Source organism: Capricornis sumatraensis, chromosome 3 (genome assembly GCF_032405125.1).
Source record: "Capricornis sumatraensis isolate serow.1 chromosome 3, serow.2, whole genome shotgun sequence".
Taxonomy (NCBI): domain Eukaryota; kingdom Metazoa; phylum Chordata; class Mammalia; order Artiodactyla; family Bovidae; genus Capricornis; species Capricornis sumatraensis.
The window spans coordinates 50,336,294-50,480,472 of NC_091071.1; the positions used below are offsets into that span (position 1 = coordinate 50,336,294).

General features: G+C 40.0%; 2 protein-coding genes across 4 annotated transcripts; one reads left to right on the forward strand and one right to left on the reverse strand.

Moving 5' to 3' along the window:
* The first annotated feature begins 4,120 nt into the window (after positions 1 to 4,120).
* On the forward strand, positions 4,121 to 111,389 carry HIBCH (3-hydroxyisobutyryl-CoA hydrolase). 3 transcript variants are annotated; one of them, XM_068968730.1, is made up of 14 exons: positions 4,121 to 4,204; positions 14,305 to 14,347; positions 33,310 to 33,450; positions 35,231 to 35,315; positions 39,360 to 39,440; positions 48,522 to 48,574; positions 75,103 to 75,181; positions 86,471 to 86,616; positions 89,841 to 89,927; positions 94,294 to 94,352; positions 95,071 to 95,152; positions 103,191 to 103,310; positions 107,817 to 107,850; positions 110,928 to 111,389. In XM_068968730.1, the coding sequence occupies exons 1-14, from the start codon at positions 4,170 to 4,172 to the stop codon at positions 111,041 to 111,043; spliced, it is 1,161 nt and encodes a 386-aa protein (XP_068824831.1). In that variant the 5' UTR covers positions 4,121 to 4,169; the 3' UTR covers positions 111,044 to 111,389. The 3 variants fall into 3 exon arrangements, with proteins under 3 accessions (XP_068824831.1, XP_068824832.1, XP_068824833.1); XM_068968731.1 differs by having other exon boundaries at positions 107,821 to 107,850; positions 110,928 to 111,057; XM_068968732.1 differs by lacking the exon at positions 103,191 to 103,310.
* A 5,804-nt stretch (positions 111,390 to 117,193) lies between these two features.
* C3H2orf88 (chromosome 3 C2orf88 homolog) lies at positions 117,194 to 117,481 on the reverse strand. The gene has a single exon (XM_068969618.1). The coding sequence runs from the start codon at positions 117,479 to 117,481 to the stop codon at positions 117,194 to 117,196; it is 288 nt and encodes a 95-aa protein (XP_068825719.1).
* Positions 117,482 to 144,179: the final 26,698 nt, after the last annotated feature.

Below are 144,179 nucleotides of genomic sequence, written 5' to 3' on the forward strand. Positions count from 1 at the left end.
CCACCTCCTTACCATATATATCATTTGCAAATTTGTTTCCCATTCTGTGGATTGTCAGCAACTAGAATTCTTAGTCTAAAATAATACAAACACTGAAAAAGATTTTAGGTTACATAATTTTCCCAAGGTCACTAAATTCTTAGTGTGTTAGAGGCAGGTCAGGATTGAATACATAATTTGTGGAGCTTAGTGCAAAATGAAAATGCAGATTCCTTTGTTCAAAAATTATTAAAAGATTAGCAATAAAGCAAAGGCACAGTCCTTATAAGCATGGGGCCCTGTGAGCCACAGATTACACACACATGAAGCTGGGGCATAGGGAAGATTTGAATTTTGGACTTATCATGGGAAAGCCCATGCTTTTCAAAGTAAACCATGCTGATGATTGTTCATTTTTTGTATATTGTCACCCTGCTTATTTAACTTATATGCAGAGTACATCATGAGAAATGTTGGGCTGGATGAAGCATACGCACACTAACTGACGGTAATGTGAGAGTTCAGTTCAGTCACTCAGTAGTGTCCGACTCTTTGCAACCCTATGGAGTGCAGCACGAAAGTCTTCCCTGTCCATCATCAACTCCCAGAGTTTACTCAAACTCATGTCCATTGAGACGGTGATGCCATCCAGCCATCTCATCCTCTGTTGTTCCCTTTTCCTTCTGCCTTCAATCTTTCCCAGCATCAGGGTCTTTTCAAATGAGTCAGTTCTTCACATCAGGTGGTCAAAGTATTGGAGTTTCAGCTTCAGCATCAGTCCTTCCAATGAATATTCAGGAATGATTTCTTTTAGGATGGATTGGTTGGATCTCCTTGCAGTTAAAGTGACTCTCAAGAGTCTTCTCCAACACCACAGTTCAAAAGCATCAATTCTTCCGTGCTCAGCTTTATAGTCCAACTGTCACATCCATACATGACTCCTGGAAAAACCATAGCTTTGACTAGATGGACCTTTGTTGACAAAGTAATGTCTCTGCTTTTTAATATGCTGTCTAGGTTGGTCATAGCTCTTTTTCCAAGGAGCAAACATCTTTCAATTTCTGCAGCCACCATCTGCAGTGATTTTGGAGCCCCCCCAAATAAAGTCTGTCACTATTTCCATCTATTTCCTATGAAGTGATGGGACCAGATGCCATGATCTTAGTTTTCTGAATGTTGAGTTTAAGCCAAATTTTTCACTCTCCTCTTTCACTTTCATCAAGAGGCTCTTTAGTTCTTCTTTGCTTTCTGCCATAAGTGTGGTGTCATCTACATATCTGAGGTTATGGATATTTCTCCTGGCAATCTTGATTCCAGGTTATGCTTCATCCAGCCCGGCATTTCTCATGATGTACTCTGCATATAAGTTAAGTAAGCAGGGTGACAATATATAGCCTTGACATACTCCTTTCCCAATCTGGAACCAGTCTGTTGTTCCATGTCCAGTTCTAACTGTTGCTTGTCGACCTGCTTACAGATTTCTCAGGCGGCAGGTCAGGTGGTCTGGTATTCCCATCTCTTGAAGAATGTTCCACAGTTTGTTGTGATCCATACAAATCAAAGAATTTAGCATAGTCAATAAAGCAGGAGCAGGTATTTTTCTGGAACTCTCTTGCTTTTTCGATGATCCCAATGGATGTTGGCAATTTGATCTCTGGTTCCTCTGCCTTTTCTAAATCCAGCTTGAACATGTGGAAGTTCGTGGTTCAAGTACTGTTAAAGCCTGGCTTGGAGAATTTTGAGCATTCTTTTGCTAGGATGTGAGATGAGTGCATTTTCATAGTCTGAGCATTCTTTGGCATTGCCTTTCTTCAGTCCCAAAGACGGTGATGTCAGAGGGTGATGTCAAATAGCAATTTCCCACAACTGATTAAAAACTGAATTGGAAGTCAGGAGTTCTTTCTGTCACCCTGTTTGTCCTCTGTTCAATGGGTATTTGGTAATTATATTTGAGGTAAGTAGAAAGGTAATTTTGGACCAAAGCCTTGACAGTATATCCACAGATGTCAAATTGCTGAGACTAACTCCTTCAAATTCCCTCTCTCTGAAATTCTTCCCTGAGTTCCTCCTTCTTGATAAATGTATCAGTGCTTCAGTGGTGATGAAATGTTTGCTGAGGGACATCTGGGTGTATCAGGTCGCAGAGGACCAATATTCTGTATCTACGTAATAGTGGATACCAATGGATGAGTTAAATTTTGGTTTCAATGAAGAGTAGGCTACTTTCTAAGTGCAATTATGCTTTCACTGATAACAGTAACTTATTTCAGTTGAAGACATATCTATCACCTCTTAAGGAGATAATTCTTGTCTGTCATTAATTAAGAAAGAGTGGGGAATTTATAACTTTTCCAAAAAACTGGAAATATTAATATCTCAATACTAATATTCTGCTGTTAGGCTAGCAAATAGATGGGGAAACAGTGGAAACAGTGTCAGACTTTATTTTTTGGGGCTCCAAAATCACTGCAGATGGTGACTGCAGCCATGAAATTAAAAGACACTTACTCCTTGGAAGAAAAGTTATGACCAACCTAGATAGCATATTCAAAAGCAGAGTCATTACTTTGCCAACAAAGGTCCGTCTAATCAAGGCTATGGTTTTTCCAGTGGTCATGTATGGATGTGAGAGCTGGACTGTGAAGAAAGCTGAGTGCCGAAGAACTGATGCTTTTGAAGTGTGCTGTTGGAGAAAACTCTTGAGAGTCCTTGGACTGCAAGGAGATCCAACCAGTCCATTCTGAAGGAGATTAGCCTTGGGATTTCTTTGGAGGGAATGATGCTAAAGCTGAAACTCCAGTACTTTGGCCACCTCATGCAAAGAGCTGACTCATTGGAAAAGACTCTGATGCTTGGGGATTGGGGGCAGGAGGAGAAGGGGATGACAGAGGATGAGATGGCTGGATGACATCACTGACTTGATGGATGTGAATCTGAGTGAACTCCGGGAGTTGGTGATGGACAGGGAGGCCTGGCGTGCTGCGATTCAGGGGGTCGCAAACAGTTGGACGTGACTGAGGGACTGAACTGAACTGAACTGAACTGAATGACTGAGGCTAGAAAAGATTACATAAATGTCTTCTTATCACATATATTTCATCCATTTGATTCTCAGGATAGAAAGTAAGTTTATATTTCTTAAAATTAAAAACAAAAATTTTTTGACCCCACCGCCAGGCATGCGGGATCTTAGTTCTCAAACCAGGGATAAAATTTATATCCTCTGAAGTGGCTGGCTGCGCAGTTTTAACCACTGGACCGCTAACGAAGTCCTAAGCTTACATTTTTAATTTAAAAAAAGCCCTTAAAGCTCTAGAAGAGTCTCTCCTATCACTCTTCGATAGTCAAAGTAAGCTAGCTAGACCGCTTGGGCTTTTCCCAACAGAGCCCCTAGCGAGCCATCGCCTCCCACGCTCACCATCAGCCCGCCTCTGTTCTCTAACCGCGTCTTCAGCCCCACCTGGACCTCCGCCTCCACCCCGGCCCCGGCCCGGCCCCCGCCCCGCCCCGCCCCGCCCCCGGCCCGGCCCTGCCCCCGCCCCCGGCCCCGGCGCCCGGCCCCCGCCCCGCTCCGCCCCCGCCCCCGCCCCGCTCCGCCCCCGCCCCCCGGCCCCGGCGCGGCCCCCGACCCCGGCCCCGGCCCGGCCCCCGCCCCGGCCCCGCCCCGCCCCGCCCCCGGCCCAGGCGCGGTCCCCGCCCCGCCCCCGGCCCGCCCCGCCTCCGGCTCGCCCCCGCCCCACCCCCGGCCCCCGGCCCCCGCCCCGCTCCGCCCCCGCCCCCGCCCCGCTCCGCCCCGCCCCCGGCCCCGGCGCGGCCCCCGCCCCGCCCCCGGCCCGCCCCGCCTCCGGCTCGCCCCCGCCCCGCCCCGGCCCCGCCCCGCCCCCGGCCCGGCCCTGCCCCCGCCCCCGGCCCCGGCCCCCGGCCCCCGCCCCGCTCCGCCCCCGCCCCCGGCCCCCGCCCCCGGCCCCGGCCCGGCCCACCTCCTTTCTCAGTCCGTTTCCTCAGCAGTTGTTCTCTCCCTACCCCTCAGCGCGGCGCAGTGGAAAAGGCCTGCTCTGGGCCTCTCTAGCCCTCTGGAGGACTTGCCGTCTGTTTCTGGAGGCTTCCGGCGGCAGTAGGCGGGCCTGACGTGAAGAGCCGCGCCGAGGGGGCTGCTCAGTAAGCGCGGATTTAGCTCGGGTGTTTTGGCAATGGGGCTGCAGGAGTTGTGCAGACTCATGTCGAGGTGAGTAAGCGAGCGGCTAAGGACAGCCTCGTCAGTTGCGCTTGCCGGGATGAAAAAGGTTGGGAGTGGGGACCGTCTGGCCTTGAAGTTTCTCGTCGCCTTTGGAGACGGCAGCTCTCAGACCCGACTCGCGCGGATCATCCCTCTATCCACCTCCTCCGAGTGTCGCCTTACTCCTTCTAGCACCATCCTCTCAGCATCGCCTTCGTTTTCTGCCTCTCTGACTCTTAGGCAGCCTTGACCTCCGTTCCTTTCCTTCTTTAGTTGAGTAAGTTTGGGGGACACGCAGAGTTTCAACTTGGAGGAATTTTGTGGCATTTTTGGTGCTGGTAACAAACATTCGTGCTTTGCTAGGTGTCTTTGTGCTCGTGGTGTGACTATTGTCACATGATTCCAGCGTTGGTATAGGTGCTGAAACTTTGAGCCGTGTGTTGCGCACACACAGCTTGCCTTGGGGAATATGTGTGCAAACGTTTAACTTTTGAAAGTGCTGCTCAATGCCGCTTGAGCTCAGCTGAGAAAATCTGGTAGCTATCACTGTAGGCAGGCAGTTAGGCTGCAGCAGTCCTGAGACCGTTTGCCTGCCCCACCATGCGTTAAAAGGTAGCAGATGGGACCACTTGAAGGGAGAACCATTAATTTGCCTGAAGGCTGAAATTTCTGGGGTTTTAAACCTTGGCTTTTGCCTTGGGGAAAAGAGATGGAAGTGGTTTTTTGATTTAAGGATAGTTGAAATGGCAACCCACTCCAGTATCCTTGCCTTGAAAATTCCATGGATGAGGGGCCTGGGGGCCTATAGTCCATGGAGTCGCAAAGAGTCGGATACGACTGAGCGGCTTCACTTCACTTTTAGGGCTTCAGAGGGGGCTTCCAGGCGGCGCTAATGGTCAGAAACCCACCTGCTTGTGCAGGAGACAGAAGAGACCACGGGTTCAATACCTGGGTGGGGAAGAACTCCTGGAGGAGGAAATGGCAACCCACTCCAGTGTTCTTGCCTGGAGAATCCCATGGACAGAGAAGACTGGCGGGTTGTAGTCCATAGGGTCGCAAAGAGTCGGACACGACTAAAGCGACTTCGCATGCACAGCTTTAGAGCGATGTGTCTTAACATTGTATCCGTGGGCCTGGGGCTTCCCATGTGCCGCTATTGGTAAAGAACCCGCCTGCCAGTGCAGGAGACATAAGAGAAGTGAGTTTGATCCCTGGGTCTGGAAGATACTCTGGAGGAGAGGATGGCAACCCACTCCAGTATTCTTGCCTGGAGAATCTCATGGGCAGAGGAGCCTGATGGGCTTATAGTCCGCAAGGTAGCAAAAAGTTGGACACGACTGAAGGGACAGCATGAATGCACGCTGAGGACCTGGTGTTCAGTATTTGTGGTTATTTTTAAAAAAAATTATTTACTTGTTTATTTTTATATCTTGAAATTAGTTGTCCCTGTGGCTTTAACTAGCTCACAGAGAGACTTGGCAGATATAAAGAAAATAATCACTGCTGCTGCTTTTTTGAAGCTGTGAACAAATACCAGATTGTTTGAGAAACAAATTGGGAAGGCATATTTGTTAACAAAATTAAATGACTTGGGAAAGACTTTGTTATTCCCAGAGTTCAGGTTGGCTTTGTTCCTCCCAGTATTGCCAGGTGCACTAATTAGGCAAATCCTGGATCCGTTTGGGGGTTTTGCTCAGAGATGCATTTTCCAGGGGTAGGTCTGGTGTGGGTATTACCCTAGCAAAGCAGAGAATGGAGGCCAGTATCATCCAGTCTATCACAATGTAGTCTACAAATATACTAAGTAACAGGGTGCCACAGTTTTCTGAGAGGAAGTAGGGTCTCTGTGCTGTGGTTGACATTGTTGTCCAGTCCTTGAAGTCCGGCTACCCTTGGCTTTTCCTAGTCTTGCTTTCCTAGTACCACTGTCCACTATTTATCTTGCCCTGGTGCCGATACAGCCCTTGGAATTTGTCGTCATTATTCCCCAATAAAGTACCTCTCTCTGAAGATAACTCTCAGGTTTGTATGACTAACCCTAATGTATCCTGAGCTCCAGTACTATTCACAAACACCTGAATGTCTTCTTTGCACCTCAAATGTACATTTGGACGTAACTGCAACCCTTGTTCCACCTCTGCACTTTCAACTTCTTAGTGCTGTCCATCCTTTTAGATTCCGAAAGTTATCTAACTTCTCCCACATGCTCAATCCTTATCTCTTCCTGCTCATATGAATTTGAACCCTCTTCTCATGTTCATTTTGTGGAAACTTGATTTATCTCTTGTTGTTCAGTCACCAAGCTGTGTCCAGCTTTTTGTGACCCCATGGACTGCAGCTCTTCAGACTTCACTGTCCTTCACCATCTCCCCGAGTTTACTCAAACTCATATCCATTGAGTTGGTGATGCCATCCAACCATCTAATCCTCTGTTGTCTCCTTTTCCTCCTGCCTTCAGTCTTTCCCAGCATCAGGATCTTTTCCAGTGAGTCAGCTCTTGAATCAAAGTATAGGAGTCTCAGCTTCAGCATCAGTCCTTCCAGTAAATATTCAGGACTGATTTCCTTGAGGGTGGACTGGTTTGATCTTGCAGTCCAAGGGACTCTCAAGAGTCTTCTCCAGTACTACAAATCAAAAGCATCAATTCTTTGGCACTCAGCCTTCTTTATGATACAACTCACATCCATATGTGACTGCTGATTTATCTCTTATCTCTTTGCAAGTTGAATAGTTTCTGCACATGGCTGTTGTGTTAATCTTGTGAAAGTTTACTTCAGTGCCATCCATTTCTCTGCTCAGAAGCTTTTAGAGGTGTCCTCTTAGCTATGGCGACCTCCTTCAAAAGATCCCGTGCATGTACTGTTACATTCACTGTCCCCAACCCTGCAGCAGGCCGCTACCACCGACCCACGCCTCCGCTGGAGACTCCTGGACACTCTCGGGCAAGTCTGGGTCAGTCTCATGTGGGGTCACTGCCCCTTTCTTCTGGGTCCTGGTGCACGAAAGATTCTGTTCGTGCCCTCCAACAGTCTTTTTCCCAGTCCTGTGTAAGTTCTGGCGGCTCTATGGTGGGGTTAATGGCAAGAGTAAACGTTGACATTTTAGAAATCAGTGAACTAAAATGGACTGGAATGGGTGTATTTAACTCAGATGACCATTATATCTACTACTGTGGGCAAGAATCCCTTAGAAGAAATGGAGTAGCCATCATGGTCAACAAAAGAGTCGAAATGCAGTGCTTGGATGCAGTCTCAAAAACGACAGAATGATCTCTGTTCGTTTCCAAGGCAAACCATTCAATATCACGATAATCCAAGTCTATGCCCCAACCAGTAATGCTGAAGAGGCTGAAGTTGAATGGTTCTATGAAGACCTACAAGACCTTTTAGAACTAACACTCCCAAAAGATGTCCTTTTCATTATAGGGGACTGGAATGCAAAAGTAGGAAGTCAAGAAACACCTGGAGTAACAGGCAAATTTGGCCTTGGAGTACAGAATGAAGCAGGGCAAAGGGTAGTAGAGTTTTGCCAAGAAAATGCACTGGTCATAGCAAACACCCTCTTCCAACAGCACAAGAGAAGACTCTACACATGGACATCTCTAGATGGTCAGTACTGAAATCAGATTGATTATATTCTTTGCAGCCAAAGATGGAGGAGCTCTATACAGTCAGCAAAAACAAGACGAGGAGCTGACTGTGGCTCAGATCATGAACTCTTTATTGCAAAATTCAGACTTAAATTGAAGAAAATAGGGAAAACCACTAGACCTAAATCAAATCCCTTATGATTATACAGTGGAAGTGAGAAATGGATTTGAGGGATTAGATCTGGTAGACAGAGTGCCTGATGAAACACGGATGGAGGTTCGTGACATTGTACAGGAGACAGGGATCAAGAACATCCTCAAGAAAAAGAAATGCAAAAAAAGCAAAATGGCTGTCTGAGGAGGCCTTACAAATAGCCGTGAAAAGAAGAGAAGTAAAAAGCAAAAGAGAAAAGGAAAGATACCCATTTGAATGCAGAGTTCCAAAGAATAGCGAGGAGAGATAAGAAAGCCTTTCTCAGAGATCAGTGCAAAGAAGTAGATGAAAACAATAGAATGGGAAAGACTAACAATCTCTTCATGAAAATTAGGGATATCCAGCGAACATTTCATGCAAAGATAGGCTCAATAAAGGACAGAAATGGTATGGACCTAACAGAAGCAGAAGATATTGAGAAGAGGTGGCAAGAATACACAGAAGAACTAAAGAAAAAAAGATCTTCACAACCCAGATAATCATGATGGTATGATCACTCACTTAGAGCCAGACATCCTGGAATGTGAAGTCAAGTGGGCCTTAGGAAGCATCACTATGAACAAAGCTAGTGGAGGTGATGGCATTCCAGTTGAGCTGTTTCAAATCCTGAAAGATGATGCTGTGAAAGTGCTGCACTCAATATGCCAGCAAATTTGGAAAAGTCAACAGTGGCCACGGGACTGGAAAGGGTCAGTTTTCATTCTAATCCCAAGGAAAGGCAATGCCAAAGAATGCTCAAACTACTGCACAAGTGCACCCATCTCACACAGTAGTAAAGTAATGCTCAAAATTCTCCAAGCCAGAGTTCAACAGGACGTGAACCGTGAACTTCCAGATGTTCAAGCTGGATTTAGAAAAGGCAGAGGAACCAGAGATCAAACTGCCAACATCTGTTGGATTATCGAAAAAGCAAGAGAGTTCCAGAAAAATATCTACTTCTGCTTTATTGATTATGCCAAAGCCTTTAACTGTGTGTATCACCACAAACTGGAAAATTCTTTAAGAGATAGAAATACCAGACCTCCTGACCTGCCTCCTGAGAAATCCGTATGCAGGTCAGGAAGCAACAGTTAGAACTGGACATGGAACAAAAGACTAGTTCCAAATAGGAAAAAGAGTACGTCAAGGCTGTATATTGTCACCCTGCTCATTTAACTTATATGCAGAGTATATCATGCGAAATACCAGGCTGCATGAAGCACAAGCTGGAATCAAGATTGCTGGGAGAATTATCAATAACCTCAGATATGCTAATCACACCACTGTTATGGTAGAAAGTGAAGAACAAAGAGCCCTTTGATGAAAGGGAAAGAGAAGGGTGAAAAAGTTGGCTTAAAACTCAACATTCAGAAAATGAAGATCATGGCATCTGGTCCCATTACTTCATGGCAAATAGATGGGGAAACAGTGGAAACAGTGACAGACTTTATTTTTTTGGGCCTCCAAAATCACTGCAGATGGTGACTGCAGGCATGAAATTAAAAGATGCTTGCTCCTTGGAAGAAAAGCTATGGCCGACCTAGACAGTATATAAAAAAGGAGAGACATTACTTTGCCAACAAAGGTCTGTCTAGTCAAAGCTGTGGTTTTTCCAGTAGTCATGTATGGATGTGAGAGTTGGGCTATAGAAAAAACCTGAGTGCTGAAGAATTGATGCTTTTGAACTGTGGTGTTGGAGAAGACTCTTGACAGTCCCTTGGACTGCAACCAGTCCAATCTAAAAGAAATCAGTCCTGAATATTCATTGGAAGGACTGATGCTGAAGCTGAAACTTCAATACTTTGACTACCTGATGGGAAGAACTGACTCATTGGAAAAGACCCTGATGCTGGGAAAGATTGAAGGTGGGAGGAGAAGGGGATGACAGGAGATGAGATGGTTGGATGGCATCACTGTCTCAATGGACATGAGTTTGAGTAAACTCTGGGAGTTGGTGATGGGCGTGGAGGCCTGGTGTGCTACAGCCCATGTGGTTGCAAAGAGTCGGACGTGACTGAGCAACTGAACTGAGCTTAGCTATGGAATTAAAGAAAAACTTCCCAGCCTCGGTTTCCACAGTTTGGCCCCAGTTTACCTCATGAATTCAGTGATACTTACTGTTCTGTTAACAGCTCCTGGGAGGTAGTATTCTAGGCACTTCTCTTATCCTGTGGCCAAACTAGACTACTTGTTCTTATTGTTCTTACTTCAGGTCCTTGAAATCCAGGGGGATCAGATGAAAAACAGATATTTAAACAGAAGTAATATTTATCAGCTCTGATAAGTGTCTTAAAGGAAAAGAAAACCAGGTTTAGGAGGAAGTGGGAGATCAGGGAGCCTCTTGAAAGAGATTGATCTCTTTTAAGTTGTTAGTAACACTCATTCCCTTTATCTCCTCTGTGGTTTGCTGAACGGTCTTCTTTTGGTTTGCTTCTTGGTCTACTTCTCTTTACTTCTATGTAGTTGTTTCTGAAGACTCAATACTTGATTCAATTTTGTTTTTCCTGTGCTGAAAGTGAGAGTGTTAGTCACTCAGTCATGTCGGACTCCTGGAGTTTGCTCAAACTCATGTCTATCGAGTTGGTGATGCCATCCAACCATCTCATCCTCTGTCGTCCCCTTCTCCTCCTGCCCTCAATCTTTCCCAGCATCAGGGAGATAACTTTTCCAGTGAGTCAGCTTTTTGAATCAGGTGGCCAAAGTATTGGAGCTTCAACATCAGTCCTTCCAATGAAGGAAGGACCCCATGGACTATAGCTCCTTTCTGTTCAAAGAATCACAAACTCATATGCAGATGCTCAGATGGGAGCATTGAGTGGTGCTGGCTGGTGGCAGCAGTGGGGATGAGCAAGGAACTGGTGAGCAATCGAGGGGGCTTCCCTGGTGGCTCAGTAGTAAGGAATCTGCCTGCCAGTGCAGGAGACTTGGGTTCGATCCTGGGTTGGGAAGATCCCCTGGAGAAAGAAATGACAGTCCACTCCAGTATTCTTGCCTGGGAAATCTCTTGGACAGAGGAGCCTGGTGGGCTACAGTCCATGGGGCTGCAAAAAGTCAGACGTGACTTAGCGACTGAACAACAAGTGAGCAATAAAGAGCCCTCTGTCTCAAGGAGGCAGCTTTTCCACCTTGGGCATTGTTTCCATTGTGAAACTTAGGCCCAGTGTTTCCATAACTATTAATATTTCTGGAAAGACTGGAAAACTCCATTTTAAGTGAAATCTCTTGATGATTTTTAAAATCTTCATCATTTTAAAATCCTGCTAACCATACAACACGTTTGTCGGCACAGGCAGCCTTCAGGCCACAGTTGTCAGCTGCAACTTTCTAATTTATTCCCCATAGAGAACTGAGAGGTTTGTATGCCTCAGTGATTGTTTATGCATGTGACTTGTTGACAAGTCTTTAGCTAACTTTTCTTTCAAACTCCAGTCTCTTCTCCACTCGCTGTTGAATATTTTTACTTATACCATTACAAATTCAAGAAATTAAAAATGGAATTCATATTTCATTCTACAAACTAGCTAGTTTCCTTTCCAACCTTTTCAGTACCTATTTCTCCTGATTCTCCTGGCTTGAAATCTTGGGGTCATTTTGGCATAATTCTTTTTCTTTTCCATTGAGTTTTTACTTGATAATAACTCCATAAATCATGCTTTTGTTTCCACAATTGCTTTTCATCAGTTCATGTCTGAATTACTTGGCCTTGGACTTGATCTTCTATTCTATTCATATTCTACTTTGCCTATTTCTGCTGTAATAATCTTCATTAAGCACTATTTTTATTATATCGTCATCTTAAACAGGTTCACTGAAAGTTAATTTTGTAAGCCCGTGTGTGTGTGTGTGTTTGATAATCAAAAATTCCCTAGATGGTAAGGTTCTCATTCTTCTTAGTTGTTTTTAACCTTAGCATGTATCAGGATTACCTGGAGGGTTTGTTAAACATAGATTTCTGAGCCTTACTGCACAGTGTCTGATTCAGTAGGTGTGGATGGGGTCAAGTATTTGCATTTCTACATGTTCCCAGGTAAGCTGATGATGTAGGCCCAGAGACCACTTTTGGAACAACTGCTGCTAGCAGCAGAGTTGACCATCATGTGAAGGAAGTAAGCCTTATAAAGTGAATTAGTAAATTAGCAGTAGCTGGGATGTGCATGCCTCTTCCCTTCCTCCAGATGGCACTCTGGGAGCCAATAGGAAGGAATATGAATATCATAAATTCAGAATTACTTGGGAGACTCTGAACATGCAGATACATTTTTGAGTTATAAAAGTTAATACCAGTTTAAAAATAATAATTGAGTATAAATTGGAATATATAGAAGTAATAGATTGTATAGAATCTGGCAGGGAACTTAGTTGTACTTAAGTTTGTTTTCTATTTGCTTTATAGTAATTGGTGCAGAGATTTTTTGACCTGTAAGTGTGATACATAGTGGTTTGAACTGATGTTTTATAGTTTTATATTAACTTTCTTCAAATGAAATAAAATTTTTTTGAGCTTCATTGATTTATTCACCTTTTCCCCTTTAGTGTGGACTTGAATATTCGCTTCTGGAATGGTGGAACAAATTTGGGGTAGTTTCTTTAAAAATTTTTTTTAAATTGGAATATAGTTGCTTTACAATGTTGTGTTAGTTTCTGCTATACAGCGAAGTACATCATTTATACATACATATATATCTACTCTTTTTTAGATTTCCTTCCCATGTAGGTCACCACAGATCATTGAGTAGAGTTACCTGTTCTAAACAGTAGGTTCTCATTAATTATCTATTTTATATATAGTAGTATATATGTCAGTCCCAGTCTCTGAATTTGTCCCCCTATCTCTGCTGTAACCGTAATGTTCTTGCATCTGTGACTCTATTTCTGTTTTGTCAATAAGTTCATCACAGTTATTCTGGGGGACTTCCCTGTGGTCTAGTGGCTAAGACTCCTGTGTTCCCAATCAAACCTAGGATCAAACTCCTGGGTTTGATCCCTAATCAGGAAACTAGCTCCCACATGCCTCAACTAAGAACTGGCACAGCCAAATAAATATTAAAAAAAATAAAAATAAAAAGGAGTTCAGTGTTATTCTGGATCTAAAGAAATTAGCACTTAACTTTTTTGATAATTTTTCTTTCTGGAAGTTTTTGAGTTAAGTTGAAATAAATTTTAGAAATGATGCTTTAGGGTAAGTATAATTCAGATTTTAAAAGTCTGTATGAAATTTATTTTAGCAATGCTCATAAATAAGCTAGAATGTGTCACTTAAGATTAATTTTTATTAAGTATTGATTTTAATGATAACTTGTCTGCACTTTGGAATCATATTGGAGGAGCTTCAAGCAAAATACATGCCCTATTTTATTATGTTAGGACACACAATATGTCTGTATCCTTCCATAGTTTTCAGAATGTCCTATGCTTGGGATCACAATATATAGCCTTTTCAGATTGACTGCTTTTGCTTCAGTTCAGTTCAGTTCAGTTCAGTCGCTCAGTCTTGTCTGACTCTTTGCGACCCTATGAATTGCAGCACGCCAGGCCTCCCTGTCCATCACCAACTCCCGGAGTTCACTCAGATTCACATCCATCAAGTCAGTGATGCCATCCAGCCATCTCATCCTCTGTCGTCCCCTTCTCCTCCTCCCCACAATCCCTCCCAGCATCAGAGTCTTTTCCAATGAGTCAACTCTTCGCATGAGGTGGCCAAAGTACTGGAGTTTCAGCTTTAGCACCATTCCTTCCAAAGAACTCCCAGGGTTGATCTCCTTTAGAATGGACTGGTTGGATCTCCTTGCAGTCCAAGGGACTCTCAAGAGTCTTCTCCAACACCACACTTCAAAAGCATCAATTCTTCGCAGTGTGCTTTTAAGGTTCCTCTCTGTTTTTTTTTTTCCCCCCAATGGAGTAGTGTTTCTTTTTATTGCTGAGTAGTATTTCATTGTATATATATGCCATAGTTTGTTTATCCATTCAGCTATTGAGGAACCTCTTGGTTACACCCACATTTTGGCTAATATGAATAAAGCTATCATCAACATTTACGTGTAGGTGGACATAAGTTTTCAGCTTATTTGGATAAATACCAAGGAGTGCAATAGCTGGGTCATATGATAAGAGTATGTTTAGTTTTTAAAGAAACTACCAAAATTTCTTTGAAAGTAGCTGTATTGTTTTGTGTTCATACCACAAGGAATGAATTAAACTTAAAAAAAATTTTTTTTGTTCTAGTAACTGTTCAAAGAAACTAAAGCAAACAAAAGGGAATGTAGTATTTATATACTGAAACATGACTATCCACGTTACTGTGTTCATTGTATTCTACATTTGTTTCAGGTTTAATTCATATAAAAGGACTAATATCATACTGCAGCATTTGGTAAGTTTGGATTTTGTTTTTCTGGCATTATTAGACTATGATGGGAAATTTAAAATGTCATTGTTAGGGAAGTAGAGAAATACTGGCAGATTTTGTTGACCATGGTACACTGTGATTTCCAATTTTATAGTATCAAATTTGACACATATAACTGGTAGGAATTGGCATAAGGTTATAGGTAAGAGGTCAAGTCAGAATGCTTAGGTTTAAATAATGAATCTGCTACTTAATCTTGGGCAGATTACTTGCTGTCTCTCAGCCTCCTTTATTGATATTTTAAAAAGGGGGATATTAGTATTCACCTTAGAGTGCTTATGAATAATAAATAATTCATTTAAAAATCTAATATAGTGCTTGGCATATAATGGTCATTTAATACATGTTACTACTACTATTGTACTAATAGTACCCTTCCAGAGCTTAGATGGTCTTAGTTTATCAAGTTGTTAGGAAGAAATGCTTTTTATTCATTTTTGTATATCTCCACTATCGACTGAATCTGTCCCCCCAAATTCATATGTTGAAATCTAATTGCCAGTGTGTTGATATTTGTTTTTTTTAATTACATTTTTATTTTTACTTTATTTTACTTTACAATACTGTATTGGTTTTGCCATACATTGACATGAATCCACCACGGGTGTACATGTGATCCCAAACATGAACCCCCCTTCCACCTCCCTCCCCACAACATCCCTCTGGGTCATCCCCGTGCACCAGCCCCAAGCATGCTGTATCCTGCATTGGACATAGACTGGCGATTCGATTCTTACATGATAGTATACATGTTTCAATGCCATTCTCCCAAATCATCCCACCCGCTCCCTCTCCCTCTGAGTCCAAAAGTCCGCTATACACATCTGTGTCTTTTTTGCTGTCTTGCATACAGGGTCATCATTGCCATCTTTCTAAATTCCATATATATGTGTTAGTATACTGTATTGGTGTTTTTCTTTCTGGCTTACTTCACTCTGTATTATCGGCTCCAGTTTCATCCATCTCATCAGAACTGATTCAAATGTATTCTTTTTAATGGCTGAGTAATACTCGATTGTGTATATGTACCACAGGTTTCTTATCCATTCATCTGCTGATGGACATCTAGGTTGTTTCCATGTCCTGGCTATTATAAACAGTGCTGCGATGAACATTGGGGTACATGTGTCTCTTTCAATTCTGGTTTCCTTGGTGTGTATGCCCAGCAGTGGGATTGCTGGGTCATAAGGTAGTTCTGTTTGCAATTTTTTAAGGAATCTCCACACTGTTCTCCATAGTGGCTGTACTAGTTTGCATTCCCACCAACTGTGTAGGAGGGTTCCCTTTTCTCCACACCCTCTCCAGCATTTATTGCTTGCAGATTTTTGGATCGCAGCCATTCTGACTGGTGTGAAGTGGTACCTCATTGTGGTTTTGACCTGCATTTCTCTAATAATGAGTGATGTTGAGCATCTTTTCATGTGTTTGTTAGCCATCCATATGTCTTCTTTGGAGAAATGTCTATTTAGATCTTTGGCCCATTTTTTGATAGGGTCATTTATTTTTCTGGCATTGAGTTGCATAAGTTGCTTGTATATTTTTGAGATTAGTTGTTTGTCAGTTGTTTCATTTGCTATTATTTTCTCCCATTCAGAAGGCTGTCTTTTCACCTTGCTTATATTTTCCTTTGTTGTGCAGAAGCTGTTAATTTTAATTAGATCCCATTTGTTTATTTTTGCTTTTATTTCCAGAATTCTGGGAGGTGGATCATAGAGGATCCTGCTGTGATTTATGTCGGAGAGTGTTTTGCCTATGTTCTCCTCTAGGAGTTTTAAAGTTTCTGGTCTTATGTTTAGATCTTTAATCCATTTTGAGTTTATTTCATGTGCGGTGTTAGAAAATGATCTAGTTTCATTCTTTTACAAGTGGTTGACCAGTTTTCCCAGCACCACTTGTTAAAGAGATTGTCTTTACTCCATTGTATATTCTTGCCTCCTTTGTCAAAGATAAGGTGTCCATATGTGTGTGGATTTATTTCTGGGCTTTCTGTTTTGTTCCATTGATCTATATTTCTGTCTTTGTGCCAGTACCATACTGTCTTGATGACTGTGGCTTTGTAGTAGAGCCTGAAGTCAGGCAAGTTGATTCCTCCAGTTCCATTCTTCTTTCTCAAGATTGCTTTGGCTGTTCGAGGTTTTTTGTATTTCCATACAAATCTTGAAATTATTTGTTCTAGTTCTGTGAAAAATACTGCTGGTAGATTGATAGGGATTGCATTGAATTTGTAAATTGCTTTGGGTAGTATACTCATTTTCACTATATTGATTATTCTGATCCACGAACATGGTATATTTCTCCATCTATTACTGTCCTCTGTGAATTCTTTCATCAGTGTTTTATAGTTTTCTATATATAGGTCTTTAGTTTCTTTAGGTAGATATATTCCTAAGTATTTTATTCTTTTCATTGCAATGGTGAATGGAATTGTTTCCTTAATTTCTTTTTCTAACTTTCTCATTATTAGTGTATAGGAATGCAAGGGATTTCTGTGTGTTGATTTTATATCTTGCAACTTTACTATATTCATTGATTAGCTCTAGTAATTTTCTGGTGAAGTCTTTAGGGTTTTCTATGTAGAGGATCATGTCATCTGCAAACAATGAGAGTTTTACTTCTTCTTTTCCAATTTGGATTCCTTTTTATTTCTTTTTCTGCTTTGATTGCTGGGGCCAAAACTTCCAGAACTATGTTGAATAGTAGCGGTGAAAGTGGGCACCCTTGTCTTATTCCTGACTTTAGGGGAAATGCTTTCAATTTTTCACCATTGAGGATAATGTTTGCTGTGGGTTTGTCATGTATAGCTTTTATTATGTTGAGGTATGTTCCTTGTATTCCTGCTTTCTGGAGAGTTTTTATCATAAATGGATGTTGAATTTTGTCAAAGGCCTTCTCTGCATCTATTGAGATAATCATATGGCTTTTATTTTTCAATTTGTTAATGTGGTGAATTACATTGATTGATTTGTGGATATTGAAGAATCCTTGCATCCCTGGGATAAAGCCCACTTGGTCATGGTGTATGATCTTTTTAATGTGTTGTTGAATTCTGATTGCTAGAATTTTATTGAGAATTTCTGCATCTATGTTCATCAGTGATATTGGCCTGTAGTTTTCCTTTTTTGTAGTATCTTTGTCAGGTTTTGGTATTAGGGTGATGGTGGCCTCATAGAATAAGTTTGGAAGTTTACCTTCCTCTGCAATTTTCTGGAAGAGTTTGAGTAGGATAGGTGTTAGCTCTTCTCGAAATTTTTGGTAGAATTCAGCTGTGAAGCCATCTGGACCTGGGCTTTTGTTTGCTGGAAGATTTCTGATTACAGTTTCAATTTCCGTGCTTGTGATGGGTCTGTTAAGATTTTCTATTTCTTCCTGGTTCAGTTTTGGAATATTGTACTTTTCTAAGAATTTGTCCATTTCTTCCACATTGTTCATTTTATTGGCATTTAGTTGCTGATAGTAGTCTGTTATGATCCTTTGTATTTCTGTGTTGTCTGTTGTGATCTCTCCATTTTCATTTCTAATTTTATTGATTTGATTTTTCTCTCTTTGCTTCTTGATGAGTCTGGCTAATGGTTTGTCAATTTTATTTATCCTTTCAAAGAACCAGCTTTTGGCTTTGTTGATTTTTGCTATGGTCTCTTTTGTTTCTTTTGCATTTATTTCTGCCCTAATTTTTAAGATTTCTTTCCTTCTACTAACTCTGGGGTCTCCAATTCTTCCTTTTCTAGTTGCTTTAGGTGTAGAGTTAGGTTATTTATTTGACTTTTTTCTTGTTTCTTGAGGTATGCCTGTAGTGCTATGAGCTTTCCTCTTAGCACTGCTTTTATAGTGTCCCACAGGTTTTGGGTTGTTGTGTTTTCATTTTCATTAGTTTCTATGCATATTTTGATTTCTTTTTTGATTTCTTCTGTGATTTGTTGGTTATTCAGAAGTGTGTTGTTCAACCTCCGTATGTTGGAATTTTTAATAGTTTTTCTTCTGTAATTGAGATCTAATCTTAATGCATTATGGTCAGAAAAGATGGTTGGAATGATTTCGATTTTTTTAAATTTATCAAGGTTAGATTTATGGCCCAGGATGTGATCTATCCTGGAGAAGGTTCCGTGAGCACTTGAGAAAAAGGTGAAATTCATTGTTTTGGGGTGAAATGTCCTATAGATATCAATTAGGTCTAACTGGTCCATTGTATCGTTTAAAGTTTGTGTTTCCTTGTTAATTTTCTGTTTAGTTGATCTGTCCATAGGTGTGAGTGGGGTATTAAAGTCTCCCACTATTATTGTGTTATTGTTAATTTCCCCTTTCATACTTGTTAGCATTTGTCTTACATATTGTGGTGCTCCTATATTGGGTGCATATATATTTATAATTGTTATATCTTCTTCTTGGATTGATCCTTTGATCATTATGTAGTGGCCTTCTTTATCTCTTTTCACAGCCTTTGTTTTAAAGTCTATTTTATCAGATAGAGTATTGCCACTCCTGCTTTCTTTTGGTCTCTATTTGTGTGGAATATCTTTTTCCAGCCCTTCACTTTCAGTCTGTATGCGTCCCTTGTTTTGAGGTGGGTCTCTTGTAAGCAGCATATAGAGGGGTCTTGTTTTTGTTTCCATTCAGCCAATCTTTGTCTTTTGGTTGGGGCATTCAACCCATTTACGTTTAAGGTAATTATTGTTAAGTATGAGCCCATTACCATTTACTTTATTGTTTTGGCTTCAGGTTTATACACCCTTTTTGTGTTTCCTGTCTAGAGAATATCTTTTAGCATTTGTTGGAGAGCTGGTTTGGCGGTGCTGAATTCTCTCAGCTTTTGCTTGTCTGTAAAGCTTTTGATTTCTCCTTCATATTTGAATGAGATCCTTGCTGGGTACAGTAATATGGGCTGTAGGTTATTTTCTTTCATCACTTTAAGTATGTCTTGCCATTCTCTCCTGGCCTGAAGAGTTTCTGTTGAAAGATCAGCTGTTATCCTTATGGGAATCCCCTTGTGTGTTATTTGTTGTTTTTCCCTTGCTGCTTTTAATATTTGTTCTTTGTGTTTGATCTTTGTTAATTTGATTAATATGTGTCTTGGGGTGTTTCGCCTTGGGTTTATCCTATTTGGAACTCTGTGTGTTTTTTGGACTTGGGTGATTATTTCCTTCCCCATTTTAGGGAGTTTTTCAACTATTATCTTCTTAAGGATTTTCTCATGGTCTTTCTTTTTGTCTTCTTCTTCTGGGACTCCTATAACAGTGTGTTGATATTTGGAGATGGGGCCTTTAAGAGGTGATTAGGTCAGGAAGGCAGAGCCCTCATGAGTGAATCAGTACCTTTATAAAGGAAACACCAGAGAGCTCCCTCCCCTCTTCTGCCTTCCGAGGAAGGATGCAGTGAGAAGACAGCCATCGATGTATGAACTGGGGAGTGAGACCTCACCAGACACTGAATCTGCAGGCGTCTTGATCTTGACTTCCCAGCCTCCAGAATTGTGAAAATCAAATGCTGTATAAGCTATGCAGTCTATGGTGTTTTTGTTATAGCAGCCTGAATGGGCTAAGATACCCTCTCATACAACCTGACAAACACCTTGCACATAAAAATGACAAGCCCCTCTGATGTAGCACTTATGGTATGGCAGGTGCTATTCAAAATACTGATACTTATTATTAATAGTTCAGTTGATTCTCATAGTCTTATGGGATAGATACTACCGATCTTTCATCTGTAGTTCTGAAACCTCAAAATCAAACGTTTGTGGATGTTTGTGGTCAGTGCATTTGGTGGCTGTCTTGCTGTTCACGCTGTGATCGCTGAACCCAGGGTATGCAAGGCACATGCTAAGAGACTGGAAGGAGACTCAGGAAGCCACAGGAACTGCAAACACATTTATTCTCTCCCAGCTGGCATGGCAGCCATTACACAGCCTCTCTTCTGGCTGATGCAGCAGTCATAGCAGCAGCCGTAACATAACCAGAACTCAGCTGTGACCTCACATAACATAACCGTGATGTCACTCCAGTATAGCCCCGATAAGCAGCAGCAGCTGGGGCTTTCATGGTGAAGCTCATACAGGTGTACCGCACACACTAGCCTGCCACCAGGTGAGTACCTCGTGATGCGCCTGTGCAGTACCATAAGCAATCTCAGCCGTTACATACCGTGCAAAGTCATTGTCTACAGAACATGAGGTGAGAGGGCCTGACTCATGCCATCTTGTTAATTTCTCCACATTTCACCTCTTCAGGCTATAATCCATGGAGTCGCAAGAGTTGGACATGACTTAGAGACTAAACCACATTCACCCCTTCAGGGTCTCTCACATCACAATCTATCCACAGTCCATCTTCCGTGATGTTCCCTTGACAAGTAATGCTGATCTTTGAATTTACATCTCCCAAAAGCCGTAGCTATAACAACAGTTACATCCCCCAAACATAGAAAATCCAGTGCCGGGTATCACCTGGAACTCATGTTGCAGTCCTTGCCCTCAATGGGGCTAAGGAGAGCCACCCACTGCATGTGGAGTGCCGTTTTCTTCCTTGGCCAAGTCCAGTCCACCATCTGTCCTTGTGAGATTTCAGGAAAGCCTTCACAGGAGCAACTCCATGTCTGCTGGGTTTTTTTTTTTTATTATTATTAAGGATCCACAAACCTCCCCCATAGGCTCCAGGCCCACCCTTCTGGGAGGGGATTTTTTTTTGTGGTATTCATGGACCACCCACATGATTCCAAATGCTTTCACACTGTTCTAAATCTGCAAGAGAATCAGAAGTTAGTAGCACATGACAGGACACAGCCTTTACAGTACGACCTGTATCACAGGACACAGCCTTTATAGTACGACCTGTATCACAGGACACAGCCTTTGCAGTACGATCTGTATCACAGGACACAGCCTTTGCAGTACGATCTGTATCACAGGACACAGCCTTTGCAGTGCACTATTCTACTAAATCTACATCACAGGTCACAGCCTTTACAGTACACTGTTCTACTAAACCTATATCACAGGACACAGCCTTTGCAGTACGATCTGTATCACAGGACATGGCCTTTGCAGTACGATCTACATCACAGGACACAGCCTTTGCAGTACGATCTGTATCACAGGACGCAGCCTTTGCAGTATGATCTGTATCAGAGGACACAGCCTTTGCAGTACGATCTGTATCAGAGGACACAGCCTTTGCAGTACGATCTGTATCACAGGACATGACCTTTGCGGTACACTGTTCTAAATCTATATCACAGGACATAGCCTTTACAGTATGATCTGTATCAGAGGACACAGCCTTTGCAGTACGATCTGTATCACAGGACATGGCCTTTGTGGTACACTGTTCTAAATCTATATCACAGGACACAGCCTTTACAGTACGATCTGTATCAGAGGACACAGCCTTTGCAGTACGATCTGTATCACAGGACATGGCCTTTGTGGTACACTGTTCTAAATCTATATCACAGGACACAGCCTTTACAGTATGATCTGTATCAGAGGACACAGCCTTTGCAGTACGATCTGTATCAGAGGACATAGCCTTTGCAGTACGATCTGTATCAGAGGACATAGCCTTTGCAGTACGATCTGTATCAGAGGACATGGCCTTTGCGGTACACTGTTCTTAATCTGCATCATTTGACTGCCATAGCCATCAGTGTATGCGTTAGGAATGGGAAACTGCTCTGGCTTGCCATAAACAAGGCTGCATTCAGCACCCGTGTCACCCAGGGCCATTACTCTTTGTATACTAGCTAGTGACCAGTGAATTGCAAGTTCTACATGGGGCCTCTAGTCCCTGTTTGGGCTCAGGAGGGTGCCTTGATCTGAGCCCTATTCAAAGTGAAAAAGGGCGTCATCTAAAGGTACATGTTGGGTGCATGTAATCTTCTAACCGAACCACCTATATCTCTTGCTGTGGGTGCTTCCCGAACTTGGTAAACTTCTCCTTCAGTCTCAGTTGCTTCCATAGCTCTCTGGGCTATCAGTTTTATTTCTGTCAGCTCCTGCTACTAGCAGATCAGCCCACATTTGTATTCTCATCACCTGGGTGGGGCTGTTATCGGTTTGGGCCCTCTTCAGGGTCCTCACACTTCTAATCCCCTGTGCCTGTGGCCATCCCTCTATTTCTCCCAAGCTAGCCACCACTGAGGTCACCGCATAGATGGGACGTCCCACATAGGGTACAAGAATAGCAGTCAGGGGTCCAAAGTGGTAGATGGGGCATTGTTCAAAATGGCATCTCGAATGCCACCAGTAAAATGCTCATCATCTAGGCCTCAGCATTTGGGTTAGATATCTACTGCATCATTCCCAGTTCTCTCGCCACTTGGGTCAGCTCAGCATAGGTATGCCTCTTAGAGTATCCAGAGCGCTCCTGCGTTCGACCACATGGTACAGATGGCAGCGTTAATCCATTCCATTAGGGTGTGTGCTTGGTGAGGTGTACCCTGCCTGAGCCACCTAGCCTTCTGTAGCCTTTGTCTCAACGAGGGGTGAGTGGTTATAGATGCCAGCTGTTCTACCTTGTGCCTGGAACACAAGATACCGTCTACCCTGGTGTCCCCGAGTTGCAAAAGCCATCCATACTGCCAAGGGTTCCCTGTGCGTTTGCTGAAACTGCTTACCCAAGTCAACCAGCTTGACCTGAGTATACGGTGGATACCTCATTAACTCAGTCACATTGGAGCCCGCTTGAGGATGCCCCCAGCCTAGGTCACAGACTGCTCATGCTTCCCTTTCTGCCGCACAACGGGCCTCACTGCCAAGTGGAGACCTGCAGTCTCACAGCGTTCATCACCACTGTCACTTACCGCCTCGCTGTCAGAGATGCTGGGTTCCCCGGGGCCACGGGGTTCTTACTGCAATGCCAGCACACTTCTTCCAAGCATCTCTGCATATTGCACACCGGTGTGGCATCATGGAGAGCACTCTCCATATTGGCCTTCAGGGCAGCCAGGAGGATCCACTGTACGGTGCCAGTGGCAGTCCGTGCTGCCTTGTGCAGCGGAGGGGAACTCATTGCCTGTTCACCTTTTCAGTGCTGTCCAGGGAACAGTCTACCACTTCGCGGTCTTCCACTGGAGTCCACACCAAGAGGATCGCAGCCACACAGTACCGCGTGCTATGAGATGGCCACGGTCTTCCTCCATCCAGTGGAGCCTCAGGCTCTTCTCCCTTCTGGGTACCCTGCCGCCTCTTCTTATGTGGAGCCTCAGGCTCCTCTCCCTTCTGGGTACCCTGCTGCCTCTTCTTATGTGGAGCCTCAGGCTCCTCTCCCTGCTGGGTATTCTGCCAACTACACCAGTTTATTGCTCTTCATCCTGTTCCTAACACCAGTTGTCTTGCTGTTCACACTGTCTTCGCTGTTTGCTGAACCCAGGGTAGGCAAGGCATGAGCTAAGAGCCTGGAGGGAGACTCGAGGAGGAACTGCAGACATGTTTATTCTCCCCTGGCCGGCACAGCAGCCACAACACAGCCTCTCTCCTGGCTGATGCAGCAGCCGTAGCAGCCACAACATAACCATAGTGTAACCGTAACAGACTCACATGACTCACATAACATAATCATGACGTTGCTCCAGTTAGCCCCCGTGCAGCAGCAGGCAGGGCTTTCATGGTGAAACTCACACAGCTGTACTGCATACGCTAGCCTGCAACCAAGTGAGTGCCTTGTGACGTGCATGCACAGGGCTATAAGTGATCTCAGCCGTTACATAACCACGTAAAGTCATTGTTTACAGAACATAGGGCGAGAGGGGGTGAGAGCGGCGGGTGAGAGAGCCTGACTGGGGCCATCTTGTTAGTTTCCCCACGGTGGCAAAATATGACTGGAACATACTTTTGAAACTCTTTTTGTCTTTATCCTTTTTAAAAAATATTAATTAATTTATTTTAATTGGAGGCGAATTACTTTACAATATTGTATTAGTTTTGCCATACATTAACATGAATCAGCCATGGGTGTACATGTGTTTCCCATCCTGAACCCCCCCCTCCCACCTCCCTCCCCATCCCATCCCTCTGGGTCATCCCAGTGCACCAGCCCTGAGCGCCCTGTATCCTGCATCAAACCTGGACTGGCGATCCGTTTCACATATGATAATATACATGTTTCAATGCCATTTTCCCAAATCATCCCACCCTCGCCTTCTCCCACAGAGTCCAAAAGACTGTTCTATACATCTGTGTCTCTTTTGCTGTCTCGCATACAGGGTTATCGTTAGCATCTTTCTAAATCCCGTGTACACGCATTAGTATGCTATATTGGTGTTTTTCTTTCTGGCTTACTTCCCTCTGTATAATAGGCTCCGGTTTCGTCCACCTCATTAGAACTGTCTTTATCCTAACTAGTGTAAATATCCATGGTTCGGTGCAGAAGTAGTAAAGCATTTGGTTACAGTGTACTGACCCAGACTCTATGTGATGTGTACTTTTACCTTTCCAAAGTCTAGAAAATTTTCTGAATTTTGAAATGCATCTGGACCCAAGGAGTTTTGATAAACAGACTATGGTCTTATCTCTGTTTACTGGGTCAGCATCAGAGGGAACAAGAGGCTAAGTAGTGTGCCCCAGTGTCCATGCCGCAGAAGTAGGAGGTGGGGTTTGAATCCAGGCTATCTGGCTCCATAACTGCCTACTGCACTCTAGCCTGTGGCAGAGTAGGCACTGAGTTTAACCATTGCAGCGTGTTTCTCCATCCAGCCTAAGTGGAGATGGGCATATGAAAACTGGAGTGTCTTACCCTTGTTTGTTTTAGTCAGCTGATTACACAGAGGCTGAGGAGTTCCCTGGAAAAAGAACTTAGAACAATGTTATTTTTCATATTTAGGTTCATATTTAGATACGCACATAAGTGGAATACCCACTTCCAGTGGTATTCCAAGAATATTCTTGCCTGGAGAATTCCATGGACAGAGGAGTCTGGCAGGCTACAGTCCAGGGGGTTGCAAGAGTCAGACATGACTTAGTGACTAAACCACCACCACAAGTGGAATAGAAAGACATGACAATCCAAAGTTCATGGGATTGTGTGACCTGGGATATAAACCACTTTGAGCAAAGGAATGTAAATTGGGCACTCATCAAGGCCTGAGGGCTGAATGGTTCTAGGTACCAGTGTTGGTTTTTACATGTCCTCAGATCTGGGGGTGAGGAGCTTCCCAAGTGGCACAGTGGTAAAGAATCTGCCTGCCAATGCAGGAGACATGAGTTTGATCTTTGGGTCGGGAAGATCCCCTGGAGAAGGAAATGGCAACCACTCCAGCATTCTTGCCTGGAAAATTCCGTGGACAGAGGAGTCTTGTAGGCTGTTGCCCATGGAGTCACAGAGTTCACATATGCACATGTGACTGAGCACATATGCACACAGAAATAGGGAGGCTGTATCCCAAGAAGTCCTTCTGTGACTCTTTTAAAGAGCTAATGACTCCAGGAGTAAGAGCCCTTTTGACTTCATACTGGAATGATGGAAATATGTCATTGATGGCAGAACTTCAGGCAGAGTTATGAGAAATGGATAGAACTGACTTGTGATAATAGTGTGACATTCCTTTTGACCCTTCAGAGATATTAGATGGACCTTACCTGCCTCCTGAGAAATCTCTCTAAAGGTCAAGAAGCAACAGTTAGAACTGGACATGGAACAACAGACTGGTTCCAAATAGGAAAAGAAGTACGTCAAGGCTGTATATTGTCACCCTGTATTTAACTTATATGCAGAGTACATCATGAGAAATGCTGGCTGGATGAAGCACAAACTGGAATCAGAATATGAGGAGAAATATTAATAACCTCAGATATGCAGATGACACCACCTTTATGGCAGAAAGTGAAGAAGAACTAAAGAGCCTCTTGATGAAAGTGAAAGAGGAGAGTGAAAAAGCTGGCTTAAAACTCAACACTCAAAAAACAAAGATCATGGCATCCGGTCCTATCACTTCATGGGAAATAGATGGGGAAACAATGGAAACAGTCACAGATTTTATTTTCTTAGGCTCCAGAATCATTGCAGATGGTGACTGCAGCCATGACATTAAAAGATGCGGGCTCCTTGGAAAAAAAGCTATGACCAACCTAGACAGCAAAGCAGAAACATTACTTTGCCGACAAAGGTTTTTCCAGTGGTCACGTATGGATGTGAGAGTTGGACCATAAATAAAGCTGAGTGCTGAAGAATTGATGCTTTTGAACTGTGGTTTTGGAGGAGACTCTTGAGAGTCCCTTGGACTGCAAGGAGATCAAACCAGTCAATCCTGAAGGAAGTCAGTCCTGAATATACATTGGAAAGACTGATGCTGAAGCTCCAATACTTTGGCCACCCAATGCGAAGAATTGACTCATTTGAAAAGACCCTGATACTGGGGTCATCATTCTAGTGGCTTTTAACAGAAGATTTTGTAATATTCTTTGTTCGAAGTTTGACCCTCTGTAAATGTCCTGCAAAAATACTTCACCTAAGTGCTGGAAAGTCCATGTTTAAAGATATTCCTACATCACTGTAATAGCAACAGTAAAAAATTACATACAGTGTTGATCAGTAGGGGACTGACTAAACCATAATTGAGAATGAACAACTGTTAAAAATAAGTGGGTAGCATGAGTGTGCAATTGGCAAAATGCAGACTAGGAAATACAGTCAAGGCTATGGTTTTTCCAGTGGTCATGTATGGATGTGAGAGTTGGACTGTGAAGAAGGCTGAGCGCCGAAGAATTGATGCTTTTGAACTGTGATGTTGGAGAAGATGCTTGAGAGTCCCTTGGACTGCAAGGAGATCCAGCCAGTCCATTCTGAAGGAGATCAGCCCTGGGATTTCTTTGGAAGGAATGATGCTAAAGCTGAAACTCCAGTACTTTGGCCACCTCATGCGAAGAGTTGACTCATTGGAAAAGACTCTGATGCTGGGAGGGATTGGGGGCAGGAGGAGAAGGGGACGACAGAGGATGAGATGGCTGTATGGCATCATTGACTCGATGGACATGAGTCTGTGTGAATTCTGGGAGTTGGTGATGGATAGGGAGGCCTGGCATGCTGCAATTCATGGGGTCGCAAAGAGTCAGACAAGACTGAGCAACTGAACTGAACTGAACTGAACTGAAATGCAATGCTCTTCTCCCTCCCCCACAACAAACAGAAGAGGAAACAAAGGGATGGAGGCTGAACCTGAGATTTTAAGACTCAAAAGATACACCCACTTTTAAAAAATGAACAGATGACGTTTATGAATGTATATTTTGTGTTTATCGTAGAAACCAAGGCAGTTGTTACTTTTGAAGGGAAGGAGGAGTCTGTGATCAGGCTGGGGCAAGTGAAGCTGGCTAGATAACAGAGTTTGGGATAGGTTTTAGTCTGGTAACTAGTAGTTAGCCTGTTAGTGTTCCATGGATGCTGGGAAAAGATATGAAACTCTTGAGTTAGAGATAGAGAACATCATTATTAGTGACCCAACGAGCAGCGTTGAGCTTCAGGTTAGTTCTGGTTCCCCTTGCTCCCCAAGCCCCACGGGTGGCAAAAGGCCCAAATGAATGAGTTCATATGCAGTGAATTGCATTACAAGACAGTGGTACTGAATTTGGGGGAACCTGCCAATCTGTAACATGCTGTAAGCAAGCTACTGTCTGTCCCAGAGGGCCACTACCTTTTCTTCAGTTTTTCTCACAGCAAATACAGCTCTGAAAAATGACCCGGGAGCAGAGCAGTCAGGCCCTTGGATACATGACATACAGCAATAAAGTGCAGGGAAACTTCAGGACCCGCAGTGGATGGCTTTTCCCAACAGCCAGTCAGGTCACTGCAGGTGTAATTAGTTAAAACGAGGTTGTACCGGAGTAGGAATTACTGGAGTAATTCAGTATCGCTTGTCCTTATGTTGCCCTTGTTGTTGTTCAGTCACTACGTCGTGTCCTACTCTTTGCGTCCCCGTGGACTGCAGCACGCCAGGCTCCTCTGTCCTCCACTTGTCCTTATATAAAGGGAAAATTTGGAGATATACACAGGAGAATGCCATGTGAATATTGGAGTTATGCTGTGACAAGCCAAGGAATTACCAGAAGCTAGGAGAGAGGCCTAGAGCAGGTCCTTTCCTAGCGACTTCAGAGGAGGTTTGGTCCTGCTGACAGCTTGATCTCAGCCTTCTAGCCTCCACACAGTAAATTTCTGTTTAAGCCTAGACTTAGTCTGTGGTGCTTTGTTACAACAGCCCTAGTAAAGGAATATAGTTGCTGTGTTACACTTGTCAAAATTAAGAACATTGCAATATTAGTGTTAGTATTAATTTTGGACTTTGTTTGGATTTCACCAGTTTTTCCGTTAATTTTCTATTGTGGAATCCAGTCCAGGATATCGCCTGGCTTTTCTTTGTTGTGTCTTCTTAGTCTTCCAATTTGTGCACTTTATCAGTCTTTCATTATGTTTCATGACCATGGCATTTAGGAGGAACACTGTCTGGTAGCCTGTAGAATAGTCTCTAATCTTGGCTTGCATCTATTGTTGCTATTTGTTTTTTAATAACTAGACTACAGTTAAAAGTTTATGGAAAGAATATTACAAAGGAAAGCCACCTTCTCATCACATATCAGGGACTATCTGAGGGTTTTGACATATGCCTCACGGAGTGCATGACATCCTCATGACAGCTGGTGATGCTGACCTTTATCAGATAGTTAAGGTGGTATTTGTCAGTAGCTCAGCTGGTAAAGAATCTGCCTGCAATGCCAGAGACCCCGGTTTGATTCCTGGGTCAGGAAGATCCTCTGGCGAAGGGATAGGCTACCCATTCCAGTATTCTTGGCCTTCCTTGGTGGCTCAGCTGGTAAAGAATCCGCCTGCAGTGTGGAAGACCTGAGTTCAATCCCTGGGTTGGGAAGATCCTCTGGAGAAGGGAAAGGCTACCCACTCCAGTATTCTAGTCTGGAGAATTCCATGGACTGTACAGTCCATGGGATCACAAAGAGTTGGACATAACTGAGCAACTTTCACTGCTCTCTGAAGTTACTGTTTTTTTCCCTTTTCTACTCTGTATTTGGAAGCATGTCAGTAAGTTCAGCCCACACTTGGAAGGTGAGGGGGACTATGCTTTACCTTCTGGAAGGCGGATTTCCATAAATTATTTAAATTCTTCTGTGGGTGAGATCATCTCATCTCTCCCATTGATTTTTTAAAAAATATTTATTCCATTTTTATTTGGCTGCATGGGGTCTTAAGTTGTGGTACACAGGATCTTTGATCTTCATTGTGACATGCTAGATTTTTAGTTGCAGCTTGTGAACTCTTAGTTGCAGCATTTAGTATCTAGTTCCTTAACCAGCTTTGCAAGAAATGTTCCCTTGGTATCTCTAATTTTCTTGAAGAGATCTTTAGTCTTTACCAGGAATGGTATGGACCTAATAGAAGCAGAAGATATTAAAAAGAGGTGGCAAGAATACACAGAAGAACTATACAAAAATGATCTTAATGACTCAGACAACCATGTTGGTGTGATCACTCAACTAGAGCCAGACATCCTAGAATGCGAAGTCAAGTGGGCTTTAGGAAGCATCACTACAAACAAAGCTCATGGAGGTGTGGAATTCCAGTTAGCTCTTTCAAATCCTAAAAGACGATGCTGTGAAAGTGCTGCACTCAATATGCCAGCAAATCTGGAAAACCCAGCAGGGGCCACAAGACTGGGAAAGATCAGTTTTCATTCCAATCCCAAAGAAAGGCAATGCCAAAGAATGCTCAAACTACTGCACAATTGCACTCATTTCACATGCTAGTAAAGTAATGCTCAAAATTCTCCAAAGTAGTCTTCAACAGTATGTGAACCATGAACTTCCAGATGTTCAAGCTGGACTTAGAAGAGGCAGAGGAACCAATGGTCAAATTGCCAAAATCCACTGGATCATCAAAAAAGCAAGATAATTCCAGACAAACATCTCCTTTGCTTTATTGACTATGCCAAAGCCTTTTACAATGTGGATCACAACAAACTGGAAAATTCTTCAAGAGAAGGGAGTACCAGACCACCTGACCTGCCTCTTGAGAAATCTGTATGCAGGTCAGGAAGGAAGTTAGAACTGGACATGGAACAACAGACTGGTTCCAAATTGGGAAAGGAGTACATCAAGGCTGTATATTATCACCCTGCTTATTTAACTTATATACAGAGTAAATCATGCAAAATGCCAGGCTGGATGAAGCATAAGCTGGGATCAAGATTGCTGGGAGAAATATCAGTAACCTCAGATATGCAGATGACACCACCCTTATGGCAGAAAACAAAAAGGAACTAAAGAGCCTCTTGATGAAAGTGAAAGAGAGTGAGAAAGCTGGCTTAAAACTCAACATTCAAAAAACTAAGACCATGGCATCTGGTCCCATCACTTCATGGCAAATAGATGGGAAAGCAATGGAAACAGTGACAGACTATTTTTTGGGGCTCCAAAATCACTGCAGATAATGACTGTATCCATGAAATTAAAAGACACTTGCTCCTTGAAAGAAAAGCTATGACCAACCTAGCAGCATATTAAAAAGCAGAGACATTACTTTGCCGACAAAGGTCTGTCTAGTCAAAGCTATGGTTTTTCCAGAAGTCATGTATAGATGTGAGAGTTGGACTGTAAAGAAACCTGAGTGCTGAAGAATTGATTCTTTTGAACTGTGGTGTTGCAGAAGTCTGTTGAGAGTCCCTTGGACTTCAAGGAGATCCAACCAGTCCATCCTAAAGGAGATCAGTCCTGAATATTCATTGGAAGGACTGATGCTGAAGCTGAAACTGCAGTACTTTGTGAGGTATCTTTTTATCAGTATATTCTTTTGTTCATCACGCTTTTAATGTTGTAGCCCATTAATCCTTAATGTTTGGAAGGCACTGTGAGTCATAGACCAAGGGTGTGGTCCTCATAAGTGCTCCTGTCCTTTTTCTGGGAATGGGCTGCCTTTCCCTCCCTCACTTTTCCTTTGACTGCTGTTCCTTTTCTCCAACTCTGGGTGGTAAACATTTAGGTCAGGAGGCTGTGGTTTTGAAATGCTTCTCTCTTTGGATTAAGGTTCTTATTTGGTAAACCTCCAGCCTATTTCCCCACTGTGGAAGGGCTCCCCTAGAACAAGGTTTTGAAGTCCTTTCTCTTTTCCCTGCAGATTTAGCCTTTTGCTCTGTTTGTAAGATGAGAGAAAGGAATTTAGCTGTGCCTGATGTTTCCCACCCTCAGCCACCACCACATGGGGGAGCTTTCTCTAGTCTTCCCTGGGAGAACCTGATTGGTTTCCAGGAGGAAAAGCCAGCAAGAGTAGGAGCTCCCCCCATGATTGTGACCCCCTCACCCCCTGCCATCAGGAACTTCATACTATCAATTTGCCCACACTTGACCTCTCAGTTCAGTTCAGTTGCTCAGTCGTATCTGACTCTTTGCAACCCCGTGGACTGCAGCATGCCAGGGTTCCCTGTCTATTACCAACAGCTTGCTCAAACTCATGTCCATTGAGTCAGTGACTTGACCTCTAGCAAATCATTAGACATTCTAGTTAATCTTCCTTAGGGCTTCTGCCTGAGGTAAGCAAATACACTGGTCCTACAGCTCCCTGAAGGCACCTCTCTCTCCAGACTTTATTATGGGACTGTTTGCCCTCTGACCTCCTGTGTCTGATTGAGTTCATCAAAAGCCATTAATTTGCAGTCTCTTCACTCTTTTTTCTTGTTAGAAGGTCAGGAGGTGCATCTTTTCAGTCTCAGCATCTCTGAGCTGAAGCCAAATAATAGTCTTAAGATTATCTCTGATATTAGGTGGTAATTTATGTTGTTGTTCAGTGAAACTTTTTTTTTTTTTTGACTGGCAAGTCTGACTTGGTTTAAGTAAAAAAGAAATTGAGTGTGGAGAGAGATGAAAGTTTATTAATACTTGTATGTAGCATGTTGTATAATATGAAAACTTTTATCTGTATTACTTTAAAATTTAGAATAATGTAGGTATCTGAAAACTGCAATTTTTTTGGTCTATCATCTGTTTTTTGTCTGAGTAAGGGTTTAATCAAGGAAGTAGAACCACCGAGTATTGAAGGGGAGCAAAATTCGCCACCCCAAGATGTGCCACTTGCCTCACTCAGCGTGATGTGTGAGGCCCTTCTGGTTGTTGTTTAGTCACTTGGTTGGGTCTGACCCTTTATGATCCCGTGGACTACATATAGCTCATCAGGCTCCTCTGTCCATGGGATTCCCCAGGCAAGAATGCTGGAGTGGGTTGCTATTTCCTCCTCCAGGGGATCTTCCCAATCCAGAGATCGAACCTGAGTTTCCTGCCTGGGAAGCCTGGGTGAGGCCCTAAGAACTTCTGTATTAGGCATGTTCTTCACTACTACTGTATATAATCTTGTAATCTCACTTTATAATCTGGCCTTAAAGCACTTTTTCTGCCTACTTTCCTGTCATTTTCTCAATCAGCCTTTATTCCACTCCTGTTAAACATCTTAATAGTGCCAGATAATCATTGTTCATGTTTCAGCATGTGCTACTCTCCAGGATTTTCACTCCTTTTTTTCCTAGAGTACATCAAGGTCCAGCTCAAATATCATTGTTTTTTCTTTTTTCCAAGTTGTTGGTAGCTACTATAGTCAGAATTATTTGCCCTCTGTATTCATCTTTGATTTCTAAGTACCTAACATATTGCTTGGTATACAATAATACAGATTTAAGAGTATTTCATAGTCTAAGAAATTCTAGGACTGGGTTCTAATCGATTCACTAAGTTCACTCAAAAATTAAGAGATTTAAGAGGTATATATCTTTTTTGGAATTGTTTATCTACACTGTGTAAAGAACTTTAAGACACTTTGTCAGATGTACCAAGTTGTCCGTTTGATTAGCTGCTCTTAACATTGTGTGAAAGATTTGGATTTAATGTGTGATGTTGATGTTGACTTGCGACAAAAACTTAATGAATTTCATCCTAAAGTTATTCTTTGTTTACACAGAAAATGTCTAATCACACAGATGCAGCAGCAGAAGTCCTGTTGGAAAGAAAAGGTTGTGCAGGAGTGATAACACTAAACAGACCAAGGTTTCTGAATACACTGACTCTTGGTATGATCCGGCAGATTTACGCACAGCTAAAGGTTTGTCATTTTCTTAAAGCAGTCATATGGATCCTTTTAAAAGCGTGTCCTTATATAACTTTCCTAGTGTTTTCTCCCACAGAATCGCTTCAGTGTATGGGCGCAGTGCCCAAGGCCCATTGCTTTGATTCCTCAGTTCTTTCCTCAGCGGTTGTCCTGGAGCATCCCTAGTGACAGGGAGTTCATTGCTGCATAAGACACTCTATTCCGCTTGAACATGGCTCCAGGTTCTGGTGGCTCAGATGGTGAAGAATCTGCTTGCAATGCAGAAGACCTGAGTTCGATCGCTGGGCTGGGAAGATCCCCTGGAGGAGGGCATGGCAACCCACTCCAGTATTCTTGCCTGGAGCATCTCCATGGACAGAGGAGCCTGGAGGGCTACACTCCATGGGGTCACAAATAGACACGACTGAGTGAATAAGCACACTGCAAGTTTCTTCTTACATTCTGCCGCTCTTCATTTTTCCAACCTTTTGACCAGTAATATTGGTGCTGCCTCTTGGGTCATGAGTATACACATATAGTCTGCTTCTACATGACAGCTTTTTTGGTTGGAAGATGACTGTTTTTGAAGTACTTGTCCAGCCTTTTCTTGGAGAAGGCCTTAAGCTTTGCTATTCTAAGAAAACTGCATGGTGTAGTGGGAAAACATGACTTAGTCACACAACCTGGGTTTGAAATTTTGAATTTCTGTTTATTAACTGTATAGATTGAAAATGTTACTCTCTCTGTGTTCCATTTTCCTCAGCTGTGAAACAGGGATGGTAATTCATAGAATTGTTGTAAAGATGAAGTGAAATAGTATACCTGATACACTTGGCCACATAGGGGTTAAAGATGAGTTCTCCCCTGCTCACCAGTTCCTTAATTCTTCATTTGATGAGTCTTCCATTCTTTATCTGTTTGGGCCACCTTATAATATGTACTTAAGTGTGATACAAAGGAATAAATCAGGTGTTCCAGGTTAAAGTGGAAGAAAAGTAGAAACTTCCATGTTAGAATACCATATTTCTATTAATGTAATCCAGTATTGCATTAACCTGTTGGACAACCACCTCTTCCCAGGTACATCTCTTCTTTATCTTGTATATTTTTATTCTCTAGTGTAGAATTCATGGAACCCTGGTTAGTTCTTCTGACTCTGGGAAACTAATTTTTTATTTGGTCCATTGTTCTAGCCTTTTCAATATCCATTGGCTCTTGATTCTTTCATCCTGCTTATTTATTAGCTGTCCTTACCAACCCCAAAACACTTTCGGATTTGATCAGAAGTGTTTCCACTCTGTTATTTACAAATTTGTCAGTAGGACAGAGCCTTTATCACCACAGTAGAAAGATCACTGCTGTTTATCTGCAACCTCTGGGCTGACTTGTTTATCAGATTTATAAGCTTATGTAACATAATATTATTAGGCCCATATTTTTTTCACCTTGTATCAAAGTTGTCATTATCAAATATGGATCACAAAATGTACTCATTTAGCAACTTTGGAATAGCTTCTAATTTATGTCAGAAAAGAAAATGAAGTTAGAATCCATTCTTCTGGATATGGTTTATAAAGCTTATGCTTTGCATATATCCATATATGTCTATATATACACATATGTGTTTATGTGTATATGGATATATATAATTCATTTTTGTAATTTATTTTTTTTATTGACGAATAATTGCTTTACAGAATTTTTGGTTTTCTGTCAAACCTCAGTGTGAATCAGCCACAGGTCGTGAGTTTGTATTTATAATATGTTTATACCGTCTTCTTTTACATTTGACTAGAAGTGGGAACAAGATCCGGGAACTTTCCTGATCATCATAAAGGGAGCTGGTGAAAAGGCTTTCTGTGCTGGAGGTGATATCAGAGGTAAAAACATTGCTCCCTTTCACCTAAATACTTGATTTCCCCTAATCATCTTGAACAAAATGTCTAATTTATGATATGTGAATTCACTTTTTATTTTTGAATAGCTGTTTTTAACAGCTCAGTTTATCACAGGCATACATGCCTGTGTGCTCAATCGCTCAGCTGTGTCTGACTCTGTGACCCCATGGACTCACCAGGCTCCTCTGTCCATGGGATTCTCCAGCCAAGAATACTGGAGTGGATTGCCATGCCCTCCTCCAGGGGATCTTCCCCACCCAGGGACTGAACCCACATCTCCTGCATTGGAAGGCAGGTTCTTTACCACTGAGCCACCTGGGAAGCTCTTTCTTGGGCAGTTTACCAGAAATGCTTCCTGGTTATAACTCAGCTTCCTCTCCCTAAACGCTCATAGGCCTGACAATCTGGCTATGTTGAGTACTTGTCATTCTCCAGATATAGTGTATTCTTACATATATCTATGACTTCGTCTGTGCTTTCCCACTGTTCATGATCCCAAAGCAAGAATGCATGTAATATAGTGTTTATCCTGTTTATATTATCAATGTTTTTATGTTTAAATACACATGTTGAGATAGTCAAAAAGGTTAATTATCCTTATCTTGCTAATTATTTAGGTCAGTCTGTACACATTTAACAGTTAAAGACAAAAGAGAGAAGAAATGTTGAGTTTGTAGGCTCCTGGGATTTTTTTTTTTTTTAGTGTTTTATTTTTTATATTTAATTTTTTTTGTATTGTGTTAAGATGATGTTCGGAGAAGGCGATGGCACCCCACTCCAGTACTCTTGCCTGGAAAATCCCATGGGCGGAGGAGCCTGGTAGGCTGCAGTTCATGGGGTCGTGAAGAGTCAGACATGACTGAGTGATGTCACTTTCACTTTTCACTTTCATGCATTGGAGAAGGAAATGGCAACCCATTCCAGTGTTCTTGCCTGGAGAATCCCAGGGACGGGGGAGCCTGGTGGGCTGCTGTCTATGGGGTTGCACAGAGTTGGACATGACTGAAGTGACTTAGCAGCAAGATGATATTAGGGTTATTATGTTTACTAAATCTATAATTTTGTGTAAAGCATTATATTTGGAATAGAAAGAAACGATCTCGATTCAGGACATAATTTCAAATATCTGTTAAAAGAACTGAATCTTGAAATCTCACTTTAAAATTTTCAGCTGCTTAGGCTTTATTTTTGGCTGTGCTGGGCCTTTCTTGCTGTGGGCTTTCTCCAGCTGCGGTGAGCAGGGGCTGCTCTAGTTGTGGTGCCTGGGCTTCTTACTGCTGTGGCCTCTCTTGTTGCAGAGCATGGGCGCTTGGGCATGCGGGCTTCAGTAGTTGCTGCACACGGGCTCAGTAATTGCGGTTCTTGGGCTCTAGAGCGCAGTCTCAATAGCTGTGGCACTGGCTTAGTTGTCCCACTGCATATGGAATCTTCCCAGACCAGAGATCAAACTGATGTCCTTTGCATAGAGAAAGTGTTAGTCGCTCAGTCATGTCTGACTCTTTGTGACCCTATAGACTGTAGCCCACCAGGCTCCTCTGTCTGTAGAATTCTCCAGGCAAGAATACTGCAGTGGGTAGCCCTTCCCTTCTCCAGGGGATCTTCCTGACCCAGGGATAGAACCTAGGTCTCTCCTACACTGTAGGCAGATTCTTTACTGTCTGAGCCATCAGAGAAGCCCTAGCCTGACTTACTAATTGAATTGTTTTTGAATTTATTGTTTTGCCTACAACTGAAATATTTTTAAAACACTGTTTTTCAGCCTAGAATTAACTTTTGCTCTAGAGTTGGGCCTTTGATCCAGTCAGTTTACAAATGAGCAGAGCCTTATGTGTTGATTTTAGCATCTTCTATTTTTGCATATGAGTTTTAACTTTATATTGCTGTTTGGGAATACATTTACAAATTCTAGAATTATTCTAATTTACATGTATTAAGTAACGGATCTCAATTCCAAGAAATTTAGTTTCCTTAAACATAGTCCGAGACAGTAAGTGAGCACTCTGAAAAAAAATTTTAAATGATATTACTAAAACGTTATTTAATTTATGTGGAACTATTAATAATTGATTAGAATAAGATTAGAAGGCAATCTCAGAGGATTTCTGAAGTAAAAGAGATTTATTTCATCAGCAATACAATTTGTACTCCTGTTCTTTTAGAATTGGTAAGAAATGAAAAAAGATAATAGATAATAGTCTTAGGGATTTTATCAGTGAAAGCCTCAGAATGAGGCTCAATATCAAACCTTTAAAAATTTTTTTATCTTTTTAATTTCACTTTTAATGATTAATTAATTAATTAATTTGGCTGTACTACATGGCCTTTGGGTAGTTCTCTGACCAGGGATTGCAGCTGGGCCATGACAGTGAACTCTGATTCCTAATCACTGGACCACCAGGGAGTTCTCAATCTTTTTTTAAAAAAAAAAAAACAGGAAAGGAAGTCAATATTTGGTTGGAACATTTTGAAGGAAGCTGTATCAGTTCTGAAGTTTGTCTAAAAATCTAATAGTCACCAATTTTTATGCAGCTCTTTCCCATAAAAGAAGAAACATGTATATATATTTAGTTTATATTTTAGTAGGTAATTTTCATGGAGAAGGAAGTGGCAACCCATGGCAGTATTCTTGCCTAGAGAATCCTGTGGACAGAGGAGCCTGGTGGGCTGCTGTCCATAGGGTCGCACAGAGTTGGACATGACTGAAGTGACTTAGCATGCATGTGTGCATTGGAGAAGGAAATGGCAACCCGGTCCAGTGTTCTTGCCTGGGGAATCCCAGGGACAGAGGAGCCTGGTGGGCTGCTGTCCATGGGGGTCGCACAGAGTCGGACACGACTGAAGCAACTTAGCAGCAGGTAATTTTCATAGGACTTAAAGACAGGAAAAGCATATGCACTTGGTAGTATAGGGAAGAGAGTTTTGATGGCAGTTTTGACATTGACTATAGTAAGAGTATAGTGGATGTGAACTCTGGATAACAGAAATGAAACCATTTGATCTTAACATCCTTATTTATTAATATCCATGAAAATATAATAAGAATATTACTATCTCATTTACCTCTCAAGCCTCACCTTTTACCATTCTCCTTTAGTCTTTTAAAACTACTTTTTCTTTACTTATTTCTCGATTTTATTCTTCTTGCTGTTTGCCATTGTAGGTACTCCTTTGTCTACTCAGAGCCCCCAACCCCCCGCTGCCATCATTTTCTAGGAAACCCTTACCTATTGTTCACATTTGGCTCAGATGTCTCTTTTCTGGATTCCAGAAAGCCTTCTTTTAATCATATCTCTTCTGCTTCCATTCCTGTCGCATCTCAACCTTAGAGTGGGCGTGGCACAGGGAGTATATTTTAACAGTCTGTCTCACTAGTCTGAACTCCAGGCAGCTGTCTTATAACAGCACTGAAAGCACGTGGTACCTAGTAGATGCTCAACAAGTGTTCCATGAAATGAATATGACAGACGTATTTAACTAGTCAGAATATATAGAACTCTGTGTGTGCATGCCCACATGTGTGCATTTATTCTTTGTGTGCATTCGTATAATGTACTTTTTTCTTTTTTTGCCATGCTGCACAGCTTGTGGGATCTTAGTTCCACCACCAGGGACTGTGCCCCCTGCAGTGGAAGTGTGAGTCCTAACTGGACTGCCAGGGAATTCCCTGTATAACGTATTTGTGTTAAGATATGTTGCCAAAGAAAACATGTATAAGCAAATGTTTATTCAGGTGCTATAGAAAATAGTCAAAATAATATGTATTTGGTACCAATATATAACTTACAATTTATAACACCTTGTAAGTTCTAAATAAGAATTTTTGCCTTGAAGTTTTGACATTGGACTATGGATTTGGGGCTGACTATACTATGTCTGTGGTATGGGTGACTTCAGAACCTTAAGAAACCATTCTAGACTTTCCCCTTGGTACTTTCTATCACAGTATTTTAAATTTATCTGACTGGTTTGACTGGAAAACACTTTTTTATATTTGTAATCCTTTTTTTTTCTTTTCTCATATTTTAGCACTCTCAGAAGCTAGAAATACAAACCAGAAAATGCTTCAAGATTTATTCCGAGAGGAATATATTCTGAACAACGCCATTGGTATGTGTGCTCTGCTGACAGCTTTGAAAATAGAATGAAGACAAAAGCTGCATCAGTTCAGTTCAGTTCAGTTCAGTCGCTCAGTCGTGTCCGACTCTTTGCAACCCCATGAATCACAGCACGCTAGGCCTCCCTGTCCATCACCAACTCCCGGAGTTCACTCAAACTCATGTCCATAGAGTCAGTGATGCCATACAGCCATCTCATCCTCTGTCGTCCCCTTCTCCTCCTGCCCCCAATCCCTCCCAGCATCAGAGTCTTTTCCAATGGGTCAACTCTTCGCATGAGGTGGCCAAAGTACTGGAGTTTTAGCTTTAGCATCATTCCTTCCAAAGAACACCCAGGGCTGATCTCCTTCAGAATGGACTGGTTGAATCTTGCAGTCCAAGGGACTCTCAAGAGTCTTCTCCAACTTTACAGTTCAAAATCATCAATTCTTCATTCAGCACTCAGCTTTCTTTATGATCCAACTCTCATATCCTTACATGACTACTGGAAAAACCATAGCTTTGACTAGATGGGCCTTTCTTGGCAAAGTAATCATGAACAAAGCTAGTGGAGGTGATGGAATTCCAGATGAGCTGTTTCAGATCCTAAAAGAGGATGCTGATAAAGTGCTGCACTCAATATGCCAGCAAATTTGGAAAACTTGGCAGTGGCCGCACAACTGGAAAAGGTCAGTTTTCATTCCAGTCTCAAAGACAGGCAATGCTAAAGAATGCTCAAACTACTGCACAAATGCACTCATCTCACACACTAGCAAAATAATGCTCAAAATTCTCCAAGGTAGGCTTCAACGGTGTGTGAACTGAGAACTTCCAGATGTTCAAGCTAGATTTATAAAAGGCAGAGGAGCCAAAGATCAAATTGCCAGCATCTGTTGGATTATCAAAAAAGCAAGAGAATTCCAGAAAAACATCTATTTCTGCTTTAATGATTACGCCAAAGCCTTTGACTATGTAGATCACAACAAACTGGAAAAATCTGAAAGAGATGGGAATACCAGACCACCTTATCTGCCTCCTGAGAAATCTGTATGCAGGTCAATAAGCAACAGTTAGAACTGGACATGGAACAACAGACTGGTTCCAAATTGGGAAAGGAGTACATCAAGGCTGTATATTGTCACCCTGCTTATTTAACTTATATGCAGAGTACATCATGCAAAATGCTGGGCTGGATGTAGCACAAGCTGGGATCAAGATTGCTGGGAGAAATACCAATAACCTCGGATATGCAGATGACACCCCTCTTATGGCAGAAAGCAAAAAGGAACTAAAGAGCTTCTTTATGAAAATGAAAGAGGAGAGTGAAAAAGCCGGCTTAAAACTCAACATTCAAAAAATTACGATCATGGCATCCGGTCCCATCACTTCATGGCAAATACGTGGGTAATCGATGGAAACAGTGAGAGACTTTAATTTGGGGGGTTCCAAAATCACTGCAGTTAGTTACTCTAGCCATGAAATGTCTTTTAATGCTTTCTTCTTGGAAGCAAGCATTGCTCCTTGGAAGAAAGGCTATGACCAACCTAGACAGCATATTAAAAAGTAGAGACATTACTTGGCTGACAAAGTCTGACTGCTCATTCCAGAACAATTCACACTTTATTATTAAATAGGCTTCCCTGGTGGCTCAGATGGTGAAGAATCTGCGTGCAGTGATGGAGACCTAGGTTCTATCCCTAGTTTGGGAAGATCCCCTGGAGAAGGGAATGGCTACCCACTCCAGTATTCTTGGCTGGCAAATTCCATGGACAGAGGAGCCTCGTGGCCTGCAGTCAGGTTTAACTACTGTTTGCCCTATAATCAACATGGAATCATGGATTCTGATCATATGGTTGGGTTTCTTGGAAAACAAAAAAATAGGGTCCCAGTTTTCTCTATAAAATGAAGTATCATTTCCTAATTCCTGAGAAACTCTGGGATGAAATTTCTTCATAGTTATCATTCCAGATTTCATTGGAAGTGAAGTAGTAGTTACTTTTATCAAGCATGTGTTTCAAATGTTAAATTATAGTGGATAATATAGTGAATACTTGTATACCCACTAGCTCAGAATGAATAAACCTCTATATTTTATTTCTGTTTGATGTTTTGAAACTTATTTGAATTAAATAGAATACTATGAATTTTTAAAATCACTGTCCAGTCTACTTTGTTGCTCTCTTCAGTGCCATTTCTTTCTCCAGAAGCAGCCTTATCCCTCCTCAGAAGAAACCATTGTCATTAATTTGTAGCACATCTGATTAGGCTGTACTTTATATTTTTACTATACATTTATGAACAAAAGTAGTATAACTTCGTGGTTTTGAAATTTTCATAAGTACTTTCTTACTGCATATGCCAAAAGTTGTTTTTTTAATAGCATTGAATGTAACTGTTCTATATTATTCAGCTACCCTGTATTACTTATCTGTTTGACATTAATGGATATTTTAGATTATTTCAAATTTTTATTAATACAGATTGTTACATCCTTACATATAAATCCTTGGTGCCCATGTGCAAAAGTTTCTAGAAATAATAGAAGCCAAATGGATGGATCATAGTTTATACCTCTTCAGTATGTTTCCATATTCCTCTCCAAAGTACAAGACTTTATTTTCTGCATGTCATTGCTATCATTTGTTTGTTTTTAAACTTTGCATGCTTGATATCTTATTGTGGTTTAATTTGTGCTTCATTGTAAGTGCATGAGGTAGAAGGTGTTTTATGTTAATCATTTAGATTTTCTTTTCAGTTTCATCCTTTGTTTTTCTTTCTTATGGATCGTTTTTTTCTTAATTGATTTTATAGGTCTTTATGTAAACACACTTCTCTCAGTCTGCTACTTTATCTTTTCATATTTTTTTGTTTGAGATGAAATGTATGGATTCTTTTATGATTTGCGTTCTTTTCACTAAAAGAAAAACAAACAATAACATGGGAGTGTTTAAGATGTTCTTTTATATCTTCTTTTAATAATTTGTTTTTTATACTCTAAGTCCTTAATGTACTTGGACTTTTTTTGCATGTGACATAATCTTTTATTTTCTTTTTAGAAAACTAGATGTGTAATGTTTTTGACTAAATAGGCCTTGTCTTCCTCACTGGTTTTAATGATACTTCTATCATATATTGAGTTCTTCTTTGTGACCGGATCTGTTTCCGGACAACTTTATTCTCTGGTCTGTTTGTACTTTTGATGAAACTATAGTGTTAAAATTATTATGGCTTTAAGATACATCTCTATGTGGTAGGACAAGTTACCCTTGTTTTCTTTTAGGATTGTCTTGGCTACTCTTGGACTTGATTTTCCAAAAGGATCTTAAAATTATTTTGATGTTTAGTAAACTTATGCAGACATCACCATAAACCAGTTTTAGCACATTTTCATGAGATTGACTTTCATGTCCTGTCATGTTTTGTAATTTTCTCTATAAAGATCTTGCTGATGAAAATATTTTTTAAAGTGTTATTCTTAAATAGCTTATATTTTGTTGCTTGTTACATTTCCTAATTGACTATTTCTAGCATATAGAAATATTTTTTATTTTAGTATTTTGTTTTTATAACCAGCAACCCTGCTGAAATTTGTTGTTAGTTTTAAAGATGTTTCTGTAGATTATCTTGGCTTTTTTATATAGGTAATTCTACCCTCTGCACGTGACTTTTCCCCATCTCTTTCCAGTCCTTATATTTATGACTTTTCTTGTTATATTTGGTTAGAACCTCTGTTATAATACTGAGTGATTGTAGTGTTGTCTTATTTCTGATATACATGGGAAAGCTTTTAACATTTCATTCTTTAGTGTAATCTTTTTGTAGATGCTTTTTTACCAAGTTACAGACATTATTTCTATTCCAAAGTTGTTCGGGGTACTTTCTTTTGTTTCTTCAGTTGCAGTGGTCCAGTACTTGAGCATCCAATTTTTCTGACTTTTTGCGACTTTTTCCTCTTCTCTCCTGGGCAGGGACTTACTGAGTCTCAGTATCAGCAGATAGAGTTTTCCTAGCTATGTTTCACAAACCACATAGCTCTTATTACTATAAGGCTTTATGTAGGTAGCTCATTGCATGTTCTGTGTGGCCTAGAATTTGTTCCTGACTCAGAACAGATACACACACCCTCGCTCATAATCTTTGGCTGTAGCTTCCACACAGCTATTAGCTTTGAGTTTCTTGTATGTTTCTGGCACTTGGGGATTTCCCTTGTTTGGCTTTGATCTTGGATATACATTGAAAAATAACTTTTTTTTCTAGAATTTCAGTGTCTTTGAAGTAGCAGTGGGGAAAAGAGGCTGTTTCCCAATTTAAGTGAGCCACTTTTAGTGGAGAGCTCTAATTTCTTTAATAATCTGTAAAATTATACAGATCAGATTCACTTAGAATGTTTTATTCATTCTAAAAATTCTTACCAGCACTGTCCAGCAGTACTTCCTGGAGTGATGAAAGTATTCTGCTTCTGTGCTGTGTAAATGTCCACTGCTAGTCACACGTGACTAACGAGCACTTGGAATGTTGCTACTTGTGATCAGTAAGCCTAACTTTACCTTTGTTTAATTGTAATTAATCTAACTATATTTGGCTGTTGGCTGGTATACTAGTGCAGTTCTGTACTAAATAAAAGAGGGGAGAAAACCTCTAGTTTGAAAAGTGTTTGGTAAAATATTAATATACAAGAGAAAGCCTTCCAGACATAAAATTTCTGTACATTATAGTGACCTATCTTAATCATTATGGAATTTGACAAATTTTGGCCTTGTGTCCTGCATCAGTTAGCTTTTAATACTTTATAACTAAAATATATGCATCTGTAGCTGAAATGGTGAATTTGTATTTATCTCCACCACAATCAATAGAGACAGTTGCCATTGTTTCTAGGGAATTATAGTTAAAAATTGAGGGCTGTGGACATGCTTGTGTATGTGAAGTTAGAATTGTACTTTGGTGGTTCATTTGGCAGGTTGGGAATATTTACAGAATTGCTAGATGGATCAAACCTGAAGTTTTATATTGGTCTTTGGTAAGGAAGTTATATTGGCAACAAGCTGTAGTAGAAGTACAGTGATGGATATGTTTATGTTGTTGGTGACTCTCTCTCTCAGAGGAAGGAAAAACAAAAAAGGGAAAGGAACAGAGTAAAAGTTTGCAGAATTTTTGAGCTGGAAGGAACTTCTGAAGCAAATCTCACTTAATAGATGAGAATTTGTATCTGTGTATCATATACATAATATACATATGTATGATAGGCATATATACATATAGCTTATGTGTGTATATATGTATACAAATGTGTACATATATGGAAATGCCTATATATAAGTAGAGAGATCACCTTGCCAACAAAGGCCCATATAGTCAAAGCTATGGTTTTTCCAGTAGTCATGTATGGATATGAGAGCTGGACCATAAAGAAGGCTGAGAGCTGAAGAATTGATGCTTTCTAACTATGGTGCTGGAAGACTCTTGAGAGTCCCTTGGACAGGAGGAGATCAAACCAGTCTATCCTAAAGGAAGTCAACCCTGAATGTTCATTGGAAGGAGTGATGTTGAAGCTGAAACTCCAATACTTAGGCCACCTGATGTGAAGAGCCAGCTCATTGGAAAAGACCCTGATTCTGGGAAAGATTGAGAGAAGGAGAAGGGGGTAGCAGAGGATGAGATAAGGTTCAGTTCAGTGACTCAGTCGTGTCTGACTCTTTGTGACCTCATATACTGCAACTTGCCAAGCTTCCCTGACCATCACCGACTCCCAGAGCTTGCTCAAACTCATGTCCATTGAATAGGTGATGCCATCCAACCATCCCATCCTCTGTCATCCCCTTCTCCTCCTACCTTCCAACTTTCCCAGCATCAGGGTCTTTTCCAAAGAGTCAGTTCTTTGCATCAGGTGGCCAGAGTATTGGAGCTTCATCATCAGTCCTTCCAGTGAATATTTAGGACTGATTTCCTTTAGGATAGACTGGTTGGATCTCCTTGCAGTCCAAGGGACTCTGAAGAGTCTCCTCCAACACCACAGTTCAAAAGCATCAATTCTTCAGTGCTCAGCTTTTTTTTTGGGTCCAACTCTCACATCTGTACATGACTACTGGAAAAACCATAGCTTTGCCTAGACAGACTGTCGGCAAAGTAATGTCTCTGCTTTTTAGTATGCTGTCTAGGTTGGTCATAGCTTTTCTTCCAAGAACCAAGCATCTTTTAATTTCACTGATGTAGTCGCCATGTGCAGTGATTTTGGAGCCCAAGAAAATAAAGTAGCTCATTGTTTCCCTTGTTTCCCATCTATTTGCCATTAAGTGATTGGACCGGATGCTGTCATCTTTGTTTTTTGGATGTTGACTTTAAGCCAGCTTTTTCACTCTCCTCTTTCACTTTCATCAAAAGGCTCTTTAGTTCCTTTTTGCTTTCTGCCATAAGGGGAAGTGTCATCTGCATTTCTCCTGGCATCTTGATTCCAGCTTGGGGTTCATCCAGCCCAGCATTTCATATGATGTTCTCTGCATATAAGTTAAATAAGCAGGGTGACAATATACAGACTTAACATACTCCTTTACCAATTTGGAACCAGTCTATTTTTCCATGTCTGGTTCTAACTGTTGCTTATTGGCCTGCATATAGATTTCTCAGGAGGCAGATAAGGTGGTCTGGTATTCCTATCTTTTGAAGAATTTTCCAGTTTGTTGTGATCCACACAGTCAAAGGCTCTAGCTTAGTCAATGAGGAAGAAGTAGATGTTTTTCTGGAACTCTCTTGCTTTTTCAATGATCCAGCAGATGTTGGCAATTTGATCTCTGGTTCCACTGCCTTTTCTAAATCCAGCTTGAACATCTGGAAGTTCTTGATTCATGTACTGTTGAAGCCTAGCTTGGAGAATTCTGAGCATTATTATGCTAGCGTATGAGATGAGTACAACTGAGTGCTAGTTTGAACATTCTTTGGCATTGCTTTTCTTTGAGATTGAAATGAAAACTGACCTTTTCCAGTCCTGTGGTGACTGCTGAGTTTTCCAAATTTGCTGACGTATTGAGTATAGCACTTTCACAGCATCATCTTTTAGGACTTGAAATAACTCAGCTGGAATTCCATCACTTCCACTAGCTTTGTTCATAGTGATGCTTCCTAAGGCCCACTTGACCTCGCACTCCAGGATGTCTGGCTCTAGGTGAGTGATTACACCATTGTGATTATCTTGGTTGTGAAGATCTTTTATGTATAGTTCTTCTGTGTATTCTTGCCACCTCTTTTTAATATCTTCTGCTTCTGTTAGGTCCATACCATTTCTATCCTTTATTGAGCCCATATTTGCATGAAATGTTCCCTTGGTAGCTGTAATTTTCTTGAAGAGATCTCTAGTCTTTCCCATTCTGTTGTTTTCCTCTATTTTTATGCATTGATCACTGAGGAAGGCTTTCTTATCTTTCCTTGCTATTCTTTGAAATTCTGCATTCAGATGGATGTTTCTTTCTTTTTCTCCTTTGCCTTTTGCTTGTCTTCTTTTCTTAGCTATTTGTAAGGGCTCCTCAGACAACCATTTTGCCTTTTTGCATTTCTTTTTCTTGGGGATGGTTTTGATCACAGCCTCCTGTACAATGTCATGAACCTCTCTCCATAGTTCTTCAGGCACTCTGTCTATCAGATCTAATCCCTTGAATCTATTTGTCACTTCCACTGTATAATCATAAGGGATTTGATTTAGGTTATACCTGAATGGCCTAGTGGTTTTCCCTACTTTCTTCAATTTAAATCTGAGTTTTGCAATAAGGAGTTTATGATCTGAGCCACAGTCAGCTCCCAGTCTTGTTTTTGCTGACTGTATAGAGCTTCTCCATCTTGGCTGCAAAGAATATAATCAATCTGGTTTCGGTATTGACCGTCTGGTGATGTCCATATGTAGAGTTGTCTCTTGTGTGTGGAAGAAGGTGTTTGCTATGACCAGTGCATTCTCCTAGCAAAATTCTGTTAACCTTTGCCCTGCTTCATTTTGTACTCCAAGGCCAAACTTGCCTGCTGCTCCAGGTATCTCTTGACCACCTACTTGTGCATTCCAGTCACCTATGATGAAAAGCACCCCTTGCCTGTGCTCCAGGTATCTCTTGACTGCCTGCTTTTGCATTCCAGTTCCCTATGATGAATAGAACATCTTTTTTTGGTGTTAGTTCTAGAAGGTCTTGTAGGTCTGTATAGAACTGTTCAGCTTCTTCAGCGTCTGTGGTTGGGGCATAGACTTGGATTACTGTGATATTGAATGGTTTGGCATGGAAACAAACAGAGATCATTCTGTCATTTTTAAGTTTTCACCCAAGCACTAAATTTTGTCTCTTTTGTTGACTATGAGGGCTATTCCATATCTTTCAAGGGATTCTTGCCCATAGTTCATCTTCCAGTGTCATATATTTTTGCATTTTCATACTGTTTTTGGGGTTCTCAAGGGAAGAAGACTGAAATGGTTTGCCATTCCCTTCTTCAGTGGACCACATTCTGTCACAGGAGAGATGGTTAGATAACATCATTAAATCAATGTACATGAGTTTGAACAAACTCTGGGAGACGATGAAGGACAGGGAAGCCTGGCATGCTGCAGTTCATGGGGTTGCTAGAGTTGGACACAACTTAGCGACTGAACAACAACAGCAATAAGTATTTAATACCAACATATATATTGAATATTGTTGAATTGCCAGTTAATGACAAAGCAGAGACTACAATTTGGGTCTTCTCACTCTCAGTCCATGCTTTTTCCTGTATGCTGCACTTCTCTTTATATCCAGATGATTCGTTAGATGCATAAAAAACAAATTATGTTCTTTAAAATACAGCTGTGTTAGATAAACATTCATGACTTATAAGGGAAACATTGTTTTTCTCAATAGCTGAATTATATGGCATTTCTTTTGTTTCAAATTGAGGTATTGAGTTATTTAATAACAGTGAATAGCTGATTAGGATTGCATATGAATTGATGTTTTAAAAAACATGTTTGTATTATAAGCTGTATATTTAGTCTACTTGATATTTCACAGTTCATGTAACTTGTGATTTTTGGAAAAAGCAAATGTATTTTAAACATTGTAACTAATTACAACTCCATTTCTTTTAGATTCTTGCCAGAAACCATATATTGCACTTATTCATGGAATCACAATGGGTGGGGTAAGTAGCCTGCTCTCTCTCATCATTGTTATGTGAGTGGTATTAAAAAAAAGTTGATTATTAAACAGAAGTGAGATGATGAATATAATACAATAGAACTTGTTGAAATAAAATCATGTTTGGAGCCTTGCAGGTTTGGGATGTAAATTTGCTTCTCTCAGAAGACTATGTTATATGCTATTTCTGCTTCTTCAATTAGTAAGTTTTTTTTAGCTGACAAATGGGCTTCCCTGATAGCTCATTTGATAAAGAATATCTGCAATGCAGGAGACCTCTGTTTGATTCTTGGGTCAGGAAGATCCACTGGAGAAGGGATAGGCTACCCACTCCAGTATTCTTGGGCTTCCCTTGTGGCTCAGCTGGTAGAGAGTCCGCCAGCAATGCGGGAGACCTGGGTTCGATCCCTGGTTTGGGAAGATCCCTTGGAGAAGGGAAAGGCTGCCCACTCCAGAATTCTGGCCTGGAGAATTCCATGGACTATATAGTCCATGGGGTTGCAAAGAATGGGACATGACTGAGTAACTTTTACTTCACTTTAGCTGACAAAAATGATTGTGTCTTTTTTCTTTTGTAGAGCCCTTTTTCTACTTACAAGTGAACTGATTGCTTTCACCAGTTTCAAGAAAGAAACTGGAATGTTGAGGTTTTTTTATACTCTGTATAGGATGTGGTTACCTAAATTATATCTACTGCACAAAATCTCATCTTAGTGAAAGTGTGTGAATGCTTTGTAAAGTTCTCTGAAAATACATTTCTCTCAATTGACAAACCTTTTAATAACACAGATGCAAAATAAATAAGTCTTAGATGTCACTAGCTTTGAACAACTTTATAAGGAGTTGGAGAACACATGAAATAATTATAGAAGAACTGTTCAAATGTATGACACTGACAAAGACAAACTTTTAAAGTGAGAAATCACAGTGGGTCTTTATGGTGGGAAAAGATAGGATTTAAGAAGGTGGTAGGAAGTTGAAGGGTGAAATTTCAGTGTTTGAACTTGTTAAGTGTTTCAAAGATTTTGTCAGTGGGAAAAGTCTCCCTTCTTCTAGGAAGACCACACACTAGATGAGGTCTCTTGGGCACTTGGAATTGCTTAGATTTAAAAAAAAATTTTTTTTTTGAAGCATAGTTGAAGTATACTGTGTTAATTTCTGCTGTACAGCAGAGTGATTCAGTTACACATATATGTACATTCTTTTTCATATTCTTTTCCATTATGGTTTATCACAGGATATTGAGTATAGTTACTGTACTATACAGTAGAACCTTTTTGTATATCCATTCTGCATGTAATAGATTGCATCTGCTAGTCACAAACTCCCTATCCATTGGAACTGCTTAGATTCTGCACATGATTTTGGAAAAGGGCCTCCATTAGCACATGTAGTTAGGAACAGGATCAAGGGCAATCTACATCTTTGTTAGTGGCAGGTATTAAGCCTGAGCTGATTGTGCCTTTTTTGTCAATGAAGTGTTACCATGGGAAAAATGAGAAGTCCCTGAAAGAATTCTGCAGAACAAAGGGGAAGGAGCATAACTGGAAGCACTGAAGAAGGAGCCCCCTGTGAATGTGAAATGAACTAGGAAAGAATGAAAACAAACAAAAAACCATTGGGCATACTTGATAACATGCAAAATGATGTGGCTTCAATAAAATGGGAAAGATAGTCTGTAGAGAGACAACAGACTCAGATGAAAGGGCAGCAGTTTACACAGGGGAGCAGCTAACAGAAGGAAGGCTGACTAGAAACTGAAGCACAATAGCAGAACCTGACATTCCACTTTGAAGGCCATGGATTAGGACTTGAATTTAACATTACAGATAAGCAGTTGTGTCTGTGGAGGACAAACTTGACAAGCTCTCACCAAGAAAGGACAAGGATAAGAATGATGAGACCAAATGTTGTGAGGTAATGAATTTGAAAGAAAGATACTGGGAAACCAACAAAGAAATGATACCTATTTAGTGGGAAGTAACTCAAACAAATGGTCATCTATAACTAAAGGTTACTTTCTTTTACTTAATTAAAAACAACAACAAACCCCTCTCTAACCTAAGATATGTATAATCAAAGGAAAAACAGCTTTTCAGGTTAAAAAAAAAACCAAACACAAAACCTGTGAAAAGAGATCCACACCTAGATAAAAACTCAGGTAAGGTTTTTAGAATTGTATACTTTAGGAAACAATGCAAGTGTTCAGGCCAAGCACTGCTGCTGATGCCTGGGTGGTTAGTGGCTATAGGTTATGTATTGGGTTGGCCAAAAAGTGTGTTCAGTTTTTCCCATATGATGTTATGGAAAAACCCAAATGAAAATTTTGGCCAATCCTATACAAAGGAGTGTAAATCATTCTGGTTTTAGACTTTCTTGCACCAAGTGCCAGAAGTCAGTAGACAGAAAGTTGTGAAATAAAGTGATTGAGACCCAAGAATTTTCTACCCAACCAAATTATCATTTAGTATAAAAGAAAAATTCTCAGAAATGAAAGGAAAATGTATTGCTAACATACCACTGTTGAAAATATATCAATAAATATGTGGTCTAGGTGACTGAGAGACTGCTCAAATTGAATAACACAAGGCTAGTTTCGATAAGAAAGGATTGGTGAACTGCCCTTTTTTTTTTGCTATCAATGGATAGAACTTCCTTCTTTTCATAGGAACCTGAGAAAAATTGTCTTGGCGTACCACATGTAAATGAATTCGCCATGCCTTTCGGCCTCTTTGACATGTATAGATTGCTATAGTGTTTGCATACATTCCTAAGTAACAGCCAAGAATACTGCATTTATTTGCAAAGAGAAGACTGCAGTAAAACAGACCAAAATTTTGTCTTGAATAGAGGGAGTAAGTGGGATGGTACTTCTTCCTATGGGTCTTTGTTTTCTGTATTTACTTTGAGGAGTATAAATGCCTTTCAAAATGAAAATATACTTTCTATTGGCTTTTCTTAACCAGAAACCACCATATAATTAAATTTTACTGCCCTGAGGCAAGAATTGTCAAGGCCTTAACCCTGTACCAACAGTATCAGTAGCATAGAATTTCTTAAAATGCAAAATCTTTTTTTTTTTCCTTCTGTGTAGCAAAAGGAAAGCATCTTAACTCCTCAACCAGGGTCAAACCTGTGCCTTCTGCATTGGAAGCATGGAATGTTAACCACTGGATCACAGGGAAGTCCCAAAATACAAATTCTTTTTTTTTTTTTTTTTTACAAAATACAAATTCTTGAGGCCTACCCCCAGAGTCAAACTTCAAGGGTGGAGCCCAGCAGTATGTGTCTTGATAAATCATCTAAGTGATTCTGAGTCATGTTAAGTGGGAACTAGTACCCAAGCCATCAATTGTATGTAGTGACTTAACTGCCCTCCTTCTGACTTCCCAGGTGGTGCTAGTGGTAAAGAATCTGCCTGCCAGTGCAGGAGACACAAGAGATGTGGGTTTGATCCCTGGGTCAGGAAGATTCCCTGCAGTAGGAAATGGCAACCCACTCCAGTTGCCTGGAAAATTCCATGGACAGAGGAGCCTGGTGGGCTATGGTCCATGGGGCCACAAAGAGTCAGTCATGACTGAGTGACTTAGCACACACAACTGCATTCCTATTTCTGCCTTATAATTCTAGAATGGTACCAGTTATATACCATCCTTGGGAAAATTGAGAAAATAGTTAAGTCATTTGTAATTATCTGTGATTCAGATGAGGAACCCCTCAAAGGGACTGAGGATCCCCAGGGAATCTGACTTTAAAGGACAATGGGATTTGATTACAGAACTTCCACAGGACTAGGGGAAACAGAGGCTCTTTGAAGGCAAAAATAAAATCTTGTGCCCACCAGGACCCAGGAGAAAGGAGCAGTGACTGCTCAAGAGACTGAGCCAGATCTGCCTGTCAGTATTGAGGGCCTCCTTCAGTGGCATGGGTTGGAAGTGGCCTGCCACAGGGACAGGGGCACTGGGAGCAGCAGTCCTGGGGGGCTGTGTTGGCCCAAGTCCTTTTTAGAGGTCACCAGTAGCCCTACCATAGAGCCTGTAGACTCCTGGACTGTAAACTCCTCAGGCCAAGCAACTAACAGGGAGGGAGCACAGCCCAACTTATCAGCAGGCGATTGGATTCAAGATTTACTGGGCATGGCCCCAAAGAAAGGCAATGCCAAAGAATGCTCAAACTACCGCACAACTGCACTCATCTCACATGCTAGTAAAGTAATGCTCAAAATTTTGCAAGCCAGGCTTCAACAATATGTGAACTGTGAACTTCCTGATGTTCAAGCTGGTTTTAGAAAAGGCAGAGGAACCAGAGATCAAATTGCCAACATCCGCTGGATCATGGAAAAAGCAAGAGAGTTCCAGAAAAACATCTATTTCTGCATTATTGACTATGCCAAAGCCTTTGACTGTGTGGATCACAATAAACTGTGGAAAATTCTGAGAGAGATGGGAATACCAGACCACCTGACCTGCCTCTTGAGAAATCTGTATACAGGTCAGGAGGCAACAGTTAGAACTGGACATGGAACAACAGACTGGTTCCAAATAGGAAAAGGAGTGCATCAAGGCTGTATATTGTCACCCTGCTTATTTAACTTATATGCAGAGTACATCATGAGAAATGCTGGACTGGAAGAAGCACAAGCTGGAATCAAGATTGCCAGGAGAAATATCAATAACCTCAGATATGCAGATGACACCACCCTTATGGCAGAAAGTGAAAAGGAACTAAAAAGCCTCTTGTCGAAAGTGAAAGAGGAGAGTGAAAAAGTTGGCTTAAAGCTCAACATTCAGAAAACGAAGATCATGGCATCTGGTGCCATCACTTCATGGGAAATAGTTGGGGAAACAGTGGAAACAGTGTCAGACTTTATTTTTTGGGGCTCCAAAATCACTGCAGATGGTGACTGCAGCCATGAAATTAAAAGATGCTTACTCCTTGGAAGGAAAGTTATGACCAACCTAGACAGCATAATGAAAAGCAGAGACATTACTTTGCCGACTAAGGTCCGTCTAGTCAAGGCTATGGTTTTTCCAGTGGTCATGTATGGATGTGAGAGCTGGACTGTGAAGAAGGCTGAGTGCCAAAGAATTGATGCTTTTGAACTGTGGTGTTGGAGAAGACTCTTGAGAGTCCCTTGGACTGCAAGGAGATCCAACCAGTCCATTCTGAAGGAGATCAGCCCTGGGATTTCTTTGGAAGGACTGATGCTGAGGCTGAAACTCCAGTACTTTGGCCACCTGATGTGAAGAGTTGACTCACTGGAAAAGGCTCTGATGCTGGGAGGGATTGGGGGCAGGAGGAGAAGGGGATGACCGAGGATGAGATGGCTGGATGGCGTCACTGACTCAATGGATGTGAGTCTGAGTGAACTCCGGGAGTTGGTGATGGACAGGGAGGCCTGGCATGCTGCCATTCATGGGGTCGCAAAGAGTTGGACATGACTGAGCGACAGAACTGAACTGAACTGAACTGAACTGAGCATGGCCCTGCCCACCAGAGCAAGACCCAGTTTTCCCCACAACCAGTTCCTCCCAACAGGAAGCTGGCACAAGCCTCTTTTTCTCATCCATCAGAGGGCAGGACAGAAGAAGCAAGAGCTATAATCCCATAGTCTCTAGAATAAAAACCACAGTCACAGAAAACTAACCAAAGTGATTGCATGCATCACAACCTTGTATAACTCAGTGAAGCTATGAGCCATGCCATGCACTCAAGACGGATTGGTCATGGTGAAGAGTTCTGACGAAATGTGGTCCACTGAAGAAGTGACTGGCAAACTGCTTTAGTATTCTTCTTGAGAACCCAATGAACAGTATGAAAAGACAAAAAGATATGGCACTGAAAGATGAACCTCCCCAGGTCAGTAGGTGTCCAGTATGCTACTGGGGAGGAGCACAGAAATAGCTCCAGAAATAATGAAGAGGCTGAGCCAAAGCAGAAACAATGCTCAGCTGTGGATGTGTCTAGTGGTGAAAGTAAAGTCTGATACTGTAAAGAACAGTATTGCATAGGAACCTGGAATGGTAGGTCTTTGAATCAAAGTAAATTGGATGTGGTCAACAGGAGATGGCAAGAGTGAACACTGACATCCAATCACGGGGGATCGGGATGCCAAAGTAGAAAGTCAGAAGATACCTGAAGTAACAGGCAAGTTTGGCCTTGGGGTACAAAATGAAAAACCTAACAGAGTTTTGTCAAGAGATTGTACTGGTCATAGCAAACATCCTCTTAAAAAACACAACAGACAATTCTATACATAGATTTCAGCAGGTGGTCAATACAGAAATCAGATTTATTATATTCTTTGCAGCCAAGATGGAGAAGCTCTATACAGTCAGCAAAAGCAAGACTGGAAGCTGATTGTGGCTCAGCTTATGAGCTTATTGCAAAATTCAGGCTTAAATTGAAGATGGTAGGGAAAACCACTAGATCATTCAGGTATGACCTAAATCAAATCCCTTATAATTATACAGTGGAGGGGACAAACAGATTCAGGGGATTAAATCTGGTAGAGTGCCTGAAGAACTATGGACAAAGGTTTGTAGCATTGTAAAAGAAGTGGTGATCAAAACCATCCCCAGGAAAAAGAAATCCAGGAAGGCAAAGTGGTTGTCTGAGGAGGCCTTACAAATAGCTGAGAAGAGAAGTGAGACAAAGGAGAAAGGGAAAGATACACCCAACTGAATGCAGAGTTCCAGAGAATAACAAGAAGAGATAAAAAAGGAACAATGAGAAGAAATAGAGGAAAACAATAGAATGAAAAAGACTAGAGATCTCTTCAAGAAAATTGGCGATACCAAGGGAACATTTCATGCAAAGATGAGCACGATGAAGGACCGAAATGGCAAGGAAATGACAAGGACCTAACAGAAGCAGAAGAGACTAAGAAGAGGTGGCAAAAATACACAGAAGAACTGTACAAAAGGGTCTTAATGACCTGGATAACCACAATGATGTGGTCACTCAATTAAAGCCAGATATCCTGGAGTGTGAAATCAAGTGGACCTTAGGAAGCATTACTATAAACAAAGCTAGTGGAAATAATGGAATTTCAGCTGAGCTCTTTGAAATCCTAAAAGACGATGCTGTTAAAATGCCGTACCCAATATTCCAGCAAATTTGGAAAACTCAGCAGTGGCCACAGGACTGGAAAAGGTCAGTTTTCATTCCAGTCCCAAAGAATGTTCAAACTACTGTACAACTGGACTCACTTCACATGCTAGCAAGGAAATGCTCAAAACCCTTCAAGTTAGGCTTCAATAGTACATGAATGGAGAACATCTATATGTACAAACTGGATTTAGAAAAGGCAGAGGAATAGGACGGGGAGACCACTTTCTCCCCCACAAATTCATCAAAAGAACATTTGAACACTGGGCAAACTCCACAAGACAACTTCTGAACACTGGCAGAGGACATCAGGCACCCAGAAAAGCAGCCCATTGTCTTCAAAAGGAGGTAGGGCAAAATATAAAAGATAAAAAGAGAGACAAAAGAGTTAGGGATGGAGATCCGTCTAGGGAAGGGAGTCTTAATAGAGGAGAATTTTCCAAACACCAGGAAACCCTCTCATTGGTGGGTCTGGGGGGAGTTTTGGAATCTCAGAGGGCAACATAACCAGGAGGAAAAATAAATAAATAAAACCCACAGATTATGTGCCTAACGGCAACTCCCAGCAGCGATGTACCCCGGAGGCTCGCATCCGCCACCAGCAAGCGGGGCCTGAATGGAGAGGAGCGGGCTGCATTGCTTAGGGTAAGGACCGGGCCTGAATGCCCTGAGGGCAATCTGAGGGAGCTAACGTGAGACAGCAACCCAAACTGTGAGATAGCCATGGAGAGAGAGAGAGAGAGAGAGAGAGAGAGAGAGAGAGAGAGCGAGAGAGAGAGAGAGAGAGAGAGAGAGCGCGCGCGAGAGCTATCCTGCGAAAAGCCCTAACCTAACACACTGCCAGCCCGCTCACAGAACAAAGGACTGAGCGAATACCAGAGGAGAGCTAGCTGGCTGCAGACTGCCCATCCCCCAGCGGACGCAGGGGCAGGCGGGTGCCGGCCAGAGCCGGAAAGGGTCAAACTCGGCCTCAGAGACAGTGTCCTCTACGAAACTGTGAATAGGCTTCCAGTTTCTAACCAAGACTTCCTGAGATTCTGGGCGGTTGACATCCGCCAGCAGGGTTGCAGCCAGAGATCAGCTCCCCAGAGGAGAGACACGGCACACAGGAACAGAAGATGGTGCTCCCACTGCCTCCCCAGAAACCGAGCAGCTGGGACTGGGGAGGTGATAAGACACACCGCACCTGGGGAGAGTGCAATCACCAAGCACTTGGTCACACAAAACGCAGGCCCAACCAAGTCTGCGACTCTGTGGAGTACCCGAGAAACTGAACCTGAGTGGCGTAGACCTGGGAAGTGCACACAGCCCAGGATTCACTCTCTGCAGAGCAACCTGGAGCCTGAGCAGTGTAGACTGGGAAAGCACACACACCGTGAGCGGGGGCAAACCCAGTGTGGCTGAGACACTGTGAGCACTTCCCACACACGCCAGTGATATTTGTTTGCAGTGTTCCTCCCTCCCCACAGCACGGCTGAACAGTGAGCTGAAACAAGCAAGAGACCACCTTCGCCCCCTCGTGTCAGGGTGGAAATTAGACACTGAAGAGACCTGCAAACAGAACAAGCCAAATAGAGGGAACCGCTTTGGAAGTGACAGGTGCCACAGGTTAAAATCCCTGCAGTTAACGCTGACTACATTGGAAGGGGCCTATAGATCTTGAGAAGTATAAGCTGGAACAAGGAACTATCTGAAACTGAACTGACCCCACACTGCCTGCAACAGCTCCAGAGAAATTCCTAGATATATTTTTACTATTATCATTTTTAAATTAATTTTTTTTCTTTTTTAAAGTCCTCTATTACTCCTTTAATTTTCATTTTTATAACCTACTAACACTTGCAAAAGAAAGACCCTATTTTTAAAGCAAACTTCATATATATATTTCTTGTACTTTTTGTGATTTTTTAATATTGTATTTTTGAGAGTCTAACCTCTACTCTAGATTTTTAATCTTTGCTTTTTGGTATTTGTTATCAATTTTGTACATTTAAGAATCCAGTCTTCAGTATCCATTCTTACTTAGAAGTGTGATTACTGCCTTGATTACTCTCTCCCCCTTTTGACTCTCCTTTTTCTCCCCCAGGTCACCTCTGTCTCCTCCCTCCCCCTTCTCTTCTCAACCCAACTCCGTGAATCTCTGTGTGTTCTGGGCTGTGGAGAACACCTAGGAAATAGAGTACTGCCTAGATCTATCTCTCTCCTTTTGATTCCCCCTCTTCTCCTCCTGCTCACCTCTATTTCCTGCCTCCCTCTTCTCTTCTCTGTGTAACTCCATGAACCTCTCTGAGGGTTCCAGACTGTGGAGAGGACATGGGGAATTGATTACAGGCTAGCTTGCTCTCTCCTCTTTTGATTCCCCCTCTTCTCATCCTGGTCACCTCTATGTCCCTCCTCTCTCTTCTCTTCTCCATGTATCTCTGTGAACCTCTCTGGGTGTCCCTCACTTGGAGAATCTTTTCACCATTAACTTAGAAGTTTTATCATCAGTGCTGTATGGATGGAGATGTCTTGAGGCTACTGTAAGAATAAGACTGGAAACCAGAGGCAGGAGGCTTAAGCCCAAAACCTGAGAACACCAGAGAACTCCTGACTCCAGGGAACATTAATTGATAAGAGATCATCCAAAAGCCTCCATACCTACACTGAAACCAAGCAACAACCAAGAGCCAATAAGTTCCAGAGCAAGACATACCATGCAAATTCTCCAGCAACGCAGGCACATAGCCCTGAGCTTCAATATACAGGCTGCCCAAAGTCACACCAAACCCACAGACATTTCAAAACTCATTACTGGACACTTCATTGCACTCCAGAGAGAAGAAATTCGGCTCCACCCACCAGAACAACGACACAAGCTTCCCTAACCAGGAAACCTTGACAAGCCACTCGTCCAACCCCACCCACAGGGAGGAACCTCCCCAATAAAGAGGAAGCAAAACTACCAGAATACAGAAAGGCCACCCCAAACACAGCAATCTAAACAAGATGAAAAGGCATAGGAATACTCAGCAGGTAAAGGAACATGATAAATGCCCACCAAACCAAACAAAAGCAGAGGAGATAGGGAGTCTACCTGAAAAAGAATTCAGAATAACAATAGTAAAAATGATTCAAAATCTTGAAAACAAAATGGAATCACGGATAAATAGGCTGGAGACAACGATTGAGAAGATTCAAGAAATGTTTAACAAGGACCTAGAAGAAATAAAAAAGAGTCAATTAATAATGAATAATGCAATAAATGAGATCAGAAGCACTCTGGAGGGAACTAACAGAATAACGGAGGAAGAAGATAGGATAAGTGAGGTAGAAGATAGATGGTAGAAATGAATGAAGCAGAGAAGAAAAAAGAAAAAAGACTTAAAAGAAATGAGGACGACCTCAGGGACTTCTGGGACAATGTGAAATACCCCAACATTTGTATCATAGGAGTCCCAGAAGAAGAAGACAGAAAGAAAGACCATGAGAAAATACTTGAGGAGATAATAGTTGAAAACTTCCCTAAAATGGGGAAGGAAATAGTCACACAAGTCCAAGAAACCCAGAGAGTCCCAAACAGGATAAACCCAAGGTGAAACACCCCAAGACAATATTAATCAAATTAACAAAGATTAAACACAAAGAACAAATATTAAAAGCAGCAAGGGATAAACAACAAATAACACACAAGGGGATTCCCATAAGGATAACAGCTGATCTTTCAATAGAAACTCTCAGGCCAGAAGGGATTGGCAGGACAGACTTAAAGTGATGAAAGAGAAAAACCTACAACCCAGATTACTGTACCCAGCAAGGAACTCATTCAAATATGAAGGAGAAATCAAAAGCTTTACAGACAAGCAAAAGCTGAGAGAATTCAACAGCACCAAACCAGCTCTTCAACAAATGCTAAAGGATCTTCTTTAGACAGAAACACAGAAAGGGTGTATAAACTCGAACCCAAAACAACAAAGTAAATGGTAATGGGATCATGCTTATCAATAATTACCTTTAAAGTAAATGGGTTGAATGTCCCAACCAAAAGACAAAAACTGGCTGAATGGATAGAAAAACAAGACCCCTATATATGCTGTTTACAAGAGACCCACCTCAAAACAAGGGACACATACAGACTGAAAGTGAAGGGCTGGAAAAAGATATTTCACACAAATGGAGACCAAGAAAAAGCAGGAGTAGCAATACTCATATCAGATAAAATAGACTTTAAAATAAAGTCTGTGAAAAGAGACAAAGGAGGACACTACATAATGATCAAAGGATCAATCTAAGAAAAAAATATAACAATTATAAATATATATGCACTCAACATAGGAGCACCACAATATGTAAAGTAAATGCTAACAAGTATGAAAGGGGAAATTAACAATAACACAATAATAGTGGGAGACTTTAATACCCCGCTCACACCTATGAATAGATCAACTAAACAGAAAATTAACAAGGAAAAACAAACTTTAAATGACACAATGGACCAGGTAGACCTAATTGATATCTATAGGACATTTCACCCCCAAACAATGAATTTCACCTTTTTCTCAAGTGCACACAGAACCTTCTCCAGGATAGATCACATCCTGGGCCATAAATCTAGCCTTGGTAAATTTTAAAAAATTAACATCATTCCAAGCATCTTTTCTGACCACAATGTAGTAAGATTAGATATCAATTACAGGAAGAAAACCTAAAAATTCCAACATATGGAGGCTGAACAACATGCTTCTGAATAACCAACAGATTATTGAAGAAATTAAAAAAGAAATCAAATATGCATAGAAATGAATGAAAATGAAAACACAACAACTCAAAACCTATGGGACACTATAAAAGCAGTGCTAAGGGGAAGGTTCATATTAATACATGCTTATTCCTTATTCCTTAATAAACAAAAAAAGTCAAATAAATAACTGAACTCTACACCTAAAGCAACTAGAAAAGGAAGAAATGAAGAACCCCAGGGTTAGTAGGAGAGAAATCTTAAAAATTAGGGTAAAAATAAATGCAAAAGAAACAAAAGATACCATAGCAAAAATCAATAAAGCTAAAAGCTTGTTCTTTGAGAAGATGAATAAAATTGACAAACCATTAGCCAGACTCATCAAGAAACAAAGTGAGAAGAATCAGATCAACAAAATTAGAAATGAAAATGGAGAAATCACAACAGACAACACAAATACAAAGGATCATAAGAGACTGCTATCAGCAACTATATGCCAATAAAATGGACAACTTGGAAGAAATGGAAAAATTCTTAGAAAACTACAACTCTCCAAAACTGAACCAGGAAGGAATAGAAAATCTTAACAGACCATCACAAGCGTGGAAATTAAAGCTATAATCAGAAATCTTCTAGCAGCGAAAAGCCCAGGACCAGACAGCTTCACAGCTGAATTCTACCAAAAATTTAGAAAAGCGCTAAAACCTATATTACTCAAACTCTTCCAGAAAATTGCAGAGGAAGGTAAACTTCCAAACTCATTCCATGAGGCCACCATCACCCTAATACCAAAACCTGACAAAGATGCCACAAAAAAAAAAAAAGAAAACTACAGGCCAGTATCACCGATGAACTTAGATGCAAAAATCCTTAACAAACTTCTAGCATTCAGAATCCAACAACATATTAAAAAGATCATACATCATGACCAAGTGGGCTTTAGCCCAGGGATGCAAGGATTCTTTAATATCCGCAAATCAATCAGTGTAATACATGACATTAACAAATTGAAAGATAAAAACCATATGGTTATCTCAATAGATGTAGAGAAAACCTTTGAAAATTCAACATCCATTTATAACTCTCCAGAACACAGGAATAGAAGGAACATGCCTCAACATAATAAAAGCTATATATGACAAACCCACAGCAAACACTATCCTCAATGGTGAAAAATTGAAAGCATTTCCCCTAAAGTCAGGAACAAGGCAAGGGTGCCCACTCTCACCACTACTTTTCAACATCGTTTTGGAAGTTCTGGCCACAGCAATCAGAGCAGAAAAACAAAAGGAATACAGATTGGAAAAGAAGAAATAAAACTCTCAGTGTTTGCAGATGACATGAACCTCTACATAGAAAACCCTAAAGATCTACCAGAAAATTACTAGAGCTAATCAATGAATATAGTAAAGTTGCAGGATATAAAATTAACAGAAATATTTTACATTCCTATACACTAACAATGAGAAAACAGAAAGAGAAATTAAGGAAACAATTCCATTCACTGTTGCAACAAAAAAGAATAACATACTTAGGAATATATCTTCCTAAAGAAAGAAAAGACCTATATGTAGAAAATGATAAAACATTGATGAAAGAAATAAAAAAGGACAACAAATAGATGGAGAAATATACCATATTCATGGGTCGGAAGAATCAATATAGTGAAAATGAGTATACTACCCAAAGCAATCTATAGATTCAATGCAATCCCTATCAAACGACTAACAGTATTTTTCTGGGAACTAAAACAAATAATTTCACAATTTGTATGGAAATACAAAAAACCTCAAATAGCCAAGGCAATCTTGAGAAAGAGGAATGGAACTGGAGGAATCAACCTGCCTGACCTCAGGCTCTACTACAAAGCCACAGTCATCAAGACAGTATGGTACTGGCACAAAGACAGAAATATAGATCAATGGAACAAAATAGCCCAGAGATAAATCCATGCACCTATGAATATCTTATCTTTGACAAAGGAGGCAAAAATATACAATGGAGAAAAGACAATCTGTTTAACAATTGGTGCTGGGAAAACTGGCCAACCACTTGTAAAAGAATGAAACTAGACCACTTTCTAACACCATACACGAGAACAAAATGGATTAAAGATCTAAATGTAAGACCAGAAACTATAAAACTCCTAGAGGAGAACATAGGCAAAACACTCTCCGACATAAATCACAGCAGGATCCTCTATGACCCACCTCCCAGAGTAATGGAAATAAAAGCAAAAATAAACAAATGGGACCTAATTAAACTTAAAAGCTTTTGCACAATGAAGGAAATTATAAGTAAGGTGACAGCCTTCAGAATGGGAGAAAATAATAGCAAACGAAGCAACTGACAAAGAATTAATCTCAAAAATAACAAGCAACTCCTGCAGCTCAATTCCAGAAAAATAAATGACCCAATCAAAAAATGGGCCAAAGAATTAAACAGACATTTCTCCAAAGAAGTCATATAGATGGCTAACAAACACATGAAAAGATGCTCAACATCACTCATTATCAGAGAATTGCAAATCAAAACCACAATGAGGTACCATCTCACACCGGTCAGAATGGCTGCTATCAAAAAGTCTACAAACAATAAATATTGGAGAGGGTGCAAAGAAAAGGGAACCCTCTTACACTGTTGGTGGGAATGCAAACTAATACAGCAACACTGTGGAGATTCCTTAAAAGCTGGAAATAGAACTACCATATGACCCAGCAATCCCACTACTGGGCATACACACCGAGGAAACCAGAACTGAAAGTGACACATGTACCCCACTGTTCATCACAGCACTGTTTACAATAGCCAGGACATGGAAGCAACCTAGATGTCCATCAGCAGACGAATGGTACATATACACAATGGAATATTCAGTTCAGTTCAGTTGCTCAGTCATGTCCGACTCTTTGCGACCCCATGAATTGCAGCACTCCAGGCCTCCCTGTCCATCACTGACTCCCGGAGTTCACCCAAACTCATGTGCATTGAGTCGATGATGCCATCCAGCCATCTCATCCTCTGTTGTCCTTTTCTCCTCCTGCCCCCAATCTCTCCCAGCATCAGGGTCTTTTCCAATGAGTGAACTCTTTGCATGAGGTGGCCAAAGTATTGGAGTTTCAGCCTCAGCATCAGTCCTTCCAATGAACACCCAGGACTGATCTCCTTTAGGATGGACTGGTTGGATCTCCTTGCAGTCCAAGGGACTCTCAAGAGTCTTCTCAGCACCACAGTTCAAAAGCATCAATTCTTCGGTGCTCAGCTTTCTTCACAGTCCAGCTGTCACATCCATACACGACTACTGGAAAAACCATAGCATTGACTAGATGGACCTTTGTTGGCAAAGTAATGTCTCTGCTTTTCATTATGCTGTCTAGGTTGGTCATAACTTTCCTTCCAAGGAGTAAGCGTCTTTTAATTTCATGGCTGCAGTCACCATCTGCAGTGATTTTGGAGCCCCCCAAAATTAAAGTCTGACACTGTTTCCACTGTTTCCCCATCTATTTCCCATGAAGTGATGGAACAAATGCCATGATCTTCGTTTTCCGAATGTTGAGCTTTAAGCCAACTTTTTCACTCTCCTCTTTCACTTTCATCAAGAAGCTTTTTAGTTCCTCTTCACTTTCTGCCATAAGGGTGGTGTCATCTGCATATCTGAGGTTATTGATATTTCTCCCAGCAATCTTGATTCCAGCTTGTGCTTCAACCAGTCCAGGATTTCTCATGATGTACTCTGCATATAAGTTAAATAAGCAGGGTGACAATATACAGCCTTGATGTACTTCCTTTTCTATTTGGAACCAGTCTGTTGTTCCATGTCCAGTTCTAACTGTTGCTTCCTAACCTGCATATAGGTTTCTCAAGAGGCAGGTCAGGTGGTCTGGTATTCCCATTTCTTTCAGAATTTTCCACAGTTTATTGTGATCCACACAGTCAAAGGCTTTGGCATAGTCAATAAAGCTGAAATAGTAGTTTTTCTGGAAGTCTCTTGCTTTCTCCATGATCCAGAGGATGTTGGCAATTTGATCTCTGGTTCCTCTGCCTTTTCTAAAACCAGCTTATTACTCAGCCATTAAAAAGAATACATTTGAATCAGTTCTAATGGGGTGGATGAAACTGGAGCCTATTATACAGAGTGAAGTAAGCCAGAAAGAAAAACACCAATACAGTATACTAACACATATATATGGAATTTAGAAAGATGGTAACAATAACTCTGTATGCAAGACAGCAAAAGAGACACAGATGTATAGAACAGTCTTTTGGACTCTGTGGCAGAAGGCCAGGGTGCGATGATCTGAGAGAATAGCATTGAAACATGTATATTATCATATGTGAAACAGATCACCAGTCCAGGTTTGATGCATGAGACAGGGTGCTCGGGGCTGGTGCACTGGGATGACCCCGAGGGATGGGATGGGGAGGGACGTGGGAGGTGGTTCACGATGGGGAACACATATAAGCCCATGGCTGATTCATGTCAGTGTATGGCAAAAACCACTACAATATTGTAAAGTAATTTGCCTCCAATTAAAGTAAATAAAAAAATGAAAAAAGAAAAGGCAGAAGAACTAGAGATGAAATTGTGAACATATATTTGATTATAGAAAAAGCAAGGGACTTCCAAAAAACCTTGTACTTCTGCTTCATTGACTAAGCTAAAGCCTTTGACTGTGTAGATCACAACAGACGACATTTCTTCAAGAGATGGGTATACCAGACCACCTTACCTGTCTCTGAGAAATCTGTATGCAGGCCAAGAAGCAACAGAACCAGACGTGGAACAACAGATTAGTTTCAAATAGAAAAAGCATTATATCAAGGCTGTATATTGTCATCCTGCTCATTTAATTTATATAAAGAGTACATCATGTGAAATGATGGGCAGGATGAACCTCAGGCTGGAATCAAGATTGTGGGGAGAAATATCAATAACCTCAGATATGCAGATAATACCACTGTAATGGCAGAAATTGAAGAGGAAATAAAGAGCTTCCTGATGAAGGTGAAAAATCGGGCTTAAAAGTCAATATTCAAAAAATGAAGATCATGGCAACCAGTCCTATTACTTCATGGCAAATAGATGGAGGCAAAGTGGAAACAGTGACAGTTTTGATTTTCTTGGGCTCCCGAATCACTGCAGACCGTGACTGCAGCCACAAAGTTAAAAAGACGCTTACTCCTTGGAAAGAAAGGTATGACAAGCCTAGAGAGCATATTAAAAAGCAGAGATATCACTTTGCTAACAAAGGTCTGTATAGTCAAAGCTATGGTTTTTCCAGTAGTCATATGTAGAGGTGAGAGTTGAACCATAAAGAAGGCCAAGTGCCCAAGAACTGATGTCTTCAAACTGTGGTGCTGGAGAAGTTTCTTCAGAATTCTTTGGATAGTAAGGAGATCAAACCAGTCAATCCTAAAGGAAATCAACCCTGAATATTCATTGGAAGGACTGATGCTGAAGCTTTAATGTTTAGGCTACCTGATGCAAAGAGCCAACTCACTGGAAAAGACCCTGATGCTGGGAAAGACTGAAGAGAGGAGGAGAAGGGGACGACAGAGGACGAGATGATTGGATGCCATTACTAAGTCAAAGGACATGAGTTTTGAGCAAACTCCAGGAGATAGTGAAGGACAAGGAAGCCTGGTGTGCTGCTGTCCATGGGTGCGCAAAAAGTTGGACATAACTTAGCAGCTGAACAACAGCAACATATTGTCAGCTCTGCCCCTTTAAAACAAACTAACAAAAACATCTCTTTTCTTCCATCAGGTCTGCCAACTACAGTGCCCCATATGTACTCTACTTATAATTCATCCTTAAAGACTGAAGTTCTACCCTGTCTTTTTAAAGTCTTAAATACCACTATGGTTTGATGTGATTTCTTTCTTCATTGACTTGGTGCATTCAAACTTTACTGCAAATATGGCATTTATTCTTGTTGTCAGTTATTATGAAATGTGCCTAAGTATGTTAGATGGTTTATAAAGGCAACAACTACTTTTTAACATTTCCATAGCAACTAGTGAATGCACAGTAAATATTTAACAAATTATTTATTGAAAATTTTACTTTAGATAATAAACATCTTGTAGCCTTTGAAAGAGTAAAATTTACAGACTCGACACGAAGCAGTTCTTCTTGTAATAGGATTTTGTATGTATCTTGGTTTTGAAAGCTAACTGTTGTATTTTTTCACATTTCAAATAATGTCAAATTATTTAATCTATGATTTTGGTTGAAAATAATAATACACACAGAGTTAAAATCATGCCAAGGAAATAAACTAGGTATGAAAAGTTGCATTGAAAGGGCATTATGTTATTCTTAACATGGCAGTGTTCTTAAAATAAAATTACGTTAGAAGTCCTCCAGCCTGGTCACACTTTGGACTTTACCTGTAACTGACTGGTGGGGGTCCTTACTCTGGTACTACATGGCTTACTAACATCAGACATCGTGTTTGTATACCCCAAGAAGTATGAAACTGAAATCCTTGCTCTGTGGTCCACTTTTCCATCAGAGTTAGTGATAAAAAGGTCATTGGCACCCTGCCTGCTGCCTGACCTGAACTGAGAACCAAATGCGTGTGCAGTGTTCTCAGTCTGTTGTTCCAGTCTCTACATATTTCTGAGGATCTTTCTGGCTAGCTAAATTGTGCGATGGAATCTGAAAGCTTGTTGAGGACTCTTGTTTTTCTATTGTTCCTTCTGGCTATGCTTTTTCTTGAAGGCTAACTTTTCATGTCTCATTTACAAACATTGCTTAACCTAAGACTCAGTGAACTTTAACTTTTGAAAATGTAACTCCCTAGATCTGTGGCTGTCAACTTTGGCTGCCTTGTAGAATCACCTTAGAGATTTTCAGAAACCCCCGTGCCCAGGCTTTACTTACCTCCCAGAACCATTAGTCAGATATTGGAGCAGGTCTGATGCATTTTTAAAGCTCTCTGGTAATTCCAACTTGAAGCATAAGGTAATGAACTGCTGATCTACTAGTGATTCCTAACTAGTGGTTCAGTGTTAGCTGTGGGCTTTTTTCAAAATTCCCCGAAGGCAGTGGTTCTTACAAGTTGCCGCTGTTGCTGTTTAGTTGCTCAGTTTTGTCCAACTCTTTTGCAACCCCGTTGCTCAGTTTTGTCCAACTCTTTTGCAACCCTATGGACTGTAGCCCACCAGACTCCTCTGTCCATAGGAATTTCCAGGCAAGAATACTGGAGTGGGTTGCCATTTCCTTCTCTAGGGGATCTTCTTGACCTAGGGATTGAACCCATGTCTTTTGCATTGGCAGGCAGATTCTTCTTCTTCTTCTTTTTTTTAAATTTATTTATTTTTGACTGGAGGATAATTGCTTTACAATATTCTTTTGGTTTCTGCCATATATCAACATGATTCAGTCATGGATATATATATGTCTCCTCCTTCTTGAACCTCTCTCGCATGTCCTGCCCCATCCATCCCCAGGTTGTCACAGAGCACCAGATTTGAGCTCCCTACGTCATATAGCAAATTTACACTGGCTATCTAATTTTACGTATGGCAGTGTTTATGTTTCAGTGCTACTCTTTCAGTTCATCCCACCCTCTCCTTCCCTTCTGTGTCCACGAGTCTGTTCTCTATCTCTGTGTCTCTATTGCTGCCCTGCAGATAGGTTCATCAGTACCATCTTTCTAGATTTGCATTCCCACCAACAATACAATAGTGTTTCTTTTCCTCCTCACCCTCTCCAGTGTTTATTGTTGATTTTTTGATGATGGCTATTCTGACTGTGAGGTGATACCTTATTGTAGTTTGATTTCCATTTCTCTTATAATGAGTGATGTTGAGCATCTTTTCATGTGTTTATTAGCCATCAGTTTGTCTTCTTCGGTTTGGCAAAGTTGCTCAGTCGTGTCCGACTGTTTGTGACCCCATGGACTGTAGTCTACCAGGCTCCTCTGTCCATGGGATTTTCCAGGCAATAGTACTGGAGTGAATTGCCATTTCCTTCTCCAGGGAATCTTCCCGACCCAGGGATCGAACCCGGGCCTCCCGTGTTGTAGACAGACGCTTTACTGTCTGAGCCACCAGGGAAGTAAGCATCTATTAAATAATAGGGGCTTCTCTGGTGGCTCAGACAATGAAGAATCTCCCTGGAATGCAGGAGACCTGAGTTTGACCCCTGGGTGGAAAAGATCCTCTGGAGGAGGAAATGGCCACCCACTCTAGTATTCTTGCCTGGAGAATCCCATGGACAGAGGAGCCTTGCAGGTTACAGTCCATGTAGTCACAAATAGAGACGTTTAAATATAATATGTGTAATGTTATATTGGGAGAATGTGGTTATTGAGGTAAAAACCTTGAGTATGAATTTAGGAGGCATGTGTAAGAGTTATTTCTAATTTATGTTTTAAAGCATGATGTACCCAAATTCATATTTCTACTCCCTGGCTTTTTTATTGTGACATAATTGATGTATAATTCGTTTTAGATGTACAGCATAGTAGTTTGATGTATGTCTATGTTGTAAAACAATGTTAATACTCATCACTACACATACTTGAAAAAAATGTTTTTTTCTTTTGATGAAGACTTTTAAGATTTATTCTCTTGGCAACTTTCACATCTCTCTTTTTCTTTTAAAGCAGAACTGTACCTCCAAGGATGTTAGACTGTTAATTCATAAATAAGTTAAATATTTCTACCTCAATTATTTGTTTCTGTTGAATATGTTTTGTCTAAACATAGCATGAACTATGTGCATCCAAAGCAGAATAAAAAAATGTGTTTGGTGCTAATCTCTGTAGTCTATCAGTATACATTAATGTTACATAATCAATATGTTAATATCACTAATATGCAGTATTAGCCTGTTAATATTAATGTGAGAAGTATAATAAAAAGTCATTGTTTTTACTGTGTAGGCTGCTAATTTAAAGCATGTGGACCTGAAGATACATTATGAAACTTACGATATTAACTTTCATCCATAGTGAGATAATGTGTGATGAAAAATCTATTTGAATTTCTAACAAAAATATCTAATTTCAAGACACCATTTATAATCGTGAATGATGTGATAGAAGACTCCCTCGCATACTCTCTGATACTGTGACGCGCTGCTCATTCTGGACAGGCGCTTACTCATTCCCTCTGATCATAATTTAAATTCATGACTCTGTGTGTGAGCATGAGTCACATCACCCCATTGTATGCCTTTCTGACTTTGTTGTTTTCTTTACTGTGGGTGTTGGTGCTGGTTACTCTGGAACATTTATTTTTATTTTCATTTTGGTTAAAAGGACTGTTTTATTGTGAAACAACTGTCAAACTTACAGAAAAGTTGCAACAGTAGTACAGAGAACTCTGATGTATCCTTCATCCACATTCCCTGTTATTTCCACAGTGGCTTTATTTTCTCTTCTCTCCTAAAAGTATCTAGTTTCTGGACCATTTGGGAGAATTGAAGACATGATAATCCTCTGTTTCTAAAGTATTCACTATGTATAAGGACACGAGGAAATTTAATACTGAAATATCTGGAACATTTCTTTTTCAGCTACCAAACTAAATTGTTCTACATGTAGTTTGTTTGTTTTGTGTTGGGGGATTAATCTTGTCTTTAGTAGAAATTATGGAACAATTGACTGTATTAAATTAACTTTAAATACCTGTATAATTTTCAGTTTTTAAAAGTTAATATTGCTTTTTTGTCTAGAATAGCAATATTGAAATACAGAAGTGATGCTTATTTCTAAAGCATCAGATAAACCGATTTGCATTTTGAAGGCTTTAATTCGGGGCTTCCGTGGTGGCTCAGTGGTAAAGAATCCACCTGCCAATGTGAGAGATGCAGGTTTGATCCATGGATTGAGAAGATACCCTGGAGAAGGAAATGGCAATCCAGTACTCCTGCATAGAAAATCAAAGGACACAGGAGCCTGGCGGGCTGTAGTCCATGGGGTTGCAAAAGAGTTGGACACAACTTAGTGATTAAACAACAACAAAATTTTGCTTTTTAAAGTAATTCTAGTGATATCTTCTTTAAAAGCCTTAAAGCTATACCAGCCTTTCCCGTCTATTAAACAGTCTGGAAACTCACCTACCTACGTTTCTTAATTTAAAAAAAGTGTTAGATTGCCTAAGTTTTGTCTTTAAGAATGTGAAACTTAAAGTAGGTTACAAGTTTGCCTACATTCATATATTCAGTTATTCATGCTTATCCACATTAGTATTCTCTATATGAGATTATAAATATGGATCAGACTCATTTTACTTTATCTGCACAATGTTCATACAGTATTGCAATTAAAATTATTTAATAATAATCCAACCAAAAAGCAATGTCAGAATGCTTGCAATATCATGATTGTAAGACCCAGAAAGATTAAATGTAAAATAATAGAAAAAGATACTATACCAGTACAAAATAAAGCTAATAGTTATTTTTATATCAAATAAGGGGTGTGCTTGCATGTGTGCTAAGTCGCTTCTGTTGTTTCTGACTCTGCCACCCCATGGACTGCCACCCCACCGCCAGGCTCCCCAGTTCATGGAATTCTCCAGGCAAGAACACTGGAGTGGGTTGCCATGCCCTCCTCCAGGGGATCTTCCTGACCCAGGGATCGAGCCCACATCTCTTTTGTGTCCTATATTGGCAAATGGGTTCTTTACCACTAGTGTCACCTGGGAAGCCCCAAATAAGGTACATTTTATGGCAAAAACTTGTAATTAAGGACATTTCACAGTTATAAAAATAGGTATAACAAATCTAAATTTGTATGTCCTGTGAATCTTTCTATTGTGTATTTTTTCTATTAGGCTTTAGTCATGTGGTCTTATGTTGGATTATTTCTAATCAAGTGCTGGTTGTTTATGACTGAGTTATTTCTACTTCAGTATTATTTGAGCCCTAAGATATAATCTCCTGACCTTTGTATCTAGTAGTATTTCGGCTAAGGGCTGTAGCATCCCAGATCATCTCAATTCGGTCAGGAATGAGAGGCTTTGAAGCTGATCTTCACTTCACGTGAAGGATTATTTGAATCCAGGCCATGGTAACTCATAATGTGTAACATTTGGGGGCTCAATTCAGCAAGGCCTAAATTTCAGTTCTTGTTCTCTCAGCAGGTAAGACTTAGTTCAGTTCATTGAAAATTGTTCAGCCTTTCTCCTTAAGATCAGTGAGATCACATTCTGAAAGTAATCTTACTGATTATAATCAACTATAGAAAGATATTTTATAAATATTGTATAAAACTGTTTCTAGCAATGAAGCAGAACAGAATTACTTAATGAGTTTTGTAACATATGACACTGAGAAACAGTGGAACAAGCCTCTGCCTCTTCGAGATAACTCTACTGGTGTGATATTTTCAAACATTTAAAAATGTGTGGTCTTTCAAAAAACTGGAAAGTCCTTAAAGGAGAAATAGACAAAATCACAATCCTAGGAGAAGTTTTGAACATACTAATTTCAGTAACAGATGAAACAGACATAAACAGTATATATATGTATGTACGTGATCATTTTACATGCACACACATGATTTGAACATTGTTCATTAAACTTGATCCAGTTAATATGTAATCAATAACTTTCATGTTCATTTCATATGTGCATGGAGCATTTACCAAAATTGGCCATAGAATTAGTCTCAGCATATTTCAAAGGATTAATCTGACAGGCTGTTCTCTGGTCCCAAAGGAATTAAGCTAGTTTTCAATAACCAAGTGAAAGTGTTAGTCTCTCAGTTATGTAAGACTCTCTGCAACCCCTTGGACTATAGCTCACCAGGCTCCTCTGTCCATAGAATTCTGCAGGCAAGAACAAGCCCTAAGTGGGCCTTAGGAAGCATTGCTACGAACAAAGCTAGTGGAGGTGGTGGAATTCCAGCTGAGCTATTTCAAATCCTAAAAAAATGATGCTGTGAAAGTGCACTCAATATGCCAGCAAATTTGGAAAACTCAGCAGTGGCCACAGGACTGGAAAAGGTCAGTTTTCATTCCAATCCCAAAGAAAGGCAATGCCAAAGAATGTTCAAACTACTGCACAATTGGACTCATCTCACACACTAGTAAAGTAATGCTCAAAATTCTCCAAGCTAGGTTTCAACAGTACATGAACAGAGAATTTCCAGATGTTCAAGCTGTATTTAGAAAAGGCAGAGGAACCAGAGATCAAATTGTCAACATCTGTTGGATCATTGGAAGAGCAAGAGAATTCCAGAAAAACATCTCCTTTGCTTTATTCACTATGCCATAGTCTTTGACTGTGTGGATCACAACAAACTGTGGAAAATTCTTAAAGAGATGGGAATACTGGAGCACCTTACCTGCCTCCTGAGGAATCTGTATGGAGGTCAAAAAGCAACAGTTAGAACCAGACATGAAACAACGAACTGGTTCAAAATTGGGGAAGGAAAACGTCAAGGCTGTATATTGTCACCCTGCTTATTTAACTTATATGCAGAGTACATCATATGAAATGCTGGGCTGGATGACTCACAAGCTGGAGTCAGGATTGTGGGGAGAAATATGAATAACCTCAGATATGCAGATGATATCACCCTCATGGCAGAAAGTTAAGAGGAACTAAAGAGCCCCTTTATGAGGGTGAAAGTGGAGAGTGAAAAACCTGGCTTAAAACTCAATGTTCAGACAACTAAGATCATAGCATCTAGTCCCATCACTTCATGGCAAATAGATGGGGAAAGAATGGAAATAGTGACAGACTTTATTTTCTTGGGTTCCAGAATCACTGCAGATGGTGACTACAGCCATGAAATTAAAAGACCCTTGCTCCTTGGAAGAAAAGCTATGACAAACCTACACAGCATATTGAAAAGCAGAGACTTCACTTTGTCGACAAAGGTCCGTATAGTCAAAGCTGTGTTTTTTCCAGTAGTCATGTATGGATGTGAGAGTTGGACCATAAAGAAAGCTGAGCACCAAAGAATTGATGCTTTCGAACTGTGGTGCTGGAGAAGACTCTTGAAAATCCCTCGGACAGCAAGGAGATCAAACCAGTAAATCCTAAAGGAAATCAGTCCTGAATATTCATTGGGAGGACTGATGCTGAAGCTGAAGCTCCAACACTTTGGTCACCTGATGCGAAGAGCTGACTCATTCAAAAAGACCTGATGCTGGGAAAGATTGAGGGCAGAGGAGAAGGGGATGACAGAAGATGAGATGGTTGGATGGCATCATCAACTTAATGAACATGAGTTTGAACAAACCCTGGGAGATAGTGAAGGACAGGGAAGCCTGGCGTGCTGCAGTCGATGGGGTTGCAAAGAGCTGGACAAGACTGAGCAACTGAATGACAACAAAAACATTGTGATAAACAAAAGTGCAGAATAGAATGTGAGGCAAAGGTTCTTACTGCTGCTGCTAAGTCGCTTCAGTCGTGTCCGACTCTGTGCGGCCCCATAGACGGCAGCCTACCAGGCTCCCCTGTCCCTGTGATTCTCCAGGCAAGAACACTGGAGTGGGTTGCCATTTCCTTCTCCAATGTATGAAAGTGAAAAGTCAAAGTGAAGTCGCTCAGTCGTGTCCGACTCTTAGCGACCCCAGGGACTGCACCCCACCAGGCTCCTCCGTCCATGGGATTTTCCAGGCAAGAGTACTGGAGTGGGGTGCCATGCTTACAATAATACAAAAAATTATTAATAAAACTAGTGCATATGTGCGTGCCAGTTCATTTCATTCATGTCCAACTCTTTGTGACCCCATGAACTGTAGCCTGCCAGGCTCCACTCTCCATGGAGTTCTCCAGGCCAGAATACTGGAGTGGGTAGCTGTTCCCTTCCTTCAGGGATTTCCCAAACCAGGGATCGAACCCAGGTCTCCCACACTGCAGGCAGATACTTTACCATCTGAGCCACCAGCGAAGCCAGAGATAGAATTCACTGGTTCAAAAGGATTAAGAATGAGTAGATGTTTTGAATACTGTGAAAAGAACATAACATAGGAAATGTATGTCACAATGTGAGCATTGATACAAACTTGGATTCTTTGTAATCACATGTATACTTCTTATTTTATTCAAATATGTCTGTTTATTCCAGAGATGTCTCTTAAGTTTGTCCTTTTCAGTGTATTTATCAAATCAGAAAAGAATTTCAGCCAAATCTTTTTATTTTGTAAAACTTTTGCTTACTAACCAATTTTAAGAGTTAAACGGTTCCTAAGTGGTATGTCTGAGAAAAGTGTTGCTAATTTTATTTGATAGAATAATGTGAATAAATAAAATGTGTGAGTATTCTATTTAAGGCCACTGAAATTTGCTAGAATAGCTTGGTTATGCTTTTTTGATGATCTGTCCTACTGAGAACAGCCAGTGGTTCTGGGAATAGTCAGTACTCTGTAATGCTGAGTCTAGTTTGAAATGAGAAGGAACTGGGGGAGAGGATATGAAGCAGAAGACAGGACGCTGATGAAAGGTGGCTTGCTGCTAAAACAAATCTGTTCCATATATCAGGGATACCCATGTATCTTTTTGCTTAGTAAGTTCTGAAATTGTGTGGTTTAGGTTTTCCTTCTCATCTGTCTCCTGAAATTTCATTTAAAGATATGCTTTATGAGGAGTTATATCTAATACCTATTACGTATATCTTTATATATAATATATAGGGATAATTTACTTGGCTTTTAATGTTTATAAATGTGAGAGTTTAATTTTTTTTTTAACCCCCACATTATTTTTAAGTAATTTTTTGCCTTTTTCCTAGGGAGTTGGTGTGTCAGTTCATGGGCAATTCCGAGTGGCTACCGAAAAGTCTGTTTTTGCGATGCCAGAAACAGCAATAGGTAAACTAAAACAAAAACCACCATGATAATTAATTTTAGAATGATCATATTTTGATACTTTTCAAATTATGTTGTTATTAAAGGAATTGATGGAATTTTGTGTGAGCTACAGCAAAGAAAGAACTTTTAAAGCAAAATTATTATAGGAAGATACCTGAGAGTTTATATTAACTCATAGGTTTATCTGAAAACAGAAAAGCAAGCATATTTAACTGGAAACACTAGCACATTGTAGTTGATTTTTATTCCTATTGAAGTGTAGTTGATTTACAGTGCTGTGCTAAGTTCTGCTGTACATATATTTAATTTTAGATAAAAAATTATTAGAGGAAATATTCTTGCATTCAGATCTAGTCTCAATTTGGAATAAACTTTTTATGTGGTGTGAGGTATGGGTCAAAGGTACAGATCAAAGTTTAGGTCAAAGGTATAGATCAAAGTTTATTATTTGCTTATGGAGATTAAAGCATTCCCACATTATTTTTTGGAAAAAGCTGCTGTTTCTCCACTGATTGCCTTTATGCCTTTGTAAGTGCCGATCATGGTGCCAATGCCCTGCTGTTTTGATTACTGTTGCTTTACAGTAAGTCCTGATCAAGTAATGATAATCCTCTAATTTTGTTCTGTTATTTCCCCTCGCAAATTGTTTTGGCTATACAGATCATTTGTATTTATATATGAATTTTAGAGTTGTCAGGTGAGTGTATTCTCCTCGGTTCTGTCTCATCACAACAAAGATTTGGAGTGACAGACATTAAAGCCCTCAGCGCGTCACAGCTCTTGGGTCTTGAACAGACCGTGTTATTGCTCTTAGACAGATCAGTGTTACAGCTCCGTGTTTCAGCTCTTTTTATTTAGAAAATAGCAGGAAAATCCATCCTCGAGGCGTGAGGGCATGCCGACCGGAAGACGTGAAGAGAAGAGAGTGGGGAAATGTGTCAGTGCGCGGGAGAGAGAGACCTAGCCCTTTGGCTCCTCTTTTTATATGTTTTTTTTCTCCCCCTGGGTCTGTGCTATGTAAATTGGGCTAGCCAGGAGTGCTGTTTGTTCTACCTGAGGCCCTCACTCTGGTCCTCGGACCTTCCTTTGACCTTCCTTTGTTCTATTTTCGTGGGCTTCTCCCTTCCTTGTCTTTTAGCCACTGCCATTTTGGACTCCTGTTTCCTATTCTAACTACCTAACAGAGTGATTTTGTAAGTTTCAACAAGAAAACCTATTAGAATTTTTATTTGGCTTGTCTATGATCTATCAATTTAGGGAGAATTGACATCTTAACAATATTGAGTCTTTAAACTTGTGAGCAAGGTATATCTTTCCATTTATTTAGATCTTTAATTTCTTGAAGCCAAATTTTGTAGTTTTCAATTTCTTATACATCCTTTGTCAGATTTTTCCTTAAGAATTTAATATTGTTCAATGATATTATAAATGATATTTTAAAAAATCTAGTTCTGATTATTAGTTATCGATATATAGAAATTGACTTTTGTACTTTGTATCCTGGGAGAAGGAAAAGGCAGCCCACTCCAATATTCTTGTCTAGAGAATCTCCATGGACAGAGGCACCTGGAAGGCTCCAGTCCATGAGGCCGCAAGAGTCAGACATGACTTCACAACTACACCACCACCACCACCTCATATCCTGCAATGATACATTCACTTATTATTCTAGTAGATTTTTTGTAGATTGAATTGGAGTTTCTAAATACAGTTATGTTCTTTACAAGTAAAGTATGTTTTACTTTTTTTCTTTCCTATCTGGATACTTTTTATTTTTTCTTGTCTAATTCTGCTGGGTAGAACCTCCAATACAGTGTTGAACAGATATGTTGAGAGTGGACCTTCAAACATTCAGTCTTCACCAATTAAGTATAATGTTAGGTATAGGTTTTTCATAGATGCCCTTTATGGAGGATGAGGAACTTTCCTTCTATTGCTTGATTTCTGGGGGATTTTATTAGGAACAGATTTTAGATTTTGTCTTTTTTTCCCTGCATCTGTTCATATGACCACTGGTTTTGTTTTTGTTTTTTTTAGTTTTTAGTTTTTCTTTTTTAGTTTATTGTTAATGGTGAATTACTTGATTGTTTTTTCAACATTAAACTAACTCTGCATGCTGGAATAAATCTCACTCTAGTATGTTGTGTTCTACTTTTTATATGTTGTTGGGTTTGGTTCACTGAAATTTTACTTGGAATTTCTGCATCTGTGTTCATGAGGTATATTGGTCTGTAGTTTTCTAGTAATATCCTTGCTTCATTTTCGTGCAGGATAATGCTGGCTTCATTTCTTGAAAAGTTTTTGTAGAATTGGTTCTTTTTATTTTTTCCCCCCCCACTGGTTTGGTAGAATTCACCAGTGAAACCATCTAGGCTTGGCGTTTCCTTCTCTAGGCCTGGTAAGGTTTTTAGCTCAAATTAAAATCTTTAATAGATGTAAAATTTTCAAGTTGTCTATTTCTTCTTGCACAAGATTTGGTCATTTGAGTCTTTTAAAAAGTTTGTCCATTTACTAGCCTAAAGTTAATTTCCTTATTATCTTTTCAATATCTGTAGAACCAATATCTGGGTCTCTCATTCTTGATATTAGTAATTGTGTCTTCTATTTTTTTCTGATCAATCTAATTAGCATTTTGTTAACTTTATTGATCTCAACCTTTTTTTTTTTGGTTTTATTTATTTTCTATTTTATTGATTTCTGCTCTGATATTTATTACTTCTTTCTACTTTCAGTTTTACCTCTTTCTCTAGTCCCCTAAGGTTAAACCTGAGGTCAGGTATAGAATTCTGTTCTGATGTTTAAATGTGATCTTACCCTTATCTTGGTTCCTCTGTGGGTTTTTTTTTCTTTCCTTTCTATGGCTGCTCTTAAAATTTTCTCTTGGTCATTTGATGATGCTGTACTTTTGTGTAGCTTTCTTCATGTTTCTTATGTTTGTGTGTGTATGTTTTTTAATGCTTGCGTTTGTCTAGTTATGTTTATAGTTTTTATCAGATTTGGAAATTTTGACATTATTTCTTCAAATATTTTTGTGTTCCACCGCTTCCTTTTCAGAACTCCATTTAAACATTTATTAGGCTCACACATGCATTGTTCATTTTTAAAAATTTTCTTTTTATCACCTTGTTGTTTGCTAAGTCGTGATACTTGCTATTCCTATATCTTCAAGTTCACTAATCCTTTCTTTTACAAAGTTAAAATTGCTCTTAATCCCATTTAGATATTTTTTTTAGCTTATACATTCATCTTAGTTTTCATCTGTAGTACTATCATGTGGGCATTTTTTAAAAATATCTTTTTTGTTTTTAGCTTTTTGAACATAAGGTATATGTATATTATAACTGTGTTGATCTCCTTGTTTGCTAATTCTCATGTATATGTCAGTTGTATATGTTATGTATATGTCTGATTGTTATATCATGTCATTATGGGTAACATCTTCCTAGTTTTAGATACCTGTTATTTTTTTATTGGATTCTAGACATTGTAAGCTTTATTTTGTTGGGTGCTGGCTACTTTTGTATAGATGATTCCTAACTTATGATGGTCTGACTTATGACTTTATAATGGTGCAAAAGCAATATACATGTAGTAGAAACTGTTCTTTGAATTTTGACCTTTTCCTTGGCTGGCCATATCTGGTTCCATACTTTTGTGATGCTGGGCAGTAGCAGTGGACCATACCTCTTAAGCAGTCATCTAATCACTAAGATAAATATCTGGTACTTAGAACCATTTTTTCACTTTCAGTGTAATATTCAATAAAATTATATGAGATATTCAATCAGTTCAGTTCAGTTGCTCAGTCATGTCCAACTCTTTGCGACCCATGAATCACAGTACACCAGGCCTCCCTGTCCATCACCAAATCCTGGAGTTCACCCAAACTGACGTGCATCGAGTCGGTGATGCCATCCAGCCATCTTATCCTCTGAGATATTCAATATTTTATTATAAAATAAGCCTTGTGTTAGATGATTTTGCTCAACTGTAGGCTAATGTAAGTGTTCTGAGCACATTTAAGGTAGGCTAGGCTAAGCTATGATTTTTTGATGGATTAGGTATATTAAGTGGGTTGGCTTATGGTATTTTCAATTTATGATGGATTTATCAGAATGTAACCCTTACACACAACCCCAATGTAAGTTGAGGAAGATCTGCATTCTTGTAAATGTTCTTTACTTTGCTTCTGGAATGAGGTTAAGTTACTTGGAAATAGTTTGTTCAAGTCTTTTAGGTTTTTTGTTTTTGTTTGTTTTTAATGTAGGATTGGAGCAGTGCTCAGACTAGGCTAATTATTTCCTACTACTAAGAAGCAAGACCCTTCTTTGGATTCTACTCAGTGCCTCCATGAATCCTGAGCTGTCATGGTCTGGTTGGTGGGAACAGGTACTATTCTTAGCCCTGTGTAGGTTCCCAGTAACGTTCTCTGTAATTCTTGCCTGTGGTTCTTTCCTTAACCTCACAGTTTCTTCATTGAACACATGTATTTGTCAGTACCAAGCTGGGGACTTAGGGGGAGACACTGCAGATCTCCAGTGTTTTCTCTCTGTGCAGCTCTCTCCTCTCTGGTACTCTGTTCTGGGAATTCTTTCTGCCTCTGTCTCCCTGAACTTTTAGCTTAATTCCCCTCAAATCTAGGACTGTTTTGGGCCTGGACAGTCTCTCCAGGCATTAAGATGGAGCTTTTGTAGGGCTTGTTGTTTAGTCTCTTCATTGTGTCTGACTCTTTGAGACCCCATAGACTATAGCCTGCCAGGCTCCTCTGTCCATGGGATTTCCCAGGCAGGAATACTGGAGTGGGTTACCATTTCCTTCTCTAGGGGATCTTCCAGACCCAGGGATCAAACCCGTGTCTCCTGCATTAACAGGTGGGTTCTTTACTACTGAGCCACCAAGGAAGCTTTTAAGTAGGGTTTACCTCATTTGTTTTCAGATATTCAGACATCACTTTCCTTTACTGCTTGGTGGTCCAGTATGTTGAAAACTTATTTCATATACTACAGTTGTTTTTCTATGCTTATTTCAGGCAAAGAGTAATTCTGTCACCCTTACTCCATCTTACTCAAAGTGTAATTCTCCTGGATGGCTATTTTAGCTTCAGTTCAGTTCAGTCACTGAATTCTCTCTGACCCTTTGCAGCATGCCATAGACTGCAGCACGCCAGGCTCCCCTGTCCATCACCAGCTCCCAGAGCTTACTCAAACTCATGTCCATAGAGTTGGTGATGCCATCCAACCATCTGATCTTCTGTCTTCCCCTGCTCCTCCTGCCTTCAATCTTTTCCAGCATCAGGGTCTTTTCAGATGAGTCAGTTCATCACATCAGAGGGCCAAAGTATTGGAGTTTCAGCTTCAACATGAGTCCTTCCAATGAATATTCAGGACTGATTTCCTTTAGGATGGACTGGTCGGATGTCCTTGCAGTCCAAGTTATTCTCGAGTCTTCTCCAACACCACAGTTCAAAAGCATCAGTTTTTCAGCACTCAGCATTCTTTATAGCCCAACTCTCACATCCATACATGACTACCATAGCTATGGAAAAACCATAGCATTGACTAGATGGACCTTTGTTGGCAAAGTAATGTCTCTGCTTTTTAATGTGCTGTCTAGGTTGGTCATAACATATCTTCCAAGGAGCAAGCGTCTTTTAATTTCATGGCTGCAGTCACCATCTGCAGTGAATTTAAGAGCCCAAGAAAATAAAGTCTCTCACTGCTTCCAGTATTTCCCATCTATTTGCCGCAAAGTGATGGGACTATATGCCATGATCTCAGTTTTCTGAATGTTGAGTTTTAAGCCAAGTTGTTCCCTCTCCTCTTTCACATTGATCAAGAGGCTCTTTAGTTCTTCTTTACTCTCTGCCATAAGGGTGGTGTTATCTGCATATCTGAGGTTATTGATATTTCTCTTGGCAATCTTGATTCCAGCTTGTGCTTCCTACAGCCCAGCATTTCTCATGATGTGCTCTGCATATAAGTTAAATAAGCAGGGTGAGAATATGACGTACTCCTTTTCCTATTTGGAACCAGTCCATTTTTCCAGGTGCAATTCTAACTGTTGCTTCCTGACCTGCATACAGGTTTCTCAAGAGGCAGGTCAGGTGGTCTGGTATTCCCATCTCTTTCAGAATTTTCCACAGTTTATTGTGATCCACACAGTCAAAGGCTTTGGCATAGTCAATAAAGCAGAAGTAGGTGTTTTTCTGGAACTCTCTTGCTTTTTTGATGATCCAATGAATGTTGGCAATTTGATCTCTGGTTACCCTGCTTTTTCTAAATCCAGCTTGAACATCTGGAAGTTTACAGCTCATGTATTGTTGAAACCTTGGCTTGGAGAATTTTGAGCATTACTTTGCTAGTGTGTGAGATGAGTGCAATTGTGTGATAATTTGAGCATTTTTTGGAATTGTCTTTCTTTGGGATTGGAATGAAAACAGACCTTTTCTAGTCCAGTGGCCACTGCTGAGTTTTCCAAATTTGCTGGCATATTGAGTGCAGCACTTTCACAGCATCATCTTTTAGGATTTGAAATAGCTCATTTGGAATTCCATCACCTCCACTAGCTTTGTTCGTAGTGATGCTTTATAAGGCCCACTTGACTTTACATTCCAGGATGTCTGGCTCTAGGTGAGTGATCCTGGTTATCTCGGTTGTGAAGATCTTTTTTGTATAGTTCTTCTGTGTATTCTTGCTACCTCTTCTATTCTGCTTCTGTTAGGTCCATAATCATTTCTGTCCTTTATTGTGGCCATCTTTGCATGAAATGTTCCCTTGGTATCTGTAATTTTCTTGAAGAGATCTCTAGTCTTTCCCATTGTATTGTTTTCCTCTATTTCTTTGCATTGATCACTGAGGAAGGCCTTCTTATCTCTCCTTGCTATTCTTTGAAACTTTGCCTTCAGAATATATCATTTATATATTGGGATATATCTTTCCTCTTCTTTGCCTTTTGCATCTTTTCTTTTCTCAGCTTTTTGTAAGGCCTCCTCAGACAACCATTTTATCTTTTTGCATTTCTTTTTCTTGGGGATAATCTTGATCACTGCCTCCTGTACAAGGTCACAAACCTCCATCCATAGTTCTTCAGACACTGTGTCTATCAGATCTAATCCCTTGAATCTATTTGTTACTTCCACTGTATAATCGTAAATGATTTGTTTTAGGTCATAAGCAAATGGTCTATTTTAGCTTAGATGATTAAAGAAATTGTCCACAGAGATGTCTTTAAGCTGAGATTTGAATGACAGGAAGCAGCTATATTAATATCTTTTATAACAGAACACTGTGCATTAAGAAAAGTTAGTCTAAAGCAAGAATGAAGCCTTACTTTATTTGTTCAAGGAACCAAATAGCGTCTGCTGTCTGAGTCGGGGGCAGAGTGATACACTGTGCTCTTCCAGAGCTACACAGGCAACTCAGGTAAAGAGTTTGGATTTAAACGTAAATGTTATGGGAAACTGTGGGAGAGTTTAAAGCAGAGAGTGATGTGTTCTGGTATACATTCTGATACCATTCTGACTGCTTTAAGGAAAATGGATTGTATGTGTGCAAGAGTAATGGCAGAGAGGCTTGTTAGGAGGTTATTACATTAATCTAGAGCTCTGTTATCTAATTCTGTAGCCACTAATCACATATGACTTTAATTTAAATAAATTCAGTTCCTCAGTTGCACCAGCCACGTTTCAAGCATTTAATAGCCATATTTAGTGGCAGTATAGATTACAGAACATTTTTATCATCAGAGAAAATTCTATTGAGCAGCACAAGTCTAGAGAGAGATAATTTTAGGCTTGGAGTGATAAGAAGCTGTAAAGTTGGAATAGAGAGGATATATGTGGAAAATGTTTTGGAGTTAACTTGTGATGTAGTGAATCAGAAATAACCCCAAGGTATTTAGCTAGTGCTGCTAGATGGCTATAAGGCCACTAGAGAAGGAGCAGTGTGGTTGGAGGAATGTGACTCAAGGCTTGTGTTTGCCGTGTTACATCTGGGATGTTTATTATCTGTATGGTTAAATGAAGATATGAGAGTTCATATCCAGGAGAAAAAACCATAACTAGATAGATAGACTTGGCTCTGTATTGGGCTGCCATAGCAAAATACCAAGACTGGGTAGCTCAAACAACATTTATTTCTCCCACTTATTCTTCCTGCTGGAAGTGGGAAGTCCTGTATCAAAGTATTGGCAGATTTGGTTTCACCCAAGGCCTCTCTCCTAGACTTGTAGAGAGCTGCCTCTCTCTGTGTCCTCTCATGGCCCTTTGTCTTGGAATCTTTCCTCTTCTTATAAAGACACCAGTCCTATTAGATAGAGCCCCACCGTTAAAACCTCATTTAATCTTCAGTTCAGTTCAGTTCAGTTCAGTCGCTCAGCCGTGTCTGACTCTTTGCAACCCCATGAATTGCAGCACGCCAGGCCTCCCTGTCCATCACCATCTCCCAAAGTTCACTCAAACTCACATCCATCTAGCCGGTGATGCCATCCAGCCGTCTCATCCTCTGTCGTCTCCTTCTCCTCCTGCCCCCAATCCCTCCCAGCATCAGAGTCTTTTCTAATGAGTCAGCTCTTCGCATGAGGTGGCCAAAGTACTGGAGTTTCAGCTTTAGCATCATTCCTTCCAAAGAACACCCAGGACTGATCTCCTTCAGAATGGACTGGTTGGATCTCCTTGCAGTCCAAGGGACTCTCAAGAGTCTTCTCCAACACCACAGTTCAAAAGCATCAATTCTTTGGCACTCAGTTTTCTTTACAGTCCAACTCTCACATCCATACATGACTACTGGAAAAACCATAGGCTTGACTAGACGGACCTTTGTTGGCAAAGTAATGTCTCTGCTTTTGAATATGCTATCTAGGTTGGTCATAACTTTCCTTCCAAGGAGTAAGCGTCTTTTAATCTCATGGCTGCAATCACCATCTGCAGTGATTTCGGAGCCCCCCAAAATAAAGTCTGACACTGTTTCCACTGTTTCCCCATCTATTTCCCTTGAAGTGATGGGACCAGATGCCGTGATCTTAATTTTCTGAATGTTGAGCTTTAAGCCAACTTTTTCACTCTCCTTTTTCACTTTCATCAAGAGCCTGTTTAGTTCTTCACTTTCTGCCATAAGGGTGGTGTCATCTGCGTATCTGAGGTTGTTGATATTTCTCCTGGCAATTTTGATTCCAGCTTGTGTTCCCTACAGTCCAGCGTTTCTAATGATGTACTCTGCATATAAGTTAAATAAGCAGGGTGACAATATACAGCCTTGATGTACGCCTTTTCCTATTTGGAACCAGTCTGTGGTTCCATGTCCAGTTCTAACTGTTGCTTCCTGACCTGCATACAGAGTTCTCAAGAGGCAGGTCAGGTGGTCTGGTATTCCCATCTCTTTCAGAATTTTCCACAGTTTCTTGTGATCCACACAGTCAAAGGCTTTGGCATAGTCAATAAAGCAGAAATAGATGTTTTTCTGGAACTCTCTTGCTTTTTCAATGATCCAGCGGATGTTGGCAATTTGATCTCTGGTTCCTCTGCCTTTTCTAAAACCAGCTTGAACATCTGGAAGTTCACGGTTCACGTATTGCTGAAGCCTGGCTTGGAGAATTTTGAGCATTACTTTACTAGCATGTGAGATGAGTGCAGTTGTGTGGTAGTTTGAGCATTCTTTAATCTTCGTTACCTCTTTAGAGTCCGCTTCTCCAAATTGCCGCATTGTGGGGCTAGGACTTCAGCTTAAGATTTTGGGACACAATTTGGGATACAATTCAGTCCATCACATTGGTGTTATCTAAAGCTGTCAGAGCTAAGGAAACGTGTGTAGTGGGGAGCGGATAGTCTAAGATGAGGCTAAGGTACAGCAGCATGTGCAGGCCCAAGGGAAGTGAAGCCAGCAGACACTGGAAGGAAGCAGCCACTGAGGCAAGGGGTGAAGGGAGAATGTGGGGCTCTGGAACAGATGAAAGTGCTTCTGGACAGAGGTGTTTTTGCTTGGACAGAGTGCTCCTGAAGTTCAGGGGTAAGTAGGAATGAACATTGAGGAACAGAAAGATGACCAAAGTGCCTGGGGTATAGTGAGTGAGTGGTAAGAGATGTAACTGAGAAAGTGATAAAGGATCTTGAAGATGGATAAAGGTGTTAGTTTTAACCTAAAAGAAATGGGCAGTCATGGAAGACTTTTAAGCAATAGAATGCAAGACTCATCAAAATCTGTGTTATTAAGATAATTTTAAAAATTCAATCAGACAACATTAAAAAAAGATTTGTGTTATTAAAAAGATCACTGGCTGTTGTGTAGAGAACTGTCTAGAGGAGGAAGCAACATCACAGTTGTTGATGGAGGGTTAAGGGGGTGGTACAGGAGGGGGTTTGAGTCTGGATAGTTGTACCCTTTATTGGGGTGGGTGATCCTGGATGACAGTGTTGGCGGGGGTGGGCAGGGGTTATGAATTCAACTTTAGACCTATTTTGTTTGAGATGTTGAGATATTTCTATTTACAGTAACATGGCACTGATGCTAGGAACTTTTTGGCAAGTGGACCTGGAAATAATTTGAATGCTTGTATTTTTATCTCAGCTTAATTAATTGAAGCGATTTTGAAATAGATAGCTTTTACACCTAGAGAGTCAAACTTGTTTAGGAAGCTCTTAAACACCCAAAAGTAGTATATTGACAAGTATTTTCATATCTGCTGTTTTTCAGTTGTTGCCAGTAGAGAGAATAAGGGAATTTTAAAAATACTCATGATTAAGAAAAGAATAGGTGCAAGTTCTGTTGATTAGGTATAAACTTGTTCATTTACTCGAACTAATGGTTATCACATCACTTTAAATACCTTGAATATTAGATGTTTGACTGTTTAGAAATTGATTAAATGGTAATAATAATTTATCACATAATAGCCACAGATTACATTTTTTTCTGTGCTAATCATTTGGACAGGAAATATTTGTTTTCAGTCTTTACCTACGTTGGAGATTCTTAAAAAGTAGTAGTTGAGATAAGAAATTTAGGTAATATTTATCAAGTACTTACATGTAAAACACTGTGTCATCAAATCCTTTATTGTCTTCTATAGAAATGAAACATGAAAAGTTTGAAAGATATCCCAATTAATTTAGCACAGTTTTTAGCAAGTCTTTTGTGATATTGGTTGTGTTGTATGTGTTGCGTTATAGTACCATGGTATAGTAATAATATTTTTAATATAGATTCAGACTCCAGAGAAGAATGGCTCTTTGATATAAAGTAAGAGAGCTGCAGTTATCTCTTTCATTTGAATCATTATCTCTTCTTGTTTTTACAGGGCTATTCCCTGATGTGGGTGGAGGTTATTTCTTGCCACGACTTCAAGGAAAACTTGGGTACTTCCTTGCATTAACAGGATTCAGGCTGAAAGGAAGAGATGTGTACGCAGCAGGAATTGCTACACACTTTGTAGATTTTGAAAAGGTAATTACTTGGGTGGCTGCACTTTGTGTTGTTGGAATAACTCATATTGCGTGGGGAGGTGGTATAAGTGTTTGGGATAACAGGCTTTTGGCAAACATGGGTCTGAATCCTGCATCTGCCCTTCAAGCTGTGTGACCTTGGAGAAGGTGCTTAAACTCTTCAATCCCCAGTTTTCTCGTATGCAAAATGCAGATAATTATATCTTGATCCAGGGCTGTTTTGCCTACCTCTAGTGAGTATCTTTTAATGAATAATTATAGTCTGTGTAAAAAAAAAGTAATATTTTAAGAAAGTCTAATATATAAGAATCTGAATTTATAAAAGAAGGCTGAATGCTGAAGAATTGATGCTTTTGAACTGTGGTACTGGAGAAGACTCTTGAGAGTCCCTTGGATAGCAAGATCAAACAAGTCATTCCTAAAGGAAATCAACCCTGAATATTCATTGGAAGGACTGATGCTAAAGATGAAACTCCAATACTTTGGCCACCTGATATGAAGAGCCAGCTCATTGGAAAAGATCCTGATGCTAGGAAAGATTGAAGGCAGGAGGAAAAGGGAGTGACAGAGGAAGAGATGATTGGATGGCATCACTAATTCAACAGACATGAGTTTGAACCAACTCTGAGAGATAGTGAAGAACAGGGAAGTCTGGTGAGCTGCAGTCCATGGGGTCTCAAAGAGTTGGACACGACTTAGCGACTGAACGATAACAGTGGCTTTTGTAAAAATATTTTTGAAAGGTTCTCTTGTTAGTTTCCCCAGTGCATTTAAAAGTTTGTAAAATATGATCTTAAAAACTCTTCTAAAAGGGTATTTGTTGTAAGGAACCCATATTTCTTATCTTGGTCTTACAATTTTTTTTTAAGCCACATGGTCAGTTTTCTTAGCACAGGATAGCATAGTGGCAAAGGATGTGCAGATGGACAGTCTGGTTTTAAATCCTAGCTTGAATTTAGCCTCTTTAGCTCCAGTTTTCCCATCTCCAAAGTGAGGACAGCAGTTTTACCATAGCAGTTGAAACTCATTGTGTTACATGTAACAGAAACCACAGTTCAAGTTGGTTTTGGCTCAGAATTCTCAGCAAGAGATTTGAGATTTATTCTTCAACGAGTTAGCTCAGTCTGATTCAACTGGCTTGTATACTGCCTGAACCACGTGGGTGGGTAGAATATATTGACTAATCTCTCCCAACTCCTAGAACTGTGGGAAGTCAGCTTCCCAGAAATTTCTGATCTTGAGGGCAGGATGTTAGGGGATAGGGGAGGGAATGTTATTAAAATGTATGAAAGTATACAAAATTGAAGGTTGCCCCTGTAATGCTGATGTGAGGGCCTTTCATCACATTTGCCTGAATTTTCAGATCTTTATGGGCATCTTCGGTCACATTGAGTAGGTGGCTTTCTCATTCTTCCCCGAGCTGTAACAGGGAGCAAACAGGGTATTCTGGAGGGACAGTCTTGATTATAGTGGAATTTGGTTAAGGCTGGTGGGGAGAACTGATCCACAACCCTTCCTTTTTTTGTCAGTCTGCCCAGTAATATCTGCAGTGCATAGGCTACCATTTACAGGGCCTGAAGCAGATAATAGAAATGAGTAATATACATTGAGAATGGAGCTAGAGGCAAAAGAGATTAAAAAACCACCTGTATCGTCTGACAGAGTAAAGTATGATAAGTCTACAAACAGAATACAAAGAAAGGATTCAATGGACTGAGAGGAGGAAGAGGTTACTTATAAAAAAGGACTGAAAATTTCCTCTTAGAGATTGCAGTTCAACTTGAATCTTAACAGGTCAGCTGGGCCTTCAGTCAGGAGAAGGTTTTCTGGATAGAGGAAGCTTTAATGAGCAAGCCCATAGGGTAGGAAAGCATTAGCTTTGTTTTAGAAACAGTAACAAGTCCATTTGGCTGAGCTTAGGAATAGGTGTGTGAGGGATATAGATGGAGAGCTGTTGGAAGATAGAGGGAACAAAAAGTACCCACCAAACTGGGACAGTATCTTGAGACCAAAAAAATGAGGCAGGTATCTCCATATAATCATTGGATCAGTTTATTATAGGGTAACGTACTCTCAGGGTGGGATTAGGTGGACCGTGATCTGGCAGCATTCACAGCTCAGGAGCCACTGGGACGGTTTTATAGTTGACCTTTGGGTATGGAGGTGTGTGCTTGGAAACAGGACATGCATTCCTAAATCAGGACTTATGAATGGTTAATTCATTTCTGGGCTTCCCTGGCGGCTTAGGTGGTAAAGAATCTGCTTGCCAAGCAGGAGACACAGGTCCTATCCTTGGGTTGGAAAGACCCCTTGGAGAAGGAAATGGCTACCCACTCTAGTATTCTTGCCTGGGAAATTCCATGGTGGGCTTCCCAGGGGGTGCTACTGGTAAAGAACCTGCCTGCCATTGAAGGGGATGTAAGACGTGGGTTCGATCCCTGGGTTGGGAAGATCCCTTGGAGGGCATGGCAACCCACTCCAGTATTCTTGCCTGGAGAATTCCATGGACAGAGGAGCCTGGCGGGCTACAGTCCATGGGGTCGCAAAGAGTCAGACACGACTGGAGCAACTTGGCACACACACATGAATTCCATGGCATCTCTTGGGCACTGGGAATATGTTAGCGAGAGTCTTCATCATCGTCTGGGGACTTAACAGAGCATGGAGACCACCTGGCCTCAATGATTATTAAGTGAGGTCTGTTAACTACAGAGTGCTTGATAGAGAAGGGGTTACTGCACAGCACAGTCCTGGTAGGGTCAGTGGAAGAGCAGAAGAACCTGTGTGGGTACAAGATGGCATCAGTTATGTTAATAGCTGTTCAAGAGTTAAATGTGGCTATATTATAGAGCTGTGCATTGACTACAGTAACTGTTAGTCACAAGTGGCAGTTTTTAATTAAAATTGGTTAAAGTAAAATGTATAGTTCAAATCTTTGGTTTGCAGTAGCAGTGCTCAATAACCAGAAAGAAACAAAGATGAATGTCTCTATTTCTCCCCTTCAGTTTTTTTTTTTTTTTCATTTTTATCCATTCCTTGCAAGGCAGCATTTGCTTTGTGGGAATGTGTGTGCCTGCAACTTCAGTGAAAATTGCCTTCATTGACTCAGCTGAAAAGCGAGTGTCATAATTTTAAGACAAGGATTTTTATTAAAGAATAAGATTTCTTTAAAAAAAATTGTGTTTCTATGGGTTTTAAAATGTTTTCCTTTTTTTCCACCTGTAGTTGCGCATGTTAGAAGAAGATTTGTTAGCCCTGAAATCTCCTTCAAAAGAAAATATTGCAGATGTCTTAGAAACTTACCATGCAAAGGTAATCTTATCAGTATTCTAACCTCAGATTTAATTCATGGGAAAGGGGAAGTGACTGAAAAATTAGAAGCTGATGAATATTATAGTTTGTGAATATAAATAAGCACACTGGTATTTATTTACTTTAAAACCTGATGGGAGTGTCAGTGTTTCACAGTTGTTAGAATGGGCATCTGAGAAGATGACTTCTTTACCTGCAACGACATGGCTTGTTTTCTCGTTGCTGGTGAATTTCAGGGCATAGCCTTGTGACTGGCCCTTGCAAGGGCCTGTTACAACACACTGTGACTTTTCTACAGTGTAGGTTCAGTGTAGATGCTACTTGTGGAGCTGCTGAAGTGAAAGTTTGGCATCTGTCTGAATATAATAATGAAGTACATTGCAGTGTTTTCTTTTAATTGCTTATGTAGTCTACCTTAAGTTTTCTTTTGAGCGCTGAGAATCTATAAACCTGCGACATGACTAATAGTTAAAAATGATATCAATAGATTGAATATATGCTCTCTCCTGAACCCCGCTAAAATTATCATAAAGGAATAGAAAAGGCAGGAATCCACAAAGAGAAGTAGAGCAGAAGAGGAGACAGTGGCAGGTATGAGATGTCACTATTTTGGAAGCTTGAAAGTGGAAGGATGAGGGCAGCTACTTATCCTTCAATGGGGAAGGCCAGTAAGCAAACCAGTTCTTGCTGTAGACTCTTTGTAGGCACCAGGGCCTCTGACAGGGCCTCAATGGCTAAGGGCAGGGTAGATGAGGCGTTCTACTGAAAAGATACAGAACATATTAAATGGGAAGAATGCTGGCCTCTTTTCCCGGTTGGCTCCTAGAATTCTTACATACCATCTATCTTAGTTTGGGCAGCCATAACAAAATTGCTGTAGACCTGTGGCTTAAACAACAGAAGTTTCTCCCGGTTTTGGAGGTTGGCAAGTCCACGGTCAAGGTGCCAGCTGATTAGGTTCCTGGTGAGGGCCCTTTTTCTGTTCTGTACCCTCACACAGCAGAGAGAGAAAGTGATCTCCGTCAGGGCTCTGTGTATGAGGGCACTAATCCCATCCCGAGGGCTCCATCCTCTTGACTTAGATACCTCCCATAGGCCTCACGCCCCACATACCATCACACTGGGGTTAGGGTTTCAGTGGGAGCTTTGTGGGGACACAAGCATTTAGTCCATAGCACCATCCCACTCCCAAGCAGTTCATTAGAAGCAAAAGAAAACGTGTAGCTGTTGACATTCGAGGACCCCTCTAATGAAAGAAACATTCGGGCCTTTGTGTGATCATCTCATAATGTATAGATAATTGCAATTGACATTACAAAGCTTCTAAATTTTAGTACCTCACACAGAAAAACAAGTATTGTCAGGCATTAAAAAACAGAGATTGGCCAAAAAAGGTACTCGAAGGGAGTAGACAGTGCAAGGAGAAGGAAATGAAGCAATCATAGATTTGGCTGTGTTTTTTTTTTTTTTTAATCTTCAGATAAGAGAAAAATATTTTATCTGTGAAATAAGAACAGTTGTTACTAAGAGAAATAGTTAAAGAATAAAAGAGACATTTAAAATATGACAGTGAAAGGGAGAAGAAAAACCCACAATCGATTAGACTAAACTTGGTGGATGAGGAAAACTCTAAGAGGATAATACAATGAAAAATGAAGAGAAAAGAGGATTATTCCAGGAGGCCCAATATCGTAACTGTCAGGAATGTGTAATAGAGGACAGGAAATACTTAGAGAAATCGTTCCCCCTCACCCCAAAATCACCCAGAACTGAAAACCATGAGTAGAGAGTCATGGGCCGTGAACACTTAGTGCTGTGACTATGCATGCAAGCATGTGAGCGTTTCATCGGAGTTTGTCAAAGCATTTGACAGTCCCTTATGTTGTCAAGTTGGATAAATGTGGGATGGATTATAGTATGTGGAGGCTGAAGGGCCTTACCAGAGAGTTCTGATAAGTCTGTAGCTGTTGGTCTGTAAGTAAAGTCATCTTGGCCTTATTCAGTGGTTTTTTTCCAGTTATTTGGATAAGAATGTTGATGGCATTTTGATCAGATTGATTTGAAACTAAGAAAAAAAAAGTGCTTCCAGTTCAGAGTAATATGTTTAATAGTAAAACTATGAAATTTGATTGGTATGTGGGGAAGCATTCCGTGTGTTTCCTTTATTCTCTCATTACTGCCGTGTTCACAACACGCCTGACGCCACATGTGTTTGCTTTCCACGTGTTAGGCGGTTCTGTACAACACCAGCGGGGTGTCTTATGACTCATTGCAGTGCTAACACCACCTACCTGAGATTACCATCAGATCACACCACTCACGGGCCCGGTCCCACAAGATGGGCTGCCCTTCAGACTCCAGTTACAAGTCTCAGGTTGTCACCTGTACTTCTCACTGGCTGGCAGTAAACTGGGGTTCTTTTCTCGGCTTTGATTTGCTAGAATGACTCATAGAACTCAGGGGCACACATAACATTTATTGGTTTACTATAAAGCACACAATGAAGGATATGAATGCACAGCTCAATGGACAAATGTATTGGGTGAGCTCCGGAAGGGCCCCAGGCCCAGAAGCCCTGTCTCCGTGAAGCTGGGGTGAGCCACTCTCCCTGCGTGTTTATCACCTGGGAAGCCTTCCAGACCCTGTCCTTTGGAGTTTTTTCGGAGGCTTCACTACATAGGGACAGTTGATTAAATCATTGCCCACTGGTGATCAAACTCAATTTCCAGCCTCTTTCCCTTCATTAGAGGCGGAGAAGGGGGAGGTGTGGGAGAGTGTGGACAGTGAGGGATGAGACTCAAAGTTCCCTTGGTTGGTTCCCCTGGCACCTGGGGGCTTTCCTCAGGAACATAAACAAAGGTATGATTGAAAAGGGCTTGTGAATAACAGAAGACACCCATTTCACCTTCATTTCAGGAACTGAGGACAAAAGACCACATATTATAACAAAAGATGCTCCACTTAGGGATTTCCATGGGTTTTCGGAACTGTGAGCCTGGAATAAATGGCCAAATATATGGGTGAAGACCAGATACATGTTTTTTATTTTAAATCACAATGTCACAATAGAGTTAATTGAATTTCAGTCCAGGGTACTAAATTCATAAGTACAGGATGGGAGAAATGTAGCCTACAGTGGCACCAATTTAAAGAAAGTCTTAACTGTTCAGTGGAAACCAGTAGCATAAGAAGACTGCCCTGAAACTAAGCCAGAGTTGCTGCAGGAAGGGGGACCCCTTCCAGGGCCTGAGAGGGGGCTCTTGTCTAACACTCAGAAATGAATTTCTGAGGAGACACACGTGCTGACAAAGCAAGAGATTTTCCTGCAAGGGGTGCCTGGACAGAGAGCGGTAGGGTAAAGGAGCCCAGAGCGGCTCTGCCTCGCGGCTCGCAGTCTTGGGTTTATGGTATGGGACTAGTTTCTGGGTTGTCTTTGGCCAGTCTCTCTGATTCAGAGTCCTTGCTGGTGGGGTACACATTGCTCAGCCAAGGTGGATGCCAGTGAGAAGGATTCTGGGAGACGGTAGCACACGTGGCACCTCCTTTTGATCTTTTCTGAACTCTTCTGGTTGGTAGTAACTTATTAGTTCTGTGTTCCTTACTAGGACCTCCTGTCCTAAAACATCTCATATACTTGGTTACGGTGTTGCCTAGCCAGGGTGGGTGGTTCCAGTCAGTGTGCTTCCCCTAACAGTTAGTCCTGTTATATAAAACATTGTTTCCAAAACAGGCAGGGGTGTGCAGAGCCTTGTTGTACTGTGCTGTGATTCAGCCACACCTGCTGCTAAGGTACTGTGCCACACTTGGAGAATAAACTGGGACTTGCACACAGGCAGCTCTCGATTGTAAGGGGACTCAAAGCTGCACTGTGCAAGAACTGGCACTATAAACAGGAGAGGGCGGATTTTTGGTCCAGATTGTTTTTTTTATCCTAATTATAGTTTTTCATGCACTCATGAGTTCCTTTCTGAGGTAGTGTTTTTTCCCCTGGAGTCAATGCTGTGGGGACATCAGAGATGTGGTGGGAATTTCTGTATCAGAAATTGGGGCAGGATGACTTCTCAGGTCCCTTGCAATCCTTAAATTCACTGACACACTTTGATGATGACATCATCATGTATAATGCCTACAAATAAAAATACAAGAACATTTTTTTTTGCTGTTGATACTTCTTTCAAGTGTTAGTCTGGAATAATACATAGTCTGACTTTTGAACATACAGTGGTAGTTATTTATGAGACTGGATGTAATTTTGACTGAAAGTTATAATTTCCCTCAAAATATATCATTAAAATGGTGAAAATTTTAAAGATTTTACAAAGATTTGTATTACTTCAAATTAATTAAAGGTTTTCTTTTCAAACAGTCAAAGATTGATCAAGACAAGCCTTTTATACTTGAGGAACACATGGACAAAATAAACAGGTACCTAAAGAGAGATCTCAATCATATCTGTTCCTTTGGAAAGACTATATTAAACTGAATTTACTGACACTGTAATTGTGCTGTTTGACAGTGCACCGAATTCTGAGATCAGGTAACATAGTGTTTTTATTTTCACTTACCTTTGAAAGTGGCTTCGTGTCCACTCTTTCAGGGGGAAATAAATTCATTATATTTAAGTAATCTATCATGTTGTTTCATTTGATCACAAAACATCTTTCTTTTTCTTTAATGGGGAAGAGAGGCTAGAAAATAACAATTAATTTACCTGTTATCTTCGTGAAGTCATCTTTTCTGAAGGGCTTATCAAGCTGATCAGCAAAAAGTTTTGTGCAGTGTTTGCGAGACTGACAGACTGACTGAAACGTAAGAGGAGGGAAAAGCCACTGGAATATAAGTCAACTCTCTTTATACTTTAGAAGCATCAGTTTTTTTATAGTTCAGACATCATTTATGTATATATAATAGATTCAAGAAAGCAGAAGAGAAAATTTAGGCTATATTCATATTAGTGAAGGTAGGTTGCAAACACATACCCAGAGAAGCAGTATTTTATTTCATCATCCTATAGTATAGGTTGGAAATTTTTTCATTTTTGAAATAAGGTTTAAGGGAAATGTATGTTTAGATTCATTGCTATCATGGAAAGAAGAAATCGCTTGCATGTTGTTGAAGTCATATGTTTCCTTTTTTTTAATAGTTGGTTCTCAGCTAATACTGTGGAACAGATTGTTGACAATTTACAGCAGGACGGTTCATCTTTTGCCCTGGAGCAGCTGAAGGTAATACACAGACTGTCTCTGCCTGGAGTGTGGTAAGCTCGTGACAGAGCAGCCTCTGGGGGTGTCAGAGCTCTGTGCTGGGGACGTGGCCCACTGCACAGTGTTTTTTCTGAGCTCCATTGAGCATCGGAGAGTAGTTCCACAGAGCCTTTACCTAAACTCGGATGCCCTGTTGCCGGGGTCCAGCCCCGGTGGATCCAGGGTAATTCGAAGGTGGGGACGGAGTCGGCGTCCTGGAAAAAACTTATTTAATTACAGATATAGAGGGAGATTAGAAACAGATAGTGTAGTAGAAAAAGAGGCTGAATTCAGCTCGGAAAACGGGGAGCGAGAAAGAAACGACACGGGGGAATCAGTCTTTCCAGAAACTGAACCGATTTCTTTATTTTTCAGGTTTGTTTATATGCCTTTTTGTTATACATAGGGATGAATACAGAGTCACGCGGGGGTCAGCAGACCTGACCCTTGTCACAATCAGGTGCTTCATATAAAATTATACAAAGGTCTTATGAGTTTCATCATCTTTTAGCCATGAGGTCTGCTGACATTTTATGGCCCTTTCTGATACCGGTCAGTTAACCAGAAAACTTATTTTTCCAGGGGTGATTTTTTCTTAAATCAGGCGCCACCCTCCAAATAAAGTTGCATTCCTATAGGGTGAGGGTGTAGTGAGTTACAACAAGAAAGGAATTTATTTAACCTAAGGTTTAACATGATTAATCTTAAAGGTTAATACTTATTTCTCCTATATGTTGGTTATATTCATTATAAGGGCAGGAATATGGAGATTTAGCAGCAAATATTGGCTCAACAAATGTAAACCCTTCCCCAATGTTTCCCTTAAGATCTATTTTGTCTTAAGATAGTGATAAAGTTACATTTTTGCATAGCAAGGACACAGTGATTTATAACAAAGTACAGTGATCTATAACAAAAGAGAAGATTCATTAACTCAAAAGTCTAGTATTGCTAACATCAAAAAACTACTATATTTCCTTTTCTATATTCCAAATACATTGATTAATGTATTCCCAGGTGCCTAAGGATAAGGAGGCCTGATGGCAATCATTGACTTATTAATGAAAAAAGCCCAATGCTAATACTCCAAACTCTCTGTGCTGTTTATGGCTGAGAGGCTGTCACACAAGCTAGTCTGTCAGCAGAGAGGTTTGACCTGAGACATCCTTGTCACACCCAGGGCAGGGAATCAGCAGTAATTATTGGCACGACAAATGAAAAAACCCTTCACCAATATAATTCCTAATCAACCTACTAATACTATACTAATGATCTTCTAACTTCTCAAAAGAGTCTGTATTTAGAAAGTTTTAAAACATCCTGTGCCTCTCACAGTTGGGAGGCTGTAAACAATCACATGCGGCCGGACGAGCCTGATCAGGCAGGCCAGAGAACCTTCAGAGTTCGTAAGTTGAAACACTTGTCACGCCCAGGAATTTTTATTAACTGGAGCTGCAAGTTCACTCCTTCTCTGAGAGAAATGGTTATGGGGGAGCGCTCCCCGTAAAATACTCTGATTTGGGGGTAGATGCTCGGGAACAGGAGGTTTCCTGAGGCTTGATCAAGCCTTTGCATATGCCAAGCTTCCTTCCTCATGACCTTTGCCATGGGTGGAGTTCCTCACGCTGGCTCCCAACACCCTGTCTACCCACTGGATAGTGACAGCAAAGCTAAGCTGTTTTTAGGTTCTTTGAACGGAATAGAGAAGGACTTCATAAGCATGCTTCATCTCCAGTAGTCCTTTTTGTCTTGAGGGAGAAATGTTCAGGGACATTTTTATAAGGGCTGGATTGATGGACAACAGTCACCTTATAATTTATTGCAGTTGTGACATTAAAATGTAAGTTCTATTAAACTTGCAACACGTCAGAATATGGTCTTTTTAGCAGGAAGTTTAATAAGAAAGTGACCCCTTTAAAACCAGCAAGAGGCTCCATCTTCAGCCATAGGTGAGTGCTAAGTGGTGTGCCCCAGTGTTAGTACACTTCCGTCTTTCTTCAACATGACTCTCCTTGTGACAGCAGGAGAAAAGCTGTTTTTGTGTAAATGAGTGCACATTGGATACTGACATTTGTGGAACCATCATGTGACTGTTAAACTTGGTTTATTTTAGACTTCTAGACAAAGGAAAGAAAAAGATGTTTCCTTATCCTGAAAAGAAAAGGTGGTTTCTCATTATCTGATAGTATTTTTCAATTTATAGGTATAGCATTTCAGTTGTCAGATAACTTACTGACAAAAATTTAAGTTAAATCTTAACTGTAAAGATGAAAACATTTCCTCATTCTTGAGGGAATGTTAATTTGTCAACTAGGATCTTATTTAGTATGGGGATTTTATTAACTTTCAAAGTGAAAGTGAAGTTGCTCAGTGGTGTGAGACTCTTTGTGACCCCATGGACTATAGCCCAGCAGGCCCCTCCATCTATGGGATTTTCCAGGCAAGAATACTGGAGTAGGTAGCCTTTCCCTGCTCCAGGGGATCTTCCCAACCCAGGGGTTGAACCCAGGTCTCCCGCATTACAGGTGAATTCTTTACCAGCTGAACCACAAGGGAAGCCCAAAACAGCCATATGTTTCTCTAATTCACAAAAGTAAGTTACCATTAATAACTCTCAGAAATGTTTTCTTGGTTTCAGAGCAACACAGAAGCCAGCATTCCTGTCCCCCCTTCGCCCGCCCCGCTGCAAGAGTGTTAAGTATGCACTTGGCAGTTTCATTTGAAAGCAGTCATGGGGCAGCATATTTTCTCATAGGCTATATAGCACCACTTTAAGGCAGTACAGAAAAGCAACTAGCCATATTATTTTAAAACCACTGGCCTAAGATTGATTCAGCTTTCTTCTTGGAGGAATTTCCAGGATATTGATCTGTAAACGTTACAGGTAAAACTCCACAAGACCAGGGAAAGAGTCACAGGAAAACAATAGTTTGAATAGTTAGCAAGGCTCACACAGATCTGCCATGAGCCAGAAGGTTTACACTTGAGCAGTGGGGATAAATTAATACTAGACTGAAACTTGCTCTGAACTCCCAGGATAATTCATTGGGGAGAAGAAAGCGTTTTCAACAGATGGCTCTGAAACAAATGGATATCCATATGCAAGGGAAAAAAAAGGTTATTGGCTCTTACTTTGCCCTTGTAGGGAGGAAAAAATCCTCTATCCTCTTAGGTTCTCTGGCTGGTCTGAGAGTCACACTGACATAAGACAGATCAATGGGAAAAGAATATACAGATTTTATTAAATTTTTACAGATACATGGATGTCTGTAGAAGAGAATGAAGACGTGAGGGATGACCAGAGCAGGAAGCTTTCATCCCTTTTAGATAAGAAAAGACAATAAATTTGTAAAGAATTGACGAGACAAAGAACTTTTGGTTAGGAGTAGTACATGGTGAAGAAGTAAACAAGGCTTATTTGTACAGATTTATTGGCCCCAGTGGAGAAGGAAATGGCAACCCACTCCAGTATTCATGCCTGGAGAATCCCATGGACAGAAGAAGTGCCTAACGGGCTACACTCCATGGGGTCACAGAGAGACAGATATGACTGAAGCGACTTAGCACACACGGATTGGCCCCAAATTCCCCGTTTCTGGTGATCAGGATGTCTTCCTTCCTCCTGGCACAGGGAGGGTACCTTTCACGCGGGGGTTGCATCTCCTGCTTTCAGGAAGAAAAGGAGGGTCAGAGTGCCCTTCTTATACCTATTGTTTCCCAAATGCCTTTTACTCAAAATAATCAGTATGCCAAGGTGGCATATCTTGGGGTAACATGCTTTGAGCTCCTTCACACCAGATGCAGTTCCAAATAGATTACAAATGTAAGTGCTAAAACTGTACCACTCTAAAGGAAAGCATAGGAGAAAATCTTGGTAACTTTGGGTTAGATAAGATTTTCTTTAAATGTGCAAAGCTGGAATTGCAAAAGAAAAAAAGTTGATAAATCTTTATTACAGTCAAACACTTTTCCTCTTTGAAAGACACTATCAGGAAAATGAAGCAACACTTTGGGAGGAAATATTTATAAGACATGTATCTTATAACAAGACTTAAATCCACCATATATGAAGAACTCGTATGACGTAAGAATGTAAACATAACTAAAAATGGGAAATGTGGACATTTCACCAAAGAAGATATGTGAACGGATAGGAGGCACATGAGAAAATGCTCAGCATCTTTATTATTATTAAAAAAATATATCTATCTGTGCTGGGTTTTAGTTTCGGCCTGATGGATTCTTAGTTCCATGACCAGGGATTGAACCCAGGGCCCCTGCATTGGGAGCATGGAACCTTAGCCACTGAACCACGAGGCTAGTCCTTCAAGATCTTTAATCTTTAAGAATATGCAGATTAAAGCCATGATGAGATGCTGCTGAGCATCTATTAGAATGGCTAAGATTTAAAAAGTTGATAGTACCAACACTTAGTGTTGGTAAAGATGTGGAGCACCTATATCTCACATATTTCTGGCAGGAAAGCAGTTTGGCAGTTTCTTATGGAGTTAAATGTACACTTACTGGAAAAATCCAACAATCCTACTTCTAAGGATTTACCAAAGAAAAATATAAACATATGTCTATACAGGTGCTTGTACTTACATGTACATAGTAACTTTATAGTTGTCCCAAACTGGAAACAATCCAATCCCTGGTGGTGTTGAATGAGTAAACAGATTGTGATAAATTCATACAGTGGAATATTATATTCAACTATAAGAAGGGATGAGTTGGTACATTAAAAGCTCGGATGAATTTCAGAAGCAATATGCCAAGTGAAAGAAGGCAGACACAGAGGATTACTTAATGTATGATTGTATTTTTATGAAATTCCAGAAAAGCCAGAACTGTAGGCACAGAAAACTGTTGCTCAGTGATAGAATTGAGGGAAGTAGAACTCTTTGGGGTGATGGAAATGTTCTGTATCTTTATTGTGGAGGTAGTTGTACAACTGTATACATCAAAATTTGTAGACCTAAATTCACTTAAAATGAGTGAATTTTATATGTAAATTATACTACAGTAAAGCTAATTATTTAAAAAATAAAATGATATGCCAAATTATGTTTTAAAGTTTGCGCTATAGAAGTGGGCATTAAATTTGCTGCAGTTTTGCTTTTGCTAGGGCATTTGAGGTTATTTGTAGTTTTTTACTGTTAGAAATAATGCTGCTATGAACAATTTGGTCTGTGTCTTCTGGTAACAAAGATACGCATTTCTGTATACACCTAGGAGTAGTTCTGCAAAATCACATGTGTTGTTAAAAGATACACTGAGGCATATTAAAATTTTTAAGAGTTTATTTGAGCAAAAATTGATGCAAATGGGGCAAAGTCTTTTATGGAAAGGAGGTGGAAGCAAAGCTTATTTGTTTGGCTGTAGCTTAAGCAGTAGCTTTATTTGGGAAAGCCTAAATTGGCTGTTTATGATTGGTTGTCCTTAAATTTTTATTTTTAAACTTGAGGCATTACAGGCTCAGATTTTGGTTTGCTTACAGGCTACTAAAGCATTAAGGGCACTTCAGTTGGTTGGCCTCTATTTAATTTAACAGTATGTACATTTATGTTGGTTACTGTCAAGAAGTTTTCCAATATGGTTGTACCAATTTACATTACATAGTAAGTTGCTCTACATTCTCACCAATGCTTGAGATTATTTGTCTTTTTCATTTTAGTCACTTTGGTATATGTAAAATAGCATTGCATAGTGGTTTTAATTTGCCTTTCCCATGATGACTAATGAGGTTGAGTATTAATTCATACCTTTATTGACTGTGTGGTATCTTTTCTTGTGGAAAAAAAAAACCCCACAAAAAAACTTAAGTCGCGTCAGTCATGTCCGACTCTGTGCGATCCCATAGACGGAAACCCACCAGGCTCTGTCCCTAGGATTCTCCAGGCAAGAACACTGGAGTAGGTTGCCATTTCCTTCTCCAGTGCATGAAAGTGAAAGTGAAGTGGCTCAGTCATGTCCGACTCTTAGCGACCCCATAGACCATAGCCTATGAGGCTCCTCCGTCCATGGGATTTCCCAGGCAAGAGTACTGGAGTGGGGTGCCATTGCTGTTAAATCTTTTATTATTACTGTTAATATGTAGGAGTTATTTCTATGTATGTGGATATTTCTATCCATATTAAGTCCTTTACCCAGTACATAAGCTACATATATCTTCCTCCTATCTGTTACTTGCCTTTTTTCTCTCTTAATGGTGGCGTTTATTTCTGTTCAAAATGTGTGAAGAAGGTATCCTGAAGATTTGGGGCAGACCCATAAATGGGAGATTTCATTAAAGACTCTTTACATTAATCAACTATAATGTAGGATAGGAGTTTGTTATTTTGTGGTTTTGATATCTGTTGTTTTAACTATGTTATTATTCTTATTAACTTCTTAAAAAGTGATTGGATATACCATTTTAGATTTTTCTTAAAAAAATTAAAAATCCAACGTATACAGTGTCTCTAATTAGTATTCCTTACTTTTTATTTTTCTAAGTGCCGTTTCCCCTTGTAGAAGACATTACTTCTACTCAAAATGGTTTCTATACTTTTTCAAATAATTTGTTTTGACCTGTTTAGCACTGATTTATTTCTCTAGTGCCTTGCAAGTATTTTAAAGTATCTGCTATTCAAATTAAATAATTAAATAATTTCTACTGTATGAACCAATGATTTATTCTTCTTCTCTGACCTCTGTAATTTGAAAACTACATTGACTACTTCTTAAGTGAATACTGCCTGTAACTTACTGAAACTTTTCTCCATGGCATTTTTAACAGTTCAAAGAAAGTTTTTATTTTTTTAATTAATTTATTTTAAGCTAATTTTTTTCTTTTGTATAGTTCAGTTCAGTTCAGTTCAGTCGCTCAGTCGTGTCCGACTCTTTGCGACCCCATGAATCGCAGCACGCCAGGCCTCCCTGTCCATCACCATCTCCCGGAGTTCACTCAGACTCGTGTCCATCGAGTCCGTGATGCCATCCAGCCATCTCATCCTCTGTCATCCCCTTCTCCTCCTGCCCCCAATCCCTCCCAGCATCAGTCTTTTCCAATGAGTCAACTCTTCACTTTATATAGTTATTTATTTATTATTTTTGGCTGTGCTAGGTCTTTTCTCTGGTTGTGGCAAACAGGGACTGCTCTTCGTTGTGGTGCGTGGGCGTCTCATAGTGGTGCCTGTTCTTGTTGCAGAGCGTGGGCTCTAGGGTGCGCAGGCTTCCCTAGTTGCTGCACGTGAGCTCAGGAGTTGTGGCTTCCGGCCTTTGGAGCACAGGCTCAGCATTTGTGGCGCACGGACTTAGCTGCTCCGCGGCACGTGGGATCTTCCTGGATCAGGGATCAACCCTGTGTCTCCTGCATCGGCAGGCAGATTGTTTAGCACTGAGCCACTAGGGAGGCCCCAAAGACAGTCTTTTAAAGTAGTGATTTGGATTTTTTAATGGAAGGATTAGAAAGTTAATCTCATAGTATGCTAATAGATTGGGAATATTCTGTAGTCTTTCATCAGAAGAGAGCAGAATTATATGCATTTATATTTTTTCCTATACCTGTATATATTCTTTCGAGTTAGATGAATAAGCCAATTTGTTGCCTTTAATTAGCTTCTTAAGCTCTCAGTTCCTGTTCATTGTCTTTACCCTCTGTTTAATGTCAGTATCAGCTCCATTTTTTAATGCATTTTTAAAGAGTAAAATGATCTAAATTTACTTGAATTTCTATTAGTGTTCCTACTTTTGAGATTAAATCTGACAGAATTTAAACTTTAGGGAATGTTATACATTTTTTTTTAATAAAGAAAAAATGATCTTCTTTGTGATACTGGACTAAAAACTTTTGTTTGGTGCTTTGCCACGATTAGGCTAAGGCATAATCTTACTTTTGTGAGATTTTGTTGTATGAAGGTATTGTTAAGGAGCAAATTTTAATGTGATTTGTATCAAAACTCAGCTAGTTTATTATTTAAAAGTAAAGGAAGTATTGGGTTAAAGCTAGTAAAAAAAATTTTTTTTTCTTTAATAGGTAATTAATAAAATGTCTCCAACTTCACTAAAGATCACACTAAGGCAACTCCTGGAGGGGTCTTCAAAGACCTTGCCAGAAGTATTAACTATGGAATATCGGCTGAGTCAAGCTTGTATGGTAAGAATTTTTCTTTAAAGTAATTTCATTTTCTAGTTGTGAAAGTCATATATGTTCATTATAGAACATGGTAAATATAGAAAATTTATAAACAAGAAAATTGAAACTGTCTGTAAATTTACTCTGTGAAAATACAATGGGCCAGTTAGCTTAAGGTGTGGAAATACTAGATTGTTAAGCCTTTATGAAATAGCAGTTACATTTGCATGTAATTTTAAGAAGGACTCTGACCTCTTGAAATTCAAGTAGAAATTATAACCATTTTCAGAAATTATATGCCATTTTCAGGCATAGGCAAGAAGCATAAATTCTCTAAATCTAAATATATATAAAATGCACAAAGGGAAGTTATTAGTCAGTTACGTTTTTCAGTTAATAGACTAGCATTAAAATACCATTATGGATACACTTAAAATAGGCAATAATCACATAGAATATTATTGATTTCATGAAATATTTTAGTCTTAGTGATTTCTTCTTCCAGATAAATTCTTTTAAAGCAAAATTACCTCTTTTGCGTTATGTGTAGAGAACCTTTGCATTAATAAACTCATCGCCTAAAGAAAATATTATGTTTAATATCTAGAAAGCAGATATACCTAATAGACTTCCATGTCCTAGAATATTATTGTGAAGATACTCAAAGTAGTTCATATAACCATAAATTAAGCTCTATTAGTCATATCTTGAGGTTACTCCGTAGTATATAAATTGCAATGAGGTCAAGTCAGTACTGTGCTTGGTACTTTATATGCATTCTCTCCATTAAATATTATACCGTCTCTAGAAAGCAGGTATTATTATTATTTCCACTTTGCAGATGAGGAAACAGTGGCATAGAAGAGTAACCTACCTCAGGTGATGCAGCTATTAAGTGGCACAGACATGGCAGGTGAAGCCCGGTGGCCAGAGTCTTGACCACCACCCGATATACTCACACAGTGCCTCTTTCCCACTGTACATTTAGCGCACTGACTGGATGGATTGGTTCCTTCCTCCCGTCATTCTCCCAGCAAATACACTGGCCATATGCCAGGCACTGTGCTGTGTGTTACCTTGTTGTACGTCCTTGTTCTCATGTAATTTATGGTTTCCTGAGACTATAAAGAACAAATAAAATAAGTAAAATAATCACCAATTGTGGTAAGTGCTCCAAAGGAAACATACAAGGTTGGTGATAGCATGATGTGGGGAAAAGAGGGAATGGGGGAACCTTTAGATAAGTAGGTCCAGGAAAACATCTTGAGATGTTAGCTCACCTGTCACCTGAAGGGTGAGACATGAGCATGTTGAAAAGCCTTGTGGGTTTCAGCAAGGGGTGATTTGGTTTGATTTGTTTCAAGAAGGTAGTTTATTCCTGCTGAGTGATGATGGGGTTGGAGGGGTTTCAGAGCGGGGGTGAAGATCAGATATGAGTTTACTGCAGTAATCCAGGGGCAAAATAGTAGTGGCTTAGACGCGAGTGGTGGCAGTGGTGGGGAATAAATGGATTTGAGATAGATGTAGCAGATAGATAGGCCTTGATGGATATGAAGGACAGAACACATTTAGGAGTTGGAGTTTACAGGTGTGGGTTAGAAATTTAAGTCTGAAAGACAACACCAGTTTAAAAACAAACAAAACTTTGGAGATTTACTTATTTACTTAACAAATAAGAGTGCTTATTACCATGGGCTCAGCATGGTAATAAGGTGAACAAAACAGACATATCCCTCCTCTCATGGAACTTACTTTATAGTGGGGCAGATAAACTATAAATAGATAAATTTGTTAATATGTAGTATATTATTATAAATACTAAGGAGAAAAAGTAAATTGGGAAGAAGGGTATGGAATAAGGAGGACAGAAGTTGAACTTGTAGATAGGATGACCAGGGAAGACCCCACTGAGATGGTGATCTTTGAGTGAAAACCTGAAAGAAGTATGGTAGTGAGTCATGCACATACCTTGAGGGCACCTGAGTACAAAGCTCTGAGGGGAGTGAGGGGTGGCCTCGTGGATAGAGTGGGGCAGGGGTGGTCAGTGGGTGAGAAAGAGCAGAGCTGACAGGGTAGGGAATGGCTGTGCAGAGCATAGGGGCCTTGGAGGTCTTTATAAGACTTCATAAGATTGCTGCAGGGGTGCCATAATTCTCATGGCCTGCAACCAGAAAGGCAGGAACGTGGAGTAGGATTGCTATTATGGCATTTTATGGGATCATGTCTGTACAGTACCCAGGGCAGAAGAATGAGTTTCTGTGAAACAAGTTAAATTCATAAAAGACTTAATCGATTTTCTCTCCTTTTCACTTCACTTCAACATGTGGCTGTAGGTAGGGTAGTAATCTTCCCTGAACATTTCTTGTACAGTAGTCATCTGTTTTAGCTATGTCAACTGCTTGCTTTTGTTCTGAGTAAAATGGGAAGGCACTGGATGTTCTTTGAGCAGTGGAGGGCCAGAATCTTATATGTTAACAGAACTGATTGCTTAGGCACTGCTGTGTTGAGTTTAGAGTGGATAAGATCATATCCTGATGCTGGGAAAGACTGAAGGTCAAAGGAGAAGGGGGCAGCAGAGGATGAGATGGTTAGATAGCATCACTGATTCAATGGACATGAATTTGAGCCAACTCCAGGAGAGAGTGTAGGACAGAGGAGCCTGCTGTGCTGCAGTCCCTGAGGTCACAAAGAGTCGGACATGACTTAGCGACTAAATGACAAGAAGATCGTATAGAAGGAAAATGAGCAGTGGAAGAGGAGGAGGACAGAGGTGGGAGGACCAGGAGAGCATGGTGTCATGAAAGCAGGAGAGGAGTGCCCCAAGGAGGAGGAGTGCTGCCGAAGCCTCTGGTAGACAAGAATAAAGGCATACTATGCGACGGCAATGCTGAAGGTACAGGTGGCTCTGGCAAGCCATTTCAGGGGTGTGTTGAGGCAAAAGCTACAGTGTGATAAGTTGGGGATGGGAGGGGAAGTGAGTAAATGGGATGTGAAGAAGCGAAGACTGTGTTCACAGCCTTTTCTTCTTGAAAGAGAAACAGGGTAGAAGCTGAGGCTGTGAAATCAAGTGAGATTCCTTTTTTTTTTTGTAAGGTAGAAGTTACTAGAACATGTTTGTAAATGATTGGGAATGATCCAACAGGGGAAAAAGATTATATTGATGCTACTAATAATAGTTAACATTTACTGAGCACTTACTTTCTGTCAGACGTTGTATTGGGATGTTGATATAAAATAATCGCAGAGAAGGCAATGGCACCCCACTCCAGTACTCTTGCCTGGAGAATCCCATGGGCGGAGGAGCCTGCTAGGCTGCAGTCCATGGGGTCGCTGGGAGTCGGACACGACTGAGCAATTTCACTTTCACTTTCACACTCACTCTTTGGAGAAGGAAATGGCAACCCACTCCAGTGTTCTTGCCTGGAGAATCCCAGGGACGGGGGAGCCTGGTGGGCTGCCGGCTGTGGGGTCACACAGAGTCGGACACGACTGAAGCGACTTAGCAGCTTAGCAGGAAGATGGAGGCATTATCATTTCATATAAGGAAACTGGGAAGTAGAGAAATTACTGGCCCAGGGTCACGTAATTACCAGGAGATGAGCCCAGATAGTTGAAGTGTAGGCACTTAACCACTGAGTTATACTGTGTACATTGACCATGCCAGGAAGAGAGAGAGAGAGACCTTCTCAGGTATAGCCTTTGAGAAGAGGGCAGATGAATGGGAAGGCAGGGGAGGACTGGCCTTTGGCAGGGGAGGGTCCCTTCTGCCTGAGTTGGGACTCGGAAGGCATGGTGCAGATAGCTGTAGTTGGACTGCAGGTTTTTCGATAGTGAGAAGAAGAGAATGTTCATGTCTTAGGGCTTCTCTTTCTTTTTTTAAAATAAAGGTTGTCATTAGCTGAGAATATAGTGTAGGTGGTTAAATCATTAGTTGAGAATCTAGTGTAGAGTGTAGAACTTGCCTAGGGGTAGACGTTGTGAGGACGAAGACAGTGAAAGTCATATCCAGCAGTGGGAGAGAGAGCACGGATTGTGAGGCCGTTCTCTGTGCCTTTGAGGTTTGTGATCTTGACTTTTACGGAGCCAGTCATAGCTCTATGGTTCATCTGCAGTGAGATTTAGCTGTGTGAATGCAGGCAGAGATAAATGGTAGGGTCTAGCTGGTGCTGAGATGTTGGCAGGATAGAATAAATGGGAGAAAAAGGCTTGAGGGAGATGAGGGCATTTTCAAGAAAAAAATGACTGCATTAAATAACTGGGGAAACTGGGCTGGATGAAGAGCAAAGTGAAGCCAGAACAAATGGTGAGAAAGTCATAGGTCACTGGAGCTCAGTAAGATTGGGGATTTGAAGCAGTGGAGGTACTTAGCAAATAAGAAAAGGAGGAGGTGATCAGAGGTGGTCCAGTCTCTGAATGTCGTGGCTCAGGGTTGGCCACGAGAGTGGGGACTAAAGGGGGTGGAAGAGCAGGGCTCGTCAGGAAGGAGGATGCCCAGAAATTCCTCTTTGAATCTTGATTTTCTTTCAGAAAGGCCATGACTTTCATGAAGGCGTTAGGGCAGGTAAGTGACACTTGTTTCCTTCTTGGCTATTATGGAAACGGGAACGGGATTTTTGAGCATATATTGTTTAAAAAGGACAGTTGTTTTATTAGTGAAAATCAAACTTTTGTAAAGACTGAAAACAAATTTTAATATTACCAACTGACATATGAGGGAAGATCAATCTTTGAAACCAGAATTGTTTTAAAAATTCCAGTAGCCTTGTCACTGCTCCTTAATTTATATATAAGAAGTAATCCTGCTCCTAGCAGTCACACGGACTACCTCTGCTGAGTGCAGTGTGGGTTTGTCAACTCATTCTGCAGCTGAAGCTTTTGAAAGATGCCTTTGTTCTCTTGCAAAAAGCCCTGAAGTCCCTGCTTTTCTTTTGTACTGCCTTGGTGAAACCCCAGCCATGTTGAGCCCTGCCATCTACCACTTTGCCTGTACCTAGCAGCTCAACATTGCCTTGAGAAAAAACTGCATGACATAATTAGCAGCATCTGCAAATGGTATCAATTCCTATTCTTGCTTGTCTTCAATCAGAATATTAAGAAAAAGCAAGCAACTGATTTTTGTTCTAGCAAATTTGCAATCATTTTTTAATGTATGAGCTCATATCCCTATAAACAATAGCTGTCATTTATGTTGTATAAAATGAGTTCTTTCCCTCTGCATGTATTTTACATATCTACCTTTCTTGTGTTTTTATTTATCACTTTAATATAGTACAGACTCTAGATATACTTTATCTGAATAAAAGGTTATATTCTCTGAGCAGTAAGCTTCAGTAAACACTAGTCACTATGGTAGAATTCTCTTCACTTCTGGCATGATATAGTATAAGAAATAAAAAATCCTTTTAGAGAACACATGGAGCTGAATCAGAGGAGATGGTTATACAGAGGAGTATGTTTTATAGAAAACATACATTCATCCCACTGATTCCCTGCAAATTCTTGCTGCATGTGGATCAGAGCTTAGACCTCTGATTTGAGGAGGACCTGTGTGCTACTTCGGAGAAGGCAGTGTCACCCCACTCCAGTACTCTTGCCTAGAAAATCACAAGGGCGGAGGACTCTGGTAGGCTGCAGTCCATGGGATTGCTGGGAGTCGGACACGACTGAGCGACTTCCCTTTCACTTTTCACTTGCATGCATTGGAGAAGGAAATGGCAACCGACTCCAGTGTTCTTGCCTGGAGAATCCCAGGGACGAGGGAGCCTGGTGGGCTGCCTGTGTATGGGGTTGCACAGAGTCGGACACGACTGAAACGACTTAGCAGCAGCAGCAGCAGCTGTGTGCTACTTGGATTATGCTGCTAAAGTATTCAGTGTATGTTAATAGAAGCCCTTCTTAACTTAAAAAAGAAAGGTATTATTTTTAGGTATACCGTTAGATATTTTAAGGAAAAAGGACTGAAACCAAGTGACATCAAAGTTCTAATTCATAGGGCAGGGGCTTATCAAGCTACTTATTAATGAAGAATAAGTATGCACCCTCATCTTTCAGCATAACCTCTTTATTCAGAAAGGAGTATCTATTCTGAGTAAAACTGTTAAAATGTTCTTGCATAACCAAATGTTTGTTACAATTTGCTAATTATAAAGTATGTTAGCAGATTAATTAAATTACCAAATTAGAGGAATGGTTGTCAGAAATGCTCTTAACATCTAGAATAAACTTCTTCCTTTAGAACTTACAGAAAAGAATTTTAAAAGGATTAACTCAGATTTGCTGGAGAGTTACCAACTGGAGTTTTGAGTGGGTACCTCACGAAACCTTCTGAAAAACCTGAGTTTCCCAAATGGCAAGAATGTTTTATCTGTGCTGGATTAAAAATGTTGTTAGTTTGAAATTAAGTAAGATTGAAGATTTGAGTAATATTCTCTTTGCTTTTGTCCTTCAGTAGACTGTTAAGAAGGTATATAGCATTGCCTTGAGAGCTTAAAAGAGATTCTTGTAGAAAGAATATTCCAGGATTGTTTTTATTTACTCTGTCCAGGGAATGTAAAACTTCCAAATTGGCTGGGATCATAGCATCAATGTTCAATATCACCATTGATCAGATACTGGAATCCTGTAGTCAGGCGGCTAAACCTTGGAACCCTACAGTATCCACATTTAATTATGCATAAATCCTCTTTCCTTCTATCTCCTGAGGCAGCCTGCTGCCTTTGGTTCCCAGATTGCTTCTTTAATTATTTAGCGTTTTAGTGATAAACTTATTTTTTAATGTCGGCCGGTTGGCCTTGTATGTTTAAATATTTTCATTCCTCACAAGAATTATGCACAGTCTAAGCATGGTTGAAATTCCCTACCACAGCGCATTCTCTTTCTTGTTTTTAATTTTTTTTGAGATAATTGTAGATTTACATGTAGTTGTGAGAAATAATATGGAGAGGTCCTCCATACCCTCTACCCAGTTTCCCAAATGGTAACATTTGTATAACTGTAGTATGTGATCACAACCAGGAAACTGACATTTTCCTCCCTTTCAGAAGGCGGTTATGGATTGCTTCATACTTAAAATCCTGTGGGGATACTGTGTGGCTATGCTAAGTGATGACTATACTTGAAATAAGAGAAGCAGAGCTTCTCCTGATAACCTGAGGTGGTCTGGTGTTTTGACTCAGTGTGAGCTAGGTGATTCAGCAGAACAGCAGTCTGCATATTAATTGTGCATGAAGTCCCTTTCCCTGTACCTTAAGTAATTTTCCTCTCAGTTCAGTGTAGAGGTTAGAAGACAGATCTGGGCCCTCCACCCTGCCCTGCCTGTTTTAGCTCTTTTACAGCAGAGATTTCATCTATAATTTTATTAGAAAAAGTTTGAAGGCTTAAATCACTGGATGAGTTCAGTAGACTGTATTCAAGTTAGAAGCATCAGGCTGAGCATGTTAGGTCATCATCCAAATTCTGTGGGGGCTTAATTTAAGGGGAGTAGGGGAAGGAACACATACAAAAATTTCAACTTTGCAGGAAAAGATGTGCTATAGAAGAATATGCCTAGTCCAAGGTAGTTTGTGTCAATTCAGTAATTAAAATCTGGTAATACCAGAAAAAAAAAATATTAACATTTCTTTTGTCTCTACATGACAGTTTTAATAGATAAAGACCAGAGTCCAAAGTGGAAACCAGCTGACCTAAAAGAAGTTACTGATGAAGATTTGAATGATTACTTCAAATCTCTGGGAAGTAATGATTTGAAATTTTGAAATGATTGGATTTTTAAAATATTATTTTGGAGCAGAGGTTGCCAAACTATGGCACATGGGCCAAAGCCAACCTGCTGCCTGTTTTTTTATATATTGCTCAGCTAAGAATGGTTTTTGCATTTTTAAATTTGGGAGAAAAGAAATCAAAGACAAATATTGGCATGGCATGTAAAAATTACATGAAATTCAAATATGATTGTCTATAAATGAAACTTTATTGGAACATGGTTTTACTCATCTGTTTACATATCTATGGCTGCTTTGAGTAGTTGCAGTAGAGATTGTGAGGCCTGCAAAGCCTAAAATATTTACTTATCTCATCCTTTTCACTGGAGGTTGGGGCTGGTGCACTGGGACGAACCAGAGGGATGGTATGGGGAGGGAGGAGGGAGGGGGGTTCAGGATGGGGAACACGTGTATACCTGTGGTGGATTCATATTGATGTATGGCAAAACCAATACAATATTGTAAAGTAATTAATCTCCAATTAAAATAAATAAGTTTATATTAAAGAAAAAGAAGTTTGCCAACCTCTATTTTAAAAGATGGAAAAATTTGAAGGTCTTTAGAGATTCCTGAGTTAGCATATCTAACTGAAATGGGAATTTTATGTTTTGGCTCTGGATATTGGTTTTGAATGTTCAGTTCAGTCATTCAGTTGTGTCCGACTCTTTGCAACCCCATGGACTGGACACACCAGGCCTCCCTGTCCATCACCAACTCCCGGAGTTTACCCAAACTCATGTCCCTTGAGTCAGTGATGCCATCCAACCATCTCATCCTCTGTCATCCCCTTCTCCTCCTGCCCTCAGTCTTTCCCAGCATCAAGGGCTTTTCCAATGAGTTAGTTCTTCGCATCAAGTGGCCAAAGTATTGGAGTTTTCAGCTTTAGCATCAGTCCTTCCAATAAATATTCAGGACTGATTTCCTTTAGGATGGACTGGTTGGATCTCCTTGCAGTCCAAGGGACTCTCCAAGAGTCTTCTCCAATGCCACAGTTCAAAAGCATCAATTCTTCGGCGCTCAGGTTTCTTTATAGTCCAACTCTCACATCCATACATGACTACTGGAAAAACCATAGCCTTGACTAGACGGACCTTTGTTGGCAAAGTAATGTCTCTGCTTTTTAATATGCTGTCTAGGTTGGCCATAACTTTCCTTCCAAGGAGTAAGCTTTTAATGTTAAGTTTAATGTTAAGTAAACTTATATGTAGGTTATAAAATGTTTTTTGGATACTTTGTTAACACTTCATAGAATTTCATAGTATAAAAATCTGTTTTAAAGAATTCCGTGTTACTGTAGCTGAAGTGTTCCTTTTATAACATTAGAAATCTCAAGCAGAGAGAAAAAGGTTATTATGATATTGTCTCTTCATTATTAACTCAGCCTTGGCCTTCCCTGAAGTTAATCAGAATCCCTTCCTATGGTGAAAGTAAAAGCATTATTTCTTGTTGCTTGCAATATTTGCTAATCTCACAGAATGAGGTATTAGAAAATTCTTATCTCTTAAGATAGACACTCTGTAATTTACATCAGACTTTGGTGTGATAATAGTAATTTGTCCTTACAGTAGTTCAAATCAGGAGAAAAAACTTGAAAACCCTTTGGTTTTCTGGTTTCAAGAAAATACTTGAAACCCTATGAAATACCTTCCGTAATTGCTACTGTTGACAAAATAAGTTTAAGGTACACAACTGTCAAGGCTAAGGTTTTTCCAGTAGTTGTGTATGGATGTGAGAGTTGGACCATAAAGAAGGCTGAGTGCTGAAGAACTGATGCTTTTGAACTGTGGTGCTGGAAAAGACTCTTGAGAGTCCCTTGGACAGTAAGGAGATCAAACCAGTCAATCTAAAGGAAATCAACCCTGAATATTCATTGGAAGGACTGATGCTGAAGCTAAAGCTCCAATACTTTGGCCACCTGTTGTGAAAAGCCGACTTATATGAAAAGAATCTGATGCTTGGAAAGACTGAGGACAGGAGGAGAAGGGGGCAATGGAGGATGTGATGGTCAGGTGACATGATTGACTCAATGGTCAAGAGTTTGAGACAACTCCAGGAGATGGTGAAGGACAGGGAAACCTGGCTTGCTGCAGTCCATGGGGTCACAAAGAATTGGACACAACTTAGTGAACAACAACACAATTGTGGATGTCCCAGACTTAGGATGTTAATGTCTAGGTAAGAATAATCTTTAAAGATCAGCTTATAATTTATTTTATAACTTGGTTCAGTTTTTCCTTCATTCCAAACCCCTCAGAAACTAAGAGAACTTTAGTTTTGAAAACTGAAAAGCAGGCAGAACTGAAAAAGACAAAGATTATATCCAGCACTCTTTTCATAGATGAGAAAATTGCAGTCCAGAAGGATTTGCTTTACAGTTTCTGTTCAGTATCTTTAACATGAATCATTCCTCCCCTCCCCCAGAATTAGGACCATATTTGGAAAAAAGATGCCATAGTAATGAATGAACATGTTTACATTTATATTCTTTTGTTTGTTTTGGCTGCCCACCACTGCATGAGGGCTCTTCCCCGACCAGGGATCAAACCCATGCCCTTTGCAGTTGATGCATGGATTCTTAGCCACTGGACCACAAGGGAAGTCCTACATTTATATTTTTAAATCTCCTAAATGTGGATGCAAATGATCTAGGAAAATATTTTATATAAATGGATTTTTATTTTCTTTGCATTTGCTAGAAATGCAGAAAATGTTAAGTCCTTTATGTTAAAAAGTTTTGAAATCGCACAGTGGGAAAAGGCAGTTGCTTGCATCAATTAAATAAGAACACATAACTAGTTAATTGCAACTGGACTTTTATTGTACAGTTAGGAAGAGTATTTTCACAAAAATATTTGGAAAAAATATACCATTTCATAGGTAAGTCTTACAGTGAAGAGAATTTGCTAACAAATGTCATTTCAAGATGTAGGGAGTACGTCTGAGCTCGTGCCCACTGCTCCAGGGAAGACATGTCCAGTTTGGTCACAAAGATACAGGATGAGGGCATTATGATTAAGCAAGCCATTTATTTGTTAGAACCTTGTTTCTAAATTACTGCTCCTTGATATTATAATTTGTCTCTTAACTTCTGATTTCTAAAACTATATAATTACAAAAGTATAGTTCCCCTATCTCATAAAATGCCAATGATACCAAGTGGGCTATATGCATGTCATGCTACTTGATTCATTCAGCATGTCTCTCTTTAATACTAATAAGGCAGTCTGACACAAACGATTCCTTTGGGACTAAGGTCACGTTTATCCCCTTCAAAATTGTGCTTTAAGTGCTAATAACCATAGGTAGTTTGCAAAGAACTGATAAGGCAACGAAGTGGAGCAGTCTCGGATCAAAGGCCTGTGCATGAAAGGTGGTGACTAGCACTGGAGAGAGGCTGCATGGGGAAGGGGGCGGTGATGGCACATCTGGGGGTGTGTGGGCTTTTAAGGGAGGAGCTGGCGCCACTTCTCTGCTCATCTGCTGCTTCCACAGCTGCCCCTGCAGGTACTCCGTCATCTGCTGGCACTCATCTCCCCCCTCCACTGGGTGTTCTTGAGGTAAAAGATTGAATGGTTTCGCACATGGCATGTGGTAACCAATGGAGTGGTGGTGGTGGTGGGGGAGGGGGGTCTTGCCCTCAAATAGCAATACTGGAAGCTTGTTTTTAGAGCCTCATGAGAGTGTTGTTTCTTGGTCCCTCTTTCCCCCACTTTCCTTTTCCTTATTGTTTGGTCACTATTCTTATTTCTTCGTGTTTGTGATCTAAGTTGGAACAAATGTTTTCAGTTCCAGTAGCTAATAATTCTTTCAGTCTTGTTTTATTATTGTCTGTCTCCTTCCTTCTCAAACAGCCTTTCTACTTTGTTCATGAAAGACCTTCAAATGGAGGAAATCTGATAAATATTAAGGCAGGTTAGAAGTTGAATTATCCTGTCAAAGATGTTCTTGTTTATCTTGCCATCACACCAAACTATATCTTGATAACAGTCATATGCAGTACATTTGATCCAGCTGTTTCCTGCCTGCCCCCAGCATGGTTTATCCACTAACTCACTGATTATACAAGCTTTAAGTCTCTGTGTCACAAGCTACTATAACTCTGTTACAATGAGTTGGGAGCGAGGGGGTGGTGCTCAGTGACAAAGCCATAGAATCAGAGAGGGTGGCAACAGAGATTAGGCTTCTAGCTAGATTACAATCTGGCAGACATACTTGTACTACTCCCCTGGAAAGTAAAGGCCCAGGGCAAAGGAGGAACCTGAGGTTAAAATATTTAGGTGTAATCAAAGCCTCCTAGTCTATATCCCTATGTATGCTGAAAAATCTAGTGTAACGCACTTTCATATGGCTTTGTGTTTTCACCATAATATGTATTATCTTATATACTTAATTATATCTTTTAAACAGCAATGACCTTGTAGTGAAAGTATATGATGTGAGATATAAAATGAATGAAAAATGACAACATCTAGGCTTTTGTCTGAGTCATTAGTATAAACACTCATAAAACTAAATTTTTCTTCATGAGCTGGAAATATGTTTTGCATGTTTTGGAAACTTTCTATTCTTAGACTTGTGACTTCAGATCTTTGTATGAATGGGGTGGTGGTTTTTCTGTTTTGTAAAGTTGCTAGATTATAAGTACAACAGTACAGTACAAACCCTGGGAGTAGGTGAAGGTTAAATGACCAGTTTTACAAATGCAACTGAAAGATGACACGCCTGTCACTTTGAAGAATTTTCTTTGCCCATTTACCTTGGAGAATTTAGTCTGTTTGACTGTGGGCTTCAGGGTATAATGTTAAACTTAAAGTTCGCAATTCTGTCTGCTCATAAGGTCATATACATTTATGTCATTAGAGGTCACAAGCTTTTTTTCTGCCTTTCTTTACTTTTGATTATAAGGGTCTACTGTATCTTAGTAAAAGGATCTTATAATGTATCAGTTTTCTTGCAAGTTATGGTATCTTCTTTCTGCTTTCCTGAATTTTCCATCACTATCTTAAACTAATTTTTTTTTTTAGAAAACTTCCCCCAAAAGCCAAATTTATGAAAATAGTGTAGTATATGGCTGTAAATGCCCCCATGGGCTTTTTTTTACCAGTAAAAATATATATGTGAGTATTCCCTTTAGAGGAGTATTTGATCTTTTGTAATAACTATAAATCTCATGCATAATCCAAATAGTAATCTGAATGGTGCCTGTCCATGTGCCAGTAGTCCCTTATATCTGCGAGACAGTAAAACTTAACACACGTGCAGCACTGAGACCGGGTTCTTCTTCCTACCTTGCCAGCTAGGGTTTCTGTTACTTTATAGTTTTTGGGATTGCTGTTTATAAAAGCTATGCATGCTTGTTTTCTTATATAGTAGTATCACTGGGCTACTTAATTCAATGCAGTAAACATTGTCATGACTTCTATAAATTGTATCTTGTTAAGACACTTATATGCAAAGTCTGAATCATCCAGTAACAGCTGTGATTAGTTAGGGCCCTGACTAACTATCCAGGTGATAGTTATGCTTTTCATCTACAAACGTAAATATTTAATTAAGGACAGGGTTCATGGTAGACCTCTTCCACATGGGTTGCTTTCTTATGTTTGACCATTTGTGTTAAGGAGGGATCCAAACCTTGACCCAAAAGGTTTTGACAAACCAAACCCATCGTTAACCACTCTGGCTTGAGTGCCATTCCCTTACCCAGGCATTTCAAGAAAAATCCTTTTGTACCTTGTGGTTTTTGTTTAAATTGACAGTTATTTTAAAGAAATGTCTTTAAAATAACCATTTGTAAACCCAAGGTGCTTTTAAAATTCTTATTTCTTTGGTGATGGCATTACTGCCTCTGGAAGGAAGTGGTGTGACACACAGCTGATTGATTCCTGTGGCTCCAGAGGACTTACATTTACACCTTTAATGACTAAAATCCAAGACCAAGCAGAGAGAAACTGCTTAATGTAGAACTGCCTAAAACACTTCATTTTAGGTATTAGATTCTTGAAGCTATTGTAATATTTTTCTTTACACCCAGATGGAGTTATTTGAATTTATTCACACCAGCTTCTGCTATTGTTTCATGTATTTAAACTAGCACCAACTTTATCCACAGTTCAAGAAAGTGTTGTCATCCTACACATAGAATCAAGGCCCTTCACTCTCAATATATGGGATGTCATAGTACTTGAGGTTGTTGCCTGCCCACTGCTGCAAGGCATCACTCAAGATTTCCTGGGACAGGTGCTGTGCAAATTCGAAGACCACAATTTGAGGCCCTGGGGGTTCCTTCACTTCCTCTTTGACATTAACTAGAGAAGGTATCCTGGGTAGAAATTTCTCTTCAGGCATAAAGTTTTCTTCACTCACATGCCTCTTCTCACTCTCAAGTGTGGTGGGAAATGGGAAAGTTTGCTTTGATTTCATGCAGCCCATGTTATGAAGAGCTCTGACTGAGTGAAGGAAAGCAGTAGCAAAGACTACTTCAATAGCATCTTTCGAAAACACCAAGCATTGTCCACTTGATACTGACCAGTGTTTTTCCTCTCCCGGACACTTCAGAAATCAATATTCACTTTCACCAATCTTCACATGTAGTGTTTTATCTGTCAAGAGAAGGTAAATTTCATTTTGAAGTCATATAATGCAAATACTGCCCAATTAGGTAGCAAGTAGAAACAAATCTTTATCACTTTACTAAGGTATCAACAGTTTTATCTTATCAATAGAAAAGATAATCATTCAAAACTGGCAATTAAGAAATAGGAAAACATTTTTTCAAGATCATGAAACTTATAAAACTGAAAACAGTCAAACTGTTGTTACCTTAGATTTTTTTTATGTACACTAGGGTTCAGCAAACAATATATAGTCTTTGGTTGTAGTTCACTGGAGGGACAAGAACTCAGGTGGCCATAGTCCTGGGGAGAACTCACTGGTATGAGCTTCTTTGGCCAGGTGAGATGCTGAGAAAGACTGAAGGCAGGAGGAGAAGGAGATAACAGACGATGAGATGTTCAGCAACATGCGTTTTAGCAAACTCCAGAAGATAGTGAAGGACAGGGAAGCCTGGAATGCTGCAGTCCATGGGGTCACAAAAAAGTTGGACACAACTGAGTGACTGAAGAACAACAATGAGCTTTTCTGGAGGTGGCCATTAGAGAGAAGTGAAGAAGAGAAGTGAATGTGTTCAGTCGTGTCCGACCCTTTGTGACCCAATGAACTGTAGCCTGCAAGACTCCTCTGTCCATGGGCTTTTCCAGGCAAGAATACTGGAGTGGGTTGCCATTTCTTTCTTCAAGAGATCATCCCAACCCAGGGATCAAACCCAGGTCTCCTGCATTGCAGACAGACTCCTTACTGGTTGAGCCATGAGGGAAGTTCAGAGGTGGTCATTTTCTCCCCCAAACCTGGCCGCACCCCAGACCCTTTAGGCTCCGGTACTGGGAACCCTCAAGGCAAACAACCAATAGGGTAGGAACACAGACCACCCATCAGCAGACAGGCTGCCTAAAGTCTTCATGAGCCCGTAACTGCCAGCTAAACACACTCCTGGAAATAGCCCTGCCCACCAATGGACAGGAACTAGTTCTTCCCACCAGGAAGCCTGCACAAGCTCTTAGACTGGCTTCGTGCACCAGGAGGCAGACAGCAGGAGCAAGAGGAACTACAGCCCTGCAGCTTGTGAAATGGAAAGGGCAATCACAAAAAGTCAGACACAGTGGAGATGGCACAGGAATATGTCCCAGACAATGAGCAAGATAAAAGCCCTAAACAACAACCAAGGGGAGTGAGGCTAGGTAGTCTACCCCCAAATAAAGAATTCAGAGTAATGACAGTACAGATGATCCAAAGTCTCAGGAAAAGAATGGAGGCACAGTACAAGAAGATACATACATGTTTAATAAAGAGCTAGAAGATCCAAAGAGATGGACAATGACAGTAACTGAAAATACATGAGAATAAGTCATCAGAATAAATGGGCAGAAAAATGGATTAGTGTGAGTTGGAAGACAGAATGGTGGGAATCAAAGAAAATACTAAAACAAGGGAAAAGCAACAAATAATATACAAGGCAATTCCCATAAAGTTTTTCAGCAGAAACTCTGTAGGCCGGAAGGGCATGGCATGATAGATTTACAGTGATGAAAGGGAAGAACCTTCAACCAAGAATATTCTACCCAGAAAGTCTCTCCATTCAGATTTGACAGAGAAATCAAAAGTTTTACAGACAAAAGCAAAAAGAATTTGACACTATCAGACCAGCTTTGTAACACACTAAAGGAACTTCTTTAAGCAGGAAAGAAAAAAAAAGCCACAACTAGAAATCAGAAAACTATGAATCAAAAAGCTCCCTGGTAAAGGCAAACATACAGTAAAGGTAGGAAATCATCCAACACAAATACAATATCACAGCAATTGTGAGGAGAGTACAAATGCAGGATACTGGAATGTATTTGAAATTAAAAGGCCAATAACTTAAGACAACCTTGTTTATATATAGAATGCTATATCAAAACCTCATGACAACTGCAAACCAAATATCTACAATAAATTCACTCACACACACACAAAGGAATCCATATAACAGTATGAAAAGTCACAAGAGAAAAGAACAAGAGGAAGGGGAGAAAAAAAACCTAAAAAAAAAAACCCACCACAATTAACAAAATGGCCATAAGAACCATATATATTGATAATTACCCAAAATGTAAATGGATTAAATATTCCAACCAAAAGAAATATATTGGCTGAATGGATGAAAAAAAAAAAACCAGGACCTTTATATATGCTGTCTATAGGAAACTCACTTCAGATTTAGGGACACATACAGTCTGTAAGTGAGGGGATGGAAAAAGATATTCCATGCGAATCGAAATCAAAAGAAAGTTGGAGGAGCAATACTTGTCAGATAAAATAGACTAGAAAGACTGTTACAAGAGACAAAGGACACTACATAATGATAAAGGGATCAATCCAAAGAGATATAACAAGTATAAACATATATGCACCCAAAATAGTATTTGCCTTATATATTCAGGTGCTCCTAACAGCTATAAAAGTAGAAATTGCCAGTAACAATAATAGTGGGATATTTTAATAGCCCACTTTCATCAACACACCAGACATAAAATCAGTAGGGAAATACAGGCCTTAAGTGACATATCAGACTAGATGGAGATAATTGATATTTAAAGAGCATTCTATTCAAAAGCAGAATACACACTCTTTAAGTGCACATGGAGCGTTCTCCAGGATTGATCACATGCTGGGCCACAAAGCAAACTTGCTTAAATTTAGGAAAATGTAAATCATATTAAGCACTTTTCTGACCACAACACTATGAGATTAGAAATCAACTACAAGAAGAAACTTGTAAAAAACACAAACACGTGGAGGCTAAACAGTATGCTACTAAAAAATCAATAGATCACTTTAGAAGTCAGAGAAAATACCTGGAGACAAATGAAAACAAAACCCACAATGACCCAAAACATATGGGATGCAGGAAAAGCAGTTCTAAGAGGAATTTTATAGCCGTACAGTTTTACATCAGGAAACAAACCTAACCTTACACCTAGAGCAACTAGAGAAAGAACAAACAAAACCCAGTTAGTAGAAATCATAAAAACCAGAGCAGAGATAAAGAGACAAAGAAAACAATAGAAAAGATCAACAGGAAAAAAATCTGGCTTTCTGAAAATATAAAATTGATAAACCTTCAGCCAGATTCACCAAGAAAAAAAGGGATCATCTTGAGATTCTGCCTGGGGCATCTTCCAGCATTAACACTAGAAGGCTGAGTCCAAGCAGAGTAGCAACTCTGCTGTGTTACAGCGGCAGAGACTGAACTACTGAAGCAGATGAAATTACAAGAGAATTCAAGAGAAAAAGGAATTGGGAAGGAGGAAGAAATTTGCATGAAGTCTCACTAAAACCAAACAGGACCCTGCAGGGCCTTCCTTGGGAGAGACCTGTGGGTCCTCTGCCTTTTCCAAGGCCTTCTTTGAGTTCCAAAGAACAAATGCAGAAACAAAGGAAAACAGTCAAGCAAGACAAAATAATAATAGCCATGAAAAAAAAGTCAAGGATCTTTAGTTTCTTTAAGTGCTATAGATAATACCTGGAGCCATATTCTTGCTTTGCAGATACTAAAACCACCAGGTGAAGGAAGTTAACTGTCTGCTGACCACCAGCATGCAGACCCCAGACTGGTTGGAACCAAAAGGTTGATGATATTAACTCCAAACTGCCACCTAGTTACCTCACCACTAACCAATCAGAAGGATGTCCATGAAGTGATCACACATCCCGAGACCTTCTCCCTTACCCTGCCTTAAAACAAAACAAAACAAAACAAAAAACTTGAAAACTATATACCTGTATATGTATAACTGAATCACTTTAACTATAACTTCACTATAATTTGAAACTAAAAAAATTTTTTTTTACTTTATAGTACTGTATTGGTTTTGCTATACATCAACAAATCCGCCACAGGTGTACATGATTCCCAATCCTGAACCTTTCTCCTACCTCCCTCCCCATACCATCTCTCTGGGTCATCCCAGTACACCAGCCCCAAGCATCCTGTATCCTGCATCGAACCTAGACTGGCGATTCGTTTCTTATATGGTATTATACATGTTTCAATGCCATTCTTCCAAATCATCCCACCCTCTCCCTCTCCCACAGAGTCTAAAAGACTGTTCTATACATCTGTGTCTCTTTTGCTGTCTCGCATACAGGGTTATCATTACCATTTTTCTAAATTCCATATATATGTGTTAGTATACTGTATTGGTGTTTTTCTTTTTTTTTTTTTTATAACTAAATCTTTACATATTTTATTTATTTTTTTTCTTTTTTTTTTAATTTTAAAATCTTTAATTTTTACATGTGTTCCCAAACATGAACCCCCCTCCCACCTCCCTCCCCATAACATCTCAGTGAGTCATCCCCATGCACCAACCCCAAGCATGCTGTATCCTGCGTCAGACATAGACTGGCAATTCAATTCTTACATGATAGTATACATGATAGAATGCCATTCTCCAAAATCATCCCACCCTCTCCCTCTCCCTCTGAGTCCAAAAGTCCGTTATACACAGCTGTGTCTTTTTTCCTGTCTTGCATACAGGGTCGTCATTGCCATCTTTCTAAATTCCATATATATGTGTTAGTATACTGTATTGGTGTTTTTCTTTCTGGCTTACTTCACTCTGTATAATCGGCTCCAGTTTCATCCATCTCAACAGAACTGATTCAAATGTATTCTTTTTAATGGCTGAGTAATACTCCATTGTGTATATGTACCACAGCTTTCTTATCCATTCATCTGCTGATGGACATCTAGGTTGTTTCCATGTCCTGGCTATTATAAACAGTGCTGCGATGAACATTGGGGTACATGTGTCTCTTTCAATTCTGGTTTCCTCGGTGTGTATGCCCAGCAGTGGGATTGCTGGGTCATAAGGTAGTTCTATTTGCAATTTTTTAAGGAATCTCCACACTGTTCTCCATAGTGGCTGTACTAGTTTGCATTCCCACCAACAGTGTAGGAGGGTTCCCTTTTCTCCACACCCTCTCCAGCATTTATTGCTTGCAGATTTTTGGATCACAGCCATTCTGACTGGTGTGAAGTGGTACCTCATTGTGGTTTTGATTTGCATTTCTCTAATAATGAGTGATGTTGAGCATCTTTTCATGTGTTTGTTAGCCATCTGTATGTCTTCTTTGGAGAAATGTCTATTTAGTTCTTTGGCCCATTTTTTGATTGGGTCGTTTATTTTTCTGGAATTGAGCTGCATAAGTTGCTTGTATATTTTTGAGATTAGTTGTTTGTCAGTTGCTTCATTTGCTATTATTTTCTCCCATTCAGAAGGCTGTCTTTTCACCTTGCTTATAGTTTCCTTTGTTGTGCAGAAGCTTTTAATTTTAATTAGATCCCATTTGTTTATTTTTGCTTTTATTTCCAGAATTCTGGGAGGTGGATCATAGAGGATCCTGCTGTGATGTATGTCTGAGAGTGTTTTGCCTATGTTCTCCTCTAGGAGTTTTATAGTTTCTGGTCTTACATTTAGATCTTTAATCCATTTTGAGTTTATTTTTGTGTGCGGTGTTAGAAAGTGATCTAGTTTCATTCTTTTACAAGTGGTTGACCAGTTTTCCCAGCACCACTTGTTAAAGAGATTGTCTTTACTCCATTGTATATTCTTGCCTCCTTTGTCAAAGATAAGGTGTCCATATGTGTGTGGATTTATCTCTGGGCTTTCTATTTTGTTCCATTGATCTATATGTCTGTCTTTATGCCAGTACCATACTGTTTTGATGACTGTGGCTTTGTAGTATAGCCTGAAGTCAGGCAAGTTGATTCCTCCAGTTCCATTCTTCTTTCTCAAGATTGCTTTGGCAATTCGAGGTTTTTTGTATTGGTGTTTTTCTTTCTGGCTTACTTCACTCTCTATAATAGGCTCCAGTTTCATCCACCTCATTAGAACTGATTCAAATGCATTCTTTTTAATGGCTGAGTAATACTCCATTATGTATATGTACCACAGCTTTCTTATCCATTCATCTGCTGATGGACATCTAGGTTGCTTCCATGTCCTGGCTATTCTAAACAGTGCTGTGATGAACATTGGGGTACATGTGTCTCTTTCAATTCTGATTTCCTCAGTGTGTATGCCCAGCAGTGGGACTGCTGGGTCATAAGGCAGTTCTATTCCCAGTTTTGTAAGGAATCTCCTCACTGTTCTCCATAGTGGCTGTACTAGTTTGCATTCCCACCAACAGTGTAAGAGGGTTCCCTTTTCTCCACACCCTCTCCAGCATTTATTGCTTATAGACTTTTGGATCACAGCCATTCTGACTGGTGTGAAATGGTACCTCATTGTGGTTTTGATTTGCATTTCTCTGATAATGAGTGATGTTGAGGATCTTTTCATGTGTTTGTTAGCCATCTGTAAGTCTTCTTTGGAGAAATGTCTATTTTGTTTTTTGGCCCATTTTTTAATTGGGTCATTTATTTTTTAGAATTGAGCTGCAGGAGTTGCTTGTATATTTTTGAGATTAGTTGTTTGTCAGTTGTTTCATTTGCTATTATTTTCTCCCATTCTGAAGGCTGTCTTTTCATCTTGCTTATAGTTTCCTTTGTTGTGCAGAAGCTTTTAATTTTAACTAGGTCCCATTTGTTTATTTTTGGTTTTATTTCCAGTATTCTAGGAGGTGGGTCATAGAGGATCCTGCTGTGATTTATGTCGGAGAGTGTTTTGCCTATGTTCTCCTCTAGGAGATTTATAGTTTCTGGTCTTACATTTAGATCTTTAATCCATTCTGAGTTTATTTTTGTGTATGGTGTTAGAAAGTGTTCTAGTTTCATTCTTTTACAAGTGGTTGACCAGTTTTCCCAGCACCACTTGTTAAAGAGATTGTCTTTAATCCATTGTATATTCTTGCCTCCTTTGTCGAAGATAAGGTATCCATAGGTGTTTGGATTTATCTCTGGGCTTTCTATTTTGTTCCATTGATCTATATTTCTGTCTTTGTGCCAGTACCATACTGTCTTGATGACTGTGGCTTTGTAGAAGAGCCTGAAGTCAGGCAGGTTGATTCCTTCAGTTCCATTCTTCTTTCTCAAGATTGCTTTGGCTATTCGAGGTTTTTTTGTATTTCCATACAAATTGTGAAATTATTTGTTCTAGCTCTGTGAAAAATACTGCTCGTAGATGATAGGGATTGCATTGAATCTGTAGATTGCTTTGGGTAGTATACTCATTTTCACTATATTGATTCTTCCGATCCATGAACATGGTATATTTCTCCATCTATTAGTGTCCTCTTTGATTTCTTCCACCAGTGTTTTATAGTTTTCTATATATAGGTCTTTAGTTTCTTTAGGTAGATATATTCCTAAGTATTTTATTCTTTTCATTGCAATGGTGAATGGAATTGTTTCCTTAAGTTCTTTTTCTACTTTCTCATTATTAGTGTATAGGAATGCAAGGGATTTCTGTGTGTTGATTTTATATCCTACAACTTTACTATATTCATTGATTAGCTCTAGTAATTTTCTGGTAGAGTCTTTAGGGTTTTCTATGTAGAGGATCATATCATCTGCAAACACTGAGAGTTTTACTTCTTCTTTTCCAATTTGGACTCCTTTTATTTGTTTTTCTGCTCTGATTGCTGTGGCCAAAACTTCCAGAACTATGTTGAATAGTAGTGGTCAAAGTGGGCACCCTTGTCTTGTTCCTGAGTTCAGGGGAAATGCTTTCAATTTTTCACCGTTGAGGATAATGTTTACTGTGGGTTTGTCGTATATACCTTTTATTATGTTGAAGTATGTTCCTCCTGTTCCTGCTTTCTGGAGAGTTTTTATCATAAGTGGATGTTGAATTTTGTCAAAGGCCTTCTCTGCATCTATTGAGATAATCATATGGCTTTTATTTTTCAATTTGTTAATGTGGTGTATTACCTTGATTGATTTGTGGATATTGAAGAATCCTTGCATCCCTGGGATAAAGCCCACTTGGTCATGGTGTATGATCTTTTTAATGTGTTGTTGGATTCTGATTTCATTTTTATTGATTTGATTTTTCTCCCTTTGTTTCTTGATAAGTCTGGCTAATGGTTTGTCAATTTTATTTATCCTTTCAAAGAACCAGCTTTTGGCTTTGTTGATTTTTGCTATGGTCTCTTTTGTTTCTTTTGCATTTATTTCTGCCCTAATTTTTAAGATTTCTTTCCTTCTACTAACCCTGGGGTTCTCCATTTCTTCCTTTTCTAGTTGCTTTAGGTGTAGAGTTAGGTTATTTATTTGACTTTTTTCTTGTTTCTTGAGGTATGCCTGTATTGCTATGAACTTTCCCCTTAGAACTGCTTTTATAGTGTCCCACAGGTTTTGGGTTGTTGTGTTTTCATTTACCTTCATTTCTATGCATATTTTGATTTATTTTTTGATTTCTTCTGTGATTTGTTGGTTATTCAGAAGCGTGTTGTTCAGCCTCCATATGTTGGAATTTTTAATAGTTTTTCTCCTGTAACTGAGATCTAATCTTACTGCATTATGGTCAGAAAAGATGTTTGGAATGATTTCAATTTTTTTGAATTTACCAATGCTAGATTTATGGCCCAGGATGTGATCTATCCTGGAGAAGGTTCTGTGAGCACTTGAGAAAAAGGTGAAACTCATTGTTTTGGGGTGAAATGTCCTACAGATATCAATTAGGTCTAACTGGTCTATTGTATCATTTAAAGTTTGTGTTTCTTTGTTAATTTTCTGTTTAGTTGATCTATCCATAGGTGTGAGTGGGGTATTGAAGTCTCCCACTATTATTGTGTTATTGTTAGTTTCCCCTTTCATACTTGTTAGCATTTGTCTTCCATATTGTGGTGCTCCTATGTTGGATGCATATATATTTATAATTGTTATATATTCTTCTTGTATTGATCCTTTGATCATTATGTAGTGGCCTTCTTTGTCTCTTTTCACAGCTTTTGTTTTAAAGTCTATTTTATCTGATATGAGTATTGCCACTCCTGCTTTCTTTTGGTCTCTATTTGTGTGGAATATCTTTTTCCAGCCCTTCACTTTCAGTCTGTATATGTCCCTTGTTTTGAGGTGGTCTCTTGTAGACAACATATATAGGGGTCTTGTTTTTGTATCCATTCAGCCAGTCTTTGTCTTTTGGTTGGGGCATTCAACCCATTTACGTTTAAGGTAATTATTGATAAGTATGATCCCGTTGCCATTTACTTTGTTGTTTTGGGTTCGAGTTTATACACCGTTTTTGTGTTTCCTATCTAGAAGAGCTGGTTTGGTGGTGCTGAATTCTCTGTTTTTGCTTGTCTGTAAAGCTTTTGATTTCTCCTTCATATTTGAATGAAATCCTTCCTGGGTACAGTAATCTAGGCTGTAGGTTATTTTCTTTCATCACTTTAAGTATGTCTTGCCATTCCCTCCTGGCCTGAAGAGTTTCTATTGAAAGATCAGCTGTTATCCTTATGGGAATCCCCTTGTGTGTTATTTGTTGTTTTTCCCTTGCTGCTTTTAATATTTGTTTTTTGTGTTTGATCTTTGTTAATTTGATTAATATGTGTCTTAGGGTGTTTCACCTTGGGTTTATCCTGTTTGGGACTCTCTGGGTTTTTTGGACTTGGGTGATTATTTCCTTCCCCATTTTAGGAAAGTTTTCAACTATTATCTCCTCAAGTATTTTCTCATGGTCTTCCTTTTTGTCTTCTTCTGGGACTCCTATAATTCGAATGTTGGAGCGTTTCATATTGTCCTGGAGATCTCTGAGATTGTCCTCATTTCTTTTAATTCATTTTTCTTTTTTCCTCTCTGATTCAATTATTTATACCATTCTATTTTCTACTTCATTAATCCTATCTTCTGCCTCCATTATTCTACTATTTGTTGCCTCCAGAGTGTTTTTGATCTCATTTATTGCATTATTCCGTATATATTGACTCTTTTTTATTTCTTCTAGGTCCTTGTTGAACCTTTCTTGCATCTTCTCAGTCCTTGTCTCCAGGCTATTTATCTGTGATTCCATGTTGATTTCAAGATTTTGGATCATTTTCACTATCATTATTTGGAATTCTCTATCAGGTAGATTCCCTATCTCTTCCTCTTTGGTTTGGTGGGCATTTATCCTGTTCCTTTACCTGCTGGGTATTCCTCTGTCTGTTTTTCTTGTATATATTGCTGTGTTTGGGATGGCCTTTCTATATTCTGGCAGTTTGTGGAGTTCTCTTTATTGTGGCGTTTCTTCACTGTGGGTGGGGTTGTATGGGTGGCTTGTCAAGGTTTCCTGGTTAGGGAAGCTTGTGTCTGTGTTCTGGTGGGTGGAGCTGGATTTCTTCTCTCTGGAGTGCAATGAAGTGTCCAGTAACGAGTTATGAGATGTCAGTGGTTTTGGAGTAACTTTGGGCAGCCTGTATATTGAAGCTCAGGGCTGTGTTCCTGTGTTGCTGGAAAATTTGCATGGTATGTCTTGCTCTGGAACTTGTTGGCCCTTTGGTGGTGCTTGGTTTCAGTGTAGGTATGGAGGCATTTGATGAGCTCCTGTCGATTAATGTTCCCTGGAGTCAGGAGTTCTCTGGTGTTCTCAGGATTTAGACTTAAGCCTCCTGCTTCTGGTTTTCAGTCTTATTTTTACAGTAGTCTCAAGACTTCTCCTTCTATACCGCACCATTGATAAAACATCTAGGTTAAAGATGAAAAGTTTCTCCACATTGAGGAATACCCAAAGAGGTTCACAGAGTTACATGGAGAAGAGAAGAGGGAGAAGGGAGTTAGAGGTGACCTGAATGAGATGAGGTGGGGTCAAAAGATGAGAGAGCAAGCTAGTCAGTAATCACTTCCTTATGTGTGCTCCACACTCTGGACTGCTCAGAGATGTTCATGGAGTTATACAGAGAAGAGAAGAGGGAGGAAGGAGACAGAGGTGGCCAGGAGGATAAAAGGGGGGAATGAAAAGGAGAGAGACAGATCCAGCCAGTAATCAGTTCCCTAAGGGTTCTCCACCATCTGGAATACACAGAGATTCACAGAGTTGGGTAAAGAAGAGAAGGGTGAGGGAGGAGACGGAGGCGCCCTGGTGGAGAAAAAGGAGAGTGCAGAGGAGGAGACAGCAGTCAAGCCAGTAATCTTGCTCTCAAGTAAAAACGGGTACTGACGATTGGGTTTTTGAAGGTACAAAATTGATAACAAATACCAAAAAGCAAACATTAACAATCTAGAGTAAAGGTTGGATTTTCAAAAATACAATATTAAAAAAAGAAGGAGAAGAAGAAAAAAAACAAAGTCACAAGAATTATTAAAAAACATATATGTATATGAAATTTGCTTTAAAAATAGGGTCTTTTTTTGAAAAGTAATAGGTTATAAAAATGAAAATTAAAGGAGTAATAGAGGACTTAAAATTTTTAAAATAGTTGAAGAAAAAGAAAAGAAAAAAGAATGATCGTAAAAAAAGTAAAGATATATCTAGGACTTTCTCTGGTGTTGTTGTGGGCAGTGTGGGGTCAGTTCATTTTCGGATAGTTCCTTGGTCCAGCTTAAATTTCTCACTATAGGCCCCTTCCTCTGTAGTCGGTACTAACTACAGGGTTTTAATCTATTGCACCTGTCACTTCTAAGGCTATTCCCTCTGTTTCAGCTTCTTCTGTTTGCTGGTCTCTTCAGTGTCTGATTTCTGCCCTGACACAAGAGGGGCGGTGGTGGACACTTTTTAGGCTCACTTGTTCAGTTGCGCTGTGGGGAGGGAGGGACGCTGCAAACAAATAACACTGGCGTGTGCTCGCAGTGTCTCAGCCACACTGGGCCTGCCCCCGCTCATGGCGCACACAGCTCAGGCTCTAGGTTGCTCCACCAGGAACCGTCTGAGGCCAGCCGTGGGCTGCATGCACCTCCCAGGTCTAAGCCGCTCAGGCTCAGGCACTCAGTTGGTCCTCAGAGGCACAGACTCTGTTGGGTCTGCGTTTTGTTTCCTTCCCAGGTCCAAGTAGCTCAGGTGTTTGGCGAGCACGGTCACTGCGACTTATCGCCTCTCCTGTCCCTGCTGCTCAGTTTTCTGTGTGAACAACCGGCCCACCTTCTCAGGTAGATGATAACTGTCCAGAACCCCAAGAAGTCTTAGTTAGCAAAGAAGCCTGTTTGCAGTTTGGTAGTTAATGTCTCTCTGGGGCTGCAATTGCCTCCTTCCAGCCCTTCCGGCTCTGGCTGCCTGTCACCGGAGGGGGATGGTCTGCAGCTGGCTAATTCTGTTCCGGCCTTTGTTCTGTGTGTGGTCCTAGTGGTGTCTTATGTTAGAGCTTTTTGCGTGGTAGCTATCCCACAGTCTGGTTTGCTAGCCCAAGTTAGTTCGCTCTGTTTACCCTTGGGGCATTCGGGCCCGATCCTTGTAAAGCAATGCAGCCTGCACCTTCCTGCTGTTAGTGGTGGATGCAGGCATCTGCACTGCTTCTCCACTGGGGGAGTTACCGTTGGGCTCGTAATCTGTGGGGTTTAGTTATTTATTTATTTTTCCTCCCTGTTATGTTCCCCTCTGTGCTTCCAAGGCTCGCCACAGACTCGGCAGTGAGAGTATTTCCTGGTGTTTGGAAACTTCTCTCTTTTTAAGACTCCCTTCCCATGACAGAGCTCCCTCCCTACCTCTTTTGTCTTTTTTTTTTTCTTTTATATTTTTCCTACCTCTTTTCAAAGACAATGAGCTGCTTTTCTGGGTGCCTGATGTCCTCTGCCTCAGAAGTTGTTTTGTGGAATTTACTCAGCATTGAAATGTTATTTTGATGAATTTGTGGGGGAGAAAGTGGCCTCCCCGTCTTATTCCTCCGCCATCTTAGGACTGCTCCCCCTAACATATTGTTAATTAACTTTGCTGCTGCTGCTGCTAAGTCGCTTCAGTTGTGTCCAATTCTGTGTGACCCCAGAGACAGCAGCCCACCAGGCTCCCCCATCCCTGGGATTCTCCAGGCAAGAACACTGGAGTGGGTTGCCATTGCCTTCTCCAATGCATGAAAGTGAAAAGTGAAAGTCAAGTCGCTCAGTCGTGTCTGACTCCTAGTGACTCCATGGACTGCAGCCTACCAGGCTCCTCCATCCATGGGATTTGCCAGGCAAGAGTACTGCAGTGGGTTGCCATTGCCTTCTCCGATTACTCCAATGTAAAAAAAGACAAAATGTCCAATGATAAAAAATAAATTTGACACTTTGCTATTTAATGACTATGTTTTAAACAGTGTTTCTGTATGTTTGTCTCTACAGCATCCTTAATTAATCTGAACATGGGTAATAAAGCTTCTTAAAAACAAAAACCTCTTCACCAAAAGCCATCAAGGAGTTCAGGGGTTTTGACCATGATCTGTTTATTCCCTTTGCTTGGCCCCACACTAGGCGTCTTGCAATAAACACTGCTCTCCTTCACCACAACCTGGTGTGAGTTGCTTAGCTTTGTTGTGCATCAGAAAAGCAGACCTAAATCTGGTTTGGTTGAGGGCTGGGGTATGTATATACAGAAAACATTTGCAAGAGTTAGCAAATGAATACCTGCTCTGGGACTTAGAATTGAACAGTGATGCTATAAGTTCAGTAGTGCTAGGGAATTCCTGAAGTTCCACACCAGCCAACGTGAAGAAACCTCACTGAACACTTGAGGCATTTCGCTACCACTTTATGTGACACTTTAGGAGTGAACCCTAGAGCAGAGTTTAATGAAACTTTTCACTAAAGGGCTAGATAATATAGTAAGTCCCCTACATACCAACAGATTCCATTGTGAGAGCAAGTTTGCTCCTAAGCCCAACAAAATTAGCCTAGGTACCCAATTAACACGATCAGCTATGTAGTAGTGTGTGTAATAGGTTTATAATACTTTTCACACAAATAATGTATGAAAAATAAAACATTTTTGAAAATGGCAGAGTAGAAGGAGATGTACTCATCTCCTCTTGTGAGAGCACCAAAATTGCAAATAGCTGTTGAACAACCATTGATAAGAGGATGCTGAAACCCACCACAGAAAGAAACCCCACGTCCAAAGACAAGAAGCTGCAGCAAGTTGCTAGGAGGGATGCAATCACAATAAAATTAAATCTCATACCTGCCAGGTGGGTGACCCACAGACTGGAGAACAATAATACCAAAGAAGTTCTTGCACTATTGTGAAGATTCTGAAGCCCAAGTCAGGCTTCCCAGCCTGGGCATCCAACAAAGGGACTGGGATTCCTCAGGGAATCTGGCCTTCAGGGCCAGCAGGATTTGATTATAGGCCTTCCAGAGGACTGAGGGGAACAGAAACACTCCAGTCTTAGAGAGCACAAACAAAATTTTGCATGCACCAAGACCCACAGGAGAGGAACAGTGACTTCACAGGAGCCTGAACCACCACTACCTGCTAGTGTTGGAGGGCCTCCTGTGGAGCATGGGTTGGCAGGGGCTCACCACAGGGTTTACACCCCCTTGGAGTTCACCATTAACCCTACCATAGAGCCTGTAGACCCCTCAGGCCAAATAACTACCAGAGTGGGAGTGCAACTCCACCCATCAGCAGACAATTAGATTAAAGCTTTACTGAGCAAGGTTCTGCCCACCAGAGCAAGACCTAGTTTTTCCCATGCCAGTCCTTCCAATCAAGAAGCTTACACAAGCCTCTTAGCCTCATTCATCAGAAGACAGAGAGAAGAAGCAAGAAGCACAGTCTCACAGCTGCTGAAACAAAAACCATATTACAGAAAGTTAATCACGATGAAAAAGCAGAAAGTTATGTCCTAGATGAATGGACAAGATAAAATCCCAGAAAAACAACTAAATAAAGTGGAGACAGGCAACCTTACAGAAAAAGAATTCAGAATAATGATAGTAAAGATGATCCAGGATCTCAGGAAAAGAATGGAGGCAAAGATTGAGAAGATGCAAGAAATGTTTACCAAAGACCTAGAAGAACTAAAAACATGCAAACAGATGAATAATACACTAGAAGGAATCAACAGCAAAATAACTGAGGCAGAACAACAGATAAATGACCGGGAGGACAGAATGGTGAGAATCACCGCAACAAGACAGAATATAGAAAAAAGAATGAAAAGAAATGAATATAGCCTAAGAGATCTCTTGGACAACATTAAACACATCAAAATTCACATTATAAGGGTCCCGAAAGGAGATGAAAGAGAGAAAGGACTTGAGAAAATATTTGAAGAGATAATGGCTGAAGACTTCCCTAACATGGGAAAGGAAGTAGTCAGCCAAGTCCAGGTAGCACAGAGAGTCCTAGGAAGGATAAACCCAAGGTTGAACACACTGAGACACATAGTAATCAAATTGACAAAGACTAAAGACAGAGATAAAATATTAAAAGCAACAAGGGAACTCCCATCAAGCTATCAGCTGATTCTCAACAGAAATGATACAAGCCAGAAGGGAATGGCATGGCATATTAAGGTGATGAAAGGGAAGAACCTAGAACCAAGAATACTCTACCCAGCAAGACTCCTTCAGATTTGATGAAGAAATCAAAAGCTTTCCAGACAAGCAAAAGTTAAGAGAATTCAGCACCACCAACCAGCTTTACAATCAAAGCTAAAGGAACTTTCACTTCAGTTCAGTCGCTCAGTTGTGTCCGACTCTTTAAGACCCCATGAATCGCAGCACGCCAGGCCATCACCAACTCCCGGAGTTCACTCAGACTCATGTCCATCAAGTCAGTGATGCCATCCAGCCATCTCATCCTCTGTCGTCCCCTTCTCCTCCTGCCCCCAATCTCTCCCAGCATCAAAGTCTTTTCCAATGAGTCAACTCTTCGCATGAGGTGGCCAAAGTACTGGAGTTTCAGCCTCAGCATCAGTCCTTCCAAAGAAATCCCAGGGCTGATCTCCTTCAGAATGGACTGGTTGGATCTCTTTGCTGTCCAAGGGACTCTCAAGAGTCTTCTCCAACACCACAGTTCAAAAGCATCAATTCTTTGGCTCTCAGCCTTCTTCACAGTCCAACTCTCACATCCATACATGACTACTGGAAAAATCATAGCCTTGACTAGATGGACCTTAGTCAGCAAAGTAATGTCTCTGCTTTTGAATATGCTATCTAGGTTGGTCATAACTTTTCTTCCAAGGAGTAAGCATCTTTTAATTTAATGGCTGCAGTCACCATCTGCAATGATTTTGGAGCCCAGAAAAATAAAGTCTGGCACTGTTTCCACTGTTTCCCCATCTATTTCCCATGAAGTGATGGGACCAGATGCCATGATCTTCATTTTCTGAATGTTGAGCTTTAAAGGAAATTATCTAGGCAAAAAACCCAAGAGAAGGAAAAGACCTATGAAAATAAACCCAAAACAATTAAGAAAATGGTAATAGGATCATGCTGCTACTGCTGCTAAGTTGCTTCAGTCGTGTCCGACTCTGTGCGACCCCATAGACAGAAGCCCGCCAGGCTCCCCCGTCTCTGGGATTCTCCAGGCAAGAACACTGGAGTGGGTTGCCATTTCCTTCTCCAATGTGTGAAAGTGAAAGGGAGGTCGCTCAGTTGTGTTCAACTCCTAGTGACACCATGGACTGCAGCCTACCAGCCTTCACCATCCATGGGATTTTCCAGGTAAGAGTACTGGAGTGGGATGCCATTGCCTTCTCCGAATAGGATCATATATATCGATAATTACCTTAAAATAAATGGATTAAATGCACCAACCAAAAGACTTAGACTGACTAATCGATGAAAACATGTGCATGTATGCAGTTCAACTTAACACATCACTCTACTTGACCCCCCCCAATTGTATGTAATTATTTTATATTGTTAACTTAATCATGTTCCCATTATGACTTAGTTATAATTATCTTCTATTTTTTGTCTGGCTATTGATTATGAAAACTGATAAACATCTTTTACTATTGTGATTATGTAACTATTACTCACTTAATACCACTGTATCATGATTGGTCAACAGAAGAAATAATAGAGCTTTATATCACCAAAACTGGGATCTAATAGAAAAATCTGTAATCAGTTTTTAAAATACAGATGCATATCATAATTATCTTGAAATTTTTTGAAAAATACAAATGCTCAGGTATTGCTTTTTTTTCTCCAGAGCTCCAGATATTATGTTTCTAAAGAGCAGTCATGTTTAAAAACAACTGGACTATATGATGATCTTTTATTTTTATCTAGTTTGTTTTACTTTTTCTATTTCATATTCAGTATTCCCATTTCATTTAGCTTATGTTCTCCAATTTCTCCTTCTCTTTTTATTTGATGTTCTTTCTCAAGCCTTTAACAAGTGTAGTAGAAAAGCTTTTGTATATATATTAGAAAATTTTGGAATTTTTGCCTAATTATGACATTTTGCTTCTGTTTGATTTAGTATAAATATAATTTTGATTTCTAATTAAAAATAGATATACAACAAGCAACAAAGTTTTACTGTAGAGCATAGGGAACTATATCAATATCTTGTAAGAACTTATGATGGAAAATCATTTCAAAATAATATATGTGTATTTGTATAACTGAATCACCCTGCTGTGAACCTGAAACATTGTGAGTCAACTATACCTCAATAATATATATATATATATATATTTTAATAAAACATTTTTACTTGAAAAGTACAATAGTACAATAACAATAGCTGATGCTTCTTAACTGTACCAGCTACATCACTGCTGCTTTTATGCTTGCTTTTGGGCATCCTAAACTTGAAATAAGGATACTGTACTAAAACTGTATATAGTGCTGTGCAGTAAAATATGCAAAAGCAGAACCACTTGCAGAGGGTTACACATGTAGGCTAGACATGGGAACTAACAAGTGACAAGACACGTTTGTATCTTTGAAAGTTCGCAACGTGAACTTTCGCATATAGGGGACTTAATTTAGTTTTGTGAGCCATATGGCCTATGTTACACTACTGAGGCCTGGTATTGTAGTGCAGAGGCAGCCATAGATAATTTGTAAACAGACGGGCAAGGAGTAAGTTCCAATAAAACTTAATTTTTAAAAAACAGGCAGCCAGTCCAATGGGCCGTATTGGACTAAGTTCGCACAAACAGTTCCATTTGAACAAAGGATAAAATTCAATACTATTTAAAGGAAGATAGCATAATCCAAATTCCTACAAATTATCCACAATGTCTACCACATAATAAAATATTACTAATAGTGCAAAGAAGCAGGAAAATGTGCCTATTCAAGAAATAAAAGTTACTAGAAACAGATCCACAGATGACCAAGCACTTGGTAATTAACAGAACTTAATAGAACTTTAAACAGCAATGTAAATAATTTCAAGGCTCAGATGGTAAAGAACCTGCCTGCAATGCAGAAGGCCCAGGTTCAATGCCTGGGGTGGGAAGATACCCTGGAGAAAGGAATGGCAACTCACTCCAGTATCATTGCCTGGAGAATTCCATGGGCAGAGGAGTCTGGTGGGCTACAGGCCATGGGATCACAAATAGTCAGACACGACTGAGCGACTAACATACACACACAAGGACATAAAGGAAAAATGATCATTGAGTGAGCAAATAAAGTATCTCAGCAGAAAAATAGGAACTGTAACAGAACACCCAAGGAGCAAATTCAGGAACAAATGAAAAACTCATTGTATGGGCTATTGGGCACTGGAGAAGAAAGATTAGTAAGCTTGAATATAAATCCATAGATACAGCCAATCTGAAAAAGGCAGGGGGGAAGATTTTAAAACACTGAACAGAGAACCCACTAAAAAGATAATGTAAATATGGCTTAAAAAAAATGAGACATTAGATATATTTAACCTAGAAGAAGGCAGGAAAGGATGAACATAGGAGGAAAAAAATAATGGGACAATTAGAAAACAAACAGCAAAGTCGCTGACCCCTAGATATCAGAAATTATTTAATGAACTAAAAAATTGAATTAAAAGGCAGACTAGGTAAATAAGATCCACATGTAGTCAACTAATCTTTGACAAAGGAGCAAAGATAATAGAGCAAAGACAGTCTTTTCAATAAGTACTGAAACAACTGGACATTCATTGTGAAAAAAAAAAAAAAAGTTTAGACCTAACACCTTTCACAAAAGTTAACTAAAGTGAGCCACGGGTCTAAATATAAAGCAAACTGTAAAACTTAAAAGATAAAATCCAGGAGTTAAATCTAGAGAAACCTAAATGACCTTGGGTTTGGCAATGACCTTTCAGATACAACATCAGAGGCATGATTCATGAAAGAAAGGATTGATAAATTGGACCTTGTCAAAAGTAAAGATTTCTGTGTAACACACTGCCCAGAAAATGAGAAGACAAGCCACAGACTGGGGGAAAGTATTTGCAAAAACATATTTGATAAAGGATTGTTTATCCAAAATATATAAGAACTCTTTAAAACTTAATAAGAAAACAGGTTGATTAAAAAATGGACACTAGATCTGAACAAACATACCTCCCCAGAGAAGACAAATGGCAAATAAGCATGTGAAGGGATATTTAACATCATATATCATTAGGGAGTTGCATTTTTAAAACTACATTGTGATATCAGTACAATCTATATGAATGGCAAAAATCCAGAACACTGACAGCACAAAACACTATTAAAGATGTGGAGAAACAGAACTCTTATTTATTGCTAGGGGAAACGCAAAGTTGCACAGCCTCTGCGGAAAATAGTTTGGCAGTTTCTTACAAAATTAAATATACTCTTTCCATATGATCCATCAATTACACTCTTTGGAATTTACCCAAATGAGTTGAAAAACTATGGTGACACAAACATTCATACATGGATGTTTATAGCAGTTTTATTTATAATTGCAAAAATTGGAAGCAACCAAGGTGCCCTTCAGTAGGTGAATGGGTGAACAGTGGTATATCCAGACAATGGAATATTATTCAATGTTAAAAAGAAATATGTTTTCAAGTCATGAAAAGAAGCTGAAAAACCTTAAATGCATATTACTAAGCTCTAAAGAAGACAATCTTTCCAACTGTATGACAGTCTGAAGAAGTGAAAATTATGGAGACAGTAAAAAGCCCAGGGGTTGCCAGCAAGTAGAGAGGAGGGAAGATTGACTAGGTGGAGCACACAGAAGTTTTAGGGTAGTTCTCTGTGTGCTACTATAATGATGGATAATGTGCCAGCTGTCAAACCCACAGAATGTATAGCACCAAGAATGAATCCTAACATCCAGTAAAGACTTGGAGAGGTCACATGTCAGTGTAGACTCATTGACTGTAACACTCAGACTGGAATGTTGACAGTGGGAGAGGCTGTGTGTGCTGCAGGGGGTGAGGGGAGTGGGAAGAAGGTAACTGTATTTCCTGCTCAACTTTGCTGTGAACCTAAAACTGCTCTAAAAAAGGAAGTCTATTTAAAAAATCCAACTATATGCTAATTATAAGAGATATACCTTACATACAAATATACCAGTTGCAACGAGGTGAGAAAGGATATACAATGCAAACAAGTATAAAAAAGCTGCTGTGGCTATATGAATATCAGACAAATCAGACCTCAAAGAACTAGTAGTATTACAAAAATAAAGAGGGACATTTTATGTGTCAATGAAGAGAAGACATTATAATCATAAGTGTACACATAACTAATAACAAAGCTTCAAAACACATTAAGAAAAACTGATAATTAAAGGCAGAAACAGTATTCTCTCAGTAACTGATAAGACTACCCAAAGGAAAAAAATAAGGAATTCAATTTTTTAACAACACTATAATTCTGCTGGACTTAACTAACATTTATAGAAGATTATACCCAACAACTGTAGGATACACTTTTATAAAATGAATATAGAACAATCACCAAGACAGACTACATGATAGTCTCTACAGATTTCAAAAGCTTGGAGTCTTAGAGTATATTTTCCAACCATCACAGAATTAATAAATAATAAAATATCCAGGAAAGTCCCAGATACTTGAAAACTAAACAAAAACCCATGGGGCAAAGAAGAAATCATAAGGAAATTAACATATTTCAACCAAGTAATAGCCACAACGTATCAAAAAATTTTAAATGCACTCTTGAAAGTTTAAAGGGAAACTGATAGGCTTAAATCCTTGTAACAGAAAAGAAGAAAGCATTAAGTCAGTGATCTAAGCTTTCACCTTAAAAAGCTAGAAAAAGAAAAGTAAACCCAAAGTAAACAGAAGGAAGGAAATAGTATAGATGAGAGCAGAAAAAAAAGCAAAGGAAAAAGGCAAATAATGGAGAAACATCAATGGAACCAACAGTGGTTCTTAAAAGAACATCTCATAAAATAGCTAAGTCTGTATCTAGTCTGATCAAGAAAATGAGAGGACACATATAACCAAGAAGTGATGGAGGAAAGGACACTACTGTATATTCCTTACACATTAGAAGACTAAGAAGGGAATATTATAAGCAACTTTATACACACCAAATTACCAAAACTGGCACAAGAGAAAACAGAAAGTCTGACATCCCTATATAAATGAAAGAAATTGTATTTATAACTTAAACCTTCCCAGGTAGAAATCTCTGGGCTCAAATGGCAACTCTGAAGTTCTAAATTCTTTCAAATGTTTCAGAAAGAAATAATACCAATCTTACCCAAACTCCAGAAAATAGAGGGAGAGGATTCCATATTCATTCTGTAAGAAGTCAGGATCCCCCTGCTACCACAAGCAAAGACAGTTCAAGAAAAGAGCACTCTGCAAGTCAATATCCCTCATGAATACAGACTCACGTAACATTTTTTTTAAATGGCAAACTGAATCCAGCATATATATATAGTATGGTTGCTACATCATGATCCAAGTGGGATTTATACCAGAACACGATGTAAATTTTGATTGTAACATTCAAAAGTCAATGAACATAATTCACTGTTAATATAAAAAACAGCCAGATGATTATCTCAATAGATGCAGTAAAAGCATTTGATAAAACAACCATTCATGATAAAAATTCTTGGCAAACTAGAAATAGAGACTTCTTCAAACAAATATCTAACAGTGAAAGACTGAATAACTTTAGCCATGATGGGAACAAGGCAACAGTGTTTATTCTCATAATTTCTATTTATTTTGCAATTTTTACTTAATATTGTACTAGAGGGAAGAAATACAAAGCATAAAGTTTGTCAGAAAAAAACCTGCCTTTAATTGCAGATGAGTTGTATATGTATGTAAAAAATCCAAAGGATTATATATGAAAAAATTACTAGAATAAGTGATTTTAGCAAAGTCTCATGATACAAAGTTAATATACAAAAATTAACTGTACTTCAGTATACTTAGTAACTGAAGGATGAAATTAGTGCCATTTGCAGTATATAAAAACTGAACAGCTAGGGATACATTTAACAAAATATATGAAAAACTACATTGTATATGCCATATGTAAATAATATAAATTGTAAACTAAGTAGATAAAGTGTTCATGATCTCAAAGATAATATTGTTAAGATGTCAGTCCTCCCCCAATTTATATATATATATAAATTTACATATAAGCACTATTCCAGGAGGCTTTTTTGTAGAAACTGACAAACTGATTCTAAAATTTCATTCAAAATCCCATGAGGATTTGTTATAAACACGCCAAGTCTAAGCTCACTATGGAAATGCAAAGAAAGAAATTAGAATAACCAAAACAATTTTGAGAAAGATCAAATTTGGAATACTCACATTACCCACTTTTAAGGATGATTAAAAGGCTACAATAATCAAGACAGTGCTATATTGATGAAAGGCCAGACACACAAATTTTTGGAACAGAAGAGTCCAGAAATAGACCCACAGAAATATGGTTAATTGAGTTTTGACAACTGTGCAAAAATAATTCAGTTCAAAAAGGCCAATTTTTTCAATGACTGGAACTAGAAACAACTGGGCAGTCATATCCACCCCCTCAGAGATCTATACCTTACCCTTTATATAGAAAATCAACTCGAAGTCATAAATCTAAATGTAAAATATAAGACTTTCACAAGACATTACAGAAAACATTCATGATCTTGGGTTTGACAAAGAGCTTCTGGGTATGATACCAAAAGCATTAACCATAAAAAAAAAACTGATAAACTTGACTAAAGAAAAATTGAAAACTTTTGTTCTGAGTAGAACACAGTTAAGGAAATAAAAAGATGAGCCCCAGATGGAGAAAAAAATATTTGCACATTATTTGTCCAACAAATGACTTCAATCTAGAATGGTCAAATACCAAAAGTCAACAGTAAGAAAACAATCCAATTTTTCAAGGATGTGTAACAGAATTTTCACACAAGACATCATCTATGGATGGCAAGTAAGTACATAAAATGAAAGTGAAATTGCTCAGGCATGTCCGACTCCTTGTGACCCCGTGGATTGCAGCCTACCAGTACATGCTCAACAATACTGGCCATTTGAAGAATGAAAACCATGGTATGATACATCTGTACATCTATTAAAATAGGTAAAATTAATAATATGCAATACCAAGTGCTGGTAAATATGCAGAGCAATTAAAACTTTCATAATTGCTAGTGGGAATGGAAAATGGCACAGCTACTCTGGGAAACAGCTTAGCATTTCTTATAAAGTTGGAATATCCACTTATCACATAACCCAACACACCTAGGTATTTAGAGGAATGAAATTTGTGTTCACAGAAAAAGCTTTATGTAGTAGATATTTATCCCAGTTTTATCCATGACTGCCAAAAATCGAAAGTAGCGAAGATGGTGATACCAATATGGATGACTCTAAAAGCATTATGCTGATTGAAAGATCCCAGTCTTAAAAGGTTTCATGTTGCATGATTTTATTTATTGCATAGTGCATGATTCTGGAAAAGGCAAAACTATAGGAACAGACAACAGATGTGGTCTTTGGGAGTCAGGGTAAGAGGAGAATGTGACTACAAAGAGGCAGCAAAAGGGAACCTTTTGGGGGGTATTAGAACTGTTATGCTTACTTAACTTATACACAGAGTACATCATGAGAAATGCTGGGCTAGATGAAGCACAAGCTGGAATCAAGATGCTGGAAGAAATATCAATAACCTCAGATATGCAGATGACACCACCTTATGGCAGAAAGTAAAGATGAAAGTGAAAGAGGAGAGTGGAAAAGCTGGCTTAAAATTCAACATTCAAACAATGAAGATCATGGCATCTGGTCCCGTCACTTCATGGTAAATAGATGGGGAAGCAATGGAAACAGGAACAGACTTTATTTTCTTGGGCAACAAAATCACTGCAGATGGTGAGTGCAGCCATTAAATTAAAACACTTGCTCCTTGGAAGAAAATCTGTGACAAACCTAAATAGTGTATTAAAGAGAAGAGACATTACTTTGCCAACAAAGGTCCATCTAGTCAAAGTTATGATTTTTCCAGTAGTCATGTATGGATGTGAGAGTTGGACCATATAGAAAGCTGAGCACCAAAGAATTGATGCTTTTGAACTGTGGTGTTGGAGAAGACTCTTGAGAGTCCCTTGGACAGCAAGGAGATCCAACCAGTCCATCTTAAAGGAAATCAGTCCTGGAAATTCATTATGCTGAAGCTGAAACTCCAATACTTTGGCCACCTGATGCAAAGAACTGACTCACTGGAAAAGACCCTGATGCTGGGAAAGATTGGAGGCGGGAGGAGAAGGGGACAACAGAGGATGAGATGGTTGGATGGCATCACCAACTCGATGGACATGAGTCTGGGCAGGCTCCGGGAGTTGGTGATGGACAGGGAAGCCTGGCATGCTGCGATGCATGCAGTCGCAGAGTCAGACACGATGGAGCAACTGAACTGAGAACTGTTATGTATCCTGATTGTCATAGCAGTATATGAATCTATACATACATCAAAACTCATAGAACTCTTCACCAAAATAAAGTCAGCTTTGCTGTGTAAACTAAAAATTAAAAAGGTGTTTTCAAAACAATATCACCATTATATACTCATTAGGACTACTAAAATTAAAAAGCCTAGCAATGCCTAGTGTTGGTGAGGATGTGGAATGCATATATTGTGGTGTGAGTGGAAAACAGTACAACCACTTTAAAGAACTGAACTCGCCATTTTATTTCTAGGTATTTGTTTATGACAAATGCAAACATGTCTGCAAAAAAAACTTTAGTCCAGTGTTCATAGCAGCTTTATTCATAATACTGAAAGCTGAAAACAAATGTCTACCGATAGGTGAATGGATGAGTAAACTGGGATATCCATAAAGTAGAATACCACTTGTCAATACAATCCATGCCGCAACATGGATGAATCTCAGAAATATGTTGGGCCAGATACAAAAGATTGGTCACATTTATATGAATGAACAGTACTAATCCTATGAATGGAAATCATAAGAGCAGTTCTTTTGAGTGGGAGTTGGTAAGGACTGCTTGGAAGGAGGCATGAAAGAAATGTATACATTATGGAAATGTTCTATATCTTGATGGAAATGTCAAGTGCTTTGATTTGAAATAATGTCAGTAGAAGAGAAATCAGTTTACAAATTGGATATGATGGTCCTTTGTCCTTAACAGTATTGTTCCTGAACTTGTAGCTAATGGGAGTGGAGTGGGGAGAGGGATAGACAGCCTTTCTAAAGAAATGGATTAGTGATACCCCATTCGCTACAGTACAGTCTTTAGTTTGAGTACATTATCTTGATTAATATCCACAAAATATCTAAGTGGTAAAATATTTATGCCACCAACTAGGTTTAGTGATACTGCTTCTAACATGGATAGAATATTCTACAGTTATCACTTAAGTTCATTAATTTATATCATGTTTACCATCTGCTTCCTTCCAACTAATAGAACCAATAAGCAGACAGGCCTGGATATTTCCACTTGCAGAGGAAACTGACCCAGAGAAGTCACACTTCCTAGTGTGAGCTCCCATTCTTAATTACAGGTTCTTCTGAGAATAACAGTTGCTCCAATAATACTTTATCTTATAATTTTTAAGTGTTTAACACTTATAGGTTTTGAGTGTTAAACATCCTCCCCCTCTTGAGTTTACAGAGGCTCCTTCCCCACCTCTAGTTTTGAAGTTAATTCTGACAAAGACCAATACAGCTTCTTCCGAAGCTCTCCTGTTACTCTCTGCTCACTGGCCTAGTTTGTGATCTGGTCTTCATCAGCAGGGACATTATAGCTCAGAGCTTCCCAGGCTCCCAACGACCACTATCTAGGACTAGCTGTCAACTCTGGTCTTCAGGGCCTATCTTCGATAAAATGACACTGATACATTCATGTCATTGGGTAATCAACTGGTCCAGTAACTGTCTAATGGAATTTCTTATCATCACATGCTTAGAAAAGATGTACTTGCCCTGATAGAACAGGATTGGTAATCCCATATCTTTGTTAATCAGATTGTAATTCTGTGGTTTTTTGGAAGAGTGATCCTGAAAGGAAAATCAGAGCCCAAAACAAAAAGTTTATGCTACTTCTGTTCATGGTAACAGCTATTCAAACACTTGACAGACATGGTAAAAAGCAAAAATAGAGAGTTTCCTGGTGGTCTTGTTGTTGTTTAGTTGCTAAGTTGTGTCCGACTCTTTGTGACTGTGTGTACTGTAGCCCTCCTGGCTCCCCTATCCATGAGATTTCCCAGGCAAGAATGCTGGAGTAGGCTGCCATTTCCTTCTCCAGGGGATCTTCCCAACCCAGGGATT

Coding starts and splice junctions, on each gene's coding strand:
- HIBCH (XM_068968730.1), top strand. CDS start 4,170: ATGGGGCTGCAGGAGTTGTGCAGACTCATGTCGAG. Junction 48,575..75,102: donor ATGGAATCACAATGGGTGGG/GTAAGTAGCCTG, acceptor CCTTTTTCCTAG/GGAGTTGGTGTGTCAGTTCA. Junction 95,153..103,190: donor TTGCCCTGGAGCAGCTGAAG/GTAATACACAGA, acceptor TTTCTTTAATAG/GTAATTAATAAAATGTCTCC.
- C3H2orf88 (XM_068969618.1), bottom strand. CDS start 117,481: ATGGGCTGCATGAAATCAAAGCAAACTTTCCCATTTCCCACCACACTT.